Consider the following 144,179-nt stretch of genomic DNA (forward strand, 5'->3'; position numbering starts at 1 on the left):
TTTAATAACAACCGCCGACTGCTTGAAGAATTTTCAACAATCTCCCACTTGAAGACTGATTTTAATCTGTCTTCACACCTCGATTGATGCAACAACATTTCTAGTCTTGTTATTCTAGCATGCCAACTGAAGCTGAACACAACTTCAGTTTGTCCGTAGTCACTGTCTTTGTTAACATGTCTGCCAAATTTTGAGCTCTACTGATCTTTTCAAGTTTCAAAATCCCATCTTCCAGAAGAGACCGGATAAAATGATATCTCAATTGTATGTGATTCATCTTGGAATGAAAAAACGGATTCTTTGCTAGATGGATAGCACTTTGACTGTCGCAATACAAGACATTGTTTTCTTGTTTCTTGCCTAACTCTTCCAAGAAACTTTGGAGCTAGACCATCTCCTTGCTAGCTTCCGTAACAGCGACATATTCTGCTTCGGTTGTGGAGAGAGCAACTATCTTCAATAGTTGAGAAACCCACCTCACTGTGGTTCCTCCTAAAGTATAGACATACCTTGTAGTGCTCCTTCTGATGTCAATATTTCCGGCTAAGTCAGCATCTACATAGCCTGTCAGTATCGTATCTCCACCTTTGAAACAAAGTGCTTTGTTTGTGGTACCCCGTAGATATCTGAGGATCCATTTGATAGCTTCCCAATGTACCTTACCCGGATTATTCATGTACCTGCTAATAGCTCCCACTACATGAGCAATATCTGGTCTGGTACAAACCATGGCATACATCAGACTTCCAATTGCTGAGGCATACGGCACATTCACCATGTGTGCTCGTTCTTCCTCCGTCTTTGGTGACTGTTCTTTTGAGAGTCTAAAATGAACACCTAAAGGTGTACTTACTGGTTTAGTATCTTGCATGTTAAACCTGGAGAGTACTTTGTTGATGTACTCAGCCTGTGATAACAGCAAAGTCCCCGAGTTTGTGTCTCTCTTGATCCTCATCCCAAGAATCTACTTTGCAGCACCCAGATCTTTCATTGCAAACTGCTTCGACAATTTTTTCTTCAAGTTCATAATCTCTTGCATGTCTGAGCCTGCAACGAGCATATAATCAATATATAACAATAAAATAATGAAGTTGTTGTCGAATTTCTTGATGTAGCAACAATGATCTGCTTGGCATCTGGTAAAACCACTGCTACTCATGAAACTATCGAACTTCTTGTACCACTGTCTAGGAGCTTGTTTTAAATCATATAAGCTCTTTTTCAACCTGCATACCAGGTTTTTCTTGCCTGCCTTTATGAAGCCTTCTGGCTGCCTCATATAGATTTCTTCCTCCAAATCACCATGAAGGAAAGCTGTATTTACATCTAACTACTCAAGATGTAAATTCTATACAGCTACAATTTTCAACACCAGTCTGATTGTAGACAGTTTCACGACTGGATAGAAAATTTCAATGTAGTAAATACCTTCTTTTTCTGAAAACCTTTGACAACCAATCTTGCTTTGTAGCATTTGCTCCCATCGTGCTCTTCTTTGATCCTGTAAATCCACTTGTTATGAAGCGCTTTCTTGCCTGGTGGTAATTCAGCTAATTCCCACGTCTGATTTTACATAAATGAGTCCATCTTATCTTTCATGGAATACTCCCACTTGACTGAATCCTCCACCTGCATTACTTCATCATAACACTCTGGTTCACCATTGTCAGTCAGCAACAAGTAGTGCAACGAAGGCGAATAACGCTGGGTTGGTTTAGGAATTCTGGAGGAGCATCTCAGTTCTGGTGTGACTGGTTCTTCTTGAACTGCTTCAGGATTGATCTGAACATCATTTCCAGAAATCTCCTCAAACTCAGCAAACTCCTTTGTTTCAGCTTCGGTATTAGAGCTACTTGATTCTATGGTTGACATGTCTTTGTACATCACATTCTCATTGAAAATGACATCTCTTCTTCTGATGATCTTTCGATTTTCGTAGTCCCAAAACTGGTAACCGAACTCATCACCACCATAACCAACGAAGACGCATTTGTTGGACTTAGCATCAAGTTTACTTCTTTCAACAGAGTCTATGTGTACATAAGAAATAAAACCAAATACTCTTAAGTGTGAAAGGTTTATTTATTTCTTACTCCAAACTTCCTCTGGTATTCCGCCATCCAAAGGAACTGAGGGCCCACGGTTGATCAGGTAAGCTGCAATGTTGATAACTTCAGCCCATAGCATTTTGGGTAAGCCGACATGTATCCTCATGCTTCTGGCACGTTCATTCAGAGTTCTGTTCATGCGCTTTGCTACGCCATTCTGTTGCGGTTTCATGAGAACTATTGTCTCCATCTTGATCCCATTGTTTGCGCAAAAATCTCTGAATCTTTTATTTCTGCACTCTCCTCCATTATCAGACCTTAACCGCTTGACTTTCAAACCAGTCTCATTTTCCACCATGGCATTCCATTTCCTGAAGGTATCAAAGACTTCTAATTTCTTCTTCAGAAAATAAACTCACACCTTCCTTGTAGAATCATCGATGAAGGTGACATAATATAGTGAGCCTGTAAGAGATGAAACTGGAGATGGTCCCCATACATCAGTATAAACAAACTCTAACTTTTCTGCCTTTGGTGTCTTGTCAATCTTTGCAAAACTGATTTTCTTTTGTTTGTCAAAGATGCAATCCTCGCATAGTCCGACATCTATATTCTTTAGATCCGGCAGCTTCCCTTTTGATAAAAGTGTCTTCATCCCTTTCTCGCTCATATGGCCAAGCCTTTGGTGCCATAGGTTTGATTTTCCATCAGCATCTGCTGCATCAATGATATTCTTTAAATTTGAGGTTATATAGAGAGTACAAGTCTTCTAACCACGAGCAATGACGAGTGCTCCTTTGGTAATCTTTCATTCACAGTCTGAAAAGGTTGTGCTATATCCTTCTCCATCAAGCTGTCCTACAGAAATCAAATTTCTTTTGAGGCCAGGAATATGTCTCACTCCTTTCAGCTTCTAAGTGGTCTGGTTTGACAATTTTAATCAGATGTCTCCTTTTCTAACGATCTTCAAGGTTTTATCATCAGCTAGATGAACCTTTCCAAAATCACCACTGACATAGTTCTCCATGATTTCTTGGCATGGGGTGGAGTGGAAAGATGCCCCTGAATCTAAGATTCATAATTCAATCGGACTGTTAACACTTAGATCATGGCATCACCTGTCTCTTCTATCATGTTTACAGATTCATGTGCACCGATATCTTTTTTCAGTGTTTGGCAATCTCTTTTAAAGTGGCCCTTCTTACCACAATTATAACATGTAAAATCTTTCTTTCCCGTTCTTGATTTTCCTCTTCTGGATTTCGATCTGCCACGATTTGAATTTCTTTCTAAAGTTCTTCCTCTAGACTCCGTGTGCAAGGCTGAGGAGCTTGATGCTTCACCTGATTCTCTCCATCAAATTTCTTCACTCAATACCAGATCCTGAACATTGTTGAATTTTAATTTGCTATTTCCCGATGAGCTGCTGACTGCTGTAACAGTAGCATTCTAACTGTCTGGTAGAGATGATAAGAGAATTAAAGCTCGAACTTCATCATCGAATTCAATTTCCACGGAACTCAACTGGGTTGTGATTGTGTTGAGTTCATTTAGGTGTTGAGCCACTGATGCCCCTTCCGCCATCCGCAAATTGAACAATCGTCTCATCAAATAAACTTTGTTTGAGGCCGATGTCTTCTCATACATACTGGAAAGAGCCGCCATGAGACCCGCCGTAGTCTTTTCCTTTGCTATGTTGAAAACAACATTGCGGGATAACGTCAGTCGGATAACTCCGAGGGCTTGTCTATCAAGAAGAGCACAGACTTCATTTTTCATGCCCTCTGGTTGCTTTCCTGAGTGAGGTTGATATAGATTTTTCTGGTACAGAAAATCTTCAATCTGCATTTTCCAAAAGCCAAAGTTCGCACCATCGAACTTTTCAATTTTCACTTTCCCTTCGTTTGCAGCCATCGCTCCCACTCGAATCTGGCTTCGTTTAGATCGTTTCTGACAATTCTTGCGAACCACCGTGTATTAGAACACCTCCGTCGACAAACTTGTATCGCCGACAAAATTTCACTATTCACGAAATTCACTATTCATATAAATAGTAACCTCGCAGAAAAATTGACAAAATTCACTACCAAAAGCTCTGATACCAGTTGTTGGGAAATAAAACAAGTAACGAGTAATTTCCCTATAATCAGATTAGTGAGAATGCGAAATAAAAATGGAAAAGTAATACCTGAAATTGATAACGGAGTTCAGCCAATTATGCATACGTCTCCGGACTGCTGCAGATCTTTTACTAAGAGAGAAAATTTACAAGTATTTACAAAACACTCACTACTCACAAGAAAGCTCTCTAGTATTGGGAGAAAGAAATGATTTGGGATGATTTTGAAGCTAAATGAGCTAGGGTATTTATAGTTGAAGCTTAAGGGCTAATCTTGTAAATACCCTAAAGTTCAATGACTCAATTTTATAATTATCTCTATTACAAAATAATAAAAAATTTAGCAACCCCTACTTGTTTTTAATAACAGCCACCGGCTGCTTGAAGAATTTTCAATAGAATGGTCATCCTCCCCTGCATCTTCTAAAATATGAACGTCTGTCAAACTTGTACTTTAATTGTGGTCGTGTAGGCCATGTCTTGGCATCTTGCCCTACTGGTACTGGGTTACTGACGATTCTCTCTAGTTTGGGGAATGGCTACGGGTGCCCCCTCCTCCGTGTTCTGGGTCAACTGGACGTTATCGACTAGGTATTATTTTATTTGATATATCCCTCTTCTTCATTGAAATCTCCTGTCGCTCATACGGTTTCATCCGTAGCTCTTACTGTCAACCTGGACCCATATCTTGTCCTACATACAACCCCCACCTTCATCCACTGTCTTTGGTTGAGTAATGGCTCCTCAATCTCGTGCACTCATTCATTTTAAATGGTCTATGACGGTCTCTATTTTAGAGGTCTTGCTACCATCTCAATCCTCAAAGAAGGCCAAACTTTCTTCTATTGACCACGTGGTATATAATATTGTAGTGACTGATGCTACTGATTCCTCTTCTAATTAGGCGCAGGCTGGAGACCAGCCTCATCGGGCATTATGAAAATCATTAATTGGAATTTCTATGTGCTTAGGAACCCTTGGACAGTTCATGCACTAAAGCAACTTATTGCTCGTAAGGACCCTGACTTGATATTCCTCTGTGAAACTCATCTTCAACTTGCGAGGGTTGACACTTTGAAGAGACGATTGAATATGTGGGGATACTTTTCTGTGGCAAACAGTCATGATTGCACTGGTCTTCTTCTCTTTTGGCGCACTTCTACTTTTGTTCAGTTACTTACGTACTCCGACTTACATATTGATGTTATGTTGGAAAATAATTCTCAAAGTTTCCGGTTCACTGATTTACAAGGTTGTAGTGACAGGAGACGACACTATGACACTTGGGGTTTACTTGATAGGCTTTATACTCAATTTACGGCTCCTTGGATCATCGGGGGTGACTTTAATGAGATCCTTGTTAATTCTGAAAAATCGGGTGGTCATCCTCCTATTCGAACTGATATGATGATTTTTCGTGAAGCTCTCTGTCACAATGATTTTTGGGATCTTCGGCCTTCTCGTGGCTGGTTTACTTAGCACAAAGACACTCTTTCATCGAGTCACTATTACTTTCTTGTGGACACAACACCAATTTGCCCCTACTTCTTGGGTTAATCAGGATTATTTTTGGTTTGATAATTGTAGGAGCAAGGACAATACATGTGTCCAGTGTGTTTGGAAGACATATCATACTTCTCATGGGTTCACTCTCTCCAAGATTAGGGCAGTTGGTCCAGTTTTATGTGACTGGTAGTAGTTTCAATTTGCTAGGAATAAGGGCTATACTGCTTCCATTAGGAGCCAACTTGATCAGTTTCTTCAATAGCCGATTAATGATGATGATTTGTGATAATTTGCCCTCTTAAAAGATAATCTCCATCAACGACTCACTACTTCAGAGCATTATTAGCAGCAGAGATCGAGGGTGAACAGGTTAGCTCATGGGGATTGAAATACTACTTATTTTCATTCCTGGTCTTCGCAGCGTCACAAATGTAATACAATCAGGGGTTTACACACCAGTACTGGTGTGTGGGTTGAATATCTTGATGATATTCATGGTGATGCAACTTTTTATTCAGATTTATTCACTGCGTCCTCGCCTCCATCTACTGCTGCCTTGCTCCAAATAGTAATTTCGGCGGTGACCAATAGCATGAAGCTGCCTATTCGATGGAGAAAATTCATGCTATTTTCCTTCAAATTGATCCTCGCAAAGCTCCCAGTATAGACGGCCTTACGGGTAGTTTTTATCGGTCTTTTTGGCTGTTGGTTGAGAGATGTTCTTGATCTCTGTCTTGCTTTGTTAAAGGGTCGTGAGTCCATGCTTGGGAAGAATATTTGACATTGTATTCTCGGGTTTTTACTGTAAAGTACTTTTTGTCAGGGAATATATTCGATGTGTTTTTCGGAAATTGACCCTTATTTGCTTGGCGTGGCATATTCAATGCCCTTGCAGCTTTGTGGGATGATCTCTTTTGGCGTATTGGTGTGAATAATCAGGATCTGTTGTTCAGATATAACTGGGGTGGAACCTTGTTAGTTCACCTTACTGTTCTTCCTGTCATCACCACATCTTCCCGCATCGTTTGTGGTGATTTTATGCTCGTTGATCGTCCTATTTGGAACAAAGTAGAAGTACACCGTTGTTTTACTCCGCAAGATGCTCACCAAATATTACAATGCATCATTTCTCTTGTGGTCGGTGACACTGTTATCTGGGTTGGATATTCTTCGAGTACTTACTCTATCCGTTCGAGATATTTGTGGTTATTACATCGACAATCGGATACTGTAACACCCCAATAAATCCCTAAATTAAAAACCCTAAAAATTGGGAAATTTTGACCTAAAATCCTAACTTTCAATTAGTGACCAAATTACAATTTTGTTAACTTTGGACCCAATATAGTGAATCTTAAGAAGTTCAGCGGTTCATGGTGTTGTTTAACCAATTTTTAATTAAACTTTTTTTCCCCTTCGTTTTATATCCCGTGCGTCTGGTAGCCCCCCCCCCCCCCCCCCACCCCCACACACACACACACACACAAAAAAACCCTAGAGCCTCTTCACTTTACCCGAAAATACCTTCGCCTAACCCGAATTCGACTCAAAAATTATACTTCCTTTACCTTACTTGAAAATACATTCACCTGATTTTAAAAATATATATCATATACCTGACTCAAATCTGACTCATCTTTTATAGATAAAACTCAAACTCGACCCAACTCCATCTGATCCAAAATCGACTTAATCCGAATATAACATTTAAAAAATTTGACTCGACCTTAACCGAACCCTTTTTTTTTTAAAAAAAATGACCCAAGAGGGTCAGGTCAAAATCTGGTAGGTTCAAGTTGAAACCCGTCAGGTTTTGATATCGTGCTCATCCCTTGTTATGGGTTCAAAACTCACTAGGAGCATTTTCCTTCCTTCTCTTAGAGTCCTCCTTTCCCTCTTTTCTATATAGGATTAAGATTAAATTTAGAATCGTTAAAAAATTTAAGATTATAACTATAATTAATATTTTTTTTATTTTTTCTATTTAGTTAGTTATGATTTATTAGTCGGTCTCCGGTTATCATGTGAGTCAACTACTTAAAAATGAATATATTATAAATCATACATATAATTAATTAATTAAAAATTTGCTTTTATCTAATATAAATATTAATCTATTGGAAAGTTATACCAATCCTTTAAAGCTCGTCTGAAAATAAAATAATTTTGAACCTTAAAAATTAAAAGTAATTATTTGACATAAACATTAAAGCAATTCAAATTAGTAAGAAATAATGAGAATTTTATTTGTGATATGCTTGTTATTTTAATAACAATAATATTAATTAAATTAAGATTCAATTGGTATTAATGAATTGAAATTTGTACTAAGCAAAGGACAATAAAATACCGTATACAAATATGGCAGCAAGTTACATGTATAGCAAGGAAAGAAAACTACTTCCCCCACAGCGAGGAAACATAAAACGACAAGCGTGTCACGGTCAAAACGGCATGAAAATTGGGGAGAGAGCAAGACTAAATTTCTCATCTCTTCTTCACCAATCAGAGCATTGTTGCAGCCTTGAAGGCTCTGCTCACATGAAACCAAACTCTGATGGACCTTTTATTTTCCATCTCCATTTTTACTGTTCTAATTTATTCAATCAACCAATCATTTTTTTAATTTTTCTAGAGATTGAATTTGAATTCTTCTTTAAACTCCGTTGCAGTACAAATAAATCAGATAAACAATAAAAAAGATATCTCAAGATGTATTAATCATGTGCATTCTCCTCTTACCCCGAGCTCTTGCATTTTGTTTTATTTTTTAATAGATGACATGTCGCGGTTGAACAAATAATAAATCAGATCGAATCTAGCAAGTTGAATTGAGTCCACGCATCCTGCAATGACAAGAGTTGGACTGAAACCAAATTTGTCTTGCAACTCATAGATGCAAAACATAATCACATACATCCCAAAAGTGTTTTTTTTCTTCATGTATTCGAATTGTTATCGAAAGATATTATCATTTATGGAATACAAATGTCGGACACGACTACTTCAAATAAAAAACTCGAAGTTCGGACCAACATGATGATAAGTTGCAGCTAGGGCTTTTGTCCTATAAGAAATGTAGGTAGGTTAAATAGACAGCGGGGAAACAACCAGTCACCCCATGTGTATGAAACTTCAGCCTATGCAGGTTCCTATGTGGTCTGTCTGGAAGCGCTTGTCCAGTTGTATAAATTTGGAATTTTTTGAAGTACGATAATTGATCATATCAAACACATTTGGTAGACCAATACCAATTCCATGTACAAATTTCTAAGCTTTCACCTCTGTTATCACAAAGAATTACCCTTATGAAAAAGACTATAGGATTAGGATGCGAGTTTTCAATTATGTTTCGGTGTCTTGGATATATATATTAGGACGTTTACTGCAATCAATATGAGAAGAAATGCTTAAAAGGAATTATACATTACCTGCAGAATGTCGAAGACTTTTGCTGCAATGTATTTTTTGTACGAGGCAGCTCCCTTCTGCTGTAGTTTATCTGGATGAAGATACAGCAGAGCTTTTTGGTATGACTTTTTAACAGCTCGTCCTTCGATTATATGAGTAAGTGGCACTGGTTTCCAGCCACTATCGGCCCAAAGAACCTGTTTCATACAACTATGTTACTCGAGACTTCATTGCGAGTGTTGGATACAAGTATGTGTAGGCACGGTCGGATTTTTATATGTTTTTCAATGTATTTTGAGGATCTTTTGAAGTCCTGTCCAATGTCCGTATGTTAAATCGAGTGTCGGACATAAATATTTCAAGAAAAAATAACGAGCAGGAACAACATAGCTTACATATTGTAAGGTTGACAACAGTGAACGGATATTTCCTTGCTTTCCATTTGACCATTGCCGTATTTTAGCATCAATGGCCTGCAATACAATGAAGTACTATCCGGCTGAAAAAAATGTGAAGCAAAATAGGTGTTTGCGGATATGTTTATAGCTGCTTTTAGCGTACTATTTGTTACCTGGATTTCTTCATGGTCCATGCCATATTCTGGAAAAAATTTCTCTTCTGAAACTAGTGTCAGGTCTTCTATCTGTTGTACAGTCAAATATCGATTTTCATATATCAATACAACGCACAGTCGATCGAAAGCCAGAATATATCGACTATTTTGCAGATGTACAGATAGACATGAAGTTAAATAACGAATGGCATACTGAAAAGTTGATCTCGGATGATTCTGTTGGATCTTCAGCAATACTCTTGGAGCCATCAGAAACTGATGCCAGCATGGAGTAAGTACATGATTAGTACTGAACATTTGAAAATTCATGGTGTATTAATTAAAACAAAAGATCAAATGATGTAAACATAGAAAACCATATGAACTAACCAGTGTCTTTTTCTGAGCCATTAGTATTCATTTCTGATGCATTGTTCGACATACTACCGCTGACACGAACATCTGCAGATATTTTCTTCTCCTTTTGCATTTTAGGCATGTGAGTTTTCTCATCCTTTTGCTTCATACGAACTCTTGGTTCAATATCCGACTTTACATTATGTCTTTGCTTCAATCTAGAGCTATGATTCTCAGAGGTGATGTCAGCTCTGAGTTTCAGTGAAGCCTCCTGGTTGAAAATTTTAATGAACTCTTTGACCTTTCCTCTATCTCTGCCTTTTCCATTATCCCATGAATTCCTTAGGGAATACTGGGTCTTGTTTTCAGCCTTTGAACTAGGCAAGACAGTGTCACCATAAACTTTCTTATCAGTACTTTTAGGCCAACTTTCTGACTTGGGCTTCGGAATGTTGTCTTCCTCGATAATTCGAACCGGTTCTTTGACTTCATTCCTCCAATCAATAGGAAAGCTGTGTTTATTCTTGTCATTTGATGACATTCTATCAGTAGAGCTGAAATTGTTATGAAAATTCGCTTTTGGTTCCATTGCTATACTTTCACAAGCTATCCAACCATTAGCACTTGAGCATCTCTGCAGTTTATCCTTTTCTTTGAACCTATGACTTCCCCTTAGAGGAATTGCAATTGGCACACCTCCTTTGTCCGCCCATTTGTAAATCGAGAAGTGAAACCGGTTGTCGTTTCCAGTACTTGCCGAACTGCTTGAATCTTCTTTCGAATCGCCTCGGAAAGCACTTCTCGTTTCCTGTTCTTTATCTTGATTTGCTTGGCCTGAGAATCTTGACATAGGAGAATATGCATGGTAACTTGTACCATTTGAAGATCCATCCCTGCTTTTAGATATGGGAAGGTCCATTCCTTTGTGCAATTTGGCAGGAAGGCTGGGAAGTTAAAAGGTGGCAAAAGTAAGCTATTGGCTAACTTAATAAAAATGTACCATGTTATTCGGATTTAGATGTAAATATTAGATTCGGGTATGTGTCTAATACAAGTATATTCGATTTTTTTTCTAAGTTTTTCAATGGCTTCATCAATCAAACAGCATGTGGTAAGCATATAAAGGACATTATTTAGAGCAATTTAGGGACAATATGAACATTGTTACAAGACAACATTAAATGTAACAAAATGAAGACCAAAGAGTGAAATTCAGAACCTGAATTGAGAAGGAAATGAACTGCTAAAAGGTTCAGCCTTTGGTGGCAAAGGCCTACAAGGACTCAATAGCTGTGAAGCTGGTTCAAAAGGGTCCTTCACCTCATACTTTCTTGGAGAACAAGTCAAAGATTGATTCCCTCTAAAAATATCATCAAAGAAGTCGTTTTTTGAGTATCTTCTTCGATGATTCGTCGTCTCTTCTTCTCCGAACACCGGCTTTTCTCTCAGACCTGTCCATGGATTCCGGTGTGCAACCACTGTTTCATCAAAACCAGATGATGATGAATTCGGGCTTTCACCAAAACTGTACATCGTCTCTTGAACTGATGACCTCCTTGGTGGACCACCAAAGACATCATTGAAATCTATGTCTGAGTCGGAGTCCATGAATGTTTTTTTTAGGACTATAGCCTAAAAGAAAGCTTTTCTTTCTGTGAAAATTCATGCATCATTTTCATTGTTGTATGGGAGATTGGCGGGAAATAGGATGAAGTTCTTAAACTGTCAAAAGGGTAACCATAAATGAACTTGCAGAGCATGTTTTCTGTTGAAGGAAGGAAAAAAAGATTATTTTTTTTTAAAAATTTTGATAGAGAAAGTTGAAGGAAAATAAAGAGATTTATCAAAAGATTTAAGCCACAAAAAGTTTAAGTGGTCAGTCTATTTATCTATGGATAAGTTCAGAAAAATGCCAAAAAAATAAAACGAAAGGTTTGCCTTTTAAGTCTATTTTGCAATTCGATGGAAAATTTTCGATTTTTCTGTGATACAAGTGATTCTGAGTGAATTTTCCCCAGAAAATCCAGAAAGAAAAACACAAAGAAATGAAAAATCGAGAAAGAGTCTGCAAATCCAGATTTGATCTATTATTTGGAATGAAACTAATAGGTTGTGATTGGTCGATTCAGAAATTCATGAACATGATAACTATTATGAGAGGACCCCCAGCCACTTGTCCAAACAGAAACCATAAACATTGCTTAAATCAAAATGACACAATGTGTTACAATTTTCATTCAGACAAAGATATAACTGATGCCAGAATCAAAACCAACTAAGATTATACTTTTTTTTACAAGTTGACAACAAAGAGACGACCATTGTTATCCTTCACAATTTCTCAGCAATTTCGGACAACAAAAAAACCAGAGTTTTACAAGGGACTATCACACAAACTATGCGGCAGACAATGCAACTCTTCATCATAAAAAAAAAAAAAGAAAGCTAAACTTCTGTCACTAAATTATGAGATTAATATTACTTCGATCATTGAGGAAAGAAATCATTAAATTGTTCAATTTAATTTCAATTAAACCACTTTGAGGTGTTCGGACTGACAGCAGGGAGATTGGAGATCCCCCAAGTGGCCGTTATTCTTGTCCCTACGAGCACCATCACCGCCATAATTTCTTTCGTAAATGCAAGCGAAGAACTTTGGATGAAGAAGCTAAAAGGCTTTTCCTTTAACAAATCTAAGATTTGGGGCTTAGGGTCCTCGTCGATTCTTAGTAGAGGAGACAATATATTTTGATTTGGTGCATTTCTTTTGACTACTTATTTCGAGAAGATGGAATGATTAAACTGTTTTTGGTTAAAGAAATCATTTATGTATTAAGAGTTTAATCCATTGATTTAATTAAGTTAATAATTTTTATATAAATTATAATTGAATTATCTTTTTACCAATTACATATCTCATTTTATGCATCATACTAAACAGAGCTTCCAATTCTCATTTGACCTGATAAAAGCTTTCTAACCACTTTAACAGGAACCGCAACAGAGAGATCCTTTTTTAATTAATTTTTCCAGCAACAACATTTAATTTCATATGTATATATATATATAATAAGCTCGAGTTAAGAAATACTAATGGTAACATATATTTACAGAAATGTTGAGGTTTGAACTTGGATTCATTTGATAGACAGAAAGACCATAAAGAAATATGGAAGAAACAAATAGTAAAAGAAATCATAAAAAACAAGAGACAGTTGATTCCCAACACTATAGAACCAAAGATCCGTCAGTCCATTCCATCGTCCAATTCCAACCGATCAACAATCCTTCTTATAACAAAATTACGATCACCCAAACGATAAATCACGCCAATCCAGCTTCACTAACTTCATCGAGACTTGTTCTCCTGCATTAACTAAGAATTAAAAGACAATAAAAAGTAAACATGAATTCAAAACAATAGGAGACTTCCATCAAGACTTGTTTTCCTTCTAATGCTTATGTAATCAATCGACATAGTGCAAGTGGATCTATATTTATTTTTTAAAACCAAAAGGCTTCACAAAAACCAACCAAATGGAATCCCCCCGACGTTTATTTCAACACAGATCATACAGGAAGGAGATAGCCCAAAACTCAACTCTTATTCCTAAAGCCTAGATTAATGCCCAAGATGCAAGGCTAGCTAGGAAAAGTTGTTTGTGTTCGGAAAGAATATCATACAAAACCAGGAGTTGAAGCCAAGTAAACCAGAAAATGGTTTTTAGTTCCCTCAAATTAAGAAAGAAATAATTAAGAGCAAATGCAAGAGAGAAAGAACATACTCCCTCCGAGCTAGTAATGTATGACACAACAACAGTGATATCATCAAGCTTTCCACCATAATAGCGTAATCCAGCATCTTGAGCGGCAGTTGAAAAAGGTGTTTGTCGATCTCTATCCTGTGCTCGTTGCCGAGCTAAAGCTGTTAACTTCTGTGCAGTCACTTGAGGCCCCAAACCAGCTCTCACTGCATGAACCACCACTGCAGTAATTTCGTTATTGTACAAGTTATCAAACAGTCCATCTGTACCAGCAATGACAACATCCCCTGGAGCAACAGGAACTGAAAAGACCTGAGTTGGACAGAAGATTTAGGCCATTCAGATATTTCACAACAATAGAATAAAATAAAGCCTGACATAATTAAATAAATAAGCTGGAAATTATTCTTTAATATGGACAAAAATTGGGGGGGGGGGATAAAAGGTGCAAAAAGACGCAAAAAGAATCATAACATGGAAACCAGTCCTTAATAAATATTTTGGTTGACCTCTCAATTATCAACAAAGATAAAAGGATACCTTTCCTATTTTAAATATTTAAGTTATCATCAGTAGGAAAGTCAACAGAAACACCCATCTAACATGCTAGGACCACAGTTAAACAAAATATCCATTCAATCATAGATAAGATAATGTAGAAATCAGAGTAATTCTCTGTAATTTCTTATTCTTTTCAATATGACAGATTACATATTTATATACAAAAGCTCTCTCTAAAGTAGGAAACTCTAAGAAAGGAAAAATAATAATCCTAGGATATGATCCCTTAAAATAAGGGATTGTAGAAATCTATTTACAAAATCATATCTCTATAGGAATGATAACAAATCATATCTCTATAGGAATGGTAACAAATCATCTCTATAATTCCTACACTCCCCCTCAAGCTGGAGAATATACATTGTATAATCCCAGCTTGAATAGGAATTTATTGAAAACAGGCTTTGGCAAAGCCTTACTAAGAATGTCTGCAACTTGTTCTTCTGAAGGAATGTATGAAAGTGTGGCTGTCTTTTTGTTAACTTGATCAGCAATAAAATGCCTATCAATCTCAACATGCTTTGTCCGATCATGTTGAACTGGGTTCTTGGCAATTTGAATAGCAGATTGATTATCACACAAAACTTCAAAGTGATCCTCTTGATTAGTGACAAGTTCTTTCAGTAGTTTAAGTAGCCAAATTCCTTCGCATATTCCCAATGCAAGTGCTCTAAATTCAGCTTCAGCACTACTTCTTGAAACGACAGATTGTTTTTTACTTCTCCAAGTTGTAAGGTTTCCCCAAACAAAGGTGCAGTAGCCACTAGTAGATCTCCTTTCAGTAAGGTCTCCGGCCCAACTAGAATCTGTAAAGATCTTAACAGTTCTGTCTTGTGTCTTCTTAAACATTAAACTGTGTCCTGGAGTTTTCTTCAAGTACTTGAGAATTCTATTTGCTGCTGTCATATGCTCTTCAGTAGGATTAGTCATGTGTTGACTTATCACATTTACAGGAAATGTTATATTTGGCCTTGTCAAGGATAAATAAATTAGTTTCCCAACTAATCTTTGAAATTTCTCTTTGTCTACCAAAGACCCATCTTCTTTGTTAAATTTCAAGCTTGCCTCCATTGGTATATCAATCGACTTACAACCAAGAAAACCATTTCTTAGAGTAAATCAAGTACATATTTTCTTTGTTGATCACAAGTCCTTCTTTTGACCTTGCCACCTCCATTCCTAGGAAATACCTTAGTTTTCCCAAGTCCTTGGTTTCGAATTCCTTATTTAACAACTTCTTCAAATTGCAAATCTCTTCTTTATCATCTCCGGTAAGAATTATGTAGTCCACGTACACAATAAGGATAGCTTTCTTATTTGTAGAAGTTACCTTGATAAAAAGAGTGTGATCGGCGAGGGATTGCTTGTAGCCGTTTTTTAGGATGACTTTAGTGAACCTCTCGAACCAAGCTCTGGGTGATTGTTTTAACCCGTATAGAGACTTGTTGAGCTTGCACACCTTGTTACTTCCTTCAACAGACTTTAAGCCAGGTGGCAACTTCATATAGACTTTTTCTTCTAGCTTGCTATTAAGAAAAGCGTTTTTTACATCAAATTGGTGTAATTTCCAATCGCAATTTACAGCCAAACTGAAGAGTACTCGAACAGTATTCAGCTTCGTCACAAGTGCAAAAGTTTCTGTGAAATCTATCCCATATGTTTGTGTAAAGCCTCTGGCCACTAGTCTCGTTTTGTATCGTTGGATGCTACCATTTGAGTTATATTTTACAGTAAAGATCCATTTACAACCAACAATTTTTTTTCCTTGAGGAAGGTCCGTAACAGTCCAAGTAGCATTTTTCTCCAGTGCACAAATTTCCTCTTCAACAGCCCTTCTCCATTTTGAATCCTTTAGAGCTTCAGCTATGCTTGTGGGAACTTGTTCTTTATCCAAGTTTGCTGTAAATGCTTGAAAAGACGGCATCAATGAATTATAACCAGTAAATTTTTCAGTAGGATGCTTGGTGCACTGTCTAACCCCTTTTCTAATAGCAATAGGGAAGTCATCTAGAGTAGGGGAAGTGAACTTACTGATTTCTTCTTCTATTTCGGCAGCTGGACCCAAATCCAATTCTCGACAAGCATCAGATTGCAAAACAGCCTCAGGAAAATGTTTTCATTTCCTAGTATAAAAACGGAACTGTTTGATTGGTGTTGTTTGTGGAATATTTTGAATGGGAGTAGGTGTATTTTCAGGAAGGGTATTTAAAGTGGGTATGGGTGAAGTAGTTATAGGTACTACCGGTGGATCAATGGGAGTAGTTGCAGGTGACAAATCTATAGGTAAGAACAAAATTGATGGCAATTCTGAATGTTGAGAATGAAGAGTAGGAGGAGATACCTGATGTGACTGAAAATCCTTCCATGTCTCCCACTGAATTTCAGCATGAGTGAAATAGAGATTCTGCTCATAAAATGTTATATCCATAGTGGTAAAAGATCGTTTTGAAGGAGAATGATAACATTTATAACCCTTCTTAAGTGAAGAATACCCAACCAGTACACACTTTAATGATTTAGGATCTAACTTGGACTTATTAGGAGCAATGTTTTGGATAAAAACAGTACAACCAAATATTTTAAGTAGAAGAATGGAGGAGATAGGTTTAAAATAGAGAAAGTATTGCAAAAATATAGATTGATGTGTTTGAAATTGTAAAACCTTACTAGGCATTCGATTGATTAAATATGTGGCAGTTAATAAGGCTTCCCCCCACAAATATTTTGGAATATTAGTGGTAAATAGAAGAGAACAAGTAACTTCAAGGAGGTGTCTATTTTTTCTTTCGGCAATACCGTTTTGTTGTGGGGTGTTAACACAAGAACTAATCTGAACTATGCCCTTTTCCCTGAAAAACGCACCCAAAGACTTAGCAAAAAATTCACTGCCATTATCAGATTTAAAGAGCTGAATTTTAGACCCAAATTGAGTGAGAACCATGTTATAAAATTGGGTAAAAACACCTGCAGTTTCAGATTTATCTTTTAGCAAATAAGTCCAAGTTATCCTACTGTAATCATCAATGAAAGTGATAAACCACTTACAATTATCAGCATTCTTCACCCGAGAAGAACCCCAAATATCACTGTGGATCAAAGCAAAATGGTGAGAAGGCTTATATGTAGAAGGAGAATAAGTTGATTTAGTGTGTTTGGCAAGAGAGCAAACTTTGCAAGAAAAAGAATTTGGCCTTTTATGAATGAATAGAGCAGGAAAAACTTTTGCAAGATAGTGAAAACTAAGATGACTTAAACGATAGTGCCATAACATAACATTATCAACTTTTTCTAAAGCGGTGAAAGATTTCGAGATTTCGAGTTTAGTAGAGGCAGGAAGAATGTAGAGACCATTCTGCAAGCTGGCCTTACCAATCATCTTCTTCGAGTTCAGTGCCTACAAAGTACAATCAATATCATTAAAAATTGCAGAGCAGTGCAAGTCGGTGGAAAGTTTACTAACGAAAACGAGATTGCAAGCCAGATTTGGTACGAAGAGGACATTTTTAAGTACAATCTGGTCATTGAGAATAACAGTGCCATGTCTTTCTATTTTGCACAAAGAACCATCAGCCGTTTTGACAGCTTTACCAAAGTTTGAAAAAAAATTACAAAACAAATCCTTATTACCAGTCATATGATCCGTAGCACCAGAATCGAGGATCCAAATAGGGGACGACTGGGAGTAGAAAAAAACTATAGCATGAGGTTTATCTTCTGGTTCTTTCATGACCAGATTACCTTCTGATTGAGCAGCAGAACCAGAAAAATTTTCTGGATTTGAAATGATCTCCGGAGTAGGAGAAGTTGTGGACATCATCTAGGTTGGAAAGAAACCGTAACCTAAGCTGATACCATGTAGAAATCAGAGTAATTCTATGTAATTTCTTATTCTTTTCAATATGACAGATTACATATTTATATACAAAAGCTCTCTCTAAAGTAGGAAATTCTAAGAAAAGAAAAATAATAATCCTAGGATATGATCCCTTAAAATAAGGGATTGTAGAAATCTATTTACAAAATCATATCTCTATAGGAATAATAACAAATTATATCTCTATAGGAATGGTAACAAATCATCTCTATAATTCCTACAGATAACATAATTGAAATTTCAACATCATAAAGCCAAAATAGAAGACATGTTTCCAGCAAGAGCACAAGTGGAATATGTGTTAAATACCTGACCGGAGCTGGGTAAATCACCATCACTTTTACTCTCAAGTTGATATGTGAAGTTAAAATCGTGCTGCTGAACAGGGGACCTAAACACAGTGCAACCATCTCGAATCAACATAAAACCACTGTCCCCCAGATTTTTAGCATGAAGACCCTACAGTCAAAACCTAAAAATTTCAGTCATCCCAGAAGAAGGTTAAAGTACAATTTTGGTTGAATAGAAAAGCCTCAATTTTAAATTCTAACATTTCAACTTTTACCAAAGTATAAGTCACTGGCGCAGAATTTTACCACATATTAAGGTAATTTGCAGAGGAAAAACTTCTGGGAAGGGCCCATGACAGATAATTCTCCACACAGAGGATGAAACCTCTTACAAATTCATTTGGACAAAGACGTTCAATTGCCAGTCATTAATTCCTCAGTTCAAAATAATTATTTCATGAAACTTCTTACAAATTCATTTGGACAAAGACATCCAATTGCAAGTCATTAATTCCTCGATTCATGTTGAGCACATAAAGCACAGTTTAGGTAAAGATGAGTATTCTTGTGTGTTCATAATAATTATTTCGGGAAAAGCAACCCATGATGGAAATAGAAATCAAACATGATACCCAAGCCCAGAAATGAACAATATACCTGGTCTGTGAGTGCTATAATGCATGCTGTTGAGGAACCTTTAGCTTTTGTGCTAGAGTGAGCTTTCTCTTGAGACCCGTGCAGGGTCAACTGAACCTTTGGACTTCTCTCGAATAGCAGATACAGAGTTAGACATGAGTTCCCTAGAATACTGCCCTGCATCAACACCTAGATCTGCCCAGCCACCAACTCCATCTGCTACACCTATTGCTTGTTCATCTGCACATATGAAATGAGCATCCTCTCCCCCAGTATCTTCTTTGTCAGGGTGGGGAAGATAGCATGATCCTGAAAGAAGCTTCAGAGTTTTTCCAGAAGAAATCTTCCTGTCATAAAATTTTCAGACATGGAATAAATATAAATTGCAAAAAATATCCATATATGAAATTTATGAAATATCCATATATGAGTGAATTGTTAGGTTTCTCAGGGTTTTTCAAAATCACTCTAGCTTTTATGCAGCTATTAAAACATTTGTTGCTGTAAAAGATGTCAGCACTACTTGTTGACGATGAAAGGTGCTCATGCTTTAATTTTGCTGTATCAACAAGATATCCAGCTATTACAACTCTAGAACCAGAAGCAGCCATAGGTTTACTCAGTAGTTTCCTCACTGATGATGGTATTTGACTGGCGTCAGCCAGTGTGCTATCTATATGATAGCAACAAACCTGGAAAGCAGGACCTGAAACAGAAGGAACAGAAATGGTTCGAGAAACTGCTCCCACAACAGAAATGTTCCTTCTTCGATTCGCTAAGAGAGAATCAGATCTTGCAGCCAAAAGAGTCCCTGTTTGCATAAGTCCATGCAAATCTGCTAGTGTCGAAAATCCTAAAGAATGAAAAAGCCTATAATTGTCAAACCCTAGCTTCCCTGTACCAATCAGAACTTCTATTGAATCCTGAATCCCACATTCTGTTCTCTGAATTCGACTCTGAACTGCACTCTTCAGCCTCCAAAAACAAGTAGGTGACATCTTATCTTCCTAAGAAAAGCAATTTTGCTTCGAGTAGTATATTACAAAGAACTCAAAAGTCACTACTATATGCAGAAGAATATCTCATAACTTTTTAACACATATAATCCTTAGAATACTAAAAAAATAGATAATTCCTGCTCTTCCTTCAAAAAAATAGCAGGAATTTAGAAACCTGGAAAGAAACACAAGTATGCAGATACCAAGTTAATAAACCCACTATATAAACAAATAAACAAATAGAACAAGGAAAGTTTGCAGACACGATTTTAACCATTTCCAAAGCAGCCGGTTTACAGGACTATCTAACAGTAAATAAAAATGGAAAGAAATCCTAATTTACTACAAACCAAAACTTTCATAGCAGGCTTTCAACAAAAGTTGTATAGCAGAAAGTAAAAAATTCAAAGAAAGAACAACGTATTAACAAGGCAGAAAAACTCACCTTTACAGAGCCATCAAACCAAAAACATCAAATCGAAAACCCGAACTCCCAAGAGTCTTGAAGAGGAAAAAAAACAGAAATGAATCGATCGGTTTAGAAAGAACCGCCAGAAACCGGTTCTTCTTTCAGCTAGCCTTATGATGAAACCCTTAAAGAAACAAAAGCCTCCAAATCTTTGAGATGAAGAATCTTCTCTAAAGTCGAGAAAGTTATGGGGGCGACGAAACTCAGCAAATGCAAATGAAACCCTAGAAACAGGTAATAAGGGAAGGGGAAGTCACCATAAAAAGGCAGCCGTAATTCCCTAATTTGGAAAATCATTTTAGAGATAATTTTGACGTAAACGTGGCAAAACTTGAAAGTAACTGACGGATTTGACATCTTGATATACTAATATCTCCCATGGGTATCGGTTGTTTGGGGATTTCGATGGGGGAAGAACTGTCTTTATGTTGCTTAACGGTACTCCGATTTTCCGTTTTAATTAACCTACCATCTTCTATTAATGGTAATCAATATTACACACTTGTATCTGTTTAATTTTTATTTGAATATTGTATATTAAAATAATATACATTTAATGTTTTGTTATTTAAATACTTATAAGTTTTAGCATGAATTAAGGGTAAATTACATTAGATGTTATTAAATTTTAAATTATACTTGTACCAACTTTTAATTTCTTTTACTATAGAATTGAACTTTAATTTTAATTTTCACTATTTAATTGAATTTAATTTATTTAACTATAGAATTGAATTTTGATTTTAATTTTAACTATTTTATAGTGTCGCTCAATTTTAATTGCAGGATGATAAGGATGGATCTTTTTATCACTGTGATGACGTCGACAAGCTAAGTCATTTTGAAGGCGACTATTAATACTCAAAACGACATTGTTTTAGGGACAATCTTAGAGATATATTAATTTTGTCATTAAATTTTTAAACAATTTTATTTTTAACACTATATTTTTTTATCGTCATTTACAGCAGTTAACTATTATCATTAATGACAAAACCAGTACCAAAATATTTACATTTTACTCTTCTTTTATTTCTTACATTAATTACAGAATAAGATATATACACAATATTGTATTTCATATCACAAAAACATAATTTTGTCATATTAGTTAATACATGCCCAATCCTCTCCATATTCTCCCCATATTTTCCCCGTATTCGTATTCCAAGTTCAATTTTCCTCAACATTATTTGTGTCACCATAGAAGAATAATTTATTGAACTAAATAAATTAAAATTAAGAAAAAATATTTAATATGCATAATCAACTTATTGGAAAATTAAATCAAAATTAAAAACAAGCCAATGAAATATGTGTATAATGAAGATCAAAGGTATAAATATCTATCAATTTTATTAACTTGAAATTATTTGACTGAAAAAATAAAAAGTAGTTATTGGATTAAGATAATTCATAATTAAGCGATCTCAATTACAGTTTACCCTATTCAAAAAGTGTTTCATAGAATGCAAAAATGTTTACTCAATTAATCACAAGTTCATATTATTTTTTTTCATATCATATTTGCATATATTTAGAAAATTACATATTCGTATATGTTTATCATGTTCATTTTTTTTTGGTAAAATTTATCATAATAATTTAATTTTAAACTTATATAAATGCCACTAAAAGTTTATATTCTCGAACTTCCTAAAGTTTTCAGTATCTCGCACCTAAATCCAAATACTTGTCAAACACAAAAATTTCTAATAAAAAAAGGACGACATAGTATGGAACTTCGACTTATATCTGAACTGCAAGTGACACAAATATAAATTGTCGGGCGACGAGTAACGAAGCTTGTCTTATACTGATTTAAGAGTACAAAAAGATGTCTAATACATGAAAGAAGATGGGATCACAAAAATAAAGGAATAACATTAAATGATTTATGAACCTGATGATGATCTGCAGGCGTTGAAAATATCACCTCGCATCATATCAATTGCCATATGTTCCATGGTGTATCGCTCCGGACCTAAATAAACACCTGTCTTCTCTAAAAGACCAAGTGCTTCTTCCCTTCCATATCTTGAAGCATAAAGCTTCAGGTATTCAAAGTCCTATTCAAGCAGAATAAATACAATTATAAGTAAATTAGTAGCAAAACTTGTAAACCAGAAATTTACCACGCTTGCATCTTACTATATTTAAAACATGGCACTGATAATGATGTGGAAAGTTGCCTTACCTGCAAGCCACTGAGAATTCGCTCTAGTCTAAGCGAAGCAACGGGCTGACTCGAAGATGAGAACACCTCACCTGGGTAGTATAAAACGCCATCACCTGGGGGGAGGCCTCGCCTGAATCTTATCTGCGCGAAAATAAATGTTTTGCATTTTCAGGAATCTTTTGTTTTCTTTGAAAGAGTTCAGATATGTTATTGTGGATTTGAGATGCTGACTGAATACCTCTGCACTGGGAACTGTTGCCTTCTCGTAGCAATTGGCACCCCAATACAGAAAACCGGTTCCACCTTCCTTCCATACACGCCACATAACAGCACGATGCTGTGTTCCTCGCATTCCCAGATGCCAGTTTGGATGAGGGTCGGATGGACCCATGCAAACGTATGTCCACCATTCCTAATATAAAACCATCACATTTCATAGTGCTCAGAACTTTCATGTTGGGCCTTGGTTATATTTTTAACAAAATACACAATATGAACTTTGCAACGCCACAGTACAATGCCACACTTGCAGGACAAAGACACAACTGGTGGTAAGTACACTAAACATTTTGAGGAAGAATCCAGTAGGAATCCGTTCACTTTGCTAGGATCAAAGTAAATAACATATTGCCACAAAGAATCATAAGAAAATGATTAATTTCAAGTCATGACAATAATTACAGACGCTTGTTTAATTTCACCCCTAAACAGACAAAAAAATATGCAGAAGCCACCAGTAAGTGCATTACCTCTCCATTTTCTAGCTGCAATTCAGAAATAACATCCTTAACAAGATCCTCCCGATTACCAAATACCCATTCACTGCACGCAAAAACAAAGAGTTTTACTTATTCTTCAGGACAAGGAAGAGCCCTTTGAGCTATAATAAGCAAGAGATACCTTGTACAATAGATTTGAGTGTGAGGGCGTAGGAACTTTGGCACTTTTAGAAAAGACTCGAAAGGAGTTGGTGCAAGTGGAGCATCACCTGGTCCTGCATGAGAGAAGCAAACCAGGTCAAACATCGCAACAGTTAAGAAAATGATGCCTTGCTAATTCTGTAAGGTCAAAAAAGAGACACGAGTCTTGAAATGCATAATCTCGATATTATAGCACGTCAACTAGAGCAGCAGATCAATAAGCCTTTAGAAGCCGGACCACGACCACGGCACCTCTTTACCACATGCAGAAGTTACTAAGTACCCTCAGAGAGGGGGAAACTTTATACTATCATATCGGGTGGTTGCAACTATTTGATTCCACATACAAACAGATAACAAAAATTTACCTGAGGAAAAATTATGATCTATAAAAGAGGTAGCTGGCATGTTAATAGAAAACAAAGAGGGGGCATGAAACCCTACCACAATAGTAAGTGGTTAAAACACGAGCATCAGGAGCATAAGCATGAATCCCACTCGCAAGGTTGCAAAGAGATTCGTATTGTTCCATATTCAGTGGCTGCAGAGAGAAATTCATTCTCATCAGTGTGTCAAGATTATCATATAATGCTAATATCCAGCACTCAATTTGCTAATGACTGAAACAACATCAACTACTGGATATACAATAATGATCATAAAAGACTTCTAGCACAACAAAAAGAAGTCTAAAGATGCAGAAATGCAGAGACCAAAAACAATAAATAGAGAGAAGCAAAGACATTATGTCCTTTCAAGGACATTATAAGTCTAATTAAAAGGGCATAAAACTACTAATTTTTCAGCCAATTGAAGAACAGATAATACCTCATCCCAGAGGTAAAAGTAAGCTTTCTTCCAATGACTTTTTGTTCTCAGTATCTCGACTTCTTTCTGCAAATAATCCTTTGCTGCCTCATTACTGTGGCACATCAATGAGCATATCCATCAGTTTCCGTAACTAAAATACCTGAGAGATGTGAGCATGCAACTAGCTCTATACCGGGAGACCACTGGACTGTGTGGAACAGCATATGCTGCTAGCCGTGGGTCTGAAAAGAATTCATCTGATTTTGGATGATCCGCTGCAGTAGCAGAAGTGGTAAAATATATATCAAAGAGGGAATAAGAGGCAGAAATCATAGCTGTAAAGGTCGGTTAATGACAATTCTTTGTTACCTGGCCAGGGAGATGTGTAAGTCAAAACACGCATGCTATCACCCCATCTACAAAAGTATGGGCTGATTCTGTACTGAAGAAGCCACTTGAAATGCTGCTCCAATGCATTATACCACTCACTGCTCCCATGTTCGACACCAAACCGATCTTCAATTACAGTATCAGATATCTAGATACATGGTTAAGCACACAACAAGTTCTCTAGAGAGGAGAAAATGAAACACCTATAACTTGTCATCAGCCATTCCAAATATAATCTGAATTTAGTTATTAGACAAGGGTAAAGTGAAGACTAATAACCCTTTAGTCTGTGTTCTCAGTCATAAGTGGCAGCCTAAAAAATTCATAAATACAGATAAAATACAGGATACACCAAATACAGCAGGAAGCGAAGGAGTTGTTGGAATAACGAAGTCCCAAACTGTCAAACTTAACTTGACTCGTACAGAAAGGTTTGATATGGCATCTTCATCCATCATATCAACTGACCCATTATCCGAAAATAACTCAGAAAATGATGGAGAAAGAAGAGCTCTTTTTAAAGATGATGTTGCCGATTTCACTCTCTCCATCTACAAAGAAATTAATCATATGAACAGTTTGAAAAGAGAAAGGAAACATAAATGTAATAGGAACCACAAAAATGAACAGATCCGGATAATCACCACTTCATCCAATGGTTTTCCATCTATAGGCTCCACAGCATCAAGACAATTACGAAGTTCTGTGAATAGTTGACGCTTCTCAGCCTTGCCCAAGCATTGTGTTGAAGAACTGAATTATAGGTACGAATTCTTGAGATTACATGTTTATAATAAGAAGTATGAGATAATATGGGCAACACTACTCCATTTATACAAAAGGCATATAAACCATTAAGCATGCTCTGTTAATAGATGCAATTCATTGATTTTAATGGACAGAACAAAAACTAAGGTAAACAGAGTAAAAAGAGGAAGGAATGTTACTCTGTATCTGCCTTTATAGCATTAATGATGATCTCCCCTTCATATAAACCTGGAGGCTGTGCATTTGGCACATCTATTGAAAGCCAAACAGCACTTGTCTCCCTGCAGCAGGGGAAAAACAAATATGACCCTCTTAGTGCCGAGCAATAAGGATTACGGACCACCCAGCATTTGTTTATGCCAGCAAAGCATGCACTATTAGAACAGAGCTGTACCCAGGTTGTAGGGTTATTTGGTTAATTGGGAGATCAAGAGGTACAAGAGCGTCAGGTACACCCAATATGGGAACCACTCGCCGCAGTTTTACTGATTCACCAACAATCAACCTGCCAACAGCAGAATATTGTGAGGAGATAATCTTTTTTTGATAAGAAAGGAAGGCCTGTGAGGAGATAATCTAAAACTATCACAAAACAAATAACTAAAATTGTCTAGAAACTAACCGATCACCAGATGCTGAGCATAAGTCACAGCATTGAACCTGCACAATTCCAGCAATACTTGAACCACTCCAAGAGACTTTTGGACGGATAGCTATTTGAACACTTTCCCTCTCATTTCTAGCTGCCAGAAGGTTTGTCTTCAAGATTAAAAAATTCATTAGAAGTCTAGCGGGAGGCATCCATTCAAAAAACATCTGAGTCATTTCATGTAGTAACCAATCCTTAAATTTGTTCTTTATAACCAATGCGTCCAAAAACAAAACTAAAAAAGAAAAAGAAAAAAATAGTTAAAAAAAATCAATTACGCACAAAAACCCAAGTGTTTATTTCAGCCTACACATTATACTACCAAAAGGGAATCTCTTGAGAAGGAAACATAAAATTATAATATCCAAGTCATATAAAATGAAATATATCCTGAAGTCTGCCCCATAGACCATAATGATGCCAGGATGAACACAGAATTGCAAAACAGTAGTATGGAAAGTGAATACAATTATATTTCTGTTTGGATAAAAATGAATGTCAAAAGAAACAATTTCCCCCACAAACATCAACAGGTCAATGAAAATGAGCACATTAATTATTAACCATAATTTGATAATGATATAAAAACATGTGAGTCTAAATCAAAAGAAAAATCTGTGACTAGTGTTTGCATGCATGTAGTGAACAAACAGAGCCGTAAGCCTACTCCAGATATAGGAAGGTAAAATAAAGACCATCCAAATCTACCCCTTGGACCTGCATGATTGTATCTCTAAACCAAACTGACTATTAGATGTTAAACAAAAAATAAAAAGATGTGACAATGACTTACAGGCTCTAAATTTCTAGGAACTTCTTGTGGTCCAACATTTGCTGTGCTGGGGATGCACCACACGTGTACTAAATCAGCAGTTTGAACTTCTGTGGGGTCAGTCGAGCCCTTGAGTGAACTTGAAACATGTAAACCAGCATCATTCCATCCATATGCTGTCCCTCCCCCTGCAACACCTTCAACCGGTGGAACATCCATATCTTGCGAATTTCCTACAAGTTGTACAATTCCAAATAGAGTACATTAGACCAATATACTGATTCAAAATTTATATTTGCAGTTCCATGGAATTGAAATTGACAATAAAAGGTTAAGAATGAAAACAAAACTGTTCCTCTGTGTCGCTTGGTATCATACCCTATCCCATTTCATCTCAAGAAATAAGTTAGAGAGTATAAATTAGCCAGATAAAGCAGTATAGATCATCCTCTTTCAGGTGTAATCAATGGGCGAATATGCTCATAAGACAACACAGAATAGTTTTAAGTTCGTTTGGAGTTGATTTAATAAAGAATCCGCCTGTATTTCTAACATATTTATCAAGAACGTTCGAGCTCCAAAGAAACCTCATATTCAATAATTAACCTAAAGCGTACTTCAAAAATTAAAATTATACCTAGAGTTAGTTCCTTTGAATTCAACCTTAAATTACAACGCCGGGAGCTATAAATCTATAACACGACTTTCAATTGCATAACCGCCATAGATCACCACTAAACAAAAAGCAATTAAGCAGTAAAAAAAACAGGGAATCGAAAAGCAACAGAAGGAAAAAAGCAAATAATAATAATAATAAAAGCAAAGAATATTGTACTGAGTAAGCTTAGCGGTAAGCTTCCGAGTTCGATTTTAACTTATCTCTTATTTCTTTTCATTTCGATTTCCACAGCTACCACACAAAACACTAAAAATCGGGGACTAACAAATTAAACTGTTGGAAGATGAATTAAATGAAAACGGCACAGAAACTTAGAGATTGGAAAGTGAATTCGTGAAAATAATAGAATCACAAGGAAAACAAATACGGAGACTAACCAGGAGGGCAATCCATTTTATCCGGCGCGATGCTTGCAATTACTCCGATCTTTGAAATCCTGTGTTTCCTTCTGACAGTTGGGTTTGTTTGAGGGATTTAATAGGTAACCAAAATTCGCCTGAAAGAAACGATGGCTTTTCTCCTTTTTGAAAGAAGGAACAATAATAAGTTGCTAATTATAGGAAAGGCAAAAGATTATGGCGTGTTTCCCCGATAATTACCCAAACAATCAATAATTAATTATCACACTCTTTCTTCAAATATTACCGATAAAGCACCCATTCTGATCGAGTGATAATAAAGTGTATCTCGAGATATGCACCTTATAGACGTGAACGGAAAGAGTGAATTATGAAGCGCACCTTACTGATTTCTATTCGAGCTGACACCATAGTGAAAAAACACGGATTGTAATATGCACCTTCGCAGGATTTTATGACACGTAAGAGAGACACGGATCATGAAACACATATTTGATTATTCCCCCTCAATTATTGTCCCTTCTATTATTACCGCAACTGTCTTAAATCTTGAACGACTCATATCTTCCCCTATAAATACTCAAATCCAAATATCAAACCACACAAAATTACATTCACATTATTTCTTCTATCAAGAATTATATTTATTATATTTAATTTATTTGACTAAATTTTATTGTACTAATTATTTTTTATTACTTTTTGCAGTTGTAAAATGGAAGGCATGATCATATCTCGATACATTTTGCCGATACGGTAACAATATTAAATTGGGTTATTTAAATTATTGTGAATATTTTTTAATTCTTTTAGTATTGGTTTATATTTTAATTTGTATATTATTTATTTAATTAGGAGAATGATCATATATTAGAAATAATTATTCATTTTTGCAGATATAAGACTTTCAATCTTTCAAACTATCGAACTCTCAAAATGAAGCGTATTTCAGCTATTGTTTATTATGATGGAGAAATCAGGGAAGATGAAATCGGCGTTATCTTCGCATCAAATTATTGCCACCTTATTCTTCAAGAGAAACATCACTCTTGAGGAATTGATCGCTAAAATTTCAAGTAAGGTTCACTTTGGAAGTACTGAAAGATTGCCCTTACTTCAGTACAGGTTTCTAACTACACTATTTTCGTTAACTTATACAGAGTTCGAACTCTCCAATGATGACGATGTTGCTATGATGGTTGATGCTCAGAATCAAAATTCAGACGTTGTTACACAAATGTATACCCTATTTGTTGAAGTGTTTGTGGTTCGTGGTATGTCATTATACTCCCACTATGGGCTGGCTCAACAAGCTAATCAAGTTGACAGTCCAACTCAAGTAATGTGTAATGATTTTAACTCATTAATGAGAAATCCACATTTTGGTACCATCCCATCAAGTTTAATGGGAGACACTCATCAACAACTTGTTACGATCTCTACCGAGGTGGCTCCATTAACAATTTGTATGGTAACATCGGTTCCAGTTCAAGGGGAAGACATTCATCTGCCAATTTCTTTGACCTTAATATGAAGATGCCCTCGACATAGCAATCAATTCAGTACCCATTTGACACAATGTCTTCAACTTCTAGGGGAGGCATTCAACTGCGAGCTACTTTGACCTCAATGTGGAGATGCCTGCAACACAACACTCAGTTCAAAACACGTATGACACGATGCCTTCAAGTTCAAAGGGAAGACATTCAAGTACTAGATTGTTCGACCTAAATATCGGCATCATAGAGGAACCATCATCTCCACTAGAAGAACCTCTTCGTGAGCCAAGTGCTGATAATGTTGAGACTGGACTATTCGTTGAGCCAGAATCACCGCAGTTCAATATGAACTCCAATGATGATGATATAGATGAAGTTCCCACGAATACGATACATACCGAACCTCCAACACACATGTATGAAACTGATTATGATGCAATGTACGGGCCAGAATTTACGGATATGCCTAATGTTGTTGACTACAGATTTAACTCATCAATCAATGATGGTAGGTTATATATCAGAATGGAGTTTCCATCCAAATAAGAAGCAATGATTGCAATTAAGAATTACAACATTTGTAATTTTGTTCACTTTAGAGTCGACCAATCCACCACCGAAAATTATATTTGCCACTGTGTCCAACGTGATAACAGATGTAACTGGATAGTTCATGTATAGAAGAGGAAGAAGAAAAACAACATATGAGAACTAACAATATACAATGGTCCTCATAGCTAGAGGGATCAACCAAGATCATCCCAACTTGGACTCCGACATTATCTGTCAAGCCATCATGCTCATAGTCAAAACAAGCTCCCATATAGCTATCACGGTGCTGATTTTAGCTATACAGTCTCAATATGTGTACACTGTCTCTTACAGAAAAGCATGGAAGGTAAAGCAGAATACCAAGTTGGTTTAGGGTAGTGCACATACTGAATCTTAGGACAATAGTCGACTTCGAAACTTATCATGTATACCATTATGATCGAGTGCCTTGCGATCGATGCAAACTCTACCGACTTTTTTGGACTTACCTACAGTGCATTAATGATGTGAAATACTAAAAGTCGTGGTCCAAATTGATGGGAAATTCTTGTATGGAAAATACAAGCAAGTTTTACCATTGGTAGTTGTCTAAGATAGTAATCGCAACATTCTTCCAGTTCTTTTTTCCCTTGTTGAATGTGAAGATACATATTTTTTAGCTTTTTTCCTCAGAAAATTACGCTTACATGTTGTCATGAGGGACAAATTTTTCATCATTTCAGACCGCGGAGCTGGGATCAAAACAGCAATAGACTATTTGGGTCCAATTTGACAACCGCCCCATGTCTAATATCGGTATTGTATCAGACATATTGTCACGAACTATCATGAAAAACTTAAGAAGAATGATGAACACAAATTACTTGTGTACATGGGTATGTCACAATGCCTAATTTCATTTCTCAATCATTTTCATTTCTTGAGTAGAATAAAGAGCTCATTCAAACTATAACAAATATATATATATATATATATATATATATTAAAATAATATTCTAATTATATAACGATAATTAAAGATAAATAATAAAATTTAAATGCATACATCTGTATCAGCCTTCTGATCAATGAGTAGCTGAATTTCTTCCAATTCAGCTGGTTTATCACGATCATTTTTCCTTGTACATGACCATCTATTCAATGTAAAAAATATATTTCATTATATACTCAAAAAAATATTTATATACGAACTCAATATTAAAATTACCTCAACAATAACGGGAAGACTAACGGGTTATTCACGACCGAACATAAAAAGGGCATGTGATACCACGCCCATGATTGGAGAAGCAGGAGACATCCGTCGATAGCATTTTTCTGATAATCAGTTGCCCGACGCATTTCTCTATACATAGATGCAAAAACTACGGAGCCCCAACTGAGTCCTCTGGCAACGTGAAAATCTTTGAGGTAACGCAACCACATATAATGAACTTGGTTGCGAGATTTATCGGACATTGAGATCCCTCCTATGAGTTGTAATATGCAAGTCAAGACAAATATTTTAGTCTGTTCCTCGGAATAGTATTCACTTACATGTTGAAAATTTGTAGTCAACCATGATAACGGTATTGACTACCATTGAAATTAGGTGGGATACCTCTAAGATATTCCTCGCACAATGAATGTCAATTAATATCTTCCACACCAAAAATAACATCCCTCTCCTACCAGGAGCCCCAAATGTATAGAAACATCCTCCAGCATAATAGTGTGCTCCCCACACGAAAGATGGAATATGTGTGTCTCTGGTCTCCACCTCTCAAACAATACAGAAATAAGGTTGAATTCAATGTTACACTGGCCTTAATACTTCGCTATGTAACCGAATCCATCCTTAGCTAAATAAGGCCAGACACAACTAGATATATCTAACTTAGTGTTACGAATAAATTGATCTAATATACGGTCATTCCCCTAATTAAATAAATAATATACAAATTAAAATATAAACTAATACTAAAAATAAATAATTAAAACATTCACAATAATTAAAATAACACAATTTAAAATTGTTACCGTATCAGCAAAATGACTCGAGATATAATTCTCATCTAAACGCATCAACACACCTTCTATTTTATAATTGCAAAATGTAATAAGAAAATTAGTAAATTAAATAATAGTAAAATAATAAACTATTAAATGATTATAATATAATTTAAATGTAACACCCTCAACCCGTATCCAACCCGAATATGAGTCTAAGGTGTCACATTGACTTTTCAAACTTTGACTCTTGACAAAATTCAAAGAAAATTCAAAACTTTCATTAAAATAAAAGTTGTTTATTTACATAAATTGACCAAAATAACCAAAAATCGATCAGAGCCTATACAACTCACTCAATTAGTACATGCCAACTATATTCAGATAACCAAACACATTTAAATCATCTATTTTCTGATCTGAAACTTTGTAAGGAAAATACTGACCTGTCTTGCTCCTCTTACCTATTTACTCTTCTTACTTCTGTAACCTACATGTGAAACAATCACACGCTAAGTCATTGACTTAGTGAGGCATAAAACATATAATAAAACTCTAACTCGTAATCATGCTTGAACAAATTTCTACTAACATATCACATACAAGCATCACACCCACATATACATATAATAATTCCTACTATGCACTTTTCATATATTCATCTATCTATATATATAATCCACGCATACATATAATTATCTTCTTTCTTATCATTATCATATTATCACCTTTCATATTTCTATTCTCTTGCTTATATGATCAATTAAGTTCATATCATATATCTTATAGTATATACAATAATCACTAACACACATATATCATATCATATAATTCATATCACAAAACACATATACATCACATACATTACATTCAATGTTATCTCTTATTAGCCCATGTACACCTGTGAGAACTGTAGATATGTGAGTCTATTGAGGTTGTGCACCACTATGCTGTCACCACAGCTCATATAAATGTCCCGAAGGACCTATCTAGAGGTCACAAAGACCCCAGTAACTATCCAGAGGTCATAAAGAACCTCGGCAACTATCCATAGGTCCCAAAGAACCTAGGTAAACTGTCCATATGTTCCTTAGAACATAGGTATACTGTCCATATGTCTCGAAAGACATAGGTAAAACTTTTCATATGTTCCGTAGAACATAGGTAAACCCTCGATTCTTGGCATACCAACTATACCCCTAGCTCTCATATCACATAACATGGGCATTATCATCTATAACATTTCATATCACTTGTTCTTTCTCTTCTATCACATACCACATGTATGTGTAACCATATATTTCATATCATATCACATGTATCACATAGCTCATATCTTATACTTTGTTTTCTCATGTTCACATATAACATGTCATATGGCTCATATCTTTCTCATGCAGTCATATAGTTCATTCACTTAATATCTTAAGTTATCATTTAGATCAACCCTACTTAGTTTATCTCACTTTTCATTTATTCACTTAAATCTAATTCATATAATTTATACCTTATCATCATACCATTACCTATACCCGTTGCACATAAGATCACATGTAACACCTATGACTATATTCATGCATAAATAATAATCATATCACCCATATTAACATTCATAAAATCATGTAATCAAATATTGGGAGTAGACTCATCGCGATTCTTTTCCCCACACATCATATACTAATGCATATGCACTCACCTTGGCCTTACTAAGTTCGATCCACTTTTATGATTTCTTTTCTTCCGATCGAATCTTAACTTGATAATCGTTCCGGAACTTGTTCATGTTCGATATCTACATAATCATACATTGATACATATCAGTATCCAATTGATATATTCTAAACTATCACTCCAAAGGATAAAAAGAAAGCTATTTTCAACTTTTAATAGAGGCATGCTGTTGCAACATTTTAATATTTCGATATAACAAATTAAGTTAAATGGATTTTAAGATTTTCCAAACGATTTTCTAAGTATATTCGATATAACTATTCGAATATCAAAACATTACTCCAAATATTTCAAAAATCATTTTTTGATCCTTACTTAAGTGTAAAATTAAGTTTTAATCATAAAACAATTTCAAAATAATTTTACAAAGTATTTCGAACCAATTCAAAGCCAAAAATTCCAGATTGCTCAGAGGGAACCGATTCCCCCCATAGGAGGAACCGATTCCCCCCTGAATGGTTTGGCTCCGAGATTTCCAGAATGCTCGGAGGGAACCGATTCCCCCCCAAGGGGGTACCGATTCCCCCCTGTTCAACGGTCGAAATATTTGAATTTTACACTTAGGGAACCGATTCCCTATGAGAGGGAACCGATTCCCCCCACGCTCCAAGCTGTTTTATTAAATGTTTTCACACTAAAACGGCTATAATATCTTCTCTAATTATCCCCAACGTTCAGAAGTGATCCAAGGTGTATTTAAGCAAGCTTAGAAGCCATTGATCAACAACAAGAAACATCAAGCAACTAGAATCAAGAGAGAATCAAAGAGAAAGCATCAAACCTCAAGTTTGAGCATTTCAAGCCCATTTTCATTCAATATTCATTTTGCTTTCAAGAACACTTTTTGTGCTCAGTTGTATTCATCTTTGAGTGTTCTTTTCTTTGTTCTAGAATTGTGCAAACATCTTACCTTGTGAGGTTTTCTTGTAAGTTTGCAAATTTGTAATCTTCTCTTTGAGAAAAGAGTGTTCTCAAGAGTTGGGGTATACTCTTGAGGGAATTGTAAGGTTATCTCTTTGGCCTCAAAAGAAAGAACAAATTAGTGAATTTGTTGGAAAATCCTTAGTGTGGATAGCTAAGGTAGTGGACGTAGACTTTGTTTGAGAAAGTCGAACCACTGTAAATCGCTGTGCAATTACTTTCAATTTTCTGCAAAAGCTTCCACAAAATTTTTATTGCCAATTCACCCCCCTCTTGGCCAATTTCATCATTCGATTAACTCAACACATGCATCGATGCACTACCCCATGTATCGATGCATCCCTAGACGGGTGCATCGATGCACTATCTATGCATCGGTGCATAAATCCCATTCGTTGTTTGTATTTTAGGGGATGCATCGATGCACTCCTTATGCATCGATGCACCAATCGCATTTGATGTTTCCATTTTAATGGGTGCATCGATGCACTTCCTGTGCATCGATACACACTGAACAATTTCAAGAGATTTACCCTTGATGCATCGGTGCACCTTGAATGTGCATCGATGCACATAGCTCAGAATTCAATTTTAATCTCGAAAATCTACTCAAATCAACTCAAATGCTTCATCTTTCATCCCCTATCATGTTCTCAACTCACATACACATTCAAACTCATTTCTATTCATTAATCACCTCTTTAACATCAAAATCCTATTCTCTATATATAATTAAAGAATTACACTAAATTTTCAACATGTTCCAAAATCAATTATATTGCTTCTAACTTCTTAATTAAACCCTTGACAAGTCAAATTCATCCTTGGAACTTCAAAAACCTTTTTATAATAAAAGTTCATTTATAAACCCTTAATAGAAATTCTTTTCTAATTCTCTCTCTTTGGTGTTTTAAACTTATATAAGCTTTCCTTAAGCTTATATAACCCCCAAAGACTCAAATCCAACTTAAAACTTTCAAGAAATCAACAGCTAAATCAAATTTACCTTTGCTCTTGGCTTCTACGTGAAGAAGAAGAAGAAAAGAGAAGAGAACTCTGGAGAATTCTCTCCATTTCCACATGTATTTATCCTTACCAATCCCATTTTTAATTCATTTCTTGGTCAATTGACCCTTTTGCCCTTTATTTCCTTTAATAATTACTAAATAACCTTCATCATATATATCCAATAATCATTAAACTATTTCATTCTTCTACTTTAGTCACCAAATTCTGAAACTTTACAATTTGGTCACTAACCCGTTATTGCGGATGTTACAAAAACATTTATAACTTCTAAAAATGATAGAAAAAACTTACTTAAAGTGTGCTACAATAATTGATAAGGAAGAGAATAAATTTTTTTTGTGATTTGAGTGTTGTATGGGATGATATTTATAGGAGGAGGAGGACAATCAGCTGGGCGGTATTAAAGGGGGTAGGTTGATCCGCGTCTTCCGTTACGTGTCAAATTCCCCGTGAATGCACAGATTATAATCCACGCTTTTCCACCGTAGTGTCAGCTCGAAAAAACCCCCAGGAATGCGCACTTTATGATCCCCGCCTTCCGTCCACGTCTGCAAGACGCGTATCCTAAAACGTATTTTATTATCACTCTGTAAGAAAGGGTGCTAGATTCGTAATATTTGAAGAATGGTGCACGCATGTAATTATTGATTGTTTGGGTGATTTTTAGGTAAAAACGCTAAATATATTCCACTACCAAATTTGCTTCTTACACACCTATATAAAATATCAAAGGTAAACTATGTCAATAGTCCCCTTTGTTTTCGGTCTGATCGATTTAGATCACGGATTTTTTTAATTAAGTGTGTTTGATCCTTTACGGTATCGATTTGTCCAGTAACTTGATTGTTAATTTCCGTCGGCTCATTAACAGAAGTATGAGTTGACAATTAAAAATTAAAAAAAATAAAAAAAATAACTCACGTGTAAGACTTCTTAAAAAATCCCACATGTAAGACTTCTTCTGAGAAAAGTAACTAGAATTATTCCCCGCACAAAAGAATAGGTTGACCATAAGGTCTCGGGGACGATGATGGAGTTTCTACACAAGTCATCTTCCTTTGTTGTTATAGTTGGACAGTTTCTTACAGTAATGGTGGTCGTGGATACGTGGCAGTATTTTCTGCATGGATACATGTACGAGAACAAGTTCTTATATCGACATGTTCACTTTCTGCACCATCGTCTTGTTGTTCATTATTCATTAAGAGCTTTGTACAATCAACCGGTGGAGGGGCTTCTGGATGGCACAATGGGTGGTGCCTTATCATTTCTCATGTTCTATATGTCTCCTCGAACTTCCATCTTTTTCTTCTCATTTGTCACTAAGAAAATTGTCGATGACCATTAAGGGTTAGTGCTATCCGAAAATCTAAGTCACCTAACACATTCGTTTATTTTGCTGTTAACTATGCCTGCAAAGCTTCAAAATTCACTGTCAACCCCTTCGCTCCTCCCCACAAAAACCCATTACATGTATAATGTATGATGGTTTTCATTTTTTGCCCCAATGGCCTTAAACTTGACATCATTGTGGCTTTCATTTTCTCCATTACAATATTTCTAATTCCATCATGTAACAACTTTCTAAAAACTATTTGGGTTATGTTTCAACTACTTTTTTTTTGTTTTAATTCCTATTTTACTATATACCCTAGATTTTGCAGATGGGGCAGTAAACTCAAGTGGGTTGCGGTAAGTAAAATGATGGCACAAGTGCTTGAATTGCAGGCCTTACATGACTACTCCAGTCAGTCCTTCCCACAAATGGAAGAATGACTTCAAAAAACCAATATCGTGGCAATGAAGATGATAACTATTATCTCCAAGCATGAAAATGTGGGTTTAAACTCTTTCAACCTTGATCGCATAGCCATGACACACAGCTCTTTCAAGTGAAATATATACTACAATATACTACTATTGTATATACTAAGGTAATATTTAGTCCTTGTAATTGTTATTTGCTATATGTGGTAGACATTTGAGATTAGTTGAGGGAAGATGGTGATAGTTTATGTAATTTTCAGTTTATTAAGGAATGAAAAATTTTAGTTTTTAAAGTGAAATCTATCAGAGCATTTGTAAAGTAGTACTTTCAATTTTTGAAGATCACTCCAATAGTACCTGTATGAAGCTGCCATACATTATTCAATGGAAGAAGAAGAAGAAGAAGAAGAAGAAGAAGAAGAAGAAGAAGAAGAAGAAGAAGAAGAAGAAGAAGAAGAAGAAGAAGAAGAAGAAGAAGAAGAAGAAGAAGAAGAAGAAGAAGAAGAAGAAGAAGAGAGGAAAGAAGAAGAGGAGGAGGAAGAAGAAGAAGAGAGGAAGAAGAAGAAGAAGAGAAGAAGAAGAGGAAGAAGAAGAAGAAGAAAGAAGAAGAAGAAGAAGAAGAAGAAGAAGAAGAAGAAGAAGAAGAAGAAGAAGAAGACATGGATTTTTTTTAATTGCCACATGACACTTCCGTTAAAAGGTCAACAGAGTGAATGGTCGAGGAACTAAAATCAAACGGATTGATAACATAAGAAACTAAGTGCACTTAATTAAAAAATCAATGACCAAAGTCAATCAGACCGAAAATAAAAGGGACTTTGGCATAGTTTACCCAATATCAAATTGCTTTATTACAAAATGATTGTTGACGCTTATTTAATTTAATTTTATGTAATAAAACTGATTTTAATTGATTGGATTTTGAGATTAATTGTTTTGATCTTCGGATGAAATATGTTAAGGTTTGGCTGGCTCATTGAGAATATCAATTTTTAAGAAATTGTTTTTACAAAGTATCTAAAAGATGAGGTGTATTTAATGTTCTAGGTTTAATTTCATCTCGGATATTTGAAGGTGAAATTATTTCGTGTGGAAATTCCCGCTAGAGGGTATTTGACAATAGTTTTATTATTATTTTAATTGAAATAGAAAATTAATAAATTATAAAAACAATTTATTATTGAAATTAATAATATAAGGGTGAATTGATTGAATTTAAAATATAAAGATTTAATTGGATGAAAAAAATTTAAGTGTTTAATTTTTTTTCAAAAGTTCGAAGATTTTAGACACCATTAAACTAATTTGTATTTAATATAAAAAAAACCTTAGACATAAATTTTACCTATTGAAGTACTTGGTTATATATCGTGAGCTGTTGTAGAAGACAGACCACATCAACACAATCACCTAAGAATGACCGTAAATGAGACAGATAGTTCGAGATCAACTTGGTCAAGACTCGATAAATATTCGGATCGAAGACTCGACTCAAGTTATTAATGAGCCGAAACAAGCTATTTGATACTCGACTCGAAAAGCTCGTGAGCAGCTTGAAAATATAATATAATTTAATATAATAAGATTATATTTTTTTAAAAAAATATTAATAATATTAACATTTATGTGTTGATTTTTAAAAAAAATCAGTAAGATTTTCATATATTTAAGGTTTAAGTTTGAGTTTGAGGCTTTAATCGAGTTAAGTTTAAGATTTTTTTTTCATTTCCAGCATTTTTGAGCTGTTCACGAGCTGTAGTTCAGGGTTTCGAGTTCGAATCAAGCTTGAAAATTTTAAGCTCGCGCGTTTTCGAGTTGAGTCAAGCTCCATTTCAAAGTTTTCGAATCGAGTCGAACTTAGCAATACTCAAACTCGACTCGACTCGTTTATACCCCTACACCTACATATCTGACACAGTTTAAGAACTGATAGATGGACATAAAAACATGTGTTATGAACTAATAAGTTAATAGGATCCTTTGAATCTATTTTGAACTCACAAAAAACAGAGTCTAAATTTCTCGAATTATCAAACTTCATTATATTAAGCAGCCGACAGAATTAAATTGATGACACAACACAATTGATCAGAAAATAATAGAAGAGGAAAAAATGTTTTTAGCCCAATACCTCAAGCGGGTCAATTATTTAAGATATTGGATCTCTCCAGCTTTTATTTTGGAAAATATGACATTCCTATATTACACTAAAGACTCATCACGTCGAAATGACGAGTTCTCTCAGATATTATTTTTAAATAATCCCCCAGCAGTGGACCTCACGTGGGCCATTAATATGACTCGTCACACCGGAGTAAAAAGTTTATTTAAAAATTATTGTTTTTAAAATTACAAAATAAAAATAAATTATAAATTTCAAAAAAATCAGATGGAACTCGTCACCTCTTCGAATTCAAAAAAACTAGTCGTTGGTCAACGGGAAGATGGGCAACGGTCACTTGGAACTCGTCAAACCCTAAATCCAAAAACTTTATAAAAAATCAAAAGTTCGTTAAAATCTCAAAGAATGGCAACCCGAGAATGTAACATCCTAATCAAGTCCGACCCGAAGATCTGTGGATTACGATGCCACATAGAACTACCAAAATAGTCAACCTGAAAATTTCATTTCAAAACAATCATGCTTATCAAAATCATTCATCAAGTCATAACGAGGAATCGAATTAAAGTTTACAAAATATGGGAGTATCCTAAATACGTACAAAATACAACCCATAATTTTAAAATCAAAACAGAGTTATGACTCGAACAAGTAAAAGGTTCACATAAAATACATGCCCTCTAAAATAGACTCAAGACATACTCTGTAATGGTTGATCTGGAATGTACGGATTCGATAGGTTCCTCGACTACCCTCTCTACTAACCTGCGCACAAAAACACATTTTATACGCTAAGCTCACAAGCTCAGTGCCACAAGAAAAACTATGCAATACTACATTATTTGTCACATGAACATGTCGACATGCATAGTCATAAACATGCAAAAGTGCATCACAAACATGAGATAGGCAAGTGGTGAGGTTGGAGGAATTTACGTTCATCTCAGACAACACACTAGCCTACCTTGAAAGTGATAGCTTCGGGGTAAGAATCGAAATTTTCGTGCATCGGAACTTATGGCCCTTAGTCTACCTTGGACTCTCGAGAGGTCGGGGTGAGGACCAAAATTTACGTGCATCAGAAGCTCACACCTCGAACCTAATTGAACATGAAGTATGATTCTGAAATTTAAGTGCATCAAAATTCGTATTGATACAACACGAAAATTACGTGCATCAGATGCGTACCATTATACATTATCCGAATTATTTACAAACAAATGGACAATCGTCATAATGCTAGAGTAACTCGGGTGTCCTAACCGTTTCCCGAGTGTCACACAAGGCAAATCTTCTATCTTAATATCTTCCTTGATTTCTAGGTGAGAAATTAAAAGTCTTAATTATTTTCATTTGTATTAAATATTTAAGGCTTATACAAACTTAGAACACCTTAGCCCGAACACCCCAAACATATTAACCAAAATTGCACAAAAATATATGTGGGTATCAATATTGTGCCAAAGAGAACAAAATTTCTAGTAGGGGAAAGTTGTAACGCCTCGAATCTCGGGTTAGTAGTTTGGGTCAACCCGAAGCCTAAAGTTGAGCCCAATTGGACCTTATAAAATAGTTGGACCAAGTTTAGTGTTATTAGGCTTGAATTGGGCCTAAGAGTTAGTTGGTAAGAGTTGAATGTCTTATGAATTAGAAATTAGAGGGACTAAAAGTGCGATTTACTTAATTCTTAATTCAAAAGTTGAAAACTCCCATTTTTTATGAGATATACGTGAACAACTCCCAATCTCCCACCAAACACTCATCTTCTTCTTTCATCTTTTCTCTTTTCTTCACCCATCTTCAAGTTGAAGGATTTAAGGCTTCAAGTTTAGTTTGGGTCAAGAAAAGGTAAGATTATTAGCTCTCACCCTTCAAGCTTCATTTTAAGCTCCTTTTCACTAGTTTTTATCCATAGAAAAAATATAGGTTTTGATAGGTTTGTGAGAATCTATGGATTTTAGCTATGTTTTGGATATTAAGGAGTTATATAGAATGTATCCAACCTCTAGATGGATTGGTAATCCTTTTTCTTACCTTGTTTAGTGAAGGAAGTGAGAGAGAGTTCCAAATCAAAAGGCAAAGAAAAGTTGAGCATTGGTTAAGTTGATGAGAGTTCTAGCCACCAAATAAGCAAGGTAACACCTTTACAACTCTTTTATACTCTTAGTGAGTCATTAGAATTTCAAAATAGTTTAAATGGTTGAGTTGAGCATGATAAGCATTTTCATGGTGAAATTCTTGTTTTAGAGTTATAAATGTGTTTAAAGCCTCTATTATGACCTTTGTTGATCAAATAAAACTTTAAGCATGTTTGGGGACCTCACTAAGGTCTTTGGGGATTGAAATATAGCATTTTAGTATGTGTTTTATGACTTCTGCAGGTAGAGTATCGATACTATTGTGATAGTATCGATACGTGTTCTTCGTTTTGGGCAAATTCGTGAGTTTCTGGGCAAGAGTATCGATACTCTTTCAAGAGTAGTGAAACTTTGGGTCATAGTTTCGAAACTCCTATGAAGTTTCAAAACTAGGCAGAACAAAATGTTTAAAAGTATCGATACTTATATAAAGTATCGAAACTTTTGCAGGAGTATTGATATTCTTGGGCTAGTATCGATACTTTCAGACTGTTTTGGGCAAAAATATCAGTTTTAAGGGAATTAGACTCGAGGTACCCTAACACTTCTTTATATCATCAAATAAGACTACAAGTGAGAATATTAATGATATTAATTACACTTAGAAACAAGATTTAATTAGGATTACATAAAAATAGCCTTAAATGATGCTCAAGAAACGATCAAGACACCCGAGTTCCTTTTCCTTTAGAAAATATCGAAAATATATAATTTAGTCTGGATATATCCTTAGATAGTGCGCGAGACATTTAAAGCTAACTAGCTTGGGCGAAGGTCCAACACTCAAGGAGTGGGCTAGTCAAGGGGGTTGACCGATACAGAGATTCCGGGCAACCAACCACGGTAGACTAGAGAGGTGTGTGAGCCCCAAGATGTAGAACCCTCAGCCGCAGAACCCTCAGCCGCACCATGATGTTTACCATAAAATAAAGAATACAGTATACGAGTATACTCACTATTTCAGTTTATTAGTTAGCTTGAGCATGTCATGAACACTTTTAGTATGTCTTTGTTGTTAGTGTGGCACTGGGCTAGTTAGCTCAGTGTTTGGAATTTGTTTCCTTACACAGGCTAGTCAAGGAGTAGTCCGAGGACTTTTTGACAACCGTGATCCAGACCTAGATAATGCAAAATATGTCTCGAGTTTATCTTTAGAGGGCATGAATAATTGTAAACCCAATTTGTATATTTTTGTATGAGTCATAACTCATTTTAAAATATGGTCTATATGATTTAAATATTATTTTGGGAGCTCCTAATGTAAACTATTTTATTTAAATTATAGTTTATTTATTTTTGCATGAGTGATTACAAATGATAATTTTTAAAAACGAAAAAAAAAATTAAAAGAAAAATCTGGTTAGCCATTCTGATGGTTCCGTGTGGCATTCTGATCGGTCGACTGTGTGTCGTACTGAATTAGGGTGTTACACAAGTGGTCCCCTGACTACAGGATATTGCTTTATTAAGTCCATTGACTATTAAAAGTTACAAAATAATCCTTTAAATATAAAGTGTTGCTTTATTGAGTCCTTCAACTATTAAAAATTACAAAATGATCATTCGACTATTAATATGTTCCAAACTCAACCTTTTTCGTTAAAAAATTGATGACCTTTTGAGCTTGTTGACATTGATATAATATGTTAACTTGTTGACATTGATATAATAAAATCTGATCCTACAATCTCAAACGACTACCATATCCCAATCATCATGTTAACGTCTAACTCAAACAATTGACACTTTTTAACAAAAAAATTATAAGTTTAGAACATAATGAATAATCAAATAACCATTTTGTAACTTTTAATAGATAAGGGAATCAACGAAGCAATACTCTATAATCGGATGACCATCTTGTAACTTTTAATAGTCAAAGGACTTAATAAAATACTATCCTATAATTGGGGGACCATATGTATACTTTATCCAAAATATTAAGACTTTAGAGAAAGTAAAATACGTTTACTTAACAGAGAAATGGGTTGGAATTGGACTTTGCATTTGATATAAAATCGTTGAGTGCTAAATAATCTAGAGAGGCTTTACAGATACATTCGGCCTCTTAGTTCCTACTGATTTCTTTTCCAGCTTGAATGCAGCAAATATGGATTCGGTATGGCCAACAATACTTCTCTTACTACCACTGCACTCACTTGTTTGCAGAGAAGAGGACTTCGTCAATATTTCCAATAATTGAACTCCTGAACTTGTTTCCATCTCTTCTTTTCTTCGTTGAGCACTTGATCTGATCTGTGAATTGCTGAACTTGGCTGATGCACCATTTTTCTTTGGTCGATTCTCCGTTCGATTCTGTAATTAAACAACACAGTTTTAGCAGTTTAATGTCAGGAAATAAAATGGCAGCAAAGCAACAGATGAACCCAAATTCCAATTCCAAACTTGATAAAGATGTTCAAAGGCTAACTATAAGATGACAGAAGCTAGCAAAATTGCTGTGAAATTAAGCAAGCCTACCACTTCAGAACTTTCAGCCATTGTGGTTGTGCTTTTGCTATTATTGTCTTCACGTTCGAATACAAATGAACGTAAGATGCCCGATCCTTGCTTGGTAGATGATGGTATAGAACAATTTGACCCCCGACCAATGAAAGATGACTGCAATGTTTGCCAAAGAGAAAGTAGTACTTATTTGCCTTTAGAATTGGTATGCAATGCCACTTTATTCAAAGCTTTCCCATAAGATGGGGAAATATCTTACCTTTGAGGACTCATTCCCTTTTTTCCCCATGAACAGCATATTAGAAAAGGCTGCCAAAATCAAGATCAATGTAATGGTCATTAGGAAATGTTACTTACAGCAAAAATCCTGGGCGGGGGAAAGCCAATTTTTTATTGAGAAAAAAAATTGTAGATAAGAATCTTACATGATGTTTTGGCTTTTTTTCTGGTTTCAGGCATATTGTTGACCTTTATATAACCAAAGAGTTTTTTCGATCTTGCATCCTTTGATGGAGGCAGAAGCCCAGCCTGCTGATTCTGTTATGTTTTACTTAATTCAGTTTCTATCTCATGATCAAAGCAATAAAGGAACAAAAGATGAATGTTTATGGACCAGAAAAAGGTTATGCATGTTGAAATCTAAAGTTGCTATTAACTCACAGCTTTGTCAGACAGGGATTGTTCAACAAGCTTTTTTTCTGTTTCTTCTTCATCCGATGATATGTACATGTCATCCTTATCAGTGAACATTTGTGGTAGCATTTCCTTTATCTTTTTTATATGCATGCGCATGTTTACTGGACGTGAATCTTCTTCATTTTCAGAAAACTCCTCTCCATCCTCTTCCTCTTCCTCTTCATCTTCCTCAAATCCTTCATCATCAAGCAACGCTGCTTCTCTGTGCTTTGGACCCCATTTTCGTAATAGTTGCGCTGTTTTAGCAGCATCCTGTTGGTCAAGCAGCTTTTGATGGAGTTCCATTCGCCTATCAACATCACTTTGCTTTTCTTCATATCCAGTTGCTATCATATCCCTAAGTTCTTCTATATCTTCCGCATCTTCATCATCCTCATTGTTATCATCTTGGAAGCGACCTAAGTCATGGTCACTGTCATCTTCTTCTTCAGCCTCTTCATCAACAAATGCTTTAACAGGGTCACCATTAGTTGTTGGAGACAACTCAACAGACTCATGTGGTTGTGGATCAATGTTCTCCTTGTCATTGTTCTCATTGTCAGAGGAACTACAAGAAAGGTGATAAACATGCATATTAGATCAACCAGAATTTATGAAGGGCAGTGGTTGATTTAATTTTTACAAGATAAAATCAAAATAAGTTGCCTTCACGTATCACACATCCGTTAAAATTCCAAGCTAGCTCTCATGATGAACCTAAAACAAACATTAAAAAAAAAACCTAGGCATGTTCCTAAATCCTGATAAATTAAGTTCTTACTGAACGGAAGCTTATAAGCACACTCAAAGTAAATGACATTATTCTCAAAACAAAAAAGTAATATAAAAGTTACAAGGCTCACATGTCATCAAGAGCAGTGTCAAGCTTCAAGTTCATAGCCAGTACGGATGGTGCCAGAACTTCTAAAGGGCTACTAGGGGTCTCATCTGCAAGTTTTTCTTTGGAGTCACTTGTTTGAGAATCTGAAAATAGATCCTAGAATATGCAAACAATCAAGCAATTAGATTCCAAATGTGGTACTTCAACCAATAGAATGTGAGAGCGAGAAAATAAACCTCAGTATCATTTATAGGAGCTCGAAATGAAGGCTTGGATTCCTCATTAGCAGCCTGTAATGCAACAAGTGCTACCATCAGAACGCATACAACTCTAACTGAACATGATGCAAAAACTCATCTGATATGAATTTTTCAGACTGATAATCACATGAAATTGAAATAATACTACCAACACAAAGGTTTTAAACCTTAAAATCATAAAATCTATGAAGTTTTCAAACATGCAATATCAAATTCACTGTTAAGATACAATATGAATTACTCACAACCTGTGGTGAAAGATTTCCATGACTTGAGCCATTCTCAGCATTCTTTATTTCATCAGAGCACAAGGTATCTGAAATCCCATATTTTACAATTGTCTCCTCGCTTTCAACTTCCATAAACTCCCTTTCATTGCCTCTTTCATCCTCTGCTACATCTTCAAATCCAGTCCCTGCCATATCCTTGCTGGAACTCCCATCATGATCATCAATGTCAAAATATGTCCTGAAAAGATTCAACAACTTATCATAACCATCTATAAATTTGTAGAACATGTAAAAGTTTATAAGACCTTCAAAAGTACCAAGCCTTAAACAACATAGACGCAAACTACAAAAGTTAAATGCTCACTTTCTTGCAACCTCAAGCCTCCTCCGCCGAATCTTCTCTAAAACTGATGATATGGGCTTTTGAACAATCGGTGCAGGTTGAAATGCAGCATGTGTAGTTTCTAACCCAGATTCATACATAATTCAGGAGTTAAATAGTTATCATTAAAATCATTTATGAAGTCACATACCAAAATTGTACATAAACCATGATTGTTCATAGTACCTCGGAGCAGTCTCTGAGATTCGGCACGAAGTTGGACAAGATATTCTCTTCTTTCCTATAAAATTATTAATAATAAACCACGGAAAAGCAGACAAATAACAATCATAAAAAAATCATTTAACACAGAATTTTATGTTATATTGTGAATTTGTTGTCTAAAAATAAGAAGGAAATATTATTTGCACCTTCGCAGTTCTTCTTTCGGGTAAGATGGGCATCTCCCCATCGCCAACGCCTTTCACTCTCTTATTCTTTTTCGTTCTTCTACTCTCCGTTTCTTCGAAACTAGGCCGTTTCTTTTCTGACTCCTCCGGTTCGAAATCCCTAATTCCTTTATCTTGACTCTGACCTTCGACGGTTCCATCAACCTCCTCGGTCATTGTATCAAAATCCAAAGCACGTTTAGCAACTGAACCCGACCCGTTTCCCTCAACGCCTAACTCATCAAAGCCAGAACTCGATTCATTTTTCTCGTCAAAAGAACCCTCTGACACAGATCGCGATTTCGGTTCCTCAACTAGTTGGGGCTCCGGTGTACGGAAATCCAGAGCTTCAAATGAGGATGGATTTTCCGAAACTGTTTTCACCTTCTTCAATCGTTTAAGCTTTCTTTCTTGAATAGGAGGAGATGTCTCGTCTGGAGGCGAAACTAGCTCTAGATGATTGTCGCTGTCCATGTCGACGGTCCTTAATTTCCCGGAACGGAGGCAGAGAAAATACTGTATTTGATTTTGTTTTGATAGGTGCCGAAAATCTCAGAGATGTGCAGATCTATGATCCTATTCTAATGTAGTTTGTGAAATTTTGAAAATTGGAGGTAAAATGAATTGAGGCGCCAAGTCTTTCTTTAAAATGGTTTGATCCGAATTTGAACCGCTTAAATTTGTTAGTTTTGGGCCTTTTGGACCGTACAAGAGGCGGTCCGCTTCTGTCCTTTTTTTAAATTATTATTTATGATTTGCATTATATGTGGTAATGCTTAGGGGTGTTGAAAGATATTCAACCGGATGATTTGATCTGTCGATTCGATAAAAGAATTTGAGTATTATTTTTTTTAAATAATGTTTCAGATCGGGTATCCGACCCGATATTTCTCGGGATTGACACATGTTACAAAATTAAATTTTTCAGGTACCCGATTACATTTATTTTTTATATATAATGATATTACATATTTAAATATTAATAATTTTATATATATTAAATTAAACTAATATAATTAAAAAATGAAAAAAAATCACTTTTAAATTTTATATTTGGATGTTCGAGTATGTAATTCAAACATTAAATGTGTATGATTTTTAAAATTAATAATTTGAAAATGATAAAAAAAATTGGTACCAATAATCCGGATACCCGATTATCGGGTACCCGCAATATCCGAGCCAGGACACGGGGCAGGCCAATCAAATATCCAAAGAGCCGGTGTCGCAACCGTCTTTCCGGTTGGGCCCCGGGATTGGGCTTCGACTTAGGGAAATGGATTGGAGTCGCCACCGACCACTTTAAAACGAATTTAGGTGGGCCGGACACCATCTTTCCTGATCTGCGTTGTACCAGAAGCGTATCGGGTTCGGGAGTCGGTTACAGTCAAGGAAGGATTAGCACCCTTGAATCGCCCTTTCGGTACCAATTAATTTATCAGTTGTCTTAATTGCGAAAAATTAAAATTTAAATTAGAATTTAAAAAAAATCGATTCGAATTGTTTACCTTTGATTAGTTGAAAAGTATCCCTAAAGTCAAAAATATTGTTAGATTAAAAAATATATATATATATAAAATAAAAAAATATTAATATAATAAAAAGATAAAACAGATAAATAAACGTTAGTAAAAAATAAAAAAATAAAATAAAATAAATAAACCAATCAATAAAAAATACCAAAATAAATGAAGTTGAAAGATGGCATGACTAAACAAGGATTAACCCTTAGAAAATCCAAAACTCTTCAATTTACACAAACATATTTAAAGGGAAAACACAATAATTAAAGGGAAAACACGTCAATATACACAAATCAATGTTATTAGCTTGTAGGTCCCCTCCCACTAAATTATGCGTTCCAGAACATACATATAACCTTAAGCTTAAGGTTATGAAAATCACTTTTTCAACAGTAGCCTTATGAGCTTGAATCAGGCACTTGTTCTGTCAAACGTCGACTAGGCCGATGCGGATCTGGAGATGAAGCTTCGGCACCTTATTTCCGACGACCTCTCTTCTTTTCGGTGAAGATCGTCCAAAGATGAGTATCCCCTTTCTCGTGTCTTGTTGGTTTCCCTCACTCTCTAGTTTGGTTATGGGTTGATCTCTGTTCCCCCCTTTTCCTCCTTATTTTTGCCTCAATTTATAGCCATGAAACTGGCTATTTTTAGATAGATTTGTAGAGTCCTATTCAAACTGAAACGCTCCTTTATTCAGTTTTAGAGTCCCACTTGGACTCAAATGCCTTGATTTAGTATTTTGACTCGGTTGTTATTCTTATTACCGAGAAATACGAGGATAGTATTGTTGGGCAAAAAATTAGTGTCTACAGCTGCCCCTCTTTGTCCTTTTTCGTGGAACGAAAAATAGGACAAAGATAAAAAGACACAAATTTTGTCCATATCGAACGTCTTCTGCCGTAGAGTTGAAATCCGATGCAATGACTGATCTGTTAATTTAAATTGAGTCACAAAATGACTCCCTCGTCGTGAGGTCGAGTTGAACTGGAAACTTCTGAGTACGATATCCTTCGTTGTGAAGTTGAAATCAAACTCAAAGCTTTTGGCAAGTGACTCCTGGATCGTCTTCTGGCTCAAGATACTTCGTCGTGAAGGTGGAACTTGACCTGAAGACTTTGGTGTTGATGTGTTACAGATGACTCATTCGTCGTGAAGTAAGGTCAACCTATTAGGGTATGATACCCTTCGTTGTGAAGTTGTATATGTATATGGCCCTTTTGTCGTGAAGTTGAGCATGAGAATGGGATATCCTTCGTCATGAAGTTGAAATCCAATGTAAGTTGCGTTGTTTCGAGGCCAATATCCTTCGCTGCGAAGTTGCAATTGACTCTGAAACTGGAAAGTGTGTTGACAGACACTCATTCTTTGAGTTGAATATCCTTCACCGTGAAGTTAAAATCCAATCTAAAGATGGATGTTGCTTGTGTGCACGATTCCCTTCGTTGTGAAGTTGAAACCGTTGGTGACCCCTTCGTCGTGAAGTTGAGTCTGGAATTGGATATCCTTCGTCGTGAAGTTGAAATCCAAGTAAGTAGCATTGTTCCAAGTCCAATATCCTCCGTCGTGAAGTTGAAATTGGCTCTGGAACCGGGAAATTGGTTGTTGACAACCAGCCATCCCTTCGTTGTGAAGTTGAACTTGTGTTGTCTCGAGTCCAACATCCTTCGTTGTGAAGTTGAAATTGATTCTGAATGAAATTTTGTTGACAAGCAGCGGTCCCTTCGTCGTGAAGTTGAACTTGCGTTGTCTGGAGTCCAATATCCTTCGTTGTGAAGTTGAAATTGGCTCTGAGATTGGGGAGTTGTTGTTGACAAGCAGCGGTCCCTTCGTCGTGAAGTTGAACTTGCGTTGTCTGGAGTCCAATATCCTTCGCTGTGAAGTTGAAATTGGCTCTGAAATCGGGAAAATTTGTTGACAACAAGCGGTCCCTTCGTCGTGAAGTTGAACATACGTTGTCTGGAGTCCAATATCCTTCGATGTGAAGTTGAAATTGGCTATGAAATTGGGAAGTTGTTTATTGACAACCAGCGGTCCCTTCGTCGTGAAGTTGAACTTGCGTTGTCTGGAGTCCAATATCCTTCGTTGTGAAGTTGAAATTGGCTCTGAAATTGAGAAGTTGTTTGTTGACAACCAGTGGTCCCTTCGTCGTGAAGTTGAACTTGTGTTGTCTGGAGTCCACTATCATTCGCTGTGAAGTTGAAATTGACTTTAGAATTGGAAAATTGTTTATTGACAACCAGCGGTCCCTTCGTCGTGAAGTTGAACTTGCGTTGTCTGGAGTCCAATATCCTTCGTTGCGAAGTTGAAATTGGGAAGTTGTTTATTGACAACCAGCGGTCCCTTCGCCGTGAAGTTGAACTTGCGTTGTCTGGAGTCCAATATCCTTCGCTGTGAAGTTGAAATTGGCTCTGAGATTGGGAAGTTGTTGTTGACAAGCAGCGGTCCCTTCGTCGTGAAGTTGAACTTGCGTTGTCTTGAGTCCAATATCCTTCGCTGTGAAGTTTAAATTGGCTCTGAAATTGAGAAATGTTTGTTGACAACCAGCGGTCCCTTCGTCGTGAAGTTGAACTTGCGTTGTCTGGAGTCCAATATCCTTCGCTGTGAAGTTGAAATTGGCTCTGAAATTGGGATTTTTTTTATTGACAACCAGCGGTCCCTTCGTCGTGAAGTTGAACTTGCGTTGTCAGGAGTCCAATATCCTTCGCTGTGAAGTTGAAATTGGCTCTGAAATTTTGAAATTATTGTTGACAAGCAGCGGTCCCTTCGTCGTGAAGTTGAACTTGCGTTGTCTGGAGTCCAATATCCTTCGCTGTGAAGTTGAAATTGGCTCTGAAATAGGGAAAATTTGTTGACAACCAGCGGTCCCTTCGTCGTGAAGTTGAACATACGTTGTCTGGAGTCCAATATCCTTCGATGTGAAGTTGAAATTGGCTCTGAAATTGGGAAGTGTTTGTTGACAATCAGCCGCCCCTTCGTCATGAAGTTGAGCTTGTGTTGTCTTGGATTCAAGATCCTTCATTGAGAAGTTGAAATTTACTCTCGAGCAAATTGTGAGTTCGAGAGAAAATTTTCAATCGGTAGCTTCTTGCTGCCGAGCTAAGCAACCACCATCGTTCTTTAAAGGCGCTTACGAATCAAGTATCCTTGACTCTAAAAGCTGCAAAAATCATGTATGCTAAAATGAGGAATGTGATGCACCTAATTATGTCTAAGATGCATGCAACATGAATGAATTATGTGTTATCTCTTCGTGCTTTGTCTGCCAATCTGGTCCATGGAATCGATCGTGCCCCATTTGCCTCTCGAGCTTGGGCTTTACAGACATTTCATATCTGAGATTGTTCTGTTTGAAAATGTTTTTCTCATTTTTCTTGTTTCAGGAGAGAAAACGATAAAAATGTTGTAAAATATTATTCGCAATTGAATCAAATTATAAACGTGAGTTCAAAGAATATCAAAGGAATCAATGACTCTTTTAACGTTTTCAGAGTTACAGCTCTTTGACCAGCGTTCAAATGGATGGGTTGGCTTTAGCTTGGCCTCCTTTCTAAGGTTTTGGTAAAAAAATGTCATTTTTTTTTGAAATATCACAACATGCTTTGGCACTTCAATTGGGTGCGGACAAAGTGACGCAACTAGCATGATCACTTACTAGACCTTTTATTTCAGTCCTCTGAAATCTTCTATTTGTTCAAGCTTTGTAGGCTCCTCTAACAAAGGCAGTGCAAAAACATCGGTCTAAAAATGAAATTCTTGAGTGCTCGTGTGTAGTTGACTATAACAGGTGTTCCTTAATTCCCTTAGTCCATTTTACCGAAAATTTCTTGCTTAGATAAATTTGATTTAATTTGTTGTTATCTGACTAGCTGAATCCATAAAGCCGGGGCGTTTAACCAATTGCTTTAGAGGGACAGCTTAATATTATAATCACAGTTATCAAGTTAACTGAAGGGTTCATCTCATCACAGAGTCTTCAGCCTGACAAGAGCAGTGGAGCAAACACCGAATTGCCAAGTGTCCGAGCAATGTTATGGTTTGAACGTAATCTACTCATAAGGCCAGGGCTTTCAAGTTTCCTCTATAACCAATTGCCTTAGCGGAATAGCTCAGTTTTTACGGATTTAATTTCCTAAGATTGTCAAGAAGAACCTGTTATAGCCTAGGTGTTTTTTTGAAAGTCAAGGAATCTCATCTTTAGAGTTCAATTTTCAAGCAACTGACCTAAACTGGATTCACCTACTCGACTCTTTCATTTGTAAAGATCATCATCGTCATTGAACGTCTTAAATAAAAACATAGTAATTGTTGTCCGCACCTTATGAAAAGAAAAAGGGTATATTGGTTAATTACAAGAGCAGGGTATGGTGTTTGAGGGTATATTTTGGATAAGGTCAAAGTCCTTTTTTTTTAAAAATCATGTTACTTTGTCAAAGATCCGTAACTTTGGACCATTAACAGAGTTTCTTAATTCAAATGATATTCAAAGAATTGCAAGTTTGCAAATGTGATTTATTGCTCGCCATCATTAAAACAACATAAATTTATTTAAAAGTCCTTGCAAAAACTTGAGAAAAGAATGAAAAAACAAATCCAAACAGAATGGCTCAAATGATGAAATGGTCTTCCTCACTTGGATGTCCCCAAGTTGTTGAAGTCGATCCGATTCTTGTTACGTATTTTCTGTATGATTCTCTTGATTGTGGAGTAATTCTCGATAGTGTGCCCTGGGACTCCGCTGCAATGAGCGTTCTCATCATACTACCTGGGGTACGGGGCTTCATGGATTTCTCTGGATATGGTGACACCACATGTGCGTCAAACAACTGTTGGTAAAGCTCCTTATATGTCATAGGGTCGAAGTGTTCTCATTCTTTGATGAATCATGTGAAGATAGTTAATGTGAATGTAAATAAATGAACAATATGCAAAATGTTTAAATGCATGAAGCATGAAATGTCTGAGGCATTGATCCGAAAAATGTGCCTATTATTCTGAATAATCCTTATTGGGGACAAAAATGTTACGTCTGAAGAGACAAAAACTTTTTGATGGTATAGATCCCGCACAGCCTCTGGCAAGTTGATTCGTCTTCCGCTTCTTCACCGGTTGAATATCCTGTCGAACCGTTCCAGCTCCTTTGGCTAAACTTGTGCGGGTGACGAGTTGTTTGCCCCAAAAAAGGTCTCGAATGACTGCATCTCCGGCCTTCACTCTATGCCGAGCTCGTTCCAAACGAAAGTGTCTTTGGAGCCTTCCATCCGAAGTTTGTCGACTTGTTTTTGGAATTCATCAATAATGGTCTCTAGCTTAGCTAGGGTTTCACCATCTTATTCTCGTAATTTTCGAAAGGATTCTCCGGGTCAATAACCATTTCCTCGTCTTGCCCCTGCAACCTTTGCCTCTAAGTATTCTTTAATCCCGGTTGGACTTCTGAGCTTTTTATCTCGTTGTATTATAACCCTTTTGTCCATTAATGTAGACTATTTACGTTTAACAAACACATTTTTGGTGGATCAACACCTCATTTTAATGATGCGAATGATCAAAAAAAATGCAAAAGAACAGAAAATGAAAGGAGAAAAAAAAGTTAGTGAGACAAGGATAATAAAAAAAAATGAAAATGAAAATGAAAAGTCCTACCCCACATGCTTATTATTCCTACCCGGACATGATCTCTATCCCGCATGTTGATTTTGAACAAGTCCTAACCGCATAAATTTCTAGTTCACATGCTTTGAACAGAAAGTAAAGCAGGAAATAATTCCAGCATCCTAGGGTTTGAAATGAGGTTTTGGGGTAGGCTCTAACTCCTTCAAAGTCTCCCAGTTTAGGTTCTAAAACACGGTACCCGAGTTCTCCTTGCTGGTGCCCCCTTGGGCTTGCCAGACCCTTAGTCCTAAACCCATCACAGGCTTGTGTGGACTAAGTTAAACTCGAGAGGATACATTCCCTTATGTCTATGCGGAGAATAAATTCACACGAAGACATAAGGTATATGAATCCCGAAGGCTACTTGCTAGGCATATGCGGTGAATAAATTCACACGAATGCGTCGCTTTCACCCCCACTTAAAACGGGTTTGGAGCTCGGGTTTAGAGCTTAGAGATGACAATTTTGAAAAAAATCTGAAATCATTAAAAAACATCAGTACAACTATTTATTTGAAACAAAATAATCAAATATAAATAATTGGAATCGAATAAATAAATTAAAATTAAAATTTAACATTTTCACATAAAAAAAAACAACCAAAAATTAATTTCGGCCTGACTCACTTACCTGGTCCCCAGCGGAGTCGCCAAGCTGTCGCAACCGTCTTTCCGGTTGGGCCCCGGGATTGGGCTTCGACTTAGGGAAATGGATTGGAGTCGTCACCGACCACTTTAAAACGAATTTAGGTGGGCCGGACACTATCTTTCCTGATCTGCGTTGTACCAGAAGCGTATCGGGTTCGGGAGTCGGTTACGGTCAAGGAAGGATAATAACCCTTGAATCGCCCTTTCGGTACCAATTAATTTATCAGTTGTCTTAATTGCGAAAAATTAAAATTTAAATTAGAATTTAAAAAAAACCGATTCGAATTGCTTACCTTTGATTAGTTGAAAAGTATCCCTAAAGTAAAAAATATTGTTAGATTAAAAAATATATATATATAAAAAAGAAAAAAATATTAATATAATAAAAAGATAAAACAGATAAATAAACGTTAGTAAAAAATAAAAAAATAAAATAAAATAAATAAACCAATCAATAAAAAGTACCAAAATAAATGAAGTTGAAAGATGGCATGACTAAACAAGGATTAACCCTTAGAAAATCCAAAACTCTTCAATTTACACAAACATATTTAAAGGGAAAACACAATAATTAAAGGGAAAACACGTCAATATACACAAATCAATGTTATTAGCTTGTGGGTCCCCTCCCACTAAATTATGCGTTCCAGAACATACATATAACCTTAAGCTTAAGGTTATGAAAATCACTTTTCCAACAGTAGCCTTATGAGCTTGAATCAGGCACTTGTTCTGTCAAACGTCGACTAGGCCGATGCGGATCTTGAGATGAAGCTTCGGCACCTTATTTCCGACGACCTCTCTTCTTTTCGGTGAAGATCGTCCAAAGATGAATATCCCCTTTCTCGTGTCTTGTTGGTTTCCCTCACTCTCTAGTTTGGTTATGGGTTGATCTCCGTTCCCCCCTTTTCCTCCTTATTTTTGCCTCAATTTATAGCCATGAAATTGGCTATTTTTAGATAGATTTGTAGAGTCCTATTCAAACTGAAACGCTCCTTTATTCAGTTTTAGAGTCCCACTTGGACTCAAATGCCTTGATTTAGTATTTTGACTTGGTTGTTATTCTTGTTATCGAGAAATACGAGGATAGTATTGTTGGGCAAAAAATTAGTGTCTACAGCCGGGTACCTGGATTTGAACTAATACTCCGTAAAGTCCCTATACTGTGAGTTTTTGACGAATTAATGCATCAATTTGATTATTTTTAAGCTCTTCACTCTTGAAATGTGTTTTTTTTTCAGTTCAGGGACATATTTTTATTAATTCTATTAAATAATTGGATTTGCCTTGTTTTTCTAAAACATGTGATCAATTGACATATACAACATTCATTATATGTTTTAGAAATAAACTACATCAAAATATTTAACGGAATTAATAAAAAAAAGTTAGCTTCATAATGAAATGAATATTGAGATAATTGTACAAGATGTCTTTAAACTATGACTTCTATTTTAGATTGGTCCCTAAACTTTAAATTGTTCTACATAATGAAATGTATATTGAGATAATTGTACAAGATGTCTTTAAACTATGACTTTTATTTTAGATTAGTCCCTAAACTTTAAATTGTTCTACATCGATCTTCAAATTGTGATACATTTTAAAAATAATATATAAACTTTATAGTATTCTATATCAATCCACAAACTATCAATATCTTATATTAATGTGTCATTGATTCTATTGATTAAAAGTGATCTAAAAAATTCCAAGACTGATTAGAAACAATTAACTCAAATATATATTTAAAAAATTAGAAAGATTAGAAACTATCACATTATAGTAGATGGACTAAATCCATAAATAAAAAAAATGATATTATTTGATCATTTATAGTCCCATTACTCTTTTTTATCTTTTCAAAATATCTTATTCACAAAATTTGCTTGTTTGTTTGTATGATGAGGGATGATAACATTTGCTTCTTCACTTGTATTTTTTGTATGGCTAATGAACCTGTAAGGCCTCAAATATATAATAAAATTTGCTCTACAAGGTTAATTGAGAGAGAGAAAAATCTAGCTGGACATCTACAAACAGTAAAGCCAAATGTATTTACAACTAACCTCCACGTCTCAAAAATCTGTAGTCATCTCCCAAAAAGAAGTCATGATTTATCAATCTTCTACTGTCTGAATCTCGCCCATCATAATCCGGTTGCCGACTACGTTGAACCCCAAAACAGCCGCGCTCACTTTCTTTCCTTTCTTCCCTTTCTTCCTCCCTCCCCCCTCCGAAGGCCCATCTGGGCCGACTCCAACATCTTGGTCGGAATTCGCAATGCTTGTATTTCCGGAATTCACATTTCTGGTTCCCGTCTCTGTGAACTTTCTATCAAGTTGACTTTGAAAAGCGATCTCAAGCACATCAGCTGGCAGCATCTCCTTAAAGTTGATAAATTTTTCAATGAAGGTTCTCCACGAGAAGTGTCTCAGCCTCAGATCTAGATTGCTTCAAACAAAATTCCAAGAAACTTGTATCTGGCAAAACAATAAAAGTGACAAAAGATTAATATGCAAAAAGTCGATGTGCATCAACCAGCTTCATATCTAAGCAAAACTACATTTGTATTTTCAGAGAGTTGTCGATAAAAAACGTGAAACAACCATTTATGACCCCATTTCCGATTCTTGGATGACCATCCATCGACAAATTTTGGAACCCATTTCTTCTCCTCCTCGAAACTTCGGGAAACTTTTCAAAGGAGAGGCCTTTCATGTCGCTCTCCTTGGTTCCGTCTTCAATATCAACGATAGGAAGAGCTGGAGATGCTCGAACTAAAGAATTCTTTCCTGCCTTTTGTCTCCCTCCAAGAGAAGAAGACAATCCGATGTCAATATTTGCAGCAGACTTTTCAACACAACCCCCAGAATTATCAGGCACATGAAAACTTGGAAACGCTACTGGAGCTGAATTCGACACTGGCAAAACAGGAGGAACAGGATAATATTCTCTACCTATTCCTCTTTTAACAACCAGATTCTTCTTTGCCATCTCAATATGCAAAAAAGACTTCAACTTGATATCGAAAACCATCTCCTGAAGGGAAACCTTGGCAGCAACTGCAAATTTGACATTAGAGAAAAGAACAAAAGCCTTAGGCTTTTCACCCTTATAGCTCACTTGCGAGACTTCATAACCAGGGAGCCATCTCAACAAAATTTGCAGCTCTCTCTCTTTGACATCTTCAGGCAGACCCGAAATGAAGATAGTACGAACCTTGTCTTGATGAGAATGATGAGATATTGGAGAAGACGATGCTGCGGATGGTGGAGGAGCATGGACCGATGGTCTCTGCTGGTGACAAGGATCGATTCCAACACCCTCCATATAATGAAAACCCAGTGACCTGACAAGAAATCCCGGCCGCTAGTCCGGCGAAAATATGTTGTGACTTCAACGAAACCGTCAGAATAAAACGGGATCGTGAAATATGTGATGCCGGTGAAGAAGAGAAGGACGGAAATGATGAAGAGAGTCCGACTGTCGGATCTTAGCCGGTCAAAGGCAGAAAAACGGAGAAAGGCAGCGACGCTAGGATAGATGGGAATAGATCACGATTGTACGACGAGCCCGGTGATATGACGGTGAACCTACGACGGCCGGAGGTGAAAGTCGGTGAAGGACGGCGTTTAGATCTGCGCCGAATGGATTATTTTCTCGTAAATCTAATCTCAAAAATGAAATCAGAGTGAGGAAACGATCTTTCTGGGTAAAAATGGCGGCGAACGGATGACGGAATGTGGCGGCGGATGGCGTAAGTCGGACTTTAGACGGCAGACGTTGTACAGTAGACGGCGAACGCGATGTATAAAGATGGCGGGCGGTGATGGTTGAGATGAGATGAAATGATGGATGAAAAAAACAAAAAGCACCTTGAACCAAGAGAGAAGCCCGCTTCTCTCACTAGGTTTGAATTTTGAAAAATTGGTGGAATTCCTTGGATGCGCATTAGCAGTGTTAACAGGAACCAGAACTTTTGCTCCCGTGCCCTTCGCTTTGGCTGACTTTTTTCGGCTCCTTTTAGTTTTTTCAGCCTCAATGAAATTGTCATCATCAATAGGTTCAACATTTGTTGTGGTTACATTGGCATAAGACGTACAAATAGTGCCAGGAACATCTGCATCTCTTTCCTTGGATTTTGCCAACACTTCTTCTGCCAGCAGGTCGTGTAATGGGCCCTTTGGGCTCTTTTTACTCGTTGAATTTAAAGAACTTTCAGGTTTCACAACAGCTGACTCATCTAAATCTGCATCTCTTTGATTTTCTCTAGAAATAATGGGTTCAGAACTAGACACAGCCCCAGCCCACGAAGTTAAAATATTCGAAGAATTCACAGAAGTAACCTCTGATACAGCTATCTCCGTTTGAGCCTTCCTCTGTTCTTCCAATTGGATTTCCAATAATGACTTTGGCTTGAAGCCAGGAGCAGGTTTCCAAGCACTTTCCGCAGGCCGTGTAGTTGGTTTCTGCACTGGGAAAGAACCAGAAAGTTGGGACTCACCCTTTAGCTCTTTGGTTTCATCATCGACCACAGCAATGTTAGCAGCTGAAGAGCTTTTAGCAGCTATCTCCGGTGATATGACGGTGAACCTACGACGGCCGGAGGTGAAAGTCGGTGAAGGACGGCGTTTAGATCTGCGCCGAATGGATTATTTTCTCGTAAATCTAATCTCAAAAATGAAATCAGAGTGAGGAAACGATCTTTCTGGGTAAAAATGGCGGCGAACGGATGACGGAATGTGGCGGCGGATGGCGTAAGTCGGACTTTAGACGGCAGACGTTGTACAGTAGACGGCGAACGCGATGTATAAAGATGGCGGGCGGTGATGGTTGAGATGAGATGAAATGATGGATGAAAAAAACAAAAAGCACCTTGAACCAAGAGAGAAGCCCGCTTCTCTCACTAGGTTTGAATTTTGAAAAATTGGTGGAATTCCTTGGATGCGCATTAGCAGTGTTAACAGGAACCAGAACTTTTGCTCCCGTGCCCTTCGCTTTGGCTGACTTTTTTCGGCTCCTTTTAGTTTTTTCAGCCTCAATGAAATTGTCATCATCAATAGGTTCAACATTTGTTGTGGTTACATTGGCATAAGACGTACAAATAGTGCCAGGAACATCTGCATCTCTTTCCTTGGATTTTGCCAACACTTCTTCTGCCAGCAGGTCGTGTAATGGGCCCTTTGGGCTCTTTTTACTCGTTGAATTTAAAGAACTTTCAGGTTTCACAACAGCTGACTCATCTAAATCTGCATCTCTTTGATTTTCTCTAGAAATAATGGGTTCAGAACTAGACACAGCCCCAGCCCACGAAGTTAAAATATTCGAAGAATTCACAGAAGTAACCTCTGATACAGCTATCTCCGTTTGAGCCTTCCTCTGTTCTTCCAATTGGATTTCCAATAATGACTTTGGCTTGAAGCCAGGAGCAGGTTTCCAAGCACTTTCCGCAGGCCGTGTAGTTGGTTTCTGCACTGGGAAAGAACCAGAAAGTTGGGACTCACCCTTTAGCTCTTTGGTTTCATCATCGACCACAGCAATGTTAGCAGCTGAAGAGCTTTTAGGATTGGGAGAATCTATGGGGGAAATACTGGACTTGATATCTTCTGCCTTTCCTGAAGACATCACATCAATGTTATACCCAGTACTGTTAGTCTCAACAACAACTGGTGCTTCAGTTTCAGGTGGTTTCATTTGCACCGAAGAGGATGCCTTTGAAAGTCCCTTTGCAAGGTCAGAGGTTTGTGTTTTACTAGCCTTTTGCTTTCTGGACTTCTTTTCTGAAGTTTTTCTCACCTCGTGAGCTTCAACATTCTTAACTTCTCTCACCACAGAAGGCTGGTTATTGTTTTTTCCTCTTTGAACTTTCAGTTCTTCGATAGCAGCAGTAGGCCGAACATCCTCATTAGGTGCATCAGTTTTACAAGTTCTAGCAGTAGCAGTTTCATGGTGCTCCAAGTTTCCACAACTTGCATCATTCACAAGGGGTACAGCTGGTACAATTTCATCAATTTTCTGAGCATAGTTCTGTGGCTGCTCTACAGTAACAGCATGGCAGTCGGAAGCAAGGAGTGGCTCTTTAACAAGAGAAGCCTCCTGGGAGGATGTGTTTGCTTCCAATGACAGTGATTTTTCAACAGTTGTCACTGGCAAAGACTGCTGGATGCCATTTACTAGTTCTGGTGTATTAGTCCCCAAGCTCTTCTCAAAACTGATACTACTGAGCATCTCATTTGGTACAAGCACAGAAGGGGATTCAGAACTAACAGTATAACTTGTATCCCGGGAAACTTGTGGTGCCATATTCATTAAGTTAAAGGCATGTTCATCTTGGGTTCCTGGGATCTGCGAACCAATCTGAAGGATTTCTTGTGATGATGGCTGAAGTCGACTGGGATCCATGGATGAATTCCCCGTTGGAATTGTATTCAGGTGTCCATAAGAGGGTTCACCAAAATGCTGCTGGGATTGATGTTCTTGCAAAACCTGTGAGAGCAATTGTTGTTGCCGTAGCAACTTTTGTTGTTCCTCCAGTCTCTGTTGCTGCTTAAGCAACATGATCTTTTCAAGAAGCAACATCTGTTGTGTTCGTTGCACTGGTGTCTGGGCTGCTGCTGCAACACATTTAACAGTTGGGAGTCTTGAGATAAAGTTGAGGAGATAAGATTTTCAGGTTTAAAATGCCAGATGGATTATCCATGGTTTGACCAAGCAAATTAGTCAAGGAAGGTGGAGTCGGTGTTTGTGGCATCTGTTGCTGGATCCCGAAGGGCGCTTGGGTAGGAAAATTTTGAGCATGATGTAAACCCATCTTAACTTGAAGAGGATCCAATGCACCTTGTGCAGGGAAATTTGACCAACCCCCAACACTATCATTTACTGCAGGAGCAGACCGGTCAGGTAATCCTTGGAGGATGGACATCAAATCAGCAGCTTGTGAATGAGGTGGTGGAAGGGTGTTGTCAGTCAATGACGTGAGGAGTTTTGCTTGAGCTGTAGGTGACTCGGAGATGATATCTGGCTTTGAAACCAAAGACATTAGGTAGGCAGTTCGAAATCACCATAAGAAAATTTGATTGAACTGCACAGCAGACCTTTATGGATCAGAACCCTAGAATACTCTCTAACTTCAGAGTTCAGAAAACAATATATATGTTATAAATAAATAATAGATTGTGTCTGTATGTAAAACCCAACCTTGGGATGGGTTGCTTAAGCCGCCAGACATTAGTGACTCCAAAAACTTATTTTCAGCTTCTGTTGCTGGCCTCGGCTCATTTCCGATTCTATCAATATCACTTGCACCAGTATGATATTTCCCAAGGCTACTGAAATTAGATCTGCTCGAAAAATCTGATAGTTCACCCTGTTTTGGCACACCAAATCCAGGTGGTGGCCGTGCTTTAGATTGTAAGTGGGGCATCACATCACCAAGTAAGGAAAATGGAGAGTCCTTTGGTGCACCTGCAAGCCTAACTTCCAAATCTATCCCAAAATATCCTGCCTCATACCAACCCATGATATCAATCCCTGAAAAAGGGCCTTGAATTTCACCTTGAGGATCTTTGTAGTGAAGGATAAGGTCCTCAGGAGCAGGCAGCTTCCTGGGCTCATGTTCCCTGTCCAAAACTCCGGATGGTTGCCTCTTAAGGATAGGATCCACGCTAGATTGCCAATTTGGTTCACCTCTAGAATAGGATGAATTCATCACATTACTTTCCCGTTGGTCAATCATATCATTCCGAAGTGTTGACCAGCTCATGCCAGGGGTTCTTGACCCAACACCATTTGGGATCTCCTTCCAGTCCTGTTTAGCAGCAGGTGATTGTTCTCCAAATGAAGAGGTTCGCCACATTGTGCCAGGATTAACAGAATGTGTTACTTGTATACTTGATTCCCTATCTATAGGCAGCTCTTCATCCCTTCTGAAAGGACCCCTGTTCTCCATAGCTGCAATAATATAAATGAATCGAGATCATTTCTCATAGCCACATAAAGGCAAGTAAAGAAAGGAGAGAGAGTATGTGACAAACCTACAGAATGCAATGCAGCGCATTGAATATCAAACTACAGAGAAGCTGGGATTCAACAATAACGAAATCCCAATTACGAAAACTAAACAAACAATCCATTGGACATAAATGTAATGCACTGAGTAATTATCTCCCTCATATCATAACTGCACTAGGACAAACAGATTCAGGTTGGCTACCTGAGTTCTTTTTATTCCAACCCATGTAGCAGTAATTTTCTAATACAAGTATCCATTGAAATAATTTCTCATATGGTTCAAAAATTTCAATTGAGAATGTTTTACATCTCCAATGAAATAATTGCAAGATGGTTGACAGAGGAGTTACCAAATGCAAGCTAAACAATTTATGTAATTATGCCTACCTTCGAATTTGAATATAGTATCTGGGTATCCCTTATGCTTTTCAAGCTGTGAATAACTGCTGTTTGGAATAGCAGACCTCTCCTCTTTAGAATCATCAACAGTACTTGGTAAATCTTCTCTACGTAAATCTTCTCTACTGCCTGTATACACATGTTCCAGCAGAAGTTAGACACTGCTTCCAAATGTACACAAACTTACAGCAGAATATATCTTGAATTTGTTGAATACCAATCTTGTTTGGTCTTGATTGAGTAAACTCTGTAGCGTTCCGGCCAACAGGCCCACCTTTGGACATTTGTGGAGCACCACTACTTGTTATGTCCCCTTTGTCAATTCCCTTTAGAACAAGCTATCAAAGAAGCAATAAAATCAACAGGACTCTAAGCCAAAGGTTACCATCATATACATATAATAAACAAAAATAAAAAGATTTACCATTTCATCAGGATTAGGAGCACAAAGGGCTAGAGGTTCCAATGGTTCATCCTGTGTAAGGGAAGGCACTGATACAAGCTCTTCAACGAGTTCTTGGCAAACCCTTATGTCAGTCCTCATATATAAGTCAAGCAATTTTTTCCTACTATATCTTAAATGGGATGGCTCCTCATGGTCAATTTCACCCTTGTCAGATATGATTCCTAGTGTTTGATGAGGAGGTATACTAGCCCCTGAGTTTCCACCAGAACTTCCCCTTCCATGGCCAGCAGAAAGTGTTGAAGGGTGATGACTTTCTCCACGTCCCCGGCTGAAAGAAAACGTGGGAGCCTGCTTGCTTGGAGTTAGTGTTTGGTGATGAGGAGACTCGCCCCTTCCTCGACTTTGAGAAGAGGTGGATCTCCATGGCCGATAGTGATCACCCTCCTTCACATCCTTTCCATGACTAGAAAGATAAGACAATCCTTTTTCAAGAGGCATATCGCCATCTCTTCCAGAGTCGACAAACTTATCCCGTAACCTTTCATTGCTTTTATCATCAGGCCCCCAGCGCGTGTTCCATTTGCTCTCATGCTTTTGATCATAGTTTGAGTCCCTGTTACCTAAATCAGTCCACCGCTCAATGGGTGCACAGTGTGCTTCTCCAAATTGTTTTGAAGGCTAGTTATCCGTCCATCGGTCCACCCTGCGGTTGTCACCAAGCTCTTTATCACCATCCCTCCAGTGATCTTTGCGCACAGTTGAATGGGTATCTCGTTCTTCATCACGCCAGTGGTCTCGCCGACCATTTTCCATATCAAGTAAGGATGGCCTAAAAGCATTCTTCTTTGGGGTATCATGCATACCCTCGCCATTTCCCAATGGCTTCATGAATTCGGACCGGCCTCTATGAGCTGGATATGGAGCAGGATGATTTTCCTGTATGAATGAATGGAAAATAAGGGAAAAGGCCTGAGATGGAAAGAATATTAAACAGAAGAATAACAAATTCTTGAGATGAAAACCGTAATGATGATAGCACGATGGAGAAAAAGTTTCACACAACACAAAACCAATATATAAATGAACAAGGGCACAGTGAGTTAAATAACAGAATCATATAGCTAACACAAGAGCAATAATAACATACCATAGTTCCTATTCCAAGCTTACTCTCCCCTGGCTTTGAAAGAAGCCATTGCGGTGAAAGTGGAATAGGATTGTCGGATCCTTGCACATCTACAATAAACAAACAGAACCATCAATTAGAGACGGTTATATATTCCTAGGTAGCACTGATACGGATACAGGGATAGGGACGAGAAACGGCAATTTCTAAAATTACAGGGTACGGAGATAACATATGAAAAAAAATTAAAATTATAAATCGAAGTAAAAATCATAAATAAAATCAATATTTATAGAAAATTAGAATTCATAAAACAATAATTCATATGTAGTGGCCTATATGTCCATTTACAAACAAAAAAATATTCATAAAAAATATTGATAGAAATCACCTATAGATATATTCATTCCCATTCTACAATAATTCAATCCTAATCATTTACAGTAAACGCAAAAAACAGGAAACAATTAGATTCATTAAATTAAAAAAACGAACTTGAGATCAGATGCACCACGAATCACATGATAATTGGTGACAACATGACCATCTTTATCCCAAACGAAACCTGACCCAGATCCTTGTGGTACCTCCAGCACATCTAATGTAAAAGCATCCTGCCTAAACAAATCCAATTACCCAAGAAAACCCTTAAAAAAAAGCAAAAATGGAAACTACCCAAAAAAGAAAGGGCAAATTTCAAGTGAACCTGATGGCGAGATTGGTTATGTAAACAACAGATGGAGTGTTCTCTTGAAAAAGATGAACCGTAGCCAACTCATTGGTCTGTAATTTTAGGGGAGTGGTTACCACAAAGGCAGATCCCACGTCGGTTACGAACAAGGAGAAAGAGAAAGGGAAGTACAGAGTAGAAATAAGTAATTTAAAGCCAAAATTACCCCTGGGGACATCCCGAAACGTCCCCAGCTAAGTATCGAACGTCCTCAAATTCATTCTGCCGTACCCCGCCACCACGGCACGTCCCCAATACATACCCCAGCCATCCCCGGAACTATCGGGTACTTGAAACAGGGTTCCTTTGCCATCCCCGACTCCCCGTGCTTCATAGATATATTCAAGCAAGCATTGAAATCAAAATGCTTAGTTTGGTACAATGATGGTTCACAATAAGTGCATTAGATATGATTCAAGCCCTGATTTTGTTGGGGAGAAAAAAATTCGTGAGAAATATTCGCATTTTCCTCTTGAAACAGCCACATTGATTATCGAAAAACAAACACTCAAACCCAACGGAAAAATAAATTAATTAAGACTAGAAAGACATCATTTAGGAAGCCTGACTTTCAAATGAAGCATTTCAAACTAATAATATTTCAAAGGAATTTCTCAGTAAAACCTATTCATGAAGAAGTTAACAAGAAAGAAACTACACAATCAATTGCCAATACAAAGCAATTTATGCTTATCAAAATCATTCATCATATCATAAGCGAAATCGAATTTAAGTTTTCAAAATACGGGAGTCTCCCAAATACGCATAAATACAACCTATAAGTTTAAAATCAAAATAGAGTCATGACTCGAATAAGTACAAGGTCCACATAAAATGCATGCCCTCTAAAATAGACTCAAGACATACTCTGCAACGGTTGATCTATAATGTATTGATGTAATAGGCTCCTTAACAATCCTTCTACTAACCTACGCACATAAACATATTCCATACGTTGATCTCACAAGCTTTGTGTCATAAGAATAACTATGCAATACTATATGCATTCACTACATGGACATGTCGGTGTGCAAAGTCATAAACATGCAAAAGTACATAACAAACATGAGATAGGCTAGTGTGGTTAAAGAAATTTACTTACGTCGCAGACAACACACTAGCCTATATAGAACGTAATAGCTTCGGGGTAAGAATCGGAAATTACATGCATCGGAACTTATAGCCCTTAGTCTACCTCGGATCCTTGAGAGGTCAGGGTGAGGTCTGAAATTTACGTATATCGGAAGCTCACATCTCGAACCTGGTCGAGCATAAGGTACGATTACAGAATTTGCGTCCATCGAAATTCGTATCGGTACAACTCAGAAGTTACGTGCATCGGATGTGTACCAAACATACAATATCCATATATTCACAAATAAAGAACGATCGTCATAACGCTAGACTAACTCGGGTGTCCTAGCCGTTTCCCGAGCATCATGCAAAGGTCAATATTATGTCACCTTATCTTGCTTGATTTCTAGGTGATAATTGAGTTAACTTGTTTGTTTTCACTTTCATTGAATACTTGTAGCATATACGAACTCAAAACACCTAAGACCAAACACCCATGATGATTGAACCAAAATTAGCTTCGATATGTTTTGAAAAATACCTCGATATCTATACTTTTATGGGGAGTATCGATACTTTACCCTAGGTATCGATACTCCCCATGAGTATCGATACCAAATTTGGCTTCGATGTTTTCAAAAAAATGCCCCAGTATCGATACTCCTTGAAGGGGTATCGATACTTACCCTTAAAAATGCTTTTTTTGCCTTTCACAAAGAACAAATCAGTACTGTTCTTCCAGTACCGATACCTACAGACCAAAATGCCCTATTTTGGGCACGAAAATGCCTCCTCATCTCACCCATACACTTCCCTAAGACTAGAAAAGCTTATTAGAGTCTTATATAGGATCTTAGAGGTTAAAAGTTATCATCTTTCATTGTTACAAACAACAAAAAATGATCTTGCCATGAAATTACTCTAGCATGCTCTCATGAACAAAACATATCAAAATGCACATACGATGACCTACATGCAGTGTGGTCAAGTTAGAATCGTGTTACCTTGAAGCTAGGTGATTGAAACACGTTCCCAAATCACCCAAGGACTAGTTTTTCCTTACATCTATCCTTTGACCTCTCCCCTTGCTCTTGCACTAATCAAAGCCATGGAAATGAGTTTTTAACTCATCTTAAACTTAAAGGAACACTAGAAATAATTCTTACAACCCAAAACTCTCTAAAAAACGGACTGAATCACAAGGTTCCATAAACCCTACTTAAACCCATATTTTGATAACTTAACCAAAACTTGAAAATAGGGGCTTGAATTGAAGTTTGTAGTTCTTATCTTGGAGTTCTTAAATGAGGATTGAGTTTTTTTAAAGTTCCTAGCTTAAGCTTGGCTTGGAAGGGAAAAGGATAAAGAAAAAGAGAGGAAGAAGACAAAACATGGGATGAAAAAGAAGAGGATGCAACAGACGTGATATCATCAAACAATTAAGGGGTTTCAACCTTTGTTTGAATAATTGGGTTAATTACTCATTTGGTCCTCCCACTTTCAAGTTAAGGTTAAAACACCCTTTTTAAAACTTGTTGGGCTCATCTCAAGCCAAAATCAAATCCAAATGGGTCCTAAGCTTCATAACTAGGGAAAATTATTCTAAAGGTCATTCGAACAAACTCGAAACTCCTTACTCGTATTTTGGGGCGTTACATAAACAATTGAGGCAACGACGTATATAAACGGATCACTCCAACGGCCCCAATCACCAATCATGAAGAGAAAAACTTAAAGAGTATCCAAAACGAACAAACCAAAAAACGATTTCCTCTTAACGACAATCCTATCCGACATAGCTATTCGATAACTAACGGATCGTCATGGACAAATGAACAAAAAACCAAACATCATAAAAGCAACCAACCATGAAAACATGTAGAATCATAGACCTAGAAGAAGACCAATAAAAGAAACTTGCACCGAAAGTTCAAAAACACCGATAGCCATGATACTCTTTACCAAAAAAAAAAGAGTAAAGAGAAAACATTATTATTAAAAAGTAGATAAAAATTAAAGAAAAAGAGGAACAACAGGATATGGAGATGGCCGTGTAAGGCATAAAATATAAAATGGTTAATGAATAAATTATATAACATGTGACTTAAGATGGTTAATGAATAAATTTTTAAAAATTATAAAATAATTATGAAATTTTATTAAATTATAATAAAATATATTTTTGAATAGTTTAGAATGATTATAAGATAATATATGTTCATAATTGTCTTAGTTAATTGACAACACATACATACCCTGCAAACACAACTGCTCGAAGCTATGAGTGTTGGGAATATTAAGGACATGTTTGGTTCTAGAAAATAAGCAAACTATTATGATTTAAATCGATAATTTCAGAAACGAGAATTAATCCAAATTCACCTCTGCTAATTTATAGAGTTTATCCATGGTAAAATTCAAGAGGGTGAAAATTTGCTAAAATTGTCTTACACAAATCGCCATGCAACTGCATAAGAGGGCCAAAAAATCCAACAACAGAAGTAAGAAAACGTTGAACGTTTCGTAATTTTTGCCCTAAAATAACACACGCAACAAAATCCACTACTACTATAAAAACAAAAGGCCTTTGATATTTAGAATGACAGTTAAAAAGAAAACTAGGAGACGGGTTGATCCCCACAAAAGGATCGTGCATAACGCATATTTAAAGTAGCTATTGCCCCTAATTTTACGAAGTTAACTTGAATGAAAGAAACAAGACATGTACACTTAATTAATTATAAATATTTGGTTTGAAGAAAATTCACATGCTATAAAAGTCATAAAAAAACCATATTTGATTATAATATATATATATATATATATATATATTGTACTTATTTTTTAAAATATATTAATTTTAATTTTAAAAGAAGTTGAGGGTTTAATGTTATATTTATAAGGTTTGGTATATTTTTATGAAACGAACATCATTATTCAAGTTCAGGAAGCAAAAAAAAAAAAAAGTGAATTGAAATTATTAAAATTCAACTGTCGTTGATGATGACGGTCGATAGTGAATGATGATAGTAGTAAATTAAAATCTTAATAATTAAAATGTTATAAATCGATAAAGTAAATTATTATTTTTGAAAAAAAATCGATAATCCAAAATTAATAAAAGTTAAAAGAAGATAACAATTTTCATATGTTCCCATAAATAACTCAAAATACAAAAACAATACTTTATTCCAATTTAAACTTTTACCCTCTAAATTTTAATAAGTTACCATTTTAAATTTAAATAATTTACCCCCTTCTAATATTTGATCTTAACTGAGTAATATATCCATGTTGTTACGGTGCAATTAAAGTCATTGACATCAAATGGTTGCTCAATAACCAAATGGAAATCATCATAATCAGGGAAAATTAGGCAATTTCATCAGAACATAACATGTGGGGTAAGATATTTTCAGTGATTTTTTTTTTATTAAACTAAAGTGATAACAAGTGATATCCGTTCTAAATACTCTCAATTATTTAACATTAAACGCTTAATCACTCTGCTACAATTATTGATGCTCGAACTCATAACCTCTAGGGACAAAAACAATTCCTTTAACCACTAAGATAAATTAGTTCGTACATTTTCAGTGAAAATTTAAGTTGGAACTTCAAGTACTTTGGCACATTTCTTTTGGAAATTGAAATTTGAAGCACAAAACAATTGGATAAATATAATTTAATAGACACAGTGTTTGCATAAGTCAAAATTGTGTTTCACTCCATCAAAACTAACTCAAAAATAATGACTCTTTTGTTTCCACAGCAACTGGGCGGACTTGATACCTATGACGGCTCCTATGCAGATAACTGAGACGGCCTTCCTGAATTATTAACACAACAAACCAAATCATTCAATTACTTAGATTTCATCAAACCCAACCAAAACAAAAACTAAGCTCACATATTGCAACTTCAAACAACACTCATCTGTCCTTTGGAGGAATTACATATTTATTTCAAAATCATCACTAAACTTAAGTTTTGATTCACTGAACTACTTACGCAATTTTGTTTTGGTCAACCAAACCTTTAACCTTGTTAAAAAACATAAGAGCAAATTACATATTTAATCACTGAACTACTTATGCAATTTTGTTTTGGTCACCCAACTATTTTTATTTCAAAATCATCACTAAACTTAATTTTTTGTTTCGTTTTGGTTACCCGATTCAATTTATTTTTTAAAATTTATAATATGTAAGAATTCATTTTTATCACATATTGTTTTACTCGACATATAAATTTAATTTATAATAATAAAGAAGAAGAAATAGCTTATCAACATTCAATTTTCACCCTATCCCAGTAAATCACAGTAAAACAAATATGCTTGATATAAATATCTTTCTTTCACCTAGTAGTAAAGAAAACAAAGGTGCCTTCCATTCTGTTGTATGAAACTACCAAGACAAAAGGAGACATAAATGCATTTCTTGTATGGAACAAGAAGAGGTGAAGAACTAAGTACCAGAAATACACTGAACAAAGGTGAATATCACATTATCCATGGAGTAGTCAACAATGTAAATGACTACAAAATTCTAACACAACATAACATAAATTCTAACACAACATAAATTCTAGAAGCTTGACATTCTCCTCAAGTTAACTACTATAGGTCAACCATTTTCATGAAACCAAACCAGAACAATAGAACAAAATTACTTCCATTCGGACTTTCGCTAGTCCACATTCACGTGCATTCTCAATGCTTATTACATGGCATCTCAACACAACCAAGGAAGCATAAAAAGAAAAGACGACATTATTGGATATAAATTTCCATGCATTCAGGAAGTAAATCTACCGGAAGATTTTGCTCTGAATTCATCAGCGGCAAGTGGTTCAGAACCTAACATTTAAAGTTTCTAACTTCCCACCCCAGAAATCTAATGGCACTGTTCTTTATTTTCTTATCAATTTAAGGTGCATCCTCTTTAATCAACGTTGGGGGGAAGCTTTATTTAGGTCTAAATCACTAAATTCAGATGTATATATATGGGAGGCACAGATGGCAAAACAAATAAATAAAGAGACGAACATTAGAACGCCAGCATTAAAACCAAGTAAGCACCGGTCAAGAGAAAAAGGGAAGGCAACTACCCAAAAACAGAAATAAAAAGGAAACATCAAAAAGCATCAAAGACTACATTATAATAATATTTATTATTATAAATTAAATTTGTGTTGAGTAAAAAATGTGATAAAAATGAATTCTTATATGTTACAAATTTAAAAAATAAATTGAATCGATTGGGTGACTAAAACGGAAAAAAAATTAGTGATGATTTTAAAATAAAAAATAGTTAGGTGACCAAAACAGAACCACATAAATAGTTCAGTGACTAAATATGTAATTTGCCCTTGTATTTTTTAACAAAATTAACGGTTTGGAGAGAATGAGGTAACGATTTAAACTTCAATGGGCAAAACATCCCGAAAAATACTTTAGGGGGCAACTTGGTAAAAAGTGCATAGCTTAGGCTGCAATGGAGCATTTAAGTCTGTTTCAAATGCTGAGATTTTCTGTTAGGGAAAGATACATCACAGCTAATCAATCACAATGACATGATGCAGAGAAATAAAGTAAAAGAAATGTTTACCATAAGGTGAAACCGGTCAATCCAGTTGAGCACTGTTGAGATCCTAATTTGTTTTCTACAGAGCTGGAAGAAACAAGCCTTTCAAATTTTGTTGATAGCTCTTGATACAACTGAATTTCCGATGGTCGTGCTCGTCTGATTGCAGCTTTCAAATGGCACATTGTTACTTCTTCAGCATCAAGGCTCTCCTGATTGCAAATTAATGTTAAATCGACAATGGTGAGAAACGTTCAGAAAACCAAGCTTAGACTCACAAACCTCAAGAGCTATGACAGCTGCCTCTCGGCAAATCAATGATATATCAGCACCAGTACAGCCCTCCGTGAGATAAGCAAGCTCTTTTAAGATGACATCACAGCTGCAAGGAGTTTTGCGCAAATGGATACGAAATATATCTTCACGGTCATTCTCATTTGGCGGTCCAACATATAGCAGTCGATCAAAACGTCCTGCATGAATCGTTGTTATATATTAGGAAGTAATCATGTTCATGTTACAAATATTAGTCTATTATAAAGTTGTAAAATTAGCTGTGCTTTCTCTTCTATATCAAGAGTGGATGGAATGGGTGAGAGAAAAGACCTGGTCTTAAAAGTGCAGGGTCAATCTTGTCTGGTCTATTAGTGGCTGCAATTACCATAACATCAACTCTCTGATGCAAGCCTAGATCAACAAGAGTTTCAATCCAGTCAGTATATTTGAAAAGAAAGAAAACTAAATTGTTTTATCACATACGAGCAAACAAGATACATTACAGTTATAATCCAAATAGGACAGATGGAGTCTCCTGATGGAAGGCTAAATCAAACTGAACATGCTTTAAATTAAAATAATCTAGATATAAGCAAAGCTCCAAAGATGCATTCGTAAAAAGAAACAGCGAAGACAAGCAAGAGCACCATTAATATAAGAGGGGAACTAATGCTTCACGTCTAGTACTAACCATCCAACTCAACAAGAAGTTGACTCATGACCCTATCTGAAACTGAAACCCCATCAGTATCCTTCCCACGAACAACGGCGAGGCTATCAATTTCATCAAAAAATATGATTGATGGAGCATTTGCCCTCGCCTTTGCAAAAAGAGATCTTACTGACTTCTCAGATTCACCAACCCATTTGCTGAAAAGTTCTGGACCTTTCACTGCTAGAAAGTTTAATCCAGCTTCTGAAGCCACAGCACGAGCCACGAGGGTTTTGCTACAACCAGGAGGTCCAAACATCAACACCCCTGTGGGAGGCTGCGTGCCAATCCTCTTAAATGCATCCTGGTGTTTTTGAGGCCATTCAACAACTTCTATCAACTGAGTTTTGACCTCCCTTTGACCACCAACATCTTCCCAATTAACTTTTGGAACTTCAAGTATGATCTACAAGCACAGAACAAAGGTCATACCTCACGCTAAAAAACAGTTATATCTTAGTCATAAAATTTTGTAAAAATAAATCAACTAGCAATTCTAAGAAGTTATAACTTCAATCCTTTTTAGTTAATATTTCAAAACAATGCTGAAAGCATAAAATTGTGCACAGAAACTGTTTTTGGTGTTGTCCTTGCAGTAGTAGAGATCAGTAGCCTTGAAAAAATGGCAACAAAATATTTCCCCAAACAACAATTATATCTTAGTCATACCTCACGCATGGCACTCGGTCTCACTTTCATCCTGGCCTTTTCAAAATCTTCAAACACCACTCTTAGCAGGCAATTTTCTTTCACCAAAGACGTCCCTTCAGAAATATTGTCAATGCCGTTATGGATACTAGCTGTTGTTTGTAAGACTGCCTCAGCAGAATCAGGCAATTTGCAAGATGAAGAATCTTTAAATTTAACGTAACGCCTAAGACAAACTAGGGCTGCCTCATTACAAAGTGAAGCTAGATCAGCACCCACAAAACCATGTGTAACCATGGCAAGTTGCTGAACTTGAATATCTGAAATGTTGTGGTCGATTTTTCTGAGAAGAGTGTGCAGTATATCTAGTCGTTGCTTTGGAGATGGCACGCCTACATTTAAATTATCAATATAGCACATCAGAAAGAAGGGAAGAAGATTTGCCACTTGTATTTGCATCGATTGGATGGACAACAAAAGAAGCAAAACAAACTTATTATTCTAAGTTCATTTATGGTTCCACAGACTTCCTTGAACATCGTATAGTGCACTTAGAGTTCACAGACCTGAATATTAGCTATATTCATTTATTTCTTAGATATTTTAAGACGGTAAGAGACATATCTAAACTCGAGTAGCTTTCTATTTCTTCCTCCAAGCAACCTTAGAGGAAAGTAAAGAAGAGTTAACCGCAACTGCTTTATTTCAATTAAATTATATCTGCCTTAGATTTTATCCTGACAAATCAGTTCGTGATAACATCATAAAAAATAAGTGGAATTTGTGATGGCGTAAATGTTGTAATTTATATCACATGAATGTAAGAATAGAACTACCATGAAGAAATATTATCAAGGTTATGAAATTCGAACAAACTTAGAAAGAAGGTTGTTATCATTCACCAAGTAATTTACATGCTTTATAGAGAGAACTAAGTACACATAACGAAGTAGTCCCAAAAAATCAGTAAAGTTCCTAAGAATCAGTAACTAAATTAGTTCCTACTTTACAAGGCAACTCCTAGGACTAAGGTAAGAAATATGTCCTTAATCATAGGGATTCCAACACTCCCCCTCAAGTTGGAGTGTAGATATTTATCCAACCCAGCTTGCCAATAAGTTCCTCAAACATGTTTCTGCTCAAACTTTTGGTTAACAAGTCTGCAACTTTTTGTCTAGTAGGTAGGTAGGTGATGGACACTTCTCCAAAGTTAATTTTCTCTTTGATAAAGTGGCGGTCTATTTCCACATGTTTGGTGCGATCGTGGTGTACAAGATTATGAGGTATGCTGATAGCTTCCTGGTTGTCACAATACATCTTTATAGGTCTGGTGTAGGGCACTTTTAGTTCTCCCATTAGTCTTTGTACCCAGATTCTTTCGTATATACCATGGGATAGTGCTCGATACTTTGCTTCTGCACTGCTGCGTGCTACAACAAATTGTTTTTTGCTTCTCCACGTCACAAGGTTACCCCAAACATAGCTACAGTAACCACTTGTAGAACGTCTATCATTAACAGACCTTGCCCAGTCTGCATCAGTGTATACTTCCACATTTCGGTTGGTAGTTTTCTTGAAATGTATGCCTTTACTAGGAGTCCTTTTTAGATACCTTAATATCCTGTACGCAGCTTCCAGGCACTTCTCCCTTGGAGCATGCATGTACTGACTGATAACACTCACACCGAAGGCTATGTCTGGACGGGTGTGAGATAGGTAGATAAGTCTCCCTACTAGTCGTTGATATCTCCCCCTGTCAACTTCTTCTCCATCATTATCAGTTCCCAATTTAAGATTAAATTCCATAGGAGTTTTGGCTGGTTTGCAACCCAACAAACCGACTTCAGATAGTAGACAAAGAACATACTTTCTTTGGGAGATGGAAATATCTGCCTTAGACCTTGCTATCTCCATTCCAAGGAAGTATTTAAGATTCCCCAAGTCCTTGAGTTTGAATTATGCACTAAGGAACTCTTTTAGCTTCTCAATTTCGCTTGAATCATCTCCTGTTAATATTATATCGTCCACATAAACAATTAGGATGCAACATTTTCCACTTTCCGAGTGTTTATAAAACATGGTGTGGTCGGCTTGTCCTTGAACATAACTTCTACTGATCATAGCTTTGACAAATCGACTGAACCACACCCTTGGAGATTGCTTCAGCCCATATAAGGACTTTTTCAACTTACACACTTTGCCCTTCCTTTCTTCAAACTCGGGTGGGAAATCCATGTACACTTTCTCAATTAATTCTCCATTGAGGAATGCATTTTTTATATCCAATTGATTCAATGGCCAATCCAAGTTGACCACTAGGGATAGAAGAACTCGAATGGTGTTTAACCTGGCAACCGGTGCAAACGTCTCATCGTAGTCAAGGCCATAGGTTTGTGTGAATCCCTTAGCCCCAAGCCGAGCCTTGTGTCGATCAATACTACCATCGGGTTTAAATTTTGTAGTGAAGATCCATTTGCACCCCACTGTCTTCTTCAGGTAGATCCGAGACTTCCCAAGTTTCATTGCTTTTTAGTGCCTTCATTTCTTCCATCACAGCTTGCCTCCACTCATTTGATTCAAGAGCTTCTTCTATATTTTTTGGAGTTTCTACATAATCAACATTAGACACGAGTTTTGTAAGACTTAGACAAGTTTCCATAGGACACAAACCGAGATATAGGGTGTTGAGTGCAGCACCTTGTACCCTTTCGAATTGCAATTGGAAGATAGATGGATGGAGATTGAGGAGAGACTTTTGTTCAGAACAGTCCTCGGTTGGGGATGAAATTAGCACTACTGTATCAGTTTCATGAGGATACCCCCGCCGAGAGTAAACCCGTACTTTTAGACGAATTTCTGGAGCCTGTTCTTGTTGTCTTCCTAGATCAGGTGGTTGTTGCTCCCTAGTGGTGTGATCAACCATGTTAATTTCCTGCTGCACAGATGAAATAGTGTCTAAATTTGGGATTACAATGGCATCCTAGTTATTAGGTTTGTTTGTGGTAGTAGTGGTAGGATCAGGTGGTATAATGAGAAGGATATTAAGGGACTCATCTTCATTGAGTGTCTCCCCTTGAAGATGAGATTTTGCAAAATATGGTTCATTCTAAAAAAAGGTAACGTCCTGAGAGACATACATTCGGTGTAAGGTTGGTAAATAACATTTGTAGCCTTTTTGTGCGGGGAATAGCCAATGAAGACGCAAGTGTGGACTCGAGGATCAAGTTTGGATTGATTGAGTTGATGATTATGGACAAAGGTTTTGCAACCAAATATTTTTTGTGGTAGATTAGGAACACGAAATAAGGGAAAAGCCTTTTGAAGGGTACTTAGAGGTGTTTGGAGATTTAGAACTTTTGATGGTAGTCGGTTTATGAGATAGCAGACAGTAAGGACAACCTCTCCCCACAAATATTTTGGTACACCCATGGTAAACACGAGGGCTCGAGCTACAACAAGTAGATGTCGGTTTTTTCTCTCGGAGATCCCGTTTTGTTGATGAGTGTCAGGACAAGAGCTTTGGTGAACGATTCCTTGGTCAAAGAGATAAGGACTTAGGATAGAGTTAAAATATTCTCTCCCATTGTCAGTGTGGAGAGTATGTATGGTAGAATTAAATTGGGTTTGAACCATTGAGTGAAAGTTTTGGAATATTTTGAGCATTTCAGATTTTTCTTAGAGAAGGTAAACTAACAGACCCTAGTGTGATCATCAATGAAAGTTATAAACCACCTAGCCCCGTAACATTCTTCACTCGACTGGCTCTCCATAGGTCATTGTAGATTAATGAAAAAGGTTGGGATTGTATATATGGTTTTAATGGGTATTGTACACGGGTATGTTTGGATAATTGGCAAATCTCACACTTCAAGGAACTAACACTTTTATTTCGAAATAATAGTGGAAAATGTTTCTTCAAGTACAAAAAGTTTGGATGCCCTAGTCTACGGTGACATAACATAATTGTGTCATCTTTTGAAGTGGATTGAGCCAATCCTCTGTCTTTATTCCAAACATAGAGTACATCATCAACTTTAACAATATCAAGAGCCATTAGAGTAAGGTGTAGCGGGAGGAATAGGTGTTTATTATTGAAGGCAGATTCATATATGATTCTGACTTTCTAGCATTGGGGCAGTCCCAACAGAAGGATGCGATCGATTCCTTGCAGTTTGGGAAAGAATTGGGTTGTGAGTCTAATGGTTCAGTAGTGTATCTGATTTCGGAAGACTATGGTAGGGGAAGTAGTAGAAGTTTCAGGTGATCTGCATCATGCTTATTGTTTGGAGCTGAAAGTTCGGATGGTCTCAGCCGACAATTCGGATTGGTGGATAGAGTTTTTTCGAAGTTTTGTTTTGTTCATCTATTATCGTGCGGAAGCTCATGGTTGTAATGTTTGAATTTGACTTATATGGTTTGTGTTAGCTGTTTTGTTGGCGTCTATTTGATGTATTGTGTTGTATTTCGGGCCATACTTTGGCTTTATGTCAGGTTTGTCTTTTTAGAGCTGTTGGTAGATGTGTTTTTGGCAGCAAGGTATGGGCAAGGTATGGGTTTGCTCGGTGGAGGATGGGCAGCAACCAAGGTTTGTGTGCTAGTGGAGCAGCAGGGCATGGGTGATGGGGAATCGAGCTGCATGTGGGATGTAGGGCTGTTGGGTGTTATGTACTTGTGTTTGGGGTGTAGCATATTGGTATGGGCATCAACCCTTCACGTAGGTGGTAGGTGCACTAGCATGGGCAAGATTTAAAAATGTTCACTGGGTGTTTTGGTGTTTTTTGGGTTGTTTGTAAGGGGATTGTTTGTTTTAACCTTTATGTAATCTTTTCTTATTAATGAATTTTGAGGCACTCTTTTCCTCCTTCCGCTGATTAAGAAACACCGTTTGGTGTTCGATTAATCATGAGGGTTTTTTTAATGAGGCCTCCACTTCTTATAAAAAAAAATCCTCCTCCTCGGTTTCTAATCTTGTACCAAACAACCAAATGCAAAAATTCAGCAAGAACGTTTTCATCCTTGATAAGTTTGATGATTGAAAGTAAATTGCAGGACAAGTTTGGGACATGTAGGACTTTATCAAGAGAAAAATTCTCTGTTAGTTGTATTTTCCCCACTCCAGCCACCCGTGAATAAGAGCCATCAACTATGTGGATTCGGGACTGATCACGGTACGGTGTATAGGTTTGAAAGTTACTTGTTATGTGATCGGAAGCACCTGAATCGAGTACCCAAGAGGAGGAATGGTTGTTAGATTCAAAGCCAATGTTGAGGGCAGTACCTTGGGTAGCTAGAGATCCATGCGCATTAGAAGTACCAAGCAACTTATGAAGGGTCTCAAGTTGGGTTTTGGTCAGGAGAACATCGAGAGCATCATTTGCAACATTAGAGATATTAAAGGTCATCATTGCAGTCTTGTTATCCTTTTGGTTTTTTTCTAGGATAACCATGGAGTTTAAAGCATTTTTCCATTGTATGACCAACACAGTTGCAGTGATTACACCATGGACGAGTTGACCCTGCATCATTTACAACTCAGTTTTTCTGTAATTGTGGTCCCTTGGAGATGAGGGTAGAAGTTTCAACCGGACAGTGACCAAGGTTGTCACAGTTTTAGATTTCTTTATGTTTCCCATCATGACTCGACGCTGATTTTCCTCCCTTCGAACTTCTACAAATGCTTAACCAATAGTTGGTAGAGGAGTTATGCCCAAAATAAGCCCGCGGACTTCATCCATCTCTCGGTTCAATCCTGCTAGGAACTCATAGAGTCGTTCCTTGTTGAGATGTGTCATAAACTTGGAGTGTTCCAAGCCTTCACCCCAGTCAACCTCATAATACACGTCGAGTTCTTGCCATAGGATCTTCATATTGTTGTAGTAATGAGTTACTTCGCAGCGTCCCTTGTCGAGTATCTTTTAATTTGAGTTTGATCTCAAATACTTGAGAAGCATTTCCCAAAACGGAGTAGTTCTTAACTGCATCCCACGTATCTTTCGCAGTATTGAAAAGAAGATAAGTACGACTTATGTGGCTCTCCATCAAGTTGATTAGCCAAGCCATTACAATTGAGTTGTTGAGCTCCCATGCAGAATAAGTAAGATCTTCTATGGTTGGTCGTGGGATGTCTCTATTGTTGTATCATAGTTTTCCACGATCACAAATCACCATGAGAATGGATTGAAACCATTGTAAGAAGTTTTTCCCATCAAGACGATGATTTGTGATTATAAAGGGGGAGTTAAGGTCACCTTGAGTGGCTACCTAATTGGTATTTGGAGGAACTTGTGAAGTTCCAGAATCGAACTGGGTTTCGTCAACCATGGGAGGAAAAGGGAGGCATTTTTTAGAGGGAAATCAGAGTTGAAAGAGAAGGATCGAAAGAGATGAATCGGAATAATCCTAACGCTTTGATGCCATAAACAAACTTAGAAAGAAGGTTGTTATCATTCACCAAGTAATTTACAACCTTTATAGAGAGAACTAAGTACACATAAGGAAGTAATCACTAAAAATCAATAAAATTCCTAAGAATCAGTAACTAAATTAGTTCCTACTTTACAAGGAAACTACTAGCAAGGAGTTCACCACAAAGGGGTATTCCGATGAAAAAAAGTCTTATGTAGTAGCAAGGAGGAGAATCGGGTTTCATAATTGGTGGAAGGAATGTCAACAAAAAATCCGTAATGGGTACAGAAGTGGTTGCTACACGTTATTTATCGAAAACTTACCAAAGAAGATCCATTAGAAGAGGTTTGAATCTTTATTTTGCACTCACAGTCGAGTAATTGATGGTTTCATTCCTAACAAAAGAAATTCAAAAGGGGTTCGTTTTGGGTTTATTCGTTTTGCAACAATCGAAGAAGCAAGAAAAGCGATCTCAGAAATGAATGGTTCTCATATTGACGACAGCAAAATTAGTGTTTCTTTGGCTAAATTTAAACCTCGACAGTCTTTTTGGAGAAAGACCTCGACAACTATTCACCTCAAGTCGGGGATGAAAGTTGTTTCGAGGAATAATCATTGTGAAGTTGAAGGTGTTATGGACGAAGATAAACTTCACGTGTTGAGTAAATGTCTAGTGGGGTGGTGCAAGGAATTTATCAAAATCGGTAATCTCGCTAATCAAATGCAAGCCAAATGCCTCACTGGTTTCTCGTTAATGAGAGCTGCTGGAAATGCAGTACTAATGATTTTTGAAGACTGCTTCATTGAGAAAGGTGAAGAACGATAAATCAGAGACTCGCAAAGTGGTTCTCCAGAGTTGAAGCTTGGTCAAAAAGTCTGGTGGTGGAGTGTCGTCAAGTGTGGTTAGTTTAAGAGGGAGTTCCTTTTCACGCTTGGAATTGAGATACTTTCAAAAACATTGCAGATAAGTGGGGTAATTTATTAGCAATCGACGAAAGCTGTCACTCACCATCATCTTTTGATCGGGCAAAAATTCAAATCCTCACAAAGGCTCATGTGAGAATTGATGAGTCGTTGGAGTTGAAGGTCGATGCTAACTCCTTCAAAATCATAGTGCATGAAATTGAGCCTTCCTTCAAACCAAAGTCTTGGGTCCCTGACGAAGTCGATACTCATTAGATCTCATTTCTTCAATTGGGGCTTTGATTTAGTTTAAATGGTTGCAGGTGTTGGTTTTCTTTTGTGTTATGTTCTTTTGCGTTGTTTTTTTCCTTTTGTTGGAGGTGTAACTTAGAAATAGGGTGATTGTCGATGGGGTTTTTTGGTTGAGGATGTGAGAGTTTTAGGTGTTTCTGGTTTGTTGTAATGGTGTGTTTCTCCATATGAGTAGATTCCGTGTTTTCATATGTATTGGGTATTATTCTTAATAAACTATGAGGTACTCTTTTCTTCCTTCCAATGTTCGTTAACATACTTCTTAGTATGTGGACGAATACGAAGGGAGTTTTTAATGAGACTTTCAACTTTTATATAAAAAAAAAGGCAACTACTAAGACTAAGGTGAGAAATTTGTCCTTAATCTTAGGGATTCCAACAAAATTTAATATCAAAGACAAAATCTTCTTACCTATCTCAAGTTCCCTGTCAAATCTTCCAGGTCGTCTAAGTGCAGGCTCAATGCTATCAAGCCTGTTGGTGGCGGCAATGACAAGTACTCCATCAGTTGTACTAACCCCATCCATCAAATGCAACAAAGTAGCAACCATTCTTTGGGATAGATGTTCACCTCCTTCTTTCCGTGCAGGAGCTATGGCATCTAACTCGTCAATGAACACCTACATAGAGGAACTGTCAGTTAGGTTGCATTTAAGAAGCATAGAAGCTATGCAATAAGCCCTAGAAAACATAAACCTTTAATATTTTTCTTCAAAAGATAAAAACCGAGGTGTTAAAATTGACATGTTAACATTTTGCTACCACATCTTACATCCATTATTTTTTTGTTCATCATCTTCAAGGTGTCTCAAATCTCAACGACTTAAGCATAGAGTTGCAAAGCACATAGAATAGAAGTTAACAAAACTATCATGTTTGACAACAAAAAAATCTAACCACGGAAGGTGCAGCCTGTTTAGCTGACTCAAAAACTTTGAGCAATTCTTGCTCACTTTCTCCATGATATTCACTAACAATCTCAGGTCCATTAACACAGAAGAAGCTAACACCAGCATCACGGACACATAGCCGTGCCAAAGAAGTCTTTCCCGTTCCAGGTGGACCATGAAGAAGTACTCCTTTTATAGTTCGCAAACCAAATCTAAAACAATTACATTAGTCATCATCATTGTAATGTTTGCTATGTGAAACAAATGAGAAAAAAAACAAAGAAAAAGAGGTAGTTGTGAATGAATGCATCAGATAATATCTGACAAAAATAACAATACTTTACTGCTTAAAAACAGAAAATGACACATTCAATTGAAAAAATAAAAAAGAGAGAATATTTTCCCTGTTATAGAAATAAAAACCCACAGAATATATAAATTCTAGGTCCCAGGCTTAACTGTCTAGCCCCCATAATCTCATTCACGTGATTACTTCACCTTATCATGGACCAAATTTAAGTCAAAAACATGTAAAACAAGTTCTAGAGTCTGATGCTAACCAGCTGGAGCAAAATCTGATCCTCTGTAATTTACCTTTATACCAATAAATACATTCTGCGCATTAAAACTTGCCTAATCTTCATTGTAATGAATGTTTCAACATCCAATTTTGTATTTACATGGAAACAAGAAGCCATCACAGAATAGAATAATACTATTAGTTCCAAAAAGTAAACAAGAAGAGCAAATTTATATCATTTACCTTGACATAACATTATTCATCGATGAGAAAATGACTTCATTCAATATTTCATATTCTTTAGACAAGCCACCGAGTTCTAGAATATCATGCTCCACAATGGTTTTCACATCTCCAAGGTCATGTTGCACACACGGCGAAGGTCTTTCAAATTGATTTTCATAAGACAAATCCGATGATGAACATAAGTATACTTTAGTATTGTGGTCAACAACAAAAGCACTATTCACATGCACCATCGGTTCAAGAGTTTGTGGGGCCAAACTTTGATGATTTCCCTTCGTCAAATCCTGATTACTGATACCAGCACCTATCACACGGAAAATGCAAAACTCCGAAAGTATTGGAATTGCCACAATATTTCCACGAAATAGATTACGTGAATACAACCATGAAGTAGCACATGTCTCTAGGAGTTTCTTAGAACTTTTATCCCTTAGTATCTCTTTAACATCAAATGAATCAGCACATAAACCATTTGGTTTGGAGATATTTGATGCAAAGCCTTCACAAAAGGGTGAATCTAGCTGAGCTGAATGAAGAGAACTAAGCTTAGGCTGATACAATGGCGTCTTAGGCGAAGATGCTATTCCATTCTCAAATCGATCATGAGTTTTTCCAGCCGAGAATTCCATTTTAGATTGTAAATCATAGTTTGTATTTACTGTATTCTTGGAAGTTAGCTCTAGATGCAATTGCTGGCAGCTATACAATGAGAGGCAATTAGCATTTAGGTTATGTCCCCTTTCGCTCCCATTTATAAGACCAGTTTGAAATTCACTTTGTATTGTGTAAACAAACACAATGCTGCCAGAAGCGGGAGAACCCAGTGCATATGAAAGGCTTGAAGACAATCTCACTCCATTCTTCAAAACCTAGAAAGAAAGGAAGAATACAATTAAGGCATAGAATCCAATCTCCACGGTATCACCACTGGAATCTCCTAAATTTAGAAGGTAAAATGTCTTTTTTCTTTTGATAAATAAGAATGTGAAATTTAAGACACAGCATCAAGTCCATAATATACAGATTAATGTATGATATATAAAACCAAGATTTATCAGGTTAAATATATACGACATTCCACCAATTCACCTTAACAAAATACAGCGCCTTAAAAAACCCTCTGCAAAATAAGCTACTACATAATCTCCATGAGTAGTTACTGAATCCTTGTAGAAATATCAAGTATCCATTTTTTATTTAATTTTAAAGCATCTACAACAATTGAGGAACCATCCACTTTCTTTAACTTCATAACGCAGTTTGTCTACCTAATTTTTTAGAAGAAAATAATTCATACGCAAAAGGAGAATATATAATATAAAGAGAGTCAGACTACCATATGATTGTCATTCTAACCTTACAAGAGGGAAAAACTGTAGCAAGTGCAAAGTAGTTTCCAACTTCTTTTACAGTTTCATCGGCTGAACCAACACCAAAAGGTAGAGCATATTCATCTGTTACTGAACTTAGAGGAAAACAATTTGAATGTTTATTTTTTAAAACAGCAAGTGAGACCTGGCAATGGATTAGATAAAAATTCAATAGAAGGACGACGGTGGAATATGGGGGTGGGGATGCAATCCGAGAAAATTACAAGGGTCAAAGTGAATTACCGATACTAATGAACCAGGGCTGAGATAAGAAGCAACCATAGAAGATTCTGAGAGCCAGATTTTACAGCTTCTAGTTTCAGAGTCAACATGATTAACTCTGCCAATGAAAGCCGATTTTCCAATAAGAGAAGGATATTGCCTCGAAACTTCATCAAGAGAGCCCCTAAGATCTTCTTCATCAACTTGTGCATCTACAAAAGTAAGTGACGGTGTCTGTGGAAAAGACGGGTCAGAATTTGAGTGTTTAGAGGGCGTCTTTGATTGCTTCTTGAACTTTGAAGGCATCTCGACAGTAGATCCCAAAACCTGGGCGACAAATCAAATAGCTTATTCAAGTTAGGACTAGCTAGAAAATCTGATTACTACTCTTTAAATAATTGCTAATTTATATGTCCTTAATAATTAAATTTTAGAAAGCGCCGGAACTGATGGCGGCCAAGTTGTGGGTAGGTTAACGGAAATCTTTTTTAAGTGGCGTTTGGTTGGATGAATACTTAGAATAAATGGGAATTGGAATCTAATTTCACTATTTTCTTATTTTTTATTTAAGTTTTTTAAGGGAATTAAAATCTTTTATGGAATTCAATTCCATCAAATGAGGGAAAGTGAATTTCATTAAAAAATTGATAGAATTCAATTACCTTGTTGGAGGGTATTGAAATTTGACCATGCCATCCTCATTAATCATTTGATAACTTATTCATATATTGAATAAAAATATTTTTTTATTATTTAGGGTTAGGTTGGATTTCTAATTCATATATTCGGGTCAGGTCGGGTCGGGTGAAACTTTATTTTGGTCGGGTCGGATCGGGTTTTTTTAAGTGTGATATTCGGGTCGGGTTCGAGTTTAGGGTGAAAAAAACCGGACCGACCCGAAAATATATATAATTCGGGTCGAGTCGGATTAAGTCACTGTTTTTATTAAATAAAATTTTTTTTTTATTATTTCGGGTCGGGTCGGATTTCTAATTCATATTTTTGGGTCGGGTTGGATGAAACTTTATTTTGTTCGGGTCGGGTTTTTTAAGTGTGATATTCGGGTCGAGTCGGGTCGGACTTTTTTAAGTGTGATATTCGGTTCAGGTCAGGTCGGGTTCGGGTTTAGGGTGAAAAAAACCGGACCGACCCGAAAAAAATATATAATTTTACCTTATATATTTATGAATAATTACAATAATACCCCTCTATATATAATTTTTTTTTTCAATTAAGTCAATGTTTTTATTGAATAAAAATATTTTTTTATTATTTTGAGTTGTGTCGGGTCGAGTTTCTAATTCATATATTGAATAAAAATAGTTTTTGGTATATTTGTTTGTAACTAATTAACATACTTCGATTGGAATGTATCGAAATATTGCTATATCTTTTGGTAACTTATTAACATATTTTGATTACGATGATTTTAACTTATAATGTTTATTAGTATGATTTTTATAATTTATTGAAATGAATAATTAATTAATAAAATGAAAATTTATTATTTTTTAATTTTTTATAATATATTACTACATGTAAGTTGTAAAATAAACTAAAATAAAGCAAAAAAACAAGAAGGGTAATTCTTTCATTTTACATTACTGAAATTAAATTCATCTGACATATCTACGAACCAAACAAAATATGGAATTGGATTCTAATTCCATTTCCTGCCAACCAAATAGAATATAGAATTGGATTCCAATTCCTTCATAGATTCCAATTCCCTCATAAATATTCTAACGAACCAAATGCCGCCTTAGGGTTTCTTTGAAAGAGGAAGGTAAAATTGATAAAGAACAAACGTTTAGCCCAGGAAAATGAGATTTTAAATTAAAATTTATTGTTGAGATTACTTTTAATTAATGCTGATATAGATTATTTTTAAATTTTTAAGAATTTAAAAAGGTATTTTTTTCTACTGCATTCAATATTATTAGTTAAAATTGCTTTTAATTAATAAATAATGACTATACAACAATAATTTATAGCCTAGGAATAACAATATTCTACGTTTGATCCAATTAAAATAACACATATCCGAATGATATATATCCAAATAACACAAATTCGAATTCTAACATTATCCGAATGTAATGACTACATATACAAATAATCTTAATACATTTCATAATTGAATCTACATATCAACATTTTTCCCATTACTTTTTTTTTTCCAAATAAATACTAAATAGTTAATAATCACAATTCAGTTATACTCTCATATTAACAATAAATAAGTCAAACAAACAAAACTAACACAGAAAATTTAGTACTGAACAGAGACACACTTCAACTAAATTATTAACGTCGGTCGTAGCGTCTATCACAATTAACTCGAGCAATGATTCGACTCAAACTAATTCCTATAATTAATTTAATAAATGAATATTATAAATAATCCGACAAATCTAAACGACTAAAAGTTAACAACTATTACTCGCACTCAAAACGAATAATACGAGTTGGTCCAGTTCAATTTCTCCCGTAAAATTACGATTTTCGATTAAAATCTCAAATCATCAATTTCCCGAATATTTACAATAACACGACGTTAACGACATTAAGAATTTAATATTCGGTTTGAATCGAAAACTGGCAGCGGGGTTTGGTTCGAATATAATGATTTGCCGGATCAGAAAAATGGGACTGCCGGCGACGAACTTCACCGGCAACAGTCTCCATCGGTCGGAAATGTCTCGGCCGGCCTTGCCGTAACCTTAAACGGCTGCCCACAGTGTCAAAGGAAAAGACAGAACCGGCAACAACTAATCCATGGCCGGCAGAAGCTTCCACGGCCAAACGAGACCGGACCAGCCATGGAACCAGGCCGTGAAGGCCTTTTCCGGCGAGGTTCCGCACTCGCAGCGGCCACCAACAGCCAAACCAGGCGGCGGCAGGAGATTACGAGCTGGGCTAGCGGGTCTGTCACAAACCCAAACCCGACGCCGAAGACGGAGGATGGAGGTTACGCCGAGACAACCAAGCAGCGGCCACCAACTCACTTCTAAGAAGAACGACGGCGCGACGGAGCTGAAATTAAGGGGCGGCGACGCTAGGGTTTTGAGAAATAAAGAAACAACGGCAGGAAATGGGGTTGCACGGGAGAGAAAAGGAAGAAGAGTTGGAGTTTGAATAAAATAAATTTTGGTCTAGTTGCCAAGTCTGAACCTGAACTTCTAAGGGTTTACGAAAAAGCTAACAATTTTATCATTCTTTTCAATTAGGTCACTATCCATTTATTAGGAATTTAGGTCAAAATTCCCCAATTTCTAGGTTTTTTTAATTTGGGATAAAAACGGGGTGTTACAAAATGAATTTCTAAGTAAAACCTATTCATGAAGCATTTCTTTTGTTTTTTGTGGAGGGGTTGTGTCTTTGGTCAGGGCAGCTGATGTTGGTAGCTATCTTCAGTTTTGTTTTATCGTTTTTTGGTTATGGAGTTGATTTTTAAGGTGGTTGTTTGTATGGCTTGTCCGGGATATATATACTCTTTTCCTTCATATAAGAGTAAGGAGGTTTTTAACGAATGATGTATTCTTGGATGGGTTTTTTTCGAATACATAAATGCTTTCGATTAACACAAAAAATTAGCAGAACGGGAAATCGTAAGAGCAAGGTTTTACAAAAGATGAAAGGAGTCACTTATGTTTAGTTTTCTTTTTCTTTTTATCTCTAAATGCTTAATTATTATATTTTGATAACTTATTTTTATCAATTTGTTATAATTTGATCACTAAATCTCTAATTCTCAGTATATTGATGACATGACACACCAATAAAAGGTTAATTTCTAATTTATCTCTTGAACTTTTTAAGATCTCTTAACTGAATTCATAAGTATTCGACACCACCACAATCATTGATTCCACTGTCATAGCCTCTTCAATCACCTTTTTCGACCAGAATCGCCATCAGTTTACCAAAAGAACATTTTTAACTTTATCATTGTTGCATTTCAAGCTTCTCCGCTACCAAAACCTTCATTTAACTTATTGAAATTGTTATATCAATTCGTTTTTGTCGAAAAAACTAAAGTACATAGGTGGTAAATAAGGGGCCCAACACTTATTGTTGGCTCAAGAAATAAATTTGATATGTTAGACTTCGAGCTCGATCTCTGGTAGGATCTACCTAGACATATGAGGTAGTCATAAGATAATTCTGATAAATGAAAAAGATATGCTCACACAAAATATGATGAATTGCGAATTGTAATGTGTTACAACCCATGACTTAAAAACTTATAATGTGTTACACAAAAACCAACATTTAGGCTAGGACTCGCCTAATGGCATGATAGAAAACATGCAAACATCTTTAAGTCTTATATGTGGTCGACCAGTCCCACGGTAAGGACTTTAGGACCAACAAATTGGCCAGTTCAACCGAGGTTTCTAGGCTTACATTAGTTTTCAAGATGTGAATTTGTAACACCTCTAGTCTGGCTTAGAACATATCGGATATATCACATTGACTGTTCGAAATTTAGTCAGGCTCTAACTAGAACTAAATCAAACAATTATGCATTTAAACAATCACCAAACTTTAAATTAAGCAATAAGATGTCAAACATATCAAACATAGGGTATAATTATAAATCAAAACATTAAAAATATCCGAATTATATTTTTTTAACAAATAGATTTTGTTTGCGAAACTCATCATTTGAGTATTGAAACCCAATGCCCAATTTTGACACCTTAAATCTATTGATTTTTTAGTATCGAAACCGAACCTCTAAGTTTCATAACCCCAAAACTCTATAGAATGAGAGTTTTGAAGTCTTAATGTGACATCTTAAATTTGATCTAGTTCGATATAAAGAATCCAAATGTCACATAAAATCACCAAAATCATTGAAACATAATCTTCTCGTTATAATAAATAAAATAAATATCGGTTAAGTTTTAAAAAATATGTACCTCCATAGTTTAAATAAAGACATACTATTAAACCAAAAAAAAAATTGTATCTAATATATTTAATTAAATTTCATCTTTCAACTTTTACTATCGATAAATTAAGCTATTTATACTAATATCGTTAAAAAATTATAACAAATAAAATTGAAATTAATTCTTTTATCTAACATGTTTTTATATATCATCATCAAATAATATTTAATTGATAATTTAAATAAATTTTGTTAAAATCTTCTCAAATACTCCATTTAAGTAATTTCAAAGAAAAAAAGAATTAAAATTTTCACAAATTCTAAAATTGAATTTGGATTTTTTAAGCGTAAATTAAGTGACAAAATACTTGGAAATGAAACATTTATGAATGTTTCTCAAATCTATAAATTTGTAGATGTCTATTTACTAATGACCTTAAATTTCGTAATATAATTTAGGATTTGATAAATCCAAATTTTTATACTTTTCAACTATTTACCATATGCATTTATTTTTATCAATTTACATAGTGTATGGAATCTAAATTTAAATTTTAAAATTCAAGCTCTCAAATGAAACAATAAATAAAAAACAAGAGGATTGAATTGTAATCCTACAAAGAGTACATGCATTTTAAACAGAATTTAACCTAAATAAATCATGGTAAGATATATTACGGCTTAGTTTAACGGGTAGAGGGTAATTGGCTGTACAACTATAGTCACTGTTGGACGAATTCTTAATATTATTAAAAAAAAAAAACACCAACATAAAACCTCGACAATTTGTAGTGTTTTCAGACCACCTTTTATTTCATTCAAGTTGCTGAAATAGATCAAGGAAATGCATTCCAAGGTCTTAATGTAAACCCCAAGGGTTAGATGGATCACTGCACAAACCAACATGGGGAAAGTTTGAAGCAATGGATGATGAAGCAATAAAGCCAACAGCATCGGGATAGTTTATATCCGAGGTAGAAGAGTTGTCGGCTCAGCTGGGATATCCGAACTTGCCTGTCAAACAATTTTGGTAGTTTTTTGCGGCAACGCAGTAATTGATGAAACACCATAGGTACTATCAGAGTTGATTGCACCAGGCTGTCTCCAAACTATGCATTAGAACCCAAATTATCAGTATCATTTCAAACACGTCTTTATGTTAGTTTAGCAAACTATTTGAGCACTAAGTGTCAATTTAGGTCTAATGTGAAGCATGTTTAAAATTTTTGGATCAATTTTAAACAACTGCACATGTTACATGGATAGTTTGGATCTATCAAGTAAAAAATTGATTGCCATTAAAATTTAACAGTGTTACTTTTTTACTATATCAGATCTAAGATGTCCATAGTCCATACAGTGATTAAAGTTTAAGAATTCAACAACCATAACAGGTAAATAAAATGCTTCATTAAAGTTTAAGAATACGAAACCAGCTACCTGCCCAATATTGTAAGCATTAAGAGATGGAAGCAAGACTGAGAGAAGGTCGATTCCCGGAGAATGTCTGGAATATACAAGAACAAGTTTAAAAAATGATTGCATTATGAATTAAAGTCTGTTGAAAGGCTTAAAGTAAATCACCTTATGAGGGATAAGATGTTGCGAATTGTTCTCCTTCAGCAACAGCTCTACTGTCTGAAGTAAATCATTTTTTTCGGCAACTATACAGATTTTAGGCAAAGATTCAGGAAATTTTAATATAAACGCTCTAGTGCTTGAAATTAAATGGCATTGGTTGTTACAATAATGACAAATAATTGATACCTAAGAAAGCAAAATACTACCTTCCCATATGCCAGGGCATCTAGCTGTGCGAAAAAGTTGGACATAAGCTCATCATGGTTGCTGACCACTTCACCTGCCAATAAGAATAATATTTTAAATGACATGTTCAAAAACACTATAGAAACAACAATATATGATCTTCGACTTAGAAACCAACATAGAAATAAATAAAATTATACCTTTAAGGTACACAGGTTGCCGGCTCTTCACAATACCAATGAAATCACTGGGAATTACACGACCCTGAGGTGTCAAAATGGTTTAACAATTATCGAAATTGAATCTATATACACGGATGATAAGCCAACAAGGTTATGCAGTAACAGAAAAAGTCCATCCATCGAAGCTAAGATGAATATGCGAAATTAAGACTCCGGTGAAATCTCAAAGTCCTTCAATCAAGCCTCTATTTCGGTGAATAACACTGAAAAGGATCTTTTATTGAACAGGCTAAAATTCTCCAAGCACACTTTAGTACGTCAATTGTTATTCGATGGTAGTTTATTAAGATAATGTGCCATACTTCACAAATGGCCTATAAAGCTTTCCAGTCTCTTCATTTTATGCACAAACTCCCAAATTTACGTCTGCCTATGGCCAGATTTAGCTCTCTCAGGATTAAGCTTTGGGAATGCATAACTATATAGCACCTCTAATATTTAAGGTGGTATGAGATGTTATAGAAGGCAAGAATCACCTAGTATTTTTCTTTCTGCAAAACACAACATAAAATTCATCTGGTGGATTAGTTGATAAAAGTTGTGCTGGCCATTTGTTCCAGGTTCACCAAAATCAATTTCATCGGCCTCATAAGGAAGTGGGACACCATCAATTGACACACCTTTGCCATTACTCTCCATGCTGACCTGAATTGAAGTATATTTAGCAATGAATAAGATCTGAAAATACAAGCTCACCCCCAAACCCAAAACACGCACACCCAAAACATAATGAGCAGCCCGGCAAAGGAGTTTCGACAAACATGCCTGTTGAATACGTGGAGTGAATTTCTCCAGGTCCTGAGAGTAAGGTAAAATAGCCTATATACACAAAAAAGTGTTAATGATAGGTCATAAGCATGGAAAAGGGAGGAGGAGGAGGAGGAGGACCATGAAATGGTAAGTTCAACATTAGAAGCAAAAATACTCTCTTGCAAGATATCCAAGAAATGAAACATTCCATACATTGAGCAAACCCAAAAGCACCTATGTCATCCAAAGCATGTTATCATGCAATGTCATTAAGTAACCGGTAAGAAGACCATCGTACCAATTAGGAAAGAACTTGAAATATCAACCGAACTCATATTTGCAAAAGAGTCACGTGTTGTTAAATGAAATATAGGATATGGTATATCCACCTTGGGAAATATGAACTAGCTTATACTGGATCTATTCATCCTCGTATAAAATACCAAAACTTTCATCCCATTATACATATATTCTAACCGAAGTCATTACCCCATAATAAAGCTGGTAGATGAAGTTTGCAGCTAAAATGGAAGATAGATGAACTTCACCGTGCAGCATGTAAAACTGAATTTCAAGATAGATGAACTTCATGGGAAAAATGAAAAAAAAATTTCATTCCTATGCTCTGTTTGTTATATTTAATTGATGCACTTCCTTAGAACAGTGAAGCTGGTTTTAGAATTACGCAAATCTGTCTCACCTATCTAATCTTGAAATCCTAAGAGATGTTACGTAAAGTAATTTATGAGTTTCAAGAAGTGAGGGCAATATATTCAAAACAATAAGTTACCGTAATTCTTCATCATCAGTGATGTCCTCATCACTCCAAGTAGCAACAAAAGTATTCTTCTTGCTTGATCCCGTCTTCTTTAGAAAATGACATTCATATTTGACATGTCTCGTTCTTTGGTATTCATAACACACCGGGGGATCTTTCTTCTTACTTGATTCATACTTTCCTTCTTTTCCTTTGGAAGACATGAATTTAGTGAAACTTTTGAAGAACTTGGCCATCTCTTCATCTTCTTCATCCACCTCTTCACTTGAATCCTAGTTATCTTTATTGGTGGACTTAAGAGCGATGCCAACATCCTTTTTCTTTTCTTCTTCTTGCTTCCCCTTGTAGATGCTCGATTTGTCCGGGATCTTTTCTGAAGTTGAATTGGATTAATTATCGTTTATATGATTAATGTTTGGTTATATTTATATATGATATATGAGCAAATAAGCAATTATAATGAATGTTAAGCAATTAAAATACATATGAGTATACTAATTAAATGTTTTATTACAGGGCCTATACCAAATTACAACCAGCTGGACCGAAGTGGCCCAAAAATCAAAATAATCAGGCCTGTTTGAAGAACCCTAAAACCATTAGGGTTTCCAACTTATGGATCCAGCCGCCGCTTGTCCTGGACCGTTGGATCTGCTTCTCATCCAACGGTCCAGATCAAAGACCACTAGGGTTTCTGGTCAGGGTTCCAGCGCCGTCAAGCTACCACCGTTGGATCTGGCATCAGGATCCAACGGCTCACAACGTCCCCAAGCATCCCGAGCCAGCTGCAGTCTCACGTGAAGCCAACTCTGCTGCCAGACCACGCACGCCAACCGGACAATAGCTCGGCTCCCCACAGCTGCCGCCCGTGATCTGCTCTCACCAGTGCCCTGCAAACACACGAAACAAGAAGCAGAACGAGAGGCACGGAGAAATCGAGGAAAGAAAACCAACAACAAAAAAACAGATATAGAGAGTGACCAAGGGGGAAAAAAAAAGGAAAAAAAAAACCATCAAGGATCATCAGCGAGAGGAGAGAAAACAGAAAGAAAAAAACACACAAAAAAAGAAGAAGGAGAAAACAACCAAAAAGACTCGAACCAAAAAAACGATCAGCAATCGGAGAGCAAAAACAACAAAAGGAAAAACGAAACCCTCACCTCCTTGAGTGAAAGAGTAACCATCACCACCATTTGAAAGTCGAACCCCGTTGGGTCACCAAGGGTAAGCTATCGATTATGCTTTTGTTTCAGTGTTTGGTTTCATCGGGGTCTATGGGGGCTAGTTCTGGGTAAGTCTGGTCATGTTCGGGGTTTGGGGTACAGTTTTAACTCCTTAACGGAGTCTGTTGGCCACGGTGGTTGGCAATGGGCTTTGTGGTTGTGATATTTGGGTTATGGGTTTCGTAAGAGTGAAGGTTTAAGGCTAGAAAGGGGAGGAGGCTCTCATCGGGGTCTTTGTTGGGGTTTTGTGAGGTCTCGGTGAGGATCGGGTTTAGGGTTTAAGAGGTTAGAAGAGTGAGAAAAGGGTTTACCTGAGCGGTTCTCGTCAGGATAGTTTAGTGGTGGCAGCCACGGCGGCTGCCACGGTTGGGTTTGCTGAGGGTTTCGACCAAGGAAAGCAGAGAGAAGCGAGAGACCATGGTGGTTGTGGAGGCTAGGGTTTCGTTTGGTTTCGTTTGAGAGGAAATCTAGGAGATTTGTTTAAGGCGGCGGTGGCCGTGGTGGCCAGGGGAGTCGTCTGGTCAAGCTGGGGTTGAGAGGCGAGAGGGATAGAGAGAACGGCTGGGGGGGGGGTTTTCATCTGTTTAGGTTGAGAAGAAATGAGACTAGGGTTAGGGGTATACCCTGATGTCTCGTACGCCAAAACGGCGTCGTCCCGTTTAGTTCCAAAACGGCGTCGTCCCGTTTAGTTCCAAAACGGCGTCGTATTGACCTCCGGGGAAGTATTCTGTGTTTTGCTTTGGGGGGTAACTGCGTGTAGGCCATTTCAGTTTCAACCTGTTACATTTTTGTCCCTGAATCGGGCTTCTTTGGTATCTTAAATTTACCTCCTAATTTGCCGCATGTTGTATCTTGGTCCAGAATCAGTTTAGGGCTATTTTGATGTTGTTTATACTTTGGATATGTAATTTTGAAAAACTTTCATTTTGGTCCTATGAAGTACTTTGGTATATATTATGCTTGCAGTACATGGAAATGAAAGTTTTATGAAATGAGCCTATTGTTTAGTTTCTTTATAGTTTAACCCTTGTTTAACTTTTGATTAGTATGTTTAGTTTTGATTTTATTCATATTTAGTCACTTTTTAAATATGTATATATCTATATATATTTTAATTTTATAGTTTCGCATGTCATGTTTTTATTATTATATTTAAGTCATGTTTGTACACTATATGTTAATATGTGTGGTTTATTATTATTATTATTATTATTATTATTATTTTTTTTTTGAAATTAAAATATATGTATATATTTTTTTTTCTTGTGTATTTCACATTGCATGATATTTTAATCATAATATTTATTACTCTTTGCATGACATTCAATCAGCATAATTTGCATGATAGTCTTACGTGCATAACTTGAACTAATCACATAATCGGATTAAGGGTAATACCCTTTTAATTTAAAACTGTCAGAATGGCTTTTCTTAACTTACAGAAAAAGTTGTTCTTGACGATTTTAAATTACAAGTGTATCCCATCATTGTCACTAAAAATTTGATATTTCACTTTAAAATTTGGGAATGAAAGAAAATGAAATGTTCGACTATTTAAATGTATCGAGAAAAGGTCGTTAGAACTGAACTAAAGATCTGGTCTCGGTATTTATAAATAATCGAATATTCGTTATCTTTCTAACGACTTGGTAATTTTAACTTAACTTATTTCGTTGCTTTTGCATACCATAAAATTTGCACTTTTGTTGTTTTAAGGATCAAAAATTAAATTAAATTTGAACTTGTAAAATTCGCTGCAAAGACATTAATTAATCGACTAGGTACCGATTTAGGGCGCTGTGGGGGTGCTAATCCTTCCCCACGCGTAACCGACTCCCGAACTCAGATTTTGATAACGCAGACCGCAAATTCGTCGTTTTAATTAAAAATATTTTTTTATTTAAAATGACAACGTTTTGGGTGTCCAATCACACCCTAATCAAAGATTGGTGGCGACTCCTCGAACCTTATTTTTTCATCGTAAAGGAATTTCCAATTTTTCGAAACGAGAGGTTTTCTAAAATCGTATTATTTTTAATTAAAATCAATCGTAAAGAAAATAATTAAAAATAACGCGCTTTTCCACGCCGTTTAAAAATCGTTTCGACAGCTTGGCGACTCTGCTGGGGACTTTTTAGAGAGTCAGGCCGATCGTCGATTAATTAATAGTCTTTGCAAACGAAATTTATAAGTTCGCTTTAATTTGGTCTTTGATCCCTTGTTTGTTTGAATTGTTTTATTTACATCTTAATTTGTAATTTGGTTAATGAATAAATAGTTGTACTAATGTGCGCTCTACATGTTTCAGTTTTTTTGACCTTCGTTTTAGTCTATTGTTTTTCTTGGATCGAGGCAAAGGATTATGGGTTTCCCCTCACTGTCGTTACAACCATTTCGATATTTAGAGCCTTCTTACTGTGCTCTGTCCCGTTAGGTAGGGGTGAAAGCTACGCTTACGTGAGAAAAATTATTTTTCTCCGCATGGGCTTTAGCTAGTAACCTCTGGGGTACATGCCTTATGTTTACGAGTGAAACATTGAGTTTTCTCGCATGGACATAGGGAAATGTATCCTCTCGAAATTGAACTTGATCCGTTTTAAGCCTATAATGGGCGAGGATCGAGGGTCTGGCAAGCCCAAGGGGGCACCAGCAAAAGACAATTCGAGGACCCTTTTAGAAATACTGAAACTCTGCCTATCTTAGGTTGAATCTCTGTCCACAGACACAAAGGGGAAACTCATTCTAACTTTTCCCTCGAATTTATTTTTTGCAAAAAGTATGCGAACTAGAGATCATGTGGTTAGGTTTATTTTTCAAACATGCATGTGAATTAGATACCATGCGGTTAGGATTTTTTTTATGAGTAACAAAACATGTGGGTAAATATCATGTCGGGTAGGATCTACTAAAGCATGATTCGGTAGACGCCATGTTGGGTAGATACCATGTGAATTAGGTTTAGGATGTATATATTTTCTATCTTCATGTTGTTTGTTTATTCTTTGACTATTCATTGTATACTAACACAGTTTTATTTTTGTTTGTGTTTTATTTATTACCGCTGCATTACATCATCATTCATGAAGAAAGGTGTTGATTCACAAGGTGGTCATAAAAGTAGAAGGCGGTCATAAAATGGACAAGAGCTTTCATAACAAGGAAGTGGATAACGCAGAAGTGAGGTCGTGGTCCGAGGAAACTCAGAGGAAGAAAGGCGACAGTTTGACTGAAGATTACATATCAGTACTACCAGAGGTTGCTCCGGTCAGTCTAAAGCAAAACGATTTGCAAGAGTTACGCGAAATTTGGGAAAGTTGGAATTCTGAGGTGAAATACTCTTTCTGGCAAAAGTATGGTGACATCGCCCTTCTGTTGTATGTGAAAGTAAACGAACCCCTAATCAAAGCTCTCATCCAGTTTTGGAATCCCGCATATAGCTGCTTCACTTTCAACAAGGAAGACATGACTCCCACGTTAGAAGAATACACCTCCTTGTTTCATTTCGAGACGATACACTTGGACCGTATCTACTCAAAAGCCTCAAGGACCCAATCCTTTAAGAGCAAGCTCGCAAGGATTACTGGGATGGGAGAGAAGTGGGTTGCTGATCGAATCCAAAAGAAGGGAGAGTCCGATTGCTTCCCTTGGTCATGCCTCAAGGAGCTTATCGTCAAGCATAGCGATATCGAGAAGAGCATGGAGATGTTCGCCTTGGGAATTTATGGTTTGATGATTTTCCCGAAAGTTCTTTATCACGTGGAAGCCGCAGTGGTCGATTTATTCGAGCGTTTGGAAAGGAAGGTAAACCCTGTTCCTGCGGTTTTGGCTGAAACATTCAGAGCACTTAGCAGTTGCAGAAGAGCTGAGAGTAGCCGCTTCACCGGGTGTGTCCAGCTGCTTACTGTTTGGATACGCAGTCACTTCTGGAAAATTGACCGAGAGTATAGTCGACGGTTTTCTACGGCCTATTCACCCTTAAAAGATTTCCTCACTAAAGAGTGGCCAGAGCATCTCACCAGGAAAGATTGGGTTTCACTCTTCAGAAATTTACAGGAACATGATATAGTGTGGCGTGTCCCCTGGTTAGCTTTTGTGGATGTGTTGTACAAATGCGGGGATTCCGATTGGGTAACCCTATTAGGGTTATGGGGTGGAGTAGGTTATGCGCCACTGATGGTACTAAGGCAATTTGGGGCACGCCAATTCGTCCCAGCTACATCCTGTCTGAAGGCATCTGAATTTGTGTACTGTGGAGATCATTACAAGAAGACTGCTCGTGCAATGTCAGAGGCGTGGAAGTCAACCTTTAGAACTGATTTCATAGCGGCTGAGGTCATGCTGACACCAGATTACGTGGCATGGAGGGCGGTGCGAAAGAATGATATTCTTCCGTTGGCGGATCGCGACCAAACAATTCCTTTGGAAGTACAGTTTAAATACGTACCGTCTAAGTTGGAGATACTGAAGAGTGAATTCGAAGCGGAAATCGCCAGGAAGGAAGCGGAGTGTGAGGCCCTTAGACAAAAGAATTTCATGTTGGACATCGATAGGGGGTTCTATAATACACAGTTTGAGCTTATGCGCAAGAGAAAGGATGAGGTGGAGGCCAATCTCACTAGTTTACAGAGCGATTACCAAAAAATGAGTCGAGCACGGGCAATTGCTGGCCTCGGGAGAACTTCAGAGCAGTGGCGGTTAGAGCTCCGGGCTGAGAGGGATCGCCGAGTTAGAGACGTCAAAGCCGAGAGAGAGCACCGAGTCAGAGAAGTAGAGACAGAGAAGAAGAAAAGGAATCAAGAACTTGAGTCCGAGAGAAGGTCCTGGGTTAGGGCATTGAAGAGCGAAAGGACAGAGGCTAAAGAGTTAAGACAAAGGTACACCTTGAGCAAGAAGCGAGAAGAAGAATTGCATGCTAATATTGAAGAACTCAGAATGAAGGCAAATAACATGCAACTTGAACTTGAGGTTAGAAAGCAAAGAATCGACGAGCTCGAAACTGAGAAGAGGCAAAGCAAAGAAGAGCTAAAATTAGAAAGACAACATCGGGAGAATGTGCTCCAAGGCAAACAGGATGAAGTATTCCTCTGGATACAGAGGTGCGGAGCAAAGAACGAACGGATAGAGGTACTCAATCAAGAGATGCACGAAATGGAATCAAGGCATGAGGAAGAGTTAGCTCGAGCCAAGGCAAAGAATGAAGAGTACAGTGCCTACGTTATGCAGCTTGAGAGTTCCTTATCTGCAGAAAACAGTCAGCGTTGCCCAGTGGATCAAAGGGTTAGCCTCGAGGAGAACGCTGCTTTGCAAAAGAAGATTCATGATTTAGAGGCTGCCTTACGAAACTGCCAGACACAAATCGCTGGTCTCGAGCGCACCGTCCAAGGCATCAGACTGCAATGGCAAAATTCAAACGATCACTTTAGAGACTGGAAGACAAACGTGAATCACGTGATCCGAGAGACCATGAATCAGTTAAGTGGCGTTGCGAGGCAGTTGGGAGAGATGGACCTCCAAGCAAAAGTCATCCAGAGCTATGCCAATCCAGCATCAGGCGTAGGAAAGAGGGTCGATTGGCTTGTCAATCAAATAGTAGAGCTGAACATGAGAGCTAGGCCATTTCTGTAGTGGGCTTTTCTTGTAAAAATGATGCTTTTGGTCCTTAATGAAAGTTGTTCTAAGACTGATCGCGTCTTATGAATCAATGCCTTTCTGCATGCATTTGCATTTTATTTGCGCGTTAAGTTTTGCATTGCATTTTTATCGCACTTTACATAATTTGCATTCATCCTCAAAGCATTAAAATTAACAATAAGGGATACATTACAGAATACTGGGAAATTTCAAGCATCACTATAACACAAGGAAGGCCATGGATGATAAGATTGCTCAAATAGAAAGAACTCAATTGCAGTTGCAAGATGATCTGAGGAAAATGCAAGAAGAGATGCTTAAGGCTCAAGAGGATATGTTGTCTAAGTTGGCAAATATGCTGGGAGGGAGAAATCCAGAGCACGGAAAGGCCCATGAGCAAACAAGTGAAGAACCACTTTACCCCCCAGGGTTTACCCCGGTACAGTCTCCGAATATCCAAGGAACATCTGTCCATACCAAAGTACACATAAATCCTGACGGCATGGCAGTGAATCCGCAACCTGGATCTTGTTCGCATCCCGAAGAAAGCCCATATCACCAGGTCCCGGACCTTGATGAAGAAGCAAAGAAGAGCGAAAACAAGTTGTTGCAGGAGCAATATAAGCAGCTAGCAAATGAAGTACAAGCTATGAAAGAAGATACCAGCTTGTATGGTCTCGACGCTAAGGAACTGAGTTTAGTTCCTGATCTGGTCCTACCTCCCAAGTTCAAAACTCCTGATTTCGAGAAATACGACGGTACCCAATGCCCTTCTGCCCATATCACAATGTTCTGCAGGAAAATGACTGGTTACGTAGGGGACGACCAGCTGTTGATCCACTGTTTCCAGGAAAGCTTAGTAGGCTCAGCATTGCGATGGTATAATCAACTAAGGAGAGTTGATGTCAGGACATGGAAAGACCTGGCCAAATCTTTTCTCGACCAGTATAAACATGTGAAGGACGTCAGGCCTAACAGAATGGTGCTGCAAGCAATGGAGAAGAAGCATAGTGAAAGTTTCAGACAATATGCTCAGAGGTGGAGAGAGATAGCAGTACAAGTCCACCCACCGTTGGTAGAGGAAGAAACGAACCTACTTTTTGTTAATACCTTGAAGGCTCCATTTTTCTCACATTTTGTTGGTAATCCTTCTCGAAGTTTTGCTGATATAGTTACGGCGGGAGAAATGATTGAAATGGCGATCAAAAGCGGGAAGCTTGAGGGAGGAGATTCCAGCAAGAAACAACCGATGAGGAAGAAGGAAAACGAAGTCAACAAAATAAGGCAGTATGATTCCCATAATATCACAGTGTCCCGACCACAGGGAACGGTAGCATCACCCCAAATTGACAATAGGCAGGGGGCAAGAGATCCAAGGAGAGAGAGGCCTCAATTTGATCCGATTCCCATGACTTATAAGGAGTTATTCCACGAATTATATGATCGACATGTAGTCTCACCTTATCATGTGGACCCTATACAACCCCCGTATCCCAAGTGGTATGATGCTAGTGCTAAGTGCGAATACCATGCAGGGGTTTCCGGACACTCTATTGAAAATTGTCCCGCTTTCAAAAAGGTCGTCCAAGCTCTGAGAAGAAGAAACGTCATCAACTTTGGTGACAGTGAACAGCCAAACATAGCCCAGAATCCATTGCCAAACCATGCAGGAGCCGGGGTTAATGCAGTCGCTGAAGAGAAAGGAAAAACGACTGTAAAGAATGTTAGGGAGGTGATGTCACCCATGTCTTGGGTGTGGCGCCAAATGGTCAAGGTAGGACTATTAAAGACTAATCTGCCACGTGAACATTTCAATAACGAAGAGATGTGCCACTACCATAACTGCACAAAACACAGTATACAACAGTGTTCTGATTTCTTGGGGCTGGTACAAGAGATGATGGATAGTAAGGAAATCGAGTTCTTCAAAGAAGGGGCTGAGAAAGAAGAAGCGGAAGTTTACGCCTCTGAGGGATCATCCAAAGATGTCTATAGTGCTAGTTGTCCCCTCGTCATTACTCCCAAGAATCGAGTGGCTGAGAAGGTAGCTCCAAAGGTGATTATTACACCTCCCTCTCCGTTCCTGTACAAAGACAATAAACAGGTACCCTGGAGATATACTTGTCAAATAGGAGAGGCGACAAAGCAACAGGAAGAGGTAGATGAAGTGGGACACATGACCAGGAGTGGTAGATGTTATCACAAAGAACCTGAGAAAAAGATTGCTGTCGAGAAAGGAAAAAGTATCGATGTGCAGATAAGAGAAGATGAACCCATCGTCAATGAGCCAGTAACGGAGAACGAAGCGATGGAATTTTTAAAATTCCTGAAACATAGTGAATACAGTATTGTCGAGCAATTGCACAAGCTGCCGGCCCGTATTTCTGTCCTATCACTTCTTCTAAGTTCAGAGGCTCATCGCAACGCCCTGTTAAAAGTTTTAAACCAAACATTTGTCCCGAAGGAGATACCCACGGAAAAGCTGGACCGACTAGTTGCCAACATCCAGGCCGATAATTTTTTATCTTTTTCTGAGGACGAGATCCCTTCTGGGATGATTGGCAATCATAAGGCCCTACACATCACAGTTAGGTGCAAAGGGCATGTTCTATCCAGAGTACTGATAGATAACGGTTCGGCGTTAAATGTGATGCCCTTGGTGACCCTGAAAAAATTGCCAGTGGACAGCACCCTGATGAGAAGCTGTCAAAGTGTGGTTCGAGCTTTTGATGGAACGAAGAGAGAAGTTCTAGGCAAGATTGATATCCCTTTGACTATTGGCCCGGCGATATACGAAGTGGAGTTTCTTGTGATGGACATCATGCCTACATACAACTGTTTATTGGGAAGGCCCTGGATTCATCAGGCCGGTGCGGTTCCGTCAACGTTGCACCAAAGGATAAAATTTGCAATGGATGGGAGGCTTATATGCATTCATGCTGAGGAAGACATTATTGCTTCGGTTTCTACTACTGCTCCATACGTTGAAGTGGAAGAGCAAGCTGTTGAATGTTCTTTCAGATCGTTGGAATACGTCAATGCCATGTTTGCGGCAGAAGGAAAGAAGATCCCGAAGCCTAGATTGTCAAACTGCACCAAAATGGGGCTTAAGCTGACTCTCGGAAGAGGAGCAAAAACTGGCAAAGGGTTTGGACGTCGGTTACAAGGACTGGTGGGCCCAATCTACCCTGTAACTAAAAGAGACAGGTTCGGTTTAGGGTATCAGCCAACTTTAAAAGAAAAAATGAGAAGCATCAAGAAGATTCAGGAATTGAGAAAGGCAAGATTGACTGGTGAGGACCCAAGCTGGGAGCCCATGACATTCCCGCCATTGAGCAGCATTTTCATATCAGGAGGATATATGTTTCAAGGGACTTTGGAAAGCAGTAAAGGGATAGTTGAGAATTCCTTGGAGGACTTGGGCATTAATGTCATAACCGATGAGGAGTTCAAAGAAATGAGAGCTATGGGCATCTACCCTGCGCCACTGGGCTTTGTGTTGAACAACTGGACTGCGGAGGAATTGCCAGTAGTTTACAAATCTTTTGCAGAGTAATACACTGGAACTCTTCCCTATTGTTCATACCCTGGGACAGTAGGTGATTTGATGTAAAGGGTTAAGTTGTGTGTTTTTACTTGCTTTCAATAAAAGATGTGTTTTGTTAATTCCCGAATGGCAAACACTTCCTCATGCATTTTTGTTTGAATATACACATATATTATTTCTTTCTATTTGTTTATATGGGAAAAGATTCTCCCATATGTATATATGTATATATGTATATATCTTCTTTTTCGTTATCCTTTCAGGAACTCAGATATCAATAATACGAATGCCAATGACTCTGACCCGGAGATTGATTTCGAGATGCCCATATGTCAAGGGGAGATCGAAGGTTGTGATGATGATGAGGGATGTGAACCACCCTCAGAATTACTAAAGATGGTGGAACAGGAAGATGAGCAGATCCTGCCTCACGAAGAGCTTACAGAGATCTTGAACCTGGGTACAGATGAGGATAGAAAGGAAATAAAGATTGGTACCACCCTGTCTACTGAAGGGAGGCAAAGCTTGATAGAATTACTTCAAGAGTTCAAGGATGTATTTGCTTGGTCATACGAGGACATGCCAGGGCTGGATACAGAATTGGTTGTCCATAAGTTACCAATAAAGCCTGATTGTAAGCCCGTACAACAGAAACTGAGAAGAATGAGACCCGAGATGCTGCTCAAGATTAAAGAAGAAGTGAAGAAACAATTTGATGCTGGGTTTCTCACAGTGGCCAAATATCCTGAGTGGGTAGCAAATATTGTCCCAGTACCAAAGAAGGATGGGAAAGTACGAATGTGTGTCGACTATAGAGATCTGAATAGAGCTAGTCCAAAGGATAATTTTCCTTTGCCACATATAGATACGTTAGTGGACAATACTGCTGGAAATTCTTTATTCTCATTTATGGATGGTTTCTCCGGCTATAATCAAATTAAAATGTACCCTGAAGATATGGAGAAAACAACGTTTATCACTATGTGGGGGACGTTTTGCTATAAAGTCATGCCGTTTGGATTAAAGAATGCAGGGGCAACCTATCAGAGGGCCATGGTGACGTTGTTTCATGACATGATGCATAAAGAAATTGAAGTCTATGTCGATGATATGATTGTCAAAGCCAAGACGGAGGAGGAACATGTCGAGAATTTGAGGAAGCTCTTTCAAAGATTAAAGAAGTGCCAACTAAAACTTAACCCAAATAAGTGTACTTTTGGGGTGACATCGGGAAAACTGTTGGGATTCGTAGTGAGCCGAAAGGGAATCGAAATAGATCCCGATAAAGTAAAAGCCATTCAAGATTTGCCAGCCCCAAGAACACAGAAAGAGGTTCGAGGATTTTTGGGGAGATTAAATTACATCGCTCGGTTTATCTCACAGCTGACCGAAAGATGTGATCCCATATTCCGCCTTCTTCGTAAGAATGATTCAGGAGAATGGAGTGAAGATTGCCGAGAGGCTTTTGAGGCAGTAAAGAGATATCTTTCGAATACTCCGATCCTAGCGCCACCTATCCCAGGAAAGCCTTTAATTCTTTACTTGTCCGTTTATGACAATTCAATAGGATGTGTGTTGGGGCAACATGATCAAACTGAGAAGAGGGAGAGGGCTATCTATTATCTCAGTAAGAAGTTCACTGAGTGTGAGGCCAGATACTCACCAATTGAAAAATTGTGTTGCGCTTTAGTATGGGCTACCAGAAGACTTAGACAGTATATGTTGTATCATACTACCTGGCTCATATCTAAGCTGGACCCTTTAAAGTATCTAATGGGGGTACCTGCATTGTCCGGAAGGTTAGCCCGTTGGCAAATCCTGTTGTCCGAATTTGATATCCAGTATGTAAGCCAGAAAGCAGTTAAAGGGAGCGCCATAGCAGAATTCATTGCGAGTAGGGCTTCAGAAGAATATGAACAGTTGAATTTCGATTTCCCGGATGAGGATTTAATGGCTATCTCGGAGGAAGAAACAATTGCTCTTGCCGGTAAATACTGGAAGATGAACTTTGATGGTGCTTCAAACGCCTTGGGGCATGGGATTGGGGCAATCTTGGTCTCACCAAGTGAAGAGCATTATCCTTTTACCAGTCGGCTCAATTTTGATTGTACAAACAATATGGCTGAATATGAGGCTTGTGTTATGGGTCTTAGAGCAGCTATTGAACTCAAAGCAAAAATGTTGAAGGTATATGGGGATTCAGCTTTGGTAATTTACCAACTCAGAGGTGAATGGGAAACCAAAGATCCCAAACTTGTGGAATATCGTAAATTAGTTCTGGGACTTATTGAAGAATTTGAAGAAGTGACTTTCAATTACCTCCCCAGAGAAGAAAATCAAATGGCAGATGCCTTGGCTACTTTGGCAGCGGCCTTTAAGATGAACGAGCATTCAAATATGATGCCTATTGAGATGAAGGCTTATGAATATCCAGCCCACTGCTTTGACATTGAAGAAGAAGATGATGAAGGGCCTTGGTACTATGATATCCTCCAGTATATAAGATATCAAAGTTACCCCGAACAGGCAACTGAGAATGACAAAAGGACCATTAGAAGAATGGCAGCAGGGTATGTGCTTAATGGTGAGATCTTATATAAGAAAAGCATGGATCAGGTCTTATTAAGGTGTGTGGACAATAAAGAAGCGAAAATGATTCTTGAAGAAGTACATGAAGGAATATGTGGCACCCATGCTAATGGGCATGTAATGGCCAGACAGATTATGAGATTTGGGTATTATTGGTCAACTATGGAGACTGATTGCATCAATTATGCCCGAAAGTGTCACAAGTGTCAGATTTATGGGGATAGAATGCACACCCCTCCTCATCCGTTGCATGTGATGACAGCTCCGTGGCCGTTTTCTATGTGGGGCATGGATGTTATTGGGCAAATTTTTCCAAAAGCGTCAAATGGTCATCGCTTCATTCTGGTAGCAATAGATTACTTCACCAAGTGGGTAGAAGCAGCTTCCTATGCAAGTGTTACCCAGTCAACGATATGTAGGTTCTTGAAGAAGGAATTATCTCTGACAATGCGTTGAACTTAAACAACAAGATGATGAAATCTGTATGTGAGCAATTCAAAATAAAGCATCATAATTCCACGGTTTATCGCCCAAAGATGAATGGGGCAGTGGAGGCGGCTAATAAGAATATTAAGAGGCTTATAGAGAAGATGACTGAAACTTATAAAGATTGGCATGAGAAGTTGCCATTTGCTCTGTTTGCCTATCGAACTTCTGTACGGACGTCTACTGGGGCAACTCCGTTTTCTCTAGTTTATGGGATGGAAGCTGTCCTCCCTATTGAAGTGGAAATTCCCTCGCTCCGGGTTTTATCAGAGGTGAAGCTAAATGAGGCAGAATGGGTACAGGCCAGATATGACCAATTGAATCTGATTGAAGAAAAGAGATTGAAGGCTATTTGTCACGGTCAGATATACCAGAAGCGGATGATACGAGCACATGATAAGAAAGTTCGCCCTCGAGAAATCCACGAAGGAGATTTGGTGCTCAGGAGGATATTGCCCATTCAAAAAGATTTCCGAGGGAAATGGATGCCCAAGTGGGAAGGACCCTATGTTGTCAAGAAAGCTTTCTCCGGAGGAGCTCTGGTCTTAACTGAGATGGATGGGTCTGAAGTACCTCATCCAGTGAATTCTGACGCAGTTAAGAAGTATTTTGCTTGAAGAAAAAAAAAAAAAGAAGAAAAAATGAGTGAAAATGAAAAAATGAAAAAATAAAAAAATAAAAAATGAATGAAAAAATGAAAAATGAGGGTTCAAGATGAAAACTCGAAAAAGGGCGTCTTGAAACCAAAGTCCGATCGAGTCGAAAACCCGCAAAGGGCGATTTGAGTTTTAAATCCAGAGTTCGTGTATGGTGGAGGGTCTGAATTGTTTTTGGGGAGTAGGAAGATCTCCTGACATGGGTAACGACAATGGCCATTGGGGTTGAGACCAAAGATCAATGAGTCTCGGTGGGGACAACCAGAGGAGGAATTGAATGCACGTAAGATTCAATCTTGGTTTATGGCATCCAATAATGGGAGATTTTGGGGTCCAGAAAGGGTTTCGCACTCTTAGGTGTCATCACCATTTTGGAGGTCCTTTTGACAGAAGCTACACCCGAGTCATTCTGACGGCGTGCCAGTTCAAAAGCATTTGTGTTATTGATATTTGAAGACACCTATCCTTTTGTTCTTTTCCGATTAAAAGTTTGTCATGTAGTTGCCTAAAAATTCTTCGCCATTTATATAAATAAAGATATATTTTCCCTTCTTGATTTCCCTTTTACAAGCATCTAATTTTGAGAAAGTTAAAACGCATAGCTTAACTTGTGGTACATGAGATCATTTTGTATTATTATGCAAAAGGTTCTGGAAATGCATGTATTCTGAAGCTAGCAATGGTTTTACCCATAAGCTTGTATGGTTGGGAAAAGCTAAAACTTTGGAATTCATGGAAAATCACAGCCATTAATAGATGACCCAAGGATGTTGTCATTTATCAAGAAGATTGGTCAGGGGTACTGGCAGGCCTCAAGAAAGAAAGAAGTCAAAGTCTTGTCAAGCCAAAAGTTATAGTATTGAGAGTATCAACTGGGGTGAACTGGTGAAATGCTCTATGCCCAAAGCGAAACCGAGTTCCACTGAAATCAAAGGGGATAGTATTCTTTCGAAGAAGAAAGTGGATTAAATTGCATACATCGTAGGCATGAATAGGATCATGACATTGCATGATTATTTTAAATGTTTGCAGATTTCCCAACGATAATTGAAGATTGATCGAGTCTTATACTCTCTGAAGAAATAGGGAGCAGACGCGATTGTTGAAGATTGTTCGAGTCTTATACTCTCTGAAGAAATAGGGAGCAGACACGATTGTTGAAAATTGTTCGAGTCTTATACTCTCTGAAGAAATAGGGAGCAGACGCGATTGTTGAAGATTGTTCGAGTCTTATACTCTCTGAAGAAATAGGGAGCAGACACGATTGTTGAAAATTGTTCGAGTCTTATACTCTCTGAAGAAATAGGGAGCAGACACGATTGTTGAAGATTGTTCGAGTCTCATACTCTCTGAAGAGATAGGGAGCAGACACGATTGTTGAAGATTGTTCGAGTCTCATACTCTCTGAAGAAAATAGGGAGCAGACACGATTGTTGAAGATTGTTCGAGTCTCATTCTCTCTGAAGAAAATAGGGAGCAGGCACGATTATTGAGAATTGTTCGAGTCTCATACTCTCTGAAAAAATAGGGAGCAGACATGATTATCGAGAATCGTTTGAGTCTTGTACTCTCTGGAAAATGGGGAGCAGACACGATTGACGAAGATTTTCGAGTTTTACTCCCTGGAGCAATAGGGGATAAAACCAGTTTTATGGACGTTGCAGTGAAGCCGATTAATCTTTTGAATTTCTCATAATCGGACAAATTTGATCATCTAGTGATCTTTGCTATATTCTCGTTGCACGACAATGAGCAAAGAGGGGCAGCTGTAGATGCTCGATTTGTCCGGGATCTTTTCTGAAGTTGAATTGGATTAATTATCGTTTATATGATTAATGTTTGGTTATATTTATATATGATATATGAGCAAATAAGCAATTATAATGAATGTTAAGCAATTAAAATACATATGAGTATACTAATTAAATGTTTTATTACAGGGCCTATACCAAATTACAACCAGCTGGACCGAAGTGGCCCAAAAATCAAAATAATCAGGCCTGTTTGAAGAACCCTAAAACCATTAGGGTTTCCAACTTATGGATCCAGCCGCCGCTTGTCCTGGACCGTTGGATCTGCTTCTCATCCAACGGTCCAGATCAAAGACCACTAGGGTTTCTGGTCAGGGTTCCAGCGCCGTCAAGCTACCACCGTTGGATCTGGCATCAGGATCCAACGGCTCACAACGTCCCCAAGCATCCCGAGCCAGCTGCAGTCTCACGTGAAGCCAACTCTGCTGCCAGACCACGCACGCCAACCGGACAATAGCTCGGCTCCCCACAGCTGCCGCCCGTGATCTGCTCTCACCAGTGCCCTGCAAACACACGAAACAAGAAGCAGAACGAGAGGCACGGAGAAATCGAGGAAAGAAAACCAACAACAAAAAAACAGATATAGAGAGTGACCAAGGGGGAAAAAAAAAGGAAAAAAAAAAACCATCAAGGATCATCAGCGAGAGGAGAGAAAACAGAAAGAAAAAAACACACAAAAAAAGAAGAAGGAGAAAACAACCAAAAAGACTCGAACCAAAAAAACGATCAGCAATCGGAGAGCAAAAACAACAAAAGGAAAAACGAAACCCTCACCTCCTTGAGTGAAAGAGTAACCATCACCACCATTTGAAAGTCGAACCCCGTTGGGTCACCAAGGGTAAGCTATCGATTATGCTTTTGTTTCAGTGTTTGGTTTCATCGGGGTCTATGGGGGCTAGTTCTGGGTAAGTCTGGTCATGTTCGGGGTTTGGGGTACAGTTTTAACTCCTTAACGGAGTCTGTTGGCCACGGTGGTTGGCAATGGGCTTTGTGGTTGTGATATTTGGGTTATGGGTTTCGTAAGAGTGAAGGTTTAAGGCTAGAAAGGGGAGGAGGCTCTCATCGGGGTCTTCGTTGGGGTTTTGTGAGGTCTCGGTGAGGATCGGGTTTAGGGTTTAAGAGGTTAGAAGAGTGAGAAAAGGGTTTACCTGAGCGGTTCTCGTCAGGATAGTTTAGTGGTGGCAGCCACGGCGGCTGCCACGGTTGGGTTTGCTGAGGGTTTCGACCAAGGAAAGCAGAGAGAAGCGAGAGACCATGGTGGTTGTGGAGGCTAGGGTTTCGTTTGGTTTCGTTTGAGAGGAAATCTAGGAGATTTGTTTAAGGCGGCGGTGGCCGTGGTGGCCAGGGGAGTCGTCTGGTCAAGCTGGGGTTGAGAGGCGAGAGGGATAGAGAGAACGGCTGGGGGGGGGGTTTTCATCTGTTTAGGTTGAGAAGAAATGAGACTAGGGTTAGGGGTATACCCTGATGTCTCGTACGCCAAAACGGCGTCGTCCCGTTTAGTTCCAAAACGGCGTCGTCCCGTTTAGTTCCAAAACGGCGTCGTATTGACCTCCGGGGAAGTATTCTGTGTTTTGCTTTGGGGGGTAACTGCGTGTAGGCCATTTCAGTTTCAACCTGTTACATTGTTGTCCCTGAATCGGGCTTCTTTGGTATCTTAAATTTACCTCCTAATTTGCCGCATGTTGTATCTTGGTCCAGAATCAGTTTAGGGCTATTTTGATGTTGTTTATACTTTGGATATGTAATTTTGAAAAACTTTCATTTTGGTCCTATGAAGTACTTTGGTATATATTATGCTTGCAGTACATGGAAATGAAAGTTTTATGAAATGAGCCTATTGTTTAGTTTCTTTATAGTTTAACCCTTGTTTAACTTTTGATTAGTATGTTTAGTTTTGATTTTATTCATATTTAGTCACTTTTTAAATATGTATATATCTATATATATTTTAATTTTATAGTTTTGCATGTCATGTTTTTATTATTATATTTAAGTCATGTTTGTACACTATATGTTAATATGTGTGGTTTATTATTATTATTATTATTATTATTATTTTTTTTTTGAAATTAAAATATATGTATATATTTTTTTTTCTTGTGTATTTCACATTGCATGATATTTTAATCATAATATTTATTACTCTTTGCATGACATTCAATCAGCATAATTTGCATGATAGTCTTACGTGCATAACTTGAACTAATCACATAATCGGATTAAGGGTAATACCCTTTTAATTTAAAACTGTCAGAATGGCTTTTCTTAACTTACAGAAAAAGTTGTTCTTGACGATTTTAAATTACAAGTGTATCCCATCATTGTCACTAAAAATTTGATATTTCACTTTAAAATTTGGGAATGAAAGAAAATGAAATGTTCGATTATTTAAATGTATCGAGAAAAGGTCGTTAGAACTGAACTAAAGATCTGGTCTCGGTATTTATAAATAATCGAATATTCGTTATCTTTCTAACGACTTGGTAATTTTAACTTAACTTATTTCGTTGCTTTTGCATACCATAAAATTTGCACTTTTGTTGTTTTAAGGATCAAAAATTAAATTAAATTTGAACTTGTAAAATTCGCTGCAAAGACATTAATTAATCGACTAGGTACCGATTTAGGGCGCTGTGGGGGTGCTAATCCTTCCCCACGCGTAACCGACTCCCGAACTCAGATTTTGATAACGCAGACCGCAAATTCGTCGTTTTAATTAAAAATATTTTTTTATTTAAAATGACAACGTTTTGGGTGTCCAATCACACCCTAATCAAAGATTGGTGGCGACTCCTCGAACCTTATTTTTTCATCGTAAAGGAATTTCCAATTTTTCGAAACGAGAGGTTTTCTAAAATCGTATTATTTTTAATTAAAATCAATCGTAAAGAAAATAATTAAAAATAACGCGCTTTTCCACGCCGTTTAAAAATCGTTTCGACACCCCTCTTTCACCATCAACTCATGAGTGAGCAAGGAACCAATAAACTTATCAAGATTGAGGGCTTTTAGGTTCTTTGCTTCTATTATCGTCGTCTTCTTTTATTGCCAAGACTTTGAAAGAGAGTAAATCATCTTCCTCACAAGCTTTTCATTAAGGATGGTCTCTCCATATCCTTTGAGGAAATTGACAATCACGGAAAATCTATCCGTCTTAGCTTTAATGTCTCCATCCAATTTCATCTTGAAATTTTCATAGCTATGGTTGAGAAGATCGATTTTTGTTTCCCTTACTTAATTGGTTCATTCATTAATGACTTGGAGCTTGTCCCAAATCTCCTTGGCATTTTAACAAGAGGAGACTCTTTCAAATTCATCCGGGCCTAACGCACAAAATAGAATGTGCATGGCCTTGGCATTTTGTTGGAACTTCTTCTTCTCTTCTTCACTCCAATCTTCCTTCCTATTGGTTGGAGTAGAATGACCCATCATTATATAGTCCCAAGCCTCTATATCACTTGCTTGAATGAAGAGCATCATCTTATTCTTCCAATAGGCATAATTTGCTCCACTGAAATAAGGTGGCTTGTTGATCAGTTGGGAATATTCAATGTAGTAGGAGCTGGAAGTTGAATCCATCTTGATCGGTTGATAGAATAAGTTGATAGAGCTCTCCAAGGACCTTTTCAAGGTTGTTAAACCGCTTATAGAGACCCTCTCTCATACCAATTGTTAGCTCTTACGAACAATCGAAATATGTCAATAGGGGTGAATTGGTTTTTTTTTTTTAAATGGTGGAAGAAATCGCAAAATAGAACTTTTTTGCACAAGGATTTAGAGTGATTCGACTTCTAAACCAAGTCTATATCCACTATCTTAGCATCCACACTAAAGATTTCTCAAATCCACTAGATTTGCTTACCTTTAAGGATAAGGTGTAATCTTACAAATACTTCAAGGTTTATACCCCAAAACCTTGAGTACATACTCTCCCAAAGAGTATGTACAAATTTAGCAAACTAAAGAAAAACCTCACAAAGGCAAATAAGTTTGCACAATTTAAGCACTCACCCAAAACACACTTGAGCAAAAGAAAAATGTAGCTCACAAGTGTGTTTACAACAAATAATTAGACAAGTTAAGCACAGAACAAAACTTTGATGTTGGTAGGTTGGTTCAATATGATTATTGTTGACCTTGGGAAGCTTTAACCTTCAATTTATACATTCTCCATTAATTTTAGCCGTTTGGAGTTGTTGGGGATCATTATAGCCGTTACCTACAACCAAAAACAACATTTAATGCACAATTGATAGATTATTTGGTGAAAGGGATCATTCATTTTTCAAAAAATTTGACCGTTGTAATAATGGAATCGATCTTTTAAGGGAAGGGATCGAACCTTTTCATCGAGGGATCGATCCTTTTGGTGAAGGGATCGATCCTTTTGGTGAAATGATCGATCTCAAACTCACTGGAATCCAAGAGATCGATCATTTTTCAAGGGGATCGATCCTTCGGTCAAAAGGATCGATCCTTTTACTAGGGGATTGATCATTTGAGCCAAAAATCCTTGGAAACTTAATTTTAAAGCGCAAAAACGATCAAGTATGGTTTTGAAAGGTTCAACTATGTTGGAAAACATTTAAAACATATTTTTCAAGTTAGTTTGGACTTTGAATTATTTTTGATAAATTCGATCAAGTCTAAAATCAATTTTGCAATTTATTGTTATATCAAAATCTTAATTCAACACTTTTTAAATACTAAACTTTTAAAACTTTTAAAATGGACATTATATTTTAGATTTTATTATAAAATAAGCACAACAACGTTAATTTCCATTAAGGAGGTGATGTGGCATGCTAAATTAATAAATAAAAAAAATCTCATTTGACCCTTCAATTGTGACTAAAATTTTATTTTATTGTTAATTTTAATTGAAATATTTTTATTAGGTTTGTTGAACCAAAAAAAAAATGTAAATAAATTACATATTATTTTTTAGTGTTATATTATAAATATTAAATTTGTATAATATAAATTATTTGATACATTATTAAATTTTTAGGGTTGTGTCGATTATTTTTATTTAAGTTCGGATGTATTTTTTATTAATGTGGTATTATAATTTTTTTTGAATGTACTTTTTTTTTTAAAATTGTATTTAAACTTATTAAACAAAAGTTAAATGCTTGAATCACATCGTTTAATAAAAAATAATTTTATTGTTTAATAATTAAAAAATTTGGATCTTAAAAATTTTAAATTATAAAATTTTAATTTTACAAATGCAAGAAAAATTAAATAAATAACTAGATATAAAATAATTTTATGAATTAAAATTTTATAAAATTATAATTTAAAATAGATTTTTTAATTTTAAAAATGAACTATTTTCATATATTTTAAAATTTGAACTTTATAAAATTTTTGGAATTATTACTTAAATATATTAAAAAATTCTAAAATAATTGAAATATCAAATAAGATATTTTTTATTGATTTAGCATGCTAAGTCACTCCCTTAACAATATTTAATGGTAAGTATTGATTTTTTTAACAAAATTTAAAATATAATGTGTATTTTATAACTTTTAAAAATCTAATGACAAATAAAACCATTTTAACATTTTAACAAAATTTAATGATCATTTATAAATTTTGTCATATTATACATTTCAAATAAAACCATGCTAATACATATATGTGCATGTCGTTAGTGATATATTTCCGTGTATGACATACATTATAGACTCGTCCAGTTATCGTATTAGGGTAAACTTACGTGAAGAAAATCATTTTACTTGAAAAATATTATTCATAGTGACTTGAGATAATAATCCTTTAAAGTTTCGATTGTTGTATTATAAATTTATTACAAATAAAATTTTAAAATTTAAAATATATTAAATATCATCTTAATAAAATTAATTTAATTATTTATTTTTGAATAATATATAATGATTATAAGATAATATTTGTTCAAAGCACATAAACCTTACACATAGCTGCATAGACTCAAATTCTCTAAAAAAATTAACATTTCCTTTTATCTATAAGATCATGTGATAGGTTTAATAATTTAATTATTTTTAAAATTAGATTAATATTTGAAGTAATTCACCATGACATCAAACTTAACGACTACTCTAATTATGGGTATAGAGTTATACAAGTAACTATGATTAGGCTTGTCGACGGTGACAATAGAAGACGTGAATAAAGAGAGGTGATTGAATAGGGAAATAGATGACATGAAATATGAAGGAAATGGGAAAATTTTCAGAGTGACAAAAACAGGTGAGTTGATAAAACAAAAACATGGCAAAAGTTTTGCCGAGCTGAGTGATTCTTTTCAATAACCCATTGGTTGTTGAATCATCAGTACTACTTACTACCTGCAATAACACACACAAATAAACATATAAATGAACAGTGTTGAAGCAAGCACCAAAAAAAAGTAACTTATATTAAACTCAATTTATCATTTTCACCCCTATCATATTTTCGCATCAATATAGCCCTCGAAGTTGCTCAATTGTATCATTCTATCTATACATTACTCCTAACTTAAAACCCTAAACCTTAACCCATAATCCCATCACCTTTAAACCTTAAACCCTAAATATTAACTTATAATTTATAATTTATGGTTTTAAGTTAGGAGAAGAGTATAAAATGATGCAATTAAATAATTTTAAGGGTTAATTTAAGGGTTGTAACTTGTAATGAAGTGGTTATTAGTTTGTGGAAAGCTGGTTTATTAAAGAAAAGTTGAGGTTTTTTTGAGAAGGGTTATGGAGGAAGTAATGGTATTTCGCATCAAGGGGAGTCACTGTACTTTTAACTCTTTGGTTGCCCATTTCATGGAGGGAGCTCAAGTGCCTACATTTTTACAATATTTTCTGACGCTACACGCCAATTCATTTTTACAATATTATTATATAATTCAATTATGTTACAAATCTATATAATTATGGATAGGTGACCAAGAATTTATTAAGTAATATCAGTGGTTAAAAAGAGTTTTATTTTTTAAAATGTCTTGAATTTGAGTCACGACATTTATCGAGTGTACATTTTCAATAATTAAAAAAATTCTAAACAGATATTATCTTGTTATTACTACAAATTATTCTTATATAAAATAAAAAAATAGGCCGGAGAGGAAAAATTATATGAGATTATATTAACGTAATTAATAATTATATTCAAAATTTTAAATTAAAGATATAAAAGACTAAATTCTGAAAATATAAAATGTGTAAAATTTTGAGATATATATTTATATATTTTTATAATCCATGTTTATTTAATTATTTTATAGCGATTTGTAGTTTTTCTTTCCAACAAAGTCAATATCCAAATTTTCAATGGCTGTCTCTTTGTGATAATCTATACTTCCAAGAAGTAAAATTTTCCTTTCCTTTCTTTCTAATTTCATAATTTGCTTACTTTTATACACTGAAATTATAAATTATAATGACACTAAATATTATAATTAATGTATATTGAAATCAATTGTTATAAATAACTTTTAGATTAGTTATTATAAATTTTTATTTAATTTAAATCGTAATATATTGAACAAATATATTTGATCGATTTATTTCTTTGTTCTCTCATACTTTTTAAACTATGAGTTCAGACTTAATAAAAACATTCATATTCTTTCTCCAAAAATCCTCATTCCCTTCATCTCTAGGTAAATTTAGGATTAAATTTAAAATTTATAAAAAATCGTAATATACTAATATCATTGGATAAAATTTAAATTTAAAATTTAAAATGTTTCAATACATTTTTCTAAAATTTTTCTATTAAAAAACACTATTATTCTTAAAGCGAATGATAATTAATGTCAAGGAGTTTCCGGCCCCAAAATTTAAAAATTTTATTTCAAATCTTTAAACTATTTTGAAAATTTAAAATCCTCATTAAATTGTGAAGTCTTTAGATATTTAAATTAGGTCCCACAAACTTTTTATTTTTTTTATAAAACCTTCTAAATTTTAATTTTTAATTAAATTTTTAAAACTTTTAAAATTTTTAATTAAACCCCTTAAATCCACCCCGATTAAGGTCGTAAACAAATCGAATCGAGTTCGAGTATTATTGAGATCGAATCAAATCAAAAGTGTAATAATGAGCTCAGCTCGACTAAAAAACTCATGAGCTTAAAATTGTTAAGTTCGACAAGAATTCAAAATAAATTTTTTTTGAAACTCAACTCGACCCAAAAACTCACGAGCTTAATTAGTTAAGTTTAACTCGAACTCCAAAAATAAAAATTAAAGCATTACTCAACTCTAAATGAAAGCTCGTGAGCTTAAAATTTTTAAACTCGACACGAAATAAAAAATTGAAGCTCAACTCGAGCTAAAAAAACCTTAAACTCAAAAAATTCTCAGACTTAGCTCTATTAAAACTCAAACTTGAACTTGAACTTGAACTTGAACCTTAAGTACTCTAAAGTCTTATATTGTATTAAAAAAAGAATAACATATAAATATTAATATTATTAATAATTTAAAATTTAAAATTTTAAAATTTTAAAAATTAATATATTATTTTTAGTTGCTTGTGAATTTTTTTAACTAAATATCAATTAACTTGTTTTGACACATTAAAAATTTAAATCAAATTCATTTAATTCAAAAGTATATTAAATTTTAATTAAGTTAACTTTGAATAATTCATTGATTTGTATCTTTTCATTTTACCGACTTAATCCCGATTCCTGTTATTTTTACTATGATTGTAAATGAGACGAGACAGATCGTGAGTTACTAGAGATTGATTCAGTTAAAACTAGATAAATACTCGATTCGAATGGACTTGACTCGAGCTCGAGCTCGACTCATGTTCTTAATGAACCAAAACAAATTACTTGATACTCGACTCGAAATGCTCGTGAGCAGCTCGAAAATATAATATATTAAGATTTTATTCTTTAAAAATAAATTATTAATAATATTAACACATATGTGTTCATTTCTTTTAAAAAAATGTATTATAAAGTTTTCATATATTTAATGTTTGAATTTAAGTGTGAGGCTTTAATTAAGTTAAGTTTAAGAGTTTTTTTTTTCTTCTTTTCGAGCCATTTCGAGCTTTTACGAGCTTAAATTCATGATTTCCAATTTGAGTCGAGCTTGAAAGTTTTAAGCTCGTGAATTTTTGAATAGAATCGAATTTTATTTCACAATTTTCGAGTCGAATTGAACTCAACAATATTAAAACTCAACTGGATTGATTCACGGCCATGATTCTTACTTTTATACTGATTTGCTGGATGCAGTTTAATATAAAATTTGAAAGGGCAACCAAATAATTCGATTTTTTAAAGATAAATTCGACGAGAATACACGGATTATTCAGATTTATAATGGGTTAAAGGGGCAATAATGAAGAGTAAGAGTAGGACCCGAGTGTGGCAGGGCGTGGGAGAGGGATGAACATGACGTTGTCGGTTGTTTTGTACAGAGAGAAAAAAGAGCCCTTTAATCTCATCAGAATCTCTCTCTCTTTCTGTTTTTTAACACAAAAACTCTCTATCTCTCGTCTCTAAAGATTGACTCTTTTTCCTTTTTATTTCCCCCCTCGGCTTCACCACAAGCAACCAAGCTGTCGCTTGTTGGGAGCACTGAAGCAAACCCAGATCCTTAATCACATGCTATCATCTTAAAGGCTCTAAAAGCTCGTGGCCAGTTGCAGTTCCTGCCGTTTGCTGGTCATCTCTTTCTTTCTCTCTCTCTCTGACTTTGGTCCCATTTCGACTTTAATGTCTTTAGTTTAGTTTTTGTTTGAAGAAAATATTGATTTTATTTAACTTTTTTCTCTCTTTTTTATCTCTCGGATTACAGATGTTGTAACGGTTGAAAATAGAGGTATGGGTCGATGGATTTTGGCTGAATAATGCAGATTATCGGGAGAAATTTGGGGGGGGGGGGGAAGAAAAACAACAAGTTATCTAGATAAGCTTCTTGCATTATCATCATCTTTTGAAAAACGTTTCAAAGTTTTAGATGAATAGTTGAATAATTAAGCTTTCGTTTTTAGCATTTTTTTCCTTTCCTTTTTGTGGACTATATTTCTTGAATTATGGAGGTGAGAGGTGAAGAGCACGATATTAAGACTCCGGTTCGTGATGGGAATCATAATGGTGTTTCTGTTCTCACTTGCACTCAAACCCTAGACCATGTTCATCGTCCCCAGAGGCAACAAAAACAGCAATCGCTCGGTCATATCGGAAGATCTCCGCACCCTGATCGAGTCACCAAGGCATCGCCAAGCGTCGTCAGGTATCGCGAGTGTCTCAAGAACCACGCTGCCAACATCGGTGGGAACGTTTACGACGGGTGCGGCGAGTTCATGCCTAGTGGAGAAGACGAGACGCTCGAAGCGTTGAAATGCGCCGCCTGCGACTGCCACCGGAACTTCCACCGCAAGGAGGTCGATGGCGAGACCCAACAATTCGGGGGTAATCATCCCGGTCGAAGAAGCTTGATGCTTAACCCTCTTCAGTTGCCTCCACCTTTGCCATCTCCAACCATGCTGCACCACCACCACCATCAAAAGTACACAAGTCCACCCGGTGCAATGATTGCACCGATGAACGTAGCGTTCGGCGGCGGAGGTACCGAGTCTTCCAGCGAGGATCTCAACATGTACCAGTCCAATCCCGAGGGACTGCCGCCGGCACCCCCTTATGTCTTTTCGAAAAAGAGATTCAGAACTAAATTCACGCAGGAACAGAAGGATAAAATGTTGGAATTAGCCGAGAAACTGGGCTGGAGAATCAACAAACAAGATGAGGATGAAGTCGAGAAATTTTGCACCGACTACGGCGTCAAAAGGCAGGTTTTCAAAGTCTGGATGCACAACAACAAGAACGTGAAGAAACCTTCCCAGGATGAGTAGCTTATCATCTTCATAACACCATATATATGTATACTTGTATTAGTATAATTCTTCATTGTAAAAGCCTTGGTTATCTCTTGGCTAATTCTGCACTTGTATTAGTAATTGTTTTTTCTTCAAGTTATAATGCTAGTCGCTTTCTCATCATTTCATCTGTGCCAAAAAAGAAATATGAAAACGGGTCAGCAAATGGGGTATCTCCTTCTTCACAATATTTAATTCCATGCAGGCTCATGTTCCATTGGTTTTATTAACATGAGGCAAGTGTCTCTACTTTGGAGAGCAACATCGATAGTCTTGTTAGTATCACAAGTTAGAGCTTGAGGCATATGAGCTACTCCTCAACATTTGATGACTGCATGTCCATTGCTTCAATATGACCGTTAAGAACTAGTGTTGTAATACCTCGAACTTGATTTTAAAAAATTTAACGAATTTAAAAGTGGTATATTGGATATGAATCTGATTTTTTTAAATAAAAAATTGATCCGATTTAATTGGGTCAAGTCATAATCGATCGAATCTTAACAAGGTTATCAAAGAATTAAACCATTAGAATTGTTCTCTAGAGGTTAATTGTTTGATACATGTTAATTATAGTTGTTCTCACAATTAAAACCTAGGGAAAGGTTGGTGGTTCGAGGACGCTCCTCCATCAACGAAAAAGAATCTATTTTTTTATTCTATAACTTTTAATTATGTTTATTCAATATTTTATTTATATTATTTTTGGATTCGATTTAAATCTTATTATTTATTTTTCACAAATTTTTGTTCAAGACTAGGTATGAAACCGTTTAAAAAAAACCCTATTCATCAATATTTTTAGTTCGATGACTCCAACCTCTGGAGAATCGACTTACTCCCTTCTACAACTAAATTTAAATATGTTTTTTTATGTAAAATATTATTTTTATGGGACTCGACACCCATTAAAAGGTAAATTAGTTTAAAATATGAAAGTATTAATTTAAGAAATTATTTTGAATTAAACTTTATTTTATTATTGTAACACTCTAATCTGATCCAACCCAAAATCTGGGATTAGAATATTACAGGTAACCACCGAGTTGACTAACCATTTTTTTTAAAACATTTAAATACATTTGTGATTAAACCATAACTTAAAACACTATAAAAGTTCAAATATAATATCGGTTTAAAAATTATGTGGGGAGCTCCCACTAGAACTTCAAAATACATAAATTCAAATATAGAGTTTACGACTCAATACATAAGGGTGTATGATAGTACATGTCCACTACAATACTCGAGACGTACTCTGAAACAATTCAAGTCTAGAAACCTGCAATTGGCGATGAGCTCCTCGAACTGCACCTAAGAACCATCGCGTGGTAACACAAACCATACGTTGAACTCACTAACTCAGTACCACATTAATAATAATGCTATTCTACATGCATATCAACCTATGAACATACTACATGTATAGTCATGAACAAGGGAATAACATTCAATCGTACATGCACACAACAAAAGTAAGCATCATGGCGTAGTTCGGGGTCACCATAGCATCACAAAACTCACGCCCCTATTTGCTTACTAAGGGTACCTTAGGTGAGATTTGAGTCATATAAGGTCAGCGTCTCAAGTAACCTAGGCTAGGTCTGGGTCACATAGCATTGATACTTGACCTGGCTACTTTACTCCTCTAGAGTACTCGAAACGTGTCTGGGTCACAAAGCGATAGTACAACGTTCAACTAGCATTTTAAGTGCCTTGCACTAAATCGTATGTATCTGAATAATCCTTACTTAACAACGATTCATCATAAAAAGTGACTCGGGTGTTCTCGTTGGAGTATCAAACAAGGCTTAAGTCTTATGGCATTATTCCTCATTAAGATCTTATGCTATCACACAAAGGTTAATGTTATCACTTGCGAGCTTATATCTAAGTTTTCCCTTTTTATTCTGACTAACCATCAATAATTCGGTGAAAAGTGGGGTTATAACCCATTTTAGCACGTTAGTACTGATACTTGACCCCTTAATATCGGTACTAAATTCACATTCGATGTTTTAAAAATTAATTCAGTATTGATACCCTTACTTGGGGTATGGATACCCTTTCGAGTACCGATACCAAAATAGACTATTGGAATTTGTAATCACTTTCGAGTATCGATACCCATCCACAAATATCGATACTGGTCCTCGAGTATCGATACCCTCCTGAACAATATCGATACTCCAGTATAGAATTCTCCTCATTTTAAGCTTATCAGACAAATAATATTGATACTGTTATTCTCACAAACTTAATCCCCAAAATATTCCTAAGTCCCTCCCAAGTTCCCAAACTTATTTAAGACTTATGCAGGCCTTAAGGATCATGAAGGGTCCTTTCTTTATGCATGAACCATAATAAATCTTTATTTTCATGCTATAACCCCAAATACACCCCAAATGTTTCATACACACATACAAGCATCAAAACTACACATGCTAATCTACACCTAGGAGTTTCATACACACATACAAGCAGTAGAAGAGGGTTAAGAGGGTGTTACCTTACACCTAGGAGTTGGAGAAATAATCTTAAGCTCACCCAAGCACCCCTTTATCTTTTCCTTTGACTTTGGAGTTTTCACCCATTTTTTCACTAGAACAATCAAGGAAAATGAGTTATTAACTCATCTAAGAACTTAAAAAAGGTAGGAACAGGATTATAGACCCCAAAAACGAGTTGAAATCACTTTAAGGTTCCAAAACCCAAAACCCTCTAATCCTCATCCATGGCTACTACAACCATTTGTGAAGATGGAGAGCTCAAATGAAAGCTTAAAGGATGGAGGTTCCAAAACTTACCTTTTTGGAATCAACAACGAAACTCTTTCTAATCAAACTATCACTTTTGCACAATGAAGAAGGAATAATAAGAGTGTTTTGAAAGAAGGAAGGGATGATTTCCCAACGAGTGACATAATCCAAATTAATAAGAATCAGTCTTTAAAACACTTTTAGGGCAATTTATAGCTTTAGCCCTTCCTCATTTATCCTCAATTCAGAAATGTCCTTTTTATTCCATAATGGGCTCGACCTAAGCCGAACTCATTTCATACTTGGATCAAGACTTCCTACAAGCCTAATGGGTTTATCTAAAACACACTCGGGTTAACCTGAAACTACTAACCCAGGAATCGGGGCGTTACAATTATAATTCTAGTGGTTAAAGATTATTTGATAATTAGATTTATTTAATAAAGCAAATATTTATTGTGATCAAGTATTTGACTCTATAAATAGAGATTATGCTGTTAAACTTTATAGTTATACGAGAGAGAATGTTTATATAGTTCTGTATGAATATTAGAAGAGCCTTTTAGGATACATTGGGTTTTGAGATACACGTGATATTATGTATTTATAATCTTCATGATCACATGTATTTTATACTCTTCATGTTCTCTACGTATATAGTGGATTATTGTTTCTATCGTCCGGAGAGGTAGACAAGGCCGAGTCACGTTAAATCTTGTCTCTTGTACATGTCTTATTTTATGTTGATTGACAGTAGATTATAGTTTTTTATATGCAACAATTTAACCCAAAGGAGGAAAAAACACAAGAGAGAGTATTACTGTTCAAGCAATTAGAAAAATAAAGTTTCATAATTGATTACTAATTCGAATAGAATGAAAGGTCGAAAAAAAAAACAATAGACCAATCAGAAAAAATGAAGAAAATGATGGTGATTCTCCAATCCCAACACCCTCATTATTGGAGGATAACTGATTGGATTACTTTAAATTTATTACATTAATATGCTTTGATATTTTATTGCATAATATCCCATCTGTAGTGACAGCTCCGGCTCAAGCTTTTCCTGCGGTTGGGGTTGCAGTTGCGGTTGCGGCTGGAGTTGCAGTTGCGGTTGTAGGTGCTGCTGCTGGTGTTGATCCCTATACGGATGAAGAGAACAAGTTCTCAATGCCGCTGAACACATTGACACGTCAAAAGTTATGATACATAATCAGAGTCGACTCTGGATATTTTTTGACCCAAGGTGAAACAAAAGAAATAGACCTCTATTTATGTTCTTTATCTTTTGGCCCGGGACAAAATAAAAGAAATGGACCCCTAGTTATACAAAATCTTGTAGTTCTAAATTAATAAGACTATGGAAAATATTATGGGCCCTGGGCGGGCGCCCATCCTGCCCCGGCCCAGGGCCGGCCCTGTACATAATGTACATATATAAGCAATAGCAAACACGTTTATAAATGATTAGAACTAGGATACTTTTCTCACGTGATTTTGTCCTTGGCCCAGTCGATCCATGTTGAGTCGTTGTCTGCGGATGGCACGTCAGCAGCTGGCTGCGCCTGTCGCTTGACTGTTGTGCCTGTCGTCGGTGTATCCAGAACTGCTGTGCCTATCGTCGGTGTATCCGGAACTGCTGTGCCTGTTGCCGGTGTAGTTGAAGTCTCAGCGTCAACGACAACAGAATTGACCGAGAGAACGGTGATCATCGAGACCAAAACAATAACCAAAGCAATTTTTTGCCCTTTTTTTTGTTCTTTGGTCTTGGTCAGGGATTCAAAAAAGGGCCGTGTAACGGTATAACGACCGTTATATCGCGATATCGGCGGCTTCCATTACCGATATCAGCCGAAATCCCGATGTGAAATAGAATTACACCCATAACGGCCGTAATTTAACGGGTAAGGGTCGATCGCAGCTATAACAGACCATTTTTCCCGTTAATCCCCTTTACAACATCAAACATCACCAACAACATAATTACTTCAAAAAATAGCAATTCATATATAAAAATCAATGTACTTTCCAGTAAAAGTAAAAAAAAAGTAAAAATGAAAACATATATTCTCTGTAAAACCTGTAAAAATTAGTTTACTTTTCATAAAAATTGAAAAAAAAGTAATTACAAATTCAAAATTTTATAATCGGTACAAAATATAAAAACAAAAAGTAACATAAAAAGCAACCCCAAATTGAAATCTGAATTTTTTTAGCTTGCACCTTCAAAAATCCTCTCAAATTTCGTTGCCCCAAGCTCAAAATCAAAGGAAAATCAGAAAGAAAAAAAACTCACTTTGAAGAGAATCTCACAATTTCAAGTAAGTAAAATACCTGATTGTTTTAAATTCTTCCTTCTTGCAACATGCAACAACCAACATAGGTATGAAAAAATTTTGACAGAAAATCTTCACAAATCCATCAATTTTTGTAGTTTTGTGGATATTTTTGATAGAAATAACAAGAAAAATTTAAGAAAAGTAACAAAGAAAAGAAAAGGGATGCATTTGAAAAGAAGAAGAAGAAGAAATCTTTGCTGCTTTTGCGTTCTGCCTCCAGCCCTCCATTTTCACGTTAGAAGAATGATGATATTTTTTTATGTTTTATCTTTACCCATTCCTTAGGCTAGGGATTTAAAGATTTTTTTATGTTTTATTTCTTCTTCTTCTTCTTATTATTATTTTACTTTTATTTTTTAGGCTTTTTGGGTTTAAAGTTTGGACCCAAAAAAACCATATAAATTTAAATAGAATGGAGTATTTGAGTTATTGTTATGGCCTTATGAATTTACTACATAAAATTAAATAAATTGTGTTTATGTATTAATAAAAGTCCATAAGTGTTAAAAAAATACTCTAAAAATCATTAAAAGTGATTTATTATTTTACAATTAATATATTTTATAATAAGTTGTGTGAATTTCAAAAAAATTCACGTCCGCGAAAGCATTCGTTACGTCCGCGACCGAAAACGCGACCGCGACCGCAATTTGAATCCCTGGTCTTGGTAAAGAATGCAAAGAGAAAAGTAATGAATTTATTTATTTATTTTCTGTGAATATGAATTTATTCACTGAAATGTAATTGATGATTTGAAGTTTGGAATTCAGAAGAATTTATAGTCTTAGAGGAGAAATTTATGGCAAGTTCATAGGTAGGCGACTGGTTAAGTTCCAAATAACCGAACACGAGTTAAACTGTGAGATAATTTCGTTTTTAAGGATACCTGTAAAAAGTCATTTCAAATCTGTGTTTGGTTCCATTTCTTTCTACTATTTTTTTTTAGATTAGATTAGATTTGATTGTATATTGAAAATGTCATCATTCATCAACAATCGAGTATGTATAACTTTATCAGCTAATTTGAAATATTTGTAGCATCCTTTGTAACATTAACAATCGAGTCATGTTATTGTATGGATTTGCTAAAGCAGTCCAATTATAACAAGGCTTGATTGATCCTATACATGTTTATATTTTATTATACTAATTAACATTTTTTATTCACTTAATACTTGCACTATAATTCTATTTTCTATAATTCTAAAAAAATATTACTTAAAAGATTATCCTTAAAACTTTCAGTCGTTTCAAAATTTATCTTCACACTATGACCTCCATTCTATATTAGTCTTCAAAATTTTAAATGTTTAAATAACGTCTCTTAAATCACAAATTAAATTATCTCAGTGATTAAAGAAATGATGTTACTTTAGAGGTCCCAGGTTCAAACTCTAACGAATACGGGTGATTATTGAGCGTTCACTAGTGTCATTTGATTTGACAACAATTTTTTTTTTGTGTTGTGTTATTTATATCCAATGCGATTGTGATTCAAGAACTGAAATCAAGTTTATGCTTCAATCAACTGTCTTAATTTCCTCTGTTCTTAATGCTAAAATCGTTAGTTTGATGCTTTTTCTTATTAACCGGCGTGATTATTTGTTTTATATCTAAATCACCTACGTTTCATTTCTCTAGAATAATATAATTATAATACATGTTTAAAAATATTCATAACAAAATCTAGATATTTATAATATTTAGTATTCTCTAGAATGATCTAAAAGATGATCTACATATGTCTAAGATTAATAGTTAATATGTTGACATTAGTCAACAATCCAATAAAATCTATAAATAGGGCTGAAATTTTTTATTATCTTAGATAGAACAAGAGTGCAAGGAATGCAAAAATTATGTGGCAGAGAAGTAGAAAAGGAAAAATAATAGGTAACTTTCTAATATTATAATAGTATTTTATATTAATAATAATAGTTTTTATCGAAGTTTCTCGATTAAATTTTAGTTTGTTTAAGTTTTTTAATACACTTGTGTTATTTTCAATATATGATCGGTTGTACTACCTGATTAATATCAACTATGTCGCATGATATTTGAAAATAATAATATATATTTTAATTTTTGAATAATTTAATTTTTATTTTTGGTATTATTATATTTAAGTTTTTGAATATTTTTATATTTTGAATTTAAAATATTTTTTATTTTTAATAAAAAATTAAATAATCCCTTAAACTTTTTTAAAAATTAATTTGGCCAACGAACATGAAAAAATCAATTTAGTCCATTTGTCATATCATCAGTTATGTCACCATCCACTGTGCACTATCATGTCAGTATTGTGGATTATCGCATCAGTATTGTGAAGTGTCACGTCTGTATCGTAACGATCAACTATAAAAAATCGTTGGTGAAGTGTCACATTAAGTACAAAAAATTTTTGAGAGCCACATTGATTTTTTTTTTACAAATACAAAGGCTTCAGATACTCTTTTGTCTTAAATAAATGAAAAGAAAATCTTCAAGAGAACTTGTAATTTTATGATAATTTAATCACAGCTTACAAGTTTCTAAAATTTTGATTAGATAATTTTTCTATTCAGATAAATTTTTAAAAAATATATGGTGATAAACTAATTATGGTACCAATAATTTCCAAACTGAACAGATTGTCAACGAGATGAAGTTCAAACAAAATAGGTGATTTGGATAACGTCTCCTAAGTTATGAAGAAATTATTTTATAAAATTTTCTCATTTCTATCCGTAAATTTTTTTATAATATGTTTTTCAAATTATGATATGAATAAGGGTGAGAATTTGGTTTTTAGCTTGTTCAGTCGGTTATTTTAATTGAACCGACTTGATTATTTAAATATTTTTCAACTAAAATGTTGTAAGTTTATCAAATTGAAAGTCAATCATTTGATTAAATCAGTAAATCGACATAGTTTAAATGTATAAGCTTTGTATGCAAAATAATATTGATCGAATTTAGTTTGATTGTCATTATTGATAGTACAACACATAAGAGAATATAAAATTAAACATGTTTACATTCGATATCTATTGAATTATGGACGGAGAAATCTAAATAGTATAAACATGAATCAAGTAAAAGTAATTGGTGGGAACTATTCATGTAACTGTGATTCAATTGTGAAAATGGTGTATTCTGCAAATATATCCATTTGAGGGATCCAATTGTTTTGACCAATATGCAGGGTTAGGAGACTGTTATGATATGGAACTTGGTGCTGCTGAGAGTGTTGATCTTCCATATTACAGCTCCATTAAGGTAAATGTTTACTGCTTTTTTCAGCTTTGGACCATATTTCTTTGACTTAAACTGTCACGAAGGATTGCAGAGAGTTTGGGGAGTTATTTCCGCGTCTTCAGCTTCAATAAAGTAGTCTTGTACTATAAGGTTCCACTCTTTCCGATCGATGCAGGTATATCGGTTGATGTGCTTGGAGCTAAAGAAACTGGTCGATAGCGTTTCTTACATGTTTTCAGCTCTCGAGGCAGCTCGGCTACGATGTGCACCGGGAGTCTGTGCATTATGCACATTGCAGTCTGCAATGGATAAAGCCAATTTACTAATCCTGCACTGTTCTGAATCCAGCAAACTCTACTTGGTACTTCTTAAATTCTACATTTCTGTCTGTATAAGAAGTAAACTAATTTGCGTGAAATGATTCTGCAGAATTTAGGCATTGATATCATGGTCGCAGGTGGTAGTTTCATTATGAAATGAATTCCCATGTTAGCATATAATTTTTTTTGTACGTTTACTCCAACTCGGGTATGAATATTAGATACAGGTATGCTTCCGACACGGGAATGTTAATTTTTTTCCGTCTCTCGTATCTGACTGCCCTGTTTTGTCAGTAAGATATTCACATAAATTATCGGGTTGATGTTGAAATTATTTGAATAACAGTTGTATTTATCAAATCATTTAGGCAATTTCAGCGAAAAATTTACTCTTGAGGTGTGAAAAAATTCGGACAACTTTGGAGGTTTGCATGAATCAAGTTCAAGAAATGGTTCCACCCTTGTTGGCTAAGAAGGTTTGTAATAACACTAAGGTGGTGTTTGTTTTCACTGTGCAAGCTCTTCAAACCACTTATGTCTGCGTCGCGCAGACCACGCGCAGACATTAGGCTTCGCAGACTGTTTGTTTTTTAGAAGACAAAAGCTCTTCAAACGTCTGCGCGAGCTCTTCTTGGTGCAGACTTGGTTTTATGTCTTCAAAGGTCTTCAAACCTCTTCAAGAACAATTATAAAATATAGTTATTTATTAAAATAACTTTAAATAATTTAATAAGGTTATTTATTTTAAAATAATTTATTATAAAATAATTTACTTTAAAATAAATTATTATAAAATATGGATTGATTTATTTTTAAATAATTTATTTTAAATAATTTATTAGTATGGATTGATTTATTTTAAAATATGGATTGATTTATTTTAAATAATTTATTAGTATAGATTGATTTATTTTAAAATATGGATTAATTTATTATTGTAGTTGTATGAATTGATTTATTTTAAATAATTTATTAGTATGGATTGATTTATTTTAAAATATGGATTGATTTATTTTAAATAATTTATTAGTATGGATTGATTTATTTTAAATAATTTATTAGTATGAATTGATTTATTTTAAATAATTTATTTGTATGGATTGATTTATTTTAAAATATGAATTGATTTATTATTGTAGTTGTATGGATTGATTTATTTTAAATAATTTATTAGTATAGATTGATTTATTTTAAAATATGGATTGATTTATTTTAAATAATTTATTATTATAGTTGTATGGATTATTTAAATTTCAGTATTGTAAAACTAAAATTATTTAAATATCAGTATTGCAAAACTCTTTTAAGTTTAAAAAATCAGTTTATTTATATTTCAGTTCATTTAACAGTCTGCAGACGTTAAAAAACAAACAGTCTTCTTCTTGCAGACTGCAGACTTTTGGTCTACCTCTTCTGCTGCAGATGCCTGCAGATGTGGTCCGCAGACTGCAGACCTTTTACCTCTACAAAAAGTGCTTGGGTTTACTTGTGGCATTACATGCATTATATGATGCTGTTGTTACTAAAATTGTGGAAAGACATTTTCTTATTCGAACTCGGATGTTTGTCGGATTCGAGTATCTGTTATATATATACGTACACTTCTTTTGTCTGTTATCTGCAGTTTCCTTTGCCCTTTACTTGATCATAATTAAAGAGTAAATTACTGTTTACAGATAGCTGGAATTATAGAGGAACTTAGAAGTGCGAGGTTTACATTAGAGCCTTCTGAATATGATCCTGGAGCAATTATACTGCATTGCTTGAACGTTACATATCTGCATCGGCCTCGAAAATCCAATCCGAAATTGAGGCTCTTCGTCTTGCGGCTTTGAGACTGAGCATTACATCTCCTTTTGCTCTTTTGGTAGAGAAAAGATCTATCAAGAAACTGCTTGGAGAAGTAGGGGTGTTCAAAATTCGGTTTTAACCGAATTAATCGATCGAACCGAATTAGTTCGATTAATTCGATCGGGAAACGGTTAAGGATTTTTTTGGAATTCGGTTAACGGTTAATTCGGTTTGAAATTGGTTAATTAATCGAATTAACCGAATTAACCTTTAAATATAATTATATTAAGAGGCCCAATCCATTTAAAATCCATTTAAAACCCAAATCAATATTAATTAATTAAAATAATATCAAAACTAAATGCAAAATGTTTGAATCAAATTAATTAGATATTATTTATAATTAGATATTATTTAAATTAATTGTAAATTGGTTTTTTAATTAAAAAAATATTAAATTCTCAAATTCTAAAAAATTTCGGTTAATTCGAAAATTAACCGAATTAACCGAAATTTATTCGGTTCGGTTAATATTTTCGAAAAAAAGTTCGATTCGAATAACGGTTAAAAAAAATTCGGTTAATTCGAAAATGGTAGTTCGGTCGGTTCGGCCACCGAATTAACCGAATGAACACCTCTACTTGGAAGAGTCCAGGATGTAAACAACAGGAAAATCTTGAAGTATCTCCTGGATCTTCTGAAAAAACATGGGGATTTAATTTGGCAACCTCAGTCCAAAAACATGGAAGTAGAGAGCTTTTTTCATTGATGGAAGAAGAAGAAGGAGATGGAACTTCAGGTGATGACTTACTCATTCCTATACCTCCTGCGCAATTCGTATGCCGAATCTCTACGAGATTGATGTATGATCCTGTAATTATTGTTTCCGGGAAAACGTTCGAACGAGTTTGGATCGAGAAGTGGTTTAATGAAGGCAATCAGATATGCCCTGTAACTAATAGAACGTTGAATTAGTTGTCCCTAACACCAAATTTAGCAATGAAAGCCCTTATTTCTAATTGGCTTCTGAGGCACGGAATCAATGCTCCTCAACATGTAAAACCAGTTCTTCACTGTTTTCCTTACATCAACCTTCTTCCACCTCCATTGCTAGCCTTGGTAGTACTGTACTTGGTTTGTGACTCGAAATAGGGAACATCTCACATGACTCGGTGAGTACTAATTCAAGTTTAGATTTGTCTGACGGGAAATGCAATGACGAGACTATGTCGAGGCTGCCTAAGGTTGCTGTGGATTCCCATAGTCGAATACATCAGCATCATCACTCTTCTAAGACTTCGAGTAGTAATCGCATTCATGTGGCATGTCTTTCTGAACTCGATCAACGTTAGTGGAATTCGCAATGCAAGGCTGTTCAAAATGTCAAAGGACTACTAGAAGACAATGATGAGGCCCAGCATTTGACATTTTCAAACAGTCATGTAATTCCTGTGATTAAATTCTTGAAGGATGCAAATGAAATATGTGACATAAAAATGCAGAAAGATGGGGCTGAGGTGCTTTGGGCGATTTTGAGCGGCAGCAGGTAGCATTCCTCTCTCGTATTCCTCGTCTGTATTGTTCCGAGTCTTCATTTTTCTCGAAGTATTTGTGTACAACACATTCGTAAACATATCTGTTCTTTTCTTGCAGAATCGAATTACCTCCCTGTCATGAAGATGTCATCCATTTGTTGGCATCATTGATGGATTCCGAAACGATTGGAGAGTCCCTTGCAATACTGGAAAGTGGAAATCTTATCCAGGCAAAGCTACTATAAGTCCATAATCGTGGCATGTGGCGTTTTGCCATCCATCCTAAAACTTCTCGTCGCTACAGTCAAGGAATTTCATTTGCTTGCTCTGAAGATCCTAGCGAATTTGTCGAACAGTAGCGATGCCGGTCACCATATAACATATCTGGGTTATGTTCCGAAGTTGGTTTCTTTTCTTGAATATCCAAACGCCCGAGGGTACTCCATTGAGATTATAAACAACATACGCAACATCGAGGAGGCTCTAGTCGAAGCCATTGAAGTCTGTTTTGTTGAATCAAAATAGAGTAAAAACTCTAATTGATCAAGAAGAAGAAAAACTCTCTTTAGAATAATCTTACAAAATTGTAAAAGGGAAGAGCTCTTAAGAAAGCTTTCAAATGCTTATAATTAAGCTTTAATTATAAGCATGATAAAACTCAAATACAAGTAGGGTATTTATAGGTTACAAGAAACAATCTAAATCACTCATTAAAATAATCACTAAATAATCTAAACCATTGAAATTAAAACATGAGAAAAATACTTAATTTTCACCTAACTAAATTGATGTTAAGCAATGACATCAAAACTAAATTGATGTAAGCAATGACATCAAATTAATTTAGGTGTGAACTTATTTAGGCTAATATTGAATTTTCAATACTCCCCCTCAATGTTAGCCACCATTCTTTGAATTGCCATGCTGACGACGAAAATGTTCAAACTTTCCAACACTCAAGCTTTTTTGTAAACAAGTAAGCAATTTGCTCATCTACATTATTTTGAAAACCGGACCGGATCGGCCGGTTCAACCGGGAACCGTTGTCTAGTCCGGTTCAATCTAGACCGGTTGAACCGCTACTAGTGAACCGGCCAGAACCGTTGAACCGTTCAAACCGAATAAGCTGAAAACCGGAAAAAACCCACAAATATTGTTTAAAAAAAAATTAAACCAAACGACGTCGTTTGTTAAACGAGCCAAGTCGAACTCGAGTATTGCTGAGCTCGACTCGAACTTGAAAAATTTAAAAGTAAGTTCAACTCGATTCAAACTCACGAGCTAAAAATTATGAAGTTTAACTCGAACTCGAAATATAATATTGAAACTTGAACTCGAAAAGGTTTGAACTCAAAAAAAATTTAGAAGCTCGATTGAAGCCTAAAATTCGAGCTTGATTGAAGTGAAAGAATAGTTCACTCAATGCTTACCAAAAGGCTCCATGATTTTGAATGCCAAATTACCTCTATTATTTATAGAAGTTAGTTGGGATGATCTTCTATGTTTCTTAGCCATGTGAGATTATTTTAAAAAAAATTAAACCAAACAATATCATTTTGTTATGCTTTTTTTAGCTCCAAATTTATTTTTTAATTATAGTTATATAATTATATTTATTATTTAATATGTTTTACCTTAAAATATTATGTTGTAGTTAATTTGAATCATTTTGTTTCACTTGATTTTATGGTTTTTAACTTATATATGTTATGACTTGCTTTGAATATGAATTGTGATATAAAAAATTATTTTTTATTAAATATTTTTGGTATTTTTATTTAATTTTTTAAATAATTATGACGTCGTCCGGTTCTTCCGACCGGTCGGACCGGTTGAACCAGTAGCATGGTCGGTTCGCTAACCGGTCCGGTTCTGAAAACCATGCTCATCTGTCTTGATTTGTCTCATCTCAATCTCTTCTTGCAAAACTTTTTCCCTAACAAAGTGGTAATGTACTTCCACATGTTTAGTTATTGCATGAAAATCAGGATTCTCCGCCAGTCGAATTGCCGATTGGTTGTCACAATACAACGAAATTGCATAATCTACTGGTTGATGTAGATTATTCATCAACTGTGTCAACCATGTACTCTCTTGAGCTGCCATTGCTGCTGCTCGATACTCAGCTTCAGTGGTTGACAATGATACCGTTGGTTGTCTCTTGCTACACCAAGAAATTATTTCGGAGCCAAGCTTAAACACATACCTAGTTGTTGATCTCCTGGTGTCATGATCTCCTGCATAATCAGCATCACAATAACTGAGTAACTTGTAGTCTTCACCTTTCTTGTACAAAAGACCATAGTCAATTGTACTCTTCACATATCTCAATATTCGTCGAACTACTTCCAAATGAGGTTTCTTTGGATTTTGCATATACCGACTCATCACACCAACTGCATAAGAAATGTCAGGTCGGGTCAAGGTTAAGTATATCAGACTACCTACTAATTGTCGATACATTGTTGCATCTTTCAAATCTTTTCCTTCATGTGCACACATTTTTGACATTTGGTTCCATTGGTGTTGGAGTTGACTTGCATTCGAGCATTCCAAACCTCTTCAACAAATCTTTAGCATATTTCTGTTGACACATAAATATTCCTTCGTGTGTGCGATCAACCACTAGACCAAGAAAGTGCTTAAGTTGTCCAAGTTCCTTCATCTGGAAACGAACTGATAAATTATCCTTCGCCTGAAGAATTTCTGTCTCATCATCACCGGTTATGATTAAGTCATCTACGTACACTAGCACGATATCTAGCTTACCTTCTTTGACTTTGACGAACAAGCTAGAATTTGCAGGTGTTACTGAATAACCATTTTTCGTTAGAAATTTAGATATCTTACCATACCACGCCCTAGGTGCTTGTTTCAATCCTTAGAGTGCTTTTCACAGCTTACACGCATGTTCAGGATGATCTTGACTCTGAAAACCCATTGGTTGGGTCATGTAGATCTCTCGATCTAGCTCTCCATGAAGAAAAACATTGTTCACATCCATCTGCCACAAATTCCAATCTTTGTTGGCTGCAAGTGCAAGTAGAACTCGTACGGTTATAAGTTTCGCCACTGGAGTAAATGTTTCATCATAGTCTAGTCCATACTGTTGAGAGAAACCACGAGATACCAATTGTGCCTTGTACCTTTCGATTGACCCATCATGACGACGCTTTATCTTGTAAACCCATTTGCAAGATATGGGTTTCACATCTTTTATCTTTGACACAAGATCCCAAGTTTGATTTTGCTAAAGTGCATCGATCTCTTCTTCAATAGCTTTCATCCACTCAGAACTTTACGATGCTTCTTCGAACGTCTCAGGCTCTATTACTTCTTCAATTATGGTTGCATTGGCATATTTGGTATTTGGCCTTCGTATTCTTGTTAACATTCGGAGTTGAGATTGTGGAATTGATTCTTTTGTTTCACTAGTCCCACCTTCTTCATTTGGTTGTTGATACACGCCAGTTTGCCAAGGATTCTGAGTCACTCTTTGTTTGACATCATCGCCATTTGGATCTTCTGATTCATCTGAACTTGTTTGGAGTTGAACAACATGCTCCCCCATCTTTTGTTATAGCTTGTCTACAAATTCTCTCGAATCTGGCAACACCTCTTTCTCTGAGGACCACCAAGAAGATGCTTCATCAAATACAACATTTCGTGACGTGTAGCATCTTCCACTAATTGGATCATAACATTTCCACCCCTTTCTCTGGCTGCCGTATCCCACAAAGATACATCTAATAGATTTCTTGTCAAATTTGCTCCGTAAATGATCATGAACAAACACATAACATACACAACCAAATACTCAAAAGTAGCTAACTGTAAGTTTTATGTTCCATAGTTTCTCAAAGAGTGAAACAAATCCTAACCTTGGTTGAGGAAGTCTGTTGATCACAAAGGCTGCAGTCCTCATTTCTTCAGCCCAAAACCTTCAAGGTACGTTCTTTGCATGTAGCATACTTCGACAAATTTCTGTAAGATGTTGGTTTTTTTCTTTCTGCTACTCTATTCTGTTGTGGTGTGTTGGCACAAGTGTACTGATGACGTATTCGATATTCCCTTAGATATTGAGAGAACTCATTTGATCTATATTCTCCTCCGTTGTCTGTGCACAAGCAACATATCTTCTTTCCCACTTCTCCTTCAGCTGAGTCTCTGAACTCTTTAAACTTTGAGAATGTGTCAGATTTTTCTTTCATAAAGAAAACCCACACATACCTGGAGAAGTCATCAATGAATGTTACCATGTACCGTATACCGCTAATTGACTATTGCTTAACTGATTCGAACATATCAGAGTGAACCAACTCCAACGGTTCTTTTGCTTTAAACTTTGACTCGTCATATGGTAATTGGTGTGCCTTACCATACTGGCATCCCACAAAGATCGTGTCTGTTCTCACATCTAGTTGAGGAAGCCCCTTAAGCATCGACTTCTTCACCATCACACTTAGCTTGGAATAGCTAACGTGACCTAACCGCATGTGCCATAGATCTGATGTCTCATTTTTTCTTGTCCTGTCTATATATGCAGACTCTGTTAACATCACGTAAATTGACTCTAAACGTCGTCCCTCCATTGTTGGTGTTTTTGAGATTTTGACGTCACGATAAACCTTCACGTCTTGGGGACCAAATAAGACATAATGACCTGATGATGTTAGTTGAGCCATAGATAGTAAATTTTTCTTCATTCCTAGGACATGTTAAACATCTTGAAATTGCACCTGGTTAGTATATATCGAGGCGTAACTATCGTCTTACCGATGTGAGTTATCGGCAACCTTGAGTTGTCAGTTGTCACCACCACACGACCTCCATTATACTCAGATAGCTACTTTTCTTCACTATTCTCTTTCGAACTGGAAGTAGCAATAGTACTTTCAACAGCTTTTTCTTGGTCCAATAGTCTTTTGCCATGTGGCCCATCTTCCCACAGTTGTAACACTTGCCATCGAACTTTCTATTATTACCATAATTCTTGGATGCTCCCCCTAAATGAGAGCCTCCATTTCCTTGGTAATTTTTCACCTTATCACCATCCTTTTTAGATCCACTGCCAGTATACCACTGAAAAATGCCTCTGCTTTTGCTGGTGTAGAGCGCTTCCTCTTCACCCTTCAGCGAGACTCCTCCCATTTGCTTGGCCATGACTTCTTGACCTACAGACAAATTTTCGAACTCAACAAGCGATGGTTGTGTCGGCCATCCCTGTACAGCGGTAACAAACCCTCGATATTCGGGTCTCAAACCATGGACAATTATTCTTTTTATACTGGCTTCCCCAATAGCAGCTGTCGGATCTAATTCTGAAATTTCGCGATATATCGACTTCACCTTGTGAAAGTATTGGGCAACCGCTATGTCGTGTTGCACCATTGATAGAAGTTCATTCTTGAGAAGTTGCAATCTTGTATCGTTCCTTTTTGAAAAAAATGTAACAAAAGTGTCCCATGCTTCCTTTGGTGTTTTAGCATCCCGGATGTGCTCAAACATTTCTTCTTTAATTGTGGTCTTTAAAGCAAACATTGCTTTGCTTGCTTTAATTTTCCACTTTCATAAGATGCCATTGGCATCTTTTGCCGCCGGTTGTGTAACTTCACCACCACCGACAACCTCCCAAAGGTCTTGACCTTGTAAGTATGACTCCATACATGTTGCCCACGTGTTGTAGTTTTTGTTGTTGAACTTCTTGATTCCTCCAACTACTTGAAGATCATCCATCTTAACGACAAGGCTTTGACTACACCGAACAAGCTTGAGTAACAAACGTGCATAGTACTAAATTACTCTAAACACAAATAAGCTCCACAAGGTTTGTAATAACCCCGACAATAGTCTTAAGAAATCTTTTCTGATGTGGAAGATCAGTTAAAACTGTAGCCACAGAGCATACTCGAAATTTCTAGAGACCTTAAAAACGTGGCTCTGATACCAATTGTTGAATCAAAATAGAGTAAAAACTCTAATTGATCGAGAAGAAGAAAAACTCTCTTTAGAATAATCTCACAAAATTACAAAAGTGAAGAACTCTTAAGAAAGCTTTCAAATGCTTATAATTAAGCTTTGATTGTTGGATGATAAAACTCAAATACAAGTAAGTTATTTATAGGTTACAAGAAACAATCTAAACCACTCATTAAAATAATCACTAAATAACTAAACCATTGAAATTAAAACATGAGAAAAATACTTAATTTTTACCTAACTAAATTGATGTAAACAATGGCATCAAAACTAAATTGATGTAAGCAATGACATCAAATTAATTTAGGTGTGAACTTATTTAGGCTAATATTAAATTTTCAACAAGTTTATGTACTTCAATCGCCACCATCTTGGGGTCCGGTAGTAAGGAAGGACAAGAGCTTGCTGTTGAACTGCTCCTGTTTCTATGTTACGAGAACACAAGGTATTGTCAAATGTTAGTGACAGACAACATAATTCAACCTCGGATTTATATATCTGTCAATGGTAGCTTGAAAGGATCCGAGGACACGTCGATACTGCTAGATCTCTTGGATGTTGTGATGAAGAGTGATGGTTCTAATTGTTCAGTCATTGTCAGGAGTTGGAGTCAAGGAAACTCAAATGTCTCCTACGGCTCCAGTAACGACTCCAAGCTCAGAAGATCCTCTTACAAGGCATTGAGATATCTGAGAAAGAAAATATCAAGGTGTTTATTGAAGTTCCTACTCTAAGATAGATAATTAAACCAGTAGGTACAACTTACATTGGTTCAAATATGAATGTTGAATATGAATACATGATCTTATAATTAAATATTATTCTCTTTAAATAATCAGGATTAGAATTAGAACATTTTTATTTATATATATAAGAATTTATATAAATTTAAAATTAAATACAAATATTGTCGTATAGTCAGGAATAATAAAGAAATGGTAAATTATATGTTTAGTACCTAAACTATTTGTTTTGTTACGTTTTAGTAAATAAACTTTCATTCTTTTTTTAAAAAACATACATGACGTTTAGTTTTTTGTTTCATTTTAATACCTTACCGTTAAAATTTTAACAGATAAGCTCGTTGACCGCTACATTTACAGTCATCGATCGTCGCATCCGTTGGCCGATGAAGCCCGAACTTTCCAGCCCGTACCTTTTCAACCCCTGAACCCGACTCTAGCCTCCGTTTCACCATGAAAAGCTTCAACCTCCCCAAATTAAAGATTGACTCTTCGATTTCTTCATCTTTGGATTTCCATGGTTCATCAAATATATTTCATTCTAAAAAAAATTATTTCAATACTCATTGAAGATTTTTTTTAATTTAATATTTTTGTCACGTTGATAAAAGTGCATCTTATAGAATGCGTCTTTGAAAGAGTGTACTGTAAGACAAGTTTTCTACTTATGTGACAACAATACAAACACATATTGACTGAAATGAAGGAAAAAATTTTGAGGGATGAAAATTAATAAAAAACGATTTGAATTTTGTTAAAAAAAACTTATGGAACGAGCACGAGTATGAGTACGAGTAACGTGGGATTTGAGAAGTTAGTTGGGGTTTTCAAATCTCTTATTGTTTAAATATGTACGTTTTCAGTGTTTAACATATAAATTTTTAAATATGTATTTATTAAGTGGTTGAAAAATAGGTTAATAGTACACAGGCGTCATCGTCACCTAGTTTGACTCACGCTTGTTCTTATACTTGTGTAATTACGTGTCCTCAATATGCACAACACATGTTTGTTCTTTTTGGACAAAATTTACGCTCTTTTTTTATTATATACTTTGCCTCCCCCTTTTCCTTTCCTTCCAGCTCGACCAGACTAAGATAAGCAAAAGGTACTTCCTGCAAAATGCATCTTTTATCACATCAACGAAAGCTGTTTTCTTCAAAGTTTTCTTTCTATACAAGGTGATGAAATGTGTCGATATTTTATTAGTTGAAAAAATATTAAAAGTTATCATTGAGTAATGATGTAAAAAATAAAAATATTTTAAAAATATCATATCATGTCACGTCACGTCAATCATTATTAAGATTTTAATAATCAAAATAAAATCAAAATTTAATATTAAATATAATTTTAAAAAATAAATTAATTAAATAACTGAAATAAAATTAAAATAATAATTGAGCGACTATATACATAATTTAACATAATGTTATTGAAATATTAAATATAAAAATCTTAAAATTGTTCCAAAATGAAAAATCTAAGTCCCAAAACAAATAAATTAATAAATTTAAAGTATTTATCTTTCTCTTATTTAATTAAAAATAGTTTTCAAATTTATATAAATATAAATTAATATGCTCTAACTTAAAAATTAGTCATATTGTTTGTTGATAATATTTTGACTTAACATATTTTTTTAATGTAACTTTAAATTCATTAGACTTTATTCGGATCCAAATTTATTTTACTTGATTCGATTAAAAAATTAAAATATATTAAACTCGCAAAATATGACTTGTCAATTAAACTAATTTAAATTCTCTCAATCTTATTAAATACTCATCTTTATCAAGAAACTTCAAAAACTCAAAACATTCTTTCACCAAGCCACAAATTTTGATCCAATAATTTGATTAAGTCTTAAATAGGTTAATATGAATATTAGTCTCTCAATCATTTGACAATGAATGATCAATCACCCTGCTGCAGTCGTTGGTGTTCGAGCCGATGACCTATAAGAACAATAACGATTACTTTAACCACTGAAATAAATTAATACGTGCACAATTATACAAAATATTGAAAATGAATCAAATGAGTTTACAACATAAATCGCTAATATAAGAGTTCCACAAATAATAAATGCCCAACTGAAGTAAATAAGCACAACACTGAAAAATGACGATGATGGGAACTCCCTCAAAGATGTCTATATGTTGACTCGAACAATATCGATATCTAACTACCTATAAGGAGCAATAATTTGACCATTAAGCTTTACAGAGCTCAATAACACATTTACTTGATAAAAACAACTTGAAACATATAATGCAATTACATTGAACATAAACATTGTTGGGAAATTTGATAATTTTAGAACTTTGAATGAGAAAATGATCCAAACATTGTTGAGTAAAATGTGCAACCAATTGTTGGTTTGTACATGTGAACGTGCACGATGTGGATAATGTGAATGTTCGAACCGGTCAAGCTCTTTGTGAGCTTGCGGATATTTTAACCCAAAGGTGAAATATTTTTTACTCAAATAGAGTATATTTTTTCAAAATTTATTTTGGAATTAAAAGGATAAATATTAGGTTTAAGGGTCACGACTGCCCCTGTAGTAGACCAAATTTATCAATTTCACCCTACCATATTTCCACATCAATTTTACCTTCGAAGTTGTTTAATTTCATCAATGTCTACCTTTGACAGTCTTGACTAACAGAATCGTTAGCTTCTGCTGAGGTGGACGTCAATTGTTTCCACCCCAGATAATATTATTGATGTGTCTATTTGATAACGTGGCAATTATTAAAAAATAAATAAAAAATATTTTAAATATTAACTATCCTGTTATTTCTCTATAAATCTCCAACCTAAAATTATTCCCCTCAAGTTTTCTCTTTTTCCTTCAATTCAATCGACCAAACCGAGTTTCCTTTCACTCTTTTTTGAGAAAGTTTGATTTCTTTCTAGTTAATTTGTGAGTTTGTCTAATCTGGGTCGATGACGGAATTCGAAATAACGATGCGAAATCATCATCGGGGTCGATGTTCTTGAATCGCTCGTTTTACGATGCATGCAAAATCAGCTGAATCGGATGCCTCCAAAGTTCATCTTCTTCTCAACAACCCATTGTCTCTTAGTCGAGAAGCTTTCATTTCCAAAATCTACAATTCAATCGATTCAGTCAAAGGTAAAGTCAAAAGACTTTGCAATTTATTCGAATTTGCGAAATCTTCAACCGGTTCAAATGAACATTCTTCAAAGGCTGTTTTAAGACCCACGAAACCAATTGGGTATTGTCCAAAGGATTGTTACGCTGTTAGGACGATTAAATAGGGTTTAGAATTTTGGTTGATGAACGAGATATTTATATGGATTCAGTTTATAGGAAAGAGTTGCAAAGCGTTTTGAGAAAGAATAATCCATGTTTGCCTCGGGTTTTTATAAAGGAAAAGTATGATGTTGGTGCTGAAGTGATTAAAAGCATGTTTGAAGTCGGAGAATTGGCTAAGATTCTTGATGATTTCCCTAGGATACAACCTGAGCCTGTTTGTGATTGTTGTAGGGATGTCCGGTTTATGCCTTGTGGGAATTGTAGTGGGAGTCGAAAATTGTTCGATGAAATGAAGGGTTGCTTAAATTATTTATTTATTTATTTAATAATTGTTGTAACATCCTTAAATACCGGGTTGGTGATTAAAGTGTAAGATTTTTAAATTCAATGACCAAATTAAATAAATTGAAAAAAATGAAGGAATTAATTGAAATATATTGTGTAGGATGAATTAATAAGTGAAGGAGAATGAAAGGGGCAAAAAGATCATTGATCAAAGGATGGAATAAAATAATAATTTGGGGTTATTTTATAACCATGTGGAGCATGTGTTTTGGAAACAAAAGTTTCCAGAGATATTTCTCATCTCTATCTTCTTCTTCCCCAAACGTGAAACCTAAGTTCAAGATAAGAATCTGAATCTTGGTTGTTTTTTTTTAATTTTTGGTTTAGTAATGAAAGTTTAGATGTTATATAAGCTAAAGGAAAGCTTATATGACATCAAAACAACAAGATGAGTGTTTTAGAGATGGATTTGAAGAATGAGTTTTTAGACGAAATTTTGATATGGATGAGTTTTTGAAGTTTGAATAAGATTTTTGACTTGTCAAGATGTTAATTAAGGAATATGGAGTGTTAGAATTGGATTTAAAACATGTTGAAAAATTTGGTATGATTCTTAGCTTTAAGAATTTGAATAAAGTATTGGAGATAATAAGGTGTGTGAATGATAGAAGTTAGTTAAAATAGTTGTAGTTGAATTTAGTTGTATGAAAGGAGTTTTGTATGAGGGAATTCAGTGATGGGTTGATGAATTTTTGGGTGAAAATTTCCAGAACGTAATAGGGGAACCGATACCCCTACAGTAGGGAACCAATTCCCCCTAAAGAAAAAATGAAATATTAATTCCTTAAATTTGTTTAAGCTATTAGAGGTTAATTGCAATGTTTAGGATTTTGATAATTGACTCAGAAATTATGTTTATGTAGATATCGAGCCTAAACGAGTTCCGAAACAATGGACAAGTAAGATCGATCGAGGAAAAGGCAAAGAGATATAGGTGAGTACATATGTATTGCATGATTATAGAAATATATTCAGTTCTAGACTTGTGATAAGTCTAGATTTTATATCTTGATACATGATTACATTCTGTATTATGATACATGGTATGAATTCATATTATATGCATTATGTGACATGAATATGCAGGAAAAGTTATATGAGCTATGTGATAAAGGTAAGAATTTACATGTCTACGTGATATAAACTACGTGAAATGTAAAAGCCCATGTTATATAGATGAGAACTATAGGTATAGTTGGCATGCCAAGAGTAGAAGGTCTACGCGGTCCTTCGTGATAAATTCTACGTGGTCCTTCGGGACATATATGTATTCTTTGGAACAAGTATGAGGTCTTTTGAGGCACCTACTTGATCCTTGGTATATGTATATGATTCTTAAGGAATTTCTATATGGTCCTTATGGATAATCTTACATGGCATTACGGTGCATTTCTATGCGGTCCTTCGGGACAAATTATACGTGGCACTTCGGTGCAATTTATACGAGCTGTGGTGATAGCATAGTGCACAACCTCACAGTACTCACATACCTCGGGTTCTCAGTATTGTATCATGGGCTATTGAATCTATTGAACTTATTAGTATGAATTCATGATGGTTAGTTTGATGAGATTATTGGTAAGATACATTGTTATGCAGCTTACATGGATTGTATATATATGATTTCATTACATTTTATCTTATTATGACATCATTATTATATTTCATTGTTATTATTATTATGCCTTACTAAGTCTATGACTTAGCGTGTAAGTGATTTACACGTAGGTACCAGGAACCAAGAATAGTAGAAATAGGAGTGGCAAGAACAATAACACTGCTAGGAGATCAGATCAGAAGTAACAGA

At 36.1% G+C, this 144,179-nt stretch overlaps 7 protein-coding genes and 2 pseudogenes across 13 annotated transcripts; 2 read left to right on the forward strand and 7 right to left on the reverse strand.

The window, feature by feature from the left end:
• Window positions 1–8,381: 8,381 nt before the first annotated feature.
• On the reverse strand, window positions 8,382–11,765 carry LOC120126530 (J domain-containing protein required for chloroplast accumulation response 1-like). Its single transcript, XM_039144684.1, has 8 exons — window positions 11,690–11,765; window positions 11,214–11,627; window positions 10,028–10,938; window positions 9,852–9,913; window positions 9,656–9,727; window positions 9,480–9,557; window positions 9,105–9,281; window positions 8,382–8,519 (listed from the first exon to the last, which is right to left on the reverse strand). The coding sequence occupies exons 1-8, from the start codon at window positions 11,752–11,754 to the stop codon at window positions 8,481–8,483; spliced, it is 1,818 nt and encodes a 605-aa protein (XP_039000615.1). The 5' UTR covers window positions 11,755–11,765; the 3' UTR covers window positions 8,382–8,480.
• Window positions 11,766–13,242: 1,477 nt separating this feature from the next.
• LOC120126531 lies at window positions 13,243–20,885 on the reverse strand (annotated as a pseudogene).
• Window positions 20,886–22,447: 1,562 nt separating this feature from the next.
• On the reverse strand, window positions 22,448–42,930 carry LOC120126528. Of its 2 annotated transcripts, XM_039144683.1 has the most exons (17): window positions 42,927–42,930; window positions 28,131–28,162; window positions 27,096–27,307; window positions 26,276–26,412; window positions 26,048–26,158; window positions 25,833–25,934; window positions 25,530–25,638; window positions 25,236–25,436; window positions 24,865–25,033; window positions 24,689–24,770; window positions 24,514–24,607; window positions 24,130–24,226; window positions 23,666–23,759; window positions 23,515–23,587; window positions 23,004–23,177; window positions 22,784–22,906; window positions 22,448–22,655 (listed from the first exon to the last, which is right to left on the reverse strand). In XM_039144683.1, exons 2-17 carry the CDS (start codon window positions 28,144–28,146, stop codon window positions 22,482–22,484), a joined length of 1,968 nt encoding a protein of 655 aa, XP_039000614.1. In that variant the 5' UTR covers window positions 28,147–28,162; window positions 42,927–42,930; the 3' UTR covers window positions 22,448–22,481. The 2 variants fall into 2 exon arrangements, with proteins under 2 accessions (XP_039000614.1, XP_039000613.1); XM_039144682.1 differs by lacking the exon at window positions 42,927–42,930 and having other exon boundaries at window positions 28,131–28,273.
• An 883-nt stretch (window positions 42,931–43,813) lies between these two features.
• Window positions 43,814–47,592, reverse strand: LOC120126582 (glutamic acid-rich protein). 6 transcript variants are annotated; one of them, XM_039144744.1, is made up of 9 exons: window positions 47,086–47,592; window positions 46,901–46,955; window positions 46,697–46,796; window positions 46,345–46,570; window positions 44,987–45,571; window positions 44,752–44,863; window positions 44,586–44,635; window positions 44,342–44,482; window positions 43,814–44,116 (listed from the first exon to the last, which is right to left on the reverse strand). In XM_039144744.1, exons 1-9 carry the CDS (start codon window positions 47,575–47,577, stop codon window positions 43,898–43,900), a joined length of 1,980 nt encoding a protein of 659 aa, XP_039000675.1. In that variant the 5' UTR covers window positions 47,578–47,592; the 3' UTR covers window positions 43,814–43,897. The 6 variants fall into 6 exon arrangements, with proteins under 6 accessions (XP_039000675.1, XP_039000674.1, XP_039000676.1 ...); XM_039144743.1 differs by having other exon boundaries at window positions 43,814–44,176; XM_039144745.1 differs by having other exon boundaries at window positions 43,970–44,111.
• Window positions 47,593–48,127: 535 nt separating this feature from the next.
• Window positions 48,128–65,930, reverse strand: LOC120126455 (protein ESSENTIAL FOR POTEXVIRUS ACCUMULATION 1-like). Its single transcript, XM_039144647.1, is given in 17 exon segments — window positions 48,128–48,146; window positions 56,959–57,337; window positions 57,339–57,430; window positions 57,542–58,249; window positions 58,801–59,563; window positions 59,715–61,533; window positions 61,536–61,601; window positions 61,604–61,977; window positions 62,071–62,875; window positions 63,323–63,463; window positions 63,552–63,672; window positions 63,759–64,676; window positions 64,888–64,976; window positions 65,258–65,280; window positions 65,362–65,484; window positions 65,573–65,649; window positions 65,859–65,930. Coding segments are annotated over 16 exon segments (6,486 nt in total). The 3' UTR covers window positions 48,128–48,146; window positions 56,959–57,042.
• Window positions 65,931–70,343: 4,413 nt separating this feature from the next.
• LOC120126386 (calmodulin-interacting protein 111-like) lies at window positions 70,344–85,118 on the reverse strand. The gene is made up of 11 exons (XM_039144597.1): window positions 84,784–85,118; window positions 84,527–84,685; window positions 83,168–84,039; window positions 82,412–82,616; window positions 81,927–82,134; window positions 73,916–74,286; window positions 73,226–73,652; window positions 72,865–72,945; window positions 72,541–72,731; window positions 72,283–72,470; window positions 70,344–70,500 (listed from the first exon to the last, which is right to left on the reverse strand). Exons 1-11 carry the CDS (start codon window positions 85,066–85,068, stop codon window positions 70,413–70,415), a joined length of 3,075 nt encoding a protein of 1,024 aa, XP_039000528.1. The 5' UTR covers window positions 85,069–85,118; the 3' UTR covers window positions 70,344–70,412.
• Window positions 85,119–91,336: 6,218 nt separating this feature from the next.
• On the reverse strand, window positions 91,337–93,435 carry LOC120126456 (glucose-6-phosphate isomerase, cytosolic 2B-like). The gene is made up of 7 exons (XM_039144648.1): window positions 93,346–93,435; window positions 92,911–92,985; window positions 92,600–92,655; window positions 92,437–92,491; window positions 92,192–92,316; window positions 91,630–91,697; window positions 91,337–91,523 (listed from the first exon to the last, which is right to left on the reverse strand). Exons 1-7 carry the CDS (start codon window positions 93,433–93,435, stop codon window positions 91,387–91,389), a joined length of 606 nt encoding a protein of 201 aa, XP_039000579.1. The 3' UTR covers window positions 91,337–91,386.
• Window positions 93,436–118,930: 25,495 nt separating this feature from the next.
• LOC120126404 (zinc-finger homeodomain protein 5-like) lies at window positions 118,931–120,155 on the forward strand. Its single transcript, XM_039144610.1, has one exon. The coding sequence runs from the start codon at window positions 119,190–119,192 to the stop codon at window positions 120,006–120,008; it is 819 nt and encodes a 272-aa protein (XP_039000541.1). The 5' UTR covers window positions 118,931–119,189; the 3' UTR covers window positions 120,009–120,155.
• Window positions 120,156–128,315: 8,160 nt separating this feature from the next.
• On the forward strand, window positions 128,316–138,729 carry LOC120126457 (annotated as a pseudogene).
• Window positions 138,730–144,179: the final 5,450 nt, after the last annotated feature.

The sequence above is a fragment of the Hibiscus syriacus genome, unplaced genomic scaffold (assembly GCF_006381635.1).
Source record: "Hibiscus syriacus cultivar Baekdansim isolate YM2019G1 unplaced genomic scaffold, ASM638163v2 tig00110458_pilon, whole genome shotgun sequence".
NCBI classification, from domain to species: domain Eukaryota; kingdom Viridiplantae; phylum Streptophyta; class Magnoliopsida; order Malvales; family Malvaceae; genus Hibiscus; species Hibiscus syriacus.

Excerpts from the sequence above, each read along its gene's own strand:
- LOC120126530 (XM_039144684.1), bottom strand. The coding sequence starts at position 11,754 with ATGCTCTGCAAGTTCATTTATGGTTACCCTTTTGACAGTTTAAGAACT. Across the intron at positions 10,939-11,213 it reads TCATTTCCTTCTCAATTCAG|CCTTCCTGCCAAATTGCACA; the intron begins GTTCTGAATTTC and ends TTAACTTCCCAG. Across the intron at positions 9,914-10,027 it reads TGGCTCAGAAAAAGACACTG|TTTCTGATGGCTCCAAGAGT; the intron begins GTTAGTTCATAT and ends TGCTGGCATCAG.
- LOC120126404 (XM_039144610.1), top strand. The coding sequence starts at position 119,190 with ATGGAGGTGAGAGGTGAAGAGCACGATATTAAGACTCCGGTTCGTGAT.
- LOC120126582 (XM_039144743.1), bottom strand. The coding sequence starts at position 47,577 with ATGGACAGCGACAATCATCTAGAGCTAGTTTCGCCTCCAGACGAGACA. Across the intron at positions 46,797-46,900 it reads ATCTCAGAGACTGCTCCGAG|AAACTACACATGCTGCATTT; the intron begins GTACTATGAACA and ends AATCTGGGTTAG. Across the intron at positions 45,572-46,344 it reads ATCTTTCACCACAGGTTGTG|AGTTCCTCTGACAATGAGAA; the intron begins AGTAATTCATAT and ends CACCTTTCTTGT.
- LOC120126528 (XM_039144683.1), bottom strand. Across the intron at positions 26,159-26,275 it reads TGCTCAGCATCTGGTGATCG|GTTGATTGTTGGTGAATCAG; the intron begins GTTAGTTTCTAG and ends TGCTGTTGGCAG. Across the intron at positions 22,656-22,783 it reads GAATTCTCAGTGGCTTGCAG|GACTTTGAATACCTGAAGCT; the intron begins GTAAGGCAACTT and ends CTGCTTGAATAG.
- LOC120126386 (XM_039144597.1), bottom strand. The coding sequence starts at position 85,068 with ATGCCTTCAAAGTTCAAGAAGCAATCAAAGACGCCCTCTAAACACTCA. Across the intron at positions 82,135-82,411 it reads AACAGGCTGCACCTTCCGTG|GTGTTCATTGACGAGTTAGA; the intron begins GTTAGATTTTTT and ends TCCTCTATGTAG. Across the intron at positions 74,287-81,926 it reads TGACAGGGAACTTGAGATAG|GCGTGCCATCTCCAAAGCAA; the intron begins GTAAGAAGATTT and ends ATTTAAATGTAG.
- LOC120126456 (XM_039144648.1), bottom strand. The coding sequence starts at position 93,435 with ATGGCCAAGTTCTTCAAAAGTTTCACTAAATTCATGTCTTCCAAAGGA. Across the intron at positions 92,986-93,345 it reads GTAAGAAGAAAGATCCCCCG|TTTTACATGCTGCACGGTGA; the intron begins GTGTGTTATGAA and ends CTTGAAATTCAG. Across the intron at positions 92,492-92,599 it reads TTTCTTGGATATCTTGCAAG|GGCTATTTTACCTTACTCTC; the intron begins AGAGTATTTTTG and ends TTTGTGTATATA.